This window comes from Rhodamnia argentea, chromosome 9, assembly GCF_020921035.1.
Source record: "Rhodamnia argentea isolate NSW1041297 chromosome 9, ASM2092103v1, whole genome shotgun sequence".
Taxonomy (NCBI): domain Eukaryota; kingdom Viridiplantae; phylum Streptophyta; class Magnoliopsida; order Myrtales; family Myrtaceae; genus Rhodamnia; species Rhodamnia argentea.
In genome coordinates, this window is record NC_063158.1 from 3,788,708 (window position 1) to 3,906,009 (window position 117,302).

Here is a 117,302-nt window from a genome sequence, read left to right on the forward strand (position 1 = left end):
ACTTCTTTCCCCAAGAAAATAAATAAAAGAAGAATCCGCCCACGCATGGGCACATGGGTAGGGACGCAAAGGCAGGGGGCGCGTACCGCGTACACGCCCCTTTTTTTTTTTTTTTAAATTAACAACTGCCCGCGCCTGCCCATTTCCCCGCCCGCTGCCCGCTGGACTCGTCTTCTTCCTTGTGCAATTTCTCGCACAGGAAAAGTACCCACACCGCCCGAAGCCGCCATGTTTCGCCGGGAATTCAACTCGTCGATTCTCCTCCAACAGCCCACATACGAAAAAAATAAATAGTGGGCTTTGAATAGCTCGTTGGTGCGACAATATAGATCCAAGAATCAATGAAATCGGCGAAGAATTTCTTCCGGAACCAAGCGAAAACCTCCCGGATGCCAAGAACCCTAACCCACGAACCCTAATAGCTTCTACCGCTCGATTAGCCTCCGGCGAGCAACCAAATGCCGATTTGCTTTAGGGCTTTTGTTTCCCATGTCAAGGCGCCCGACTGGTCCAAAGCCATGCCGCGGTTCACCGGAATTTGGCCGGAATCGGCACTTTTCTCCCTGGCCAGAAAAAACCCAATTTTACGATTTATCCAATAAAAAAAAAAACCCACGAAAATTGCACCCGAATTCATGAGCAAACGCTAAACATCAAGGCCGAAGTTTTATATGCTCTGATACCAAATGTAAGTAATTCTAAAGACTGAATGTTCTTATTATACGCTGTCAAATAAAATCGCGTATAATCAAAACCGAATGCGGAAACGTAAAGAATCTTTACTTACCTTCAATCATTGATGAAGACGATTGACAAATCGAAATTCGCACAGCATTATACGATTGATAACTGGTACCTCTAGCCGGTTGTCCTCTCTATGCGATGGTGTGTGTTCTTTCCGAAAACGTACGTTCTGAATGTAGGTTAGAATAAAAACTGATAATAAATGGTTTGGCTTAGATGAATTTTTTATACTCTCATCTTCACAACCCTTGCGATAATGTCGTTCATTAAGACGTTATCGTGACTTTGGGGTTTCGTGACTCTTGGACGAGAACAGTTATTACTCAAGTTAATACGATCAATAAAATATTAATAAAATAATCAAATATGAGATCACATTAACTATAAACTATTATAACACTCTCTACTTGTTAGCCTCTGTCCCCTTTGTTATTTCTTCTCCCTTCTGCACCGCACCATAAACCAGGAAATGGTTGTTCTCCATTAACAAGCTTCGCAGAAAAAGATGTGCTCAACAAGATGACTGAATTTACGGGGATTTTTTTTTTGTCGAAATTTACAAGGGAAAATCACAAGCAGGACACCACGAGCTTTAACAGTTCATAGGAATCAACGTCAAACTTAAAGCTTAATTAAATCTCTTTTTCAGTGATCTATTTTATTTGCGGATGTAAGATAACCATGAAGAAGTGTGATTGAGAGAGGGTCCACAAAGAGGTACTTTTCGAACGGATGTCTTCTTATCTATAAATAAAACAAATAACTTTCAAGGGGCCAAAACCGACGTAAGAAATCACCACAAGAGAAGTGTACGTTGATTCATTCTCTCTCTCACAAACAAAAACAAAAAGGCATTCGTCGTTACAGAATTGATCGCATTTACGATGTGAAACATGAATATTTTCCTCTGTGATCATATTCAGACCATCATGGGTTGAAGATTCGTAGAAAACGCGTCAGTGATCCACAAAGATCTTGGGCAATTCCACAACGAAACGTCAATAAAGGTTAGTCGAATTCGTCGATGTATAATTCCAACAGCAGACAAATCTCAAGGTTATTGAACGAAACAGAAGAAGAACTTAAAACATTCTTCAAGTTGCAGAAACCTTCATAAACTCATACCCAATTCTTAAAAACACAAACACCTCAACTTCATAGAAATCCTAAGCCTGAGCTTTCCTCTCTCTGTCTCACCATCGTTCCCGATAACATGAGTGCGATGTCGCGATCGCTAGGCTCGGTGACATTGACGAAAGTGCACCTCAGCAGCTCCCAGTTCTACATATCCAGCATGACGCCGACCACGACCGTTTGGTCTTTGGGAACTTTAGTCGGGACCTCTGCGGCTACGCCTCCGCTTGGCAGCATTTTCATCGTGCTCGCGCGAGCTTCAAAGCCCGTCGGTATCGTGGTGGGCTTGTTGAGGCTGAAGAAGCGGTGAGCTTATTGCTGGTGCCATGATGGAGCTGTCCAACTTTGATGCCGTGAGTGAATGTAGCTAGAGAGAGAAAATAACGGAGAGAAGCAGTTGAAAGTAATGGAAGAATTATCAAAAAAGTCATAATTTTTTTTTTTGGTCAATTAGTCCTAAATCTTTTATATTTGTGTCATTTTAGTCATTTCGATCAATTTTGATTGGAAATCGCTGACATGGCGTTTCCAACGCCGACATGGAAATTTTGTAATAATTTTTTCAATTTTTTATTATTTATTTATTTTTCCTTCCTTATCTTCTTCTTCCTCCAATCGGTCGTCGGCATTGCGGAGGGCGAGCCTCGCTTGCCCTAGGCGAGGGGCTTCGCCCGAGGACGGGTTGCCGGAGCTCAGCAGCGAATGAGTGGATGAAAAAAAAGATAGGGAAGAAACATAACAAAATAAAGAAAAGAATAATAAAATATTATTAAAATTTGGCACATCAGCATCGGCAACGCCATGTCAATGATTTCAGGCTAAAATTGGTTGAAAAGACTGAATTAGCACAAATGTAAAAGGTTTAGGATTGAATTAAAATAAAAAGATTAAAGACTAAATTGATACAATTACTACCGGTTGAAGACTTTTTTTATAATTTTTTCCGATAGTTATGAGACCCATTTATGACATGTTAGATCCGTGGTCGGCGAGGCTGCAAAGACCCTTGCTTAGATTTGGCAAAGGAGCAAAGGCGCTCGCCTACGGCCAGTGAGGGTTGTCGTTGAGGACCATTGTCAGCACAATGAAAAAAAAAAGGCAAGAAAAAACATGAGGAAAAATTCGAAATTCAAAAAATTATAATGATAAATTCAAAAAAAATTTGCAAAATTTAAAAAAATTATTCATGTCAATGCTGGTTGTGCCACGTAACAATACCGATATCTACGTAAGTGATTTCCTATCAAAATTGACCAAAAAAACCCTAGTGGCAAATTATCAAAAGATTTAAAAATAAATTGGATAAATTTAAAGATTTAGGACTCAGTTGTATAAATTTAAAGATTTAGGACTCGATTGGATAAATTTACGATCGTGGGGCTTCATTTGTTTCGCAAAAATAAACAATTTGAAAAATATTTTCCTAAAAACGAATCATTGTATCTCCTATAAAAATGAATAAACGAAAAATCTTCATGGTAGATTATTGTCGATAATGTAAATATTTTTTAGTAACTAATTATTTTAAATGATCAAGGGGTTCATTTTTAATATAATCTAAATCATTTAGTTTTTGCGAAACAAATCAAGTCATAACTTATTTTTAGCTTTTTCTTATTTGACAGGCTTTTGTCCCTATGCTTTTATGTTAATATGAGCCAACGTGTAGAAGTAAAACAAAAGTTGCTGCCCCGACATTTTAGTTTTTCAACACAAACATATGTGGAATACATTAATTGTTTTTATCTGAATCTATTCTATTTTATTTCACAAGCCACCATGTGTGCTTTGTATACGCAGGTTTCGAAAACCTACTCCCTCCTCACACGTCCCCACCCCAACTTCCTTAGAAGGTGAGGATTCGAGCCTCTCATCTCTCTCTTTCTAAGTGAGAAGAGTGGCCACTCCATTAACATTTTTATATAACGCTCGTACATATGGCTAAAAAAAAGTATTCCATAAACCACGGTACAAAAACAATAATCATGTTTGCAATAAAGGGGCTGGGCCTCAGCAACTTCTTATGTGGGTTTTGTGGGCTAGAAAAGTCAAGGCCTACCTTTGGTAATAAAGGGCCAACAAAGCAATACAGAAAAATAGCGATTTGTTACTTTCATCCTATAAATTATTTGAGTTGATTCCTCAAAAAAGCATCAAATTTAGGGCCAATAAAGATTATGGTTCGAACCTTTTTTGTCTCATAAAAAACCATCAATTTTAACTCGATTCTTAAATCTGGCCCCCGTTAATCGGGAACCATTAGTTGTCCAAAGAAGAAAAAAGCTCTAGTCGTGAACCTAATAGATCTCATCCATGTCGGATTTCAATGAGACAGCGGATGCTTACGGGTGAAGTAAAGAAGACGATGAACAACTTGATTGACGTCCTTCAAGCTATGACCGAGGCGAAGTGGATGAACAACATGGGATTCCGAGCTAAGAAGACAATGAATAGTGCCTTATATCCACATTAGCAAGTTACGTGGATTCATCAATGACTTGGAATTGTCACGCCAAACAACGAACAGTTGCAAATTAAGGAGTGCCAAATTTGATACTCGAGTTAAAGTCAGTGATTTTTTATGAGACAAAAAAAAAAGTTCAGGCCCAAATTGTCATTAGACCTAATTGGTGTTTTTTTTATAAAAAAAATAGCCCTAAATTAATTAAAGATGCGTAAGTCAAATTGTTCGAACATCGCGTGCAAAAGCGGTTTCCTCTAAAGTGATACGAAATGTGACAAGTCACTTTTAGAACATTTATCACTACGACATAGATCAAACAAAACCAAGAGATAGAAGTTTAACTAACCATATGAAAATAGTTAGATGCACTTTAACCCCACATATCTATCCACATAAGATTATGCAAAGAAATCATACCAACATGCACCGGTGCTCATTCATAAAGGCGAGAATCAGAGAGCCTCGACGAAGGAATAGCCACTAACAGCGTTTTCTTTTTCAAGACGATACCAAATTGCTCCGTTAGATCCATCCTCTCTGCCTCGGGCTGCTTCCAATCGAAGGAATGGAAGAGGGTGGTGAGCGAGAACAGCACCATCCTCTCATCTATCCTCGCGCATATTCTCCTCCCAAACCCAAAGGGGAAGTAATTGAAATCGTTCCCACTGTAATCGCCTTACCCCGCAGAAACCTCTCGGGATTGAACTCCAGCCGGTGGCTCCATATCGAAGGATCCCGATGTATCGCCCATACGCTGATGAAGGCCCTAGAGCCCTTCGGGACCGTGTGGCATCCGACGGTGCAAGTCACGCTCGGTAGTGGGGGACCAGCAGGGGAAGCGCCGGGTGCAGTCTCGGCGACTCTTTCATGGCAGCATGTAAGTAAGGCACTTTAAGAATGTGAGATTCTTCTACTATGTTGTCTTTGCTTACCACAGTTTCCAATTCATTTTGGATTTTGCTCACGACACTAGGTTTGTTCATGATCTCAGCCATGGCAAACTCAACTGTATTGGAGGATGTGTCTGTTCCACCAACCACCATATCTCTTTCTCTGTCTCGACTCACCCTCGTTCTTGTTTGTTCGTGGCTCACCTTTGCTCGCTCGCTCTCGTTCGTCTTTTAAGTTGAACCGGTTTGTTGTTCAAATGGATTTGCTGTAAAAAATAAAATGTGAAATCGGACTGAAAAATAGGGTAGTTTCCAGGGTCAGTTCCAAGGCAAAAAGGGTATATTCCAAGTTTCAAATACAGCAAGCCGATTCTAACACGGTAGGTTTCAGGCCTAAAGTTTGAATATTACTGTTAAATTTTGTCTCAAGTTTGAGTTCACATATGAAACCCCATTTGAATTGGATGATGTAAATCATGATTATTGACCGGATCCTTTTACTGTTGAATATTTATAAATGTGGTCATACCTATTACCCGTAAGCAAAATCTACTGTAGGAGGAACGTACAATACGTTCGTGCTCTGGCCATACATATAGCTCTTGCTTTAGGCTTGAAAGCCTAGTGATTTGTGCTAGGGGTGTCCAAAGAAATCGGGAACAACTTGGACTGAGATTGGATCGGCCTGGAATTGGTGATTCTTAAGTGAATCGATTCGGTTTTTGGTTCCAATTACCGGTCCGATTCCCAATTCCAAATGTGGAATCTTCCACCCAAACCGGACCAATAATGTATAGCATATTATTTAATTTATGAGTTTTAAAAAAATAAAAAATCTTAAATCCCTAATTTGAAAATCTCTCGTCTCGTCTCAAACTCTCACTCTCGTCTCAGTCCCTATTCTCTTTCGTCTCAAACTCTTAATGTCTCACTCTCACCTTGATCTCTCCATCTCCATCTCTTGACTCACGGCCTCAACTTCCATGGACTCACGGCTTCAACTCTCAACTCTCAACTCTCACCGACTCACGACCGCCCCTCCACCGTTTATCGCCTCCCTCTCTCGCTCTCGGTTGCTTCCATTTGCTTGGTGAGACTGGTTCCATGGAACCATTCAGTCCACGATCCTGCTCCGGGGTGGATCCAGGGAACCAAGAGCAGTTGTCGATTTAAATTTTTCAAAACCAATCTCTATACTAGAGTGAGAACCGTCCACCCGAACCATGCTCTTCTCTAATTTGTGCTATGAGTTTCACATCCAATTGAGTCATTATTGTAAACAATGTGAGTTTGAGCTTAATTTAGATGTACGAACCACTCGAATGTGTGAGCGATTACAACTCAAATTCTCCCTTTGTAGTGGATTATTTGTTGCTAGCTTTCCCAGTGAAATAGGTATCGACTTTGGAGCTGAATCACGTAACTATCAGACCCTATGATCAATCACCTCTAATAGTTAGACTTAGATATGGCCAAATGGAACGGTGGGCCCGGAACCGACCCGCTGACCGGGCCCAAGGTTCGGACCCGTTTAATTTTATTTTTTAAAAAAGGTGGGGGGTGGGGCCCGGTGGGGAAGAGCCGTGGGCTCTTCCCCCCCCTAAACAAATGGCTTTTCGGGCTGTTAAAGCACAAAAAAAAAATTGATTTGTTTTTTAAGTTAAATAACTCTCTCATTCTCTATAAATACATATTCTCCCCCTTTCATTTTTCTCACAAATCCTCTCAACAATTCTCTCAAATTCTCTCAATCCCGCCTCAATTCTCTTAATCGGATTTCCGATCAATGCTCTCAAAAATGGCAAGTGAAAGCAGAAATACTAGAAAGGCCAAGATGGCGATGGGAAATTTCGAGTATCCTATTCCTGGATATGATCCTCATGAGTATACATATTGGGAAGACAACGACGATACTATCAACTATATTTCCATTCCAAACGTTGAGCCCCTCCCAACATAAGAAAGTCTTCATCCTCCTACCGGTGTCGAAGAAACGTCGATGGTAAATGAGCCAAAATGGAAGGGCCGAGAGAGTGCATCCGACTTGTGGCTGCACTTCGACAAGGTATATAATAATGCGAATGTAAGTATAATATAAATTGTAAATATTGTTCGCAAACATACAAATTTACGAAAGGAGACGGCTACGGAACATTTCGTCGGCATATGACCAAAAAACATCCAACGCAAGCGGGGATCGACACTACGCAATAACAAATTTCCGGGTACGCCAATTCTAATATTCATCCTTTATTCCGTTACACTGATGCACATTATAAAAAAACATTAGCTGAATATGTTGCCCTTGATCATGCTCCGTTTACTACTGGTGAAAATTTTAATTTGAAATATTTGATAAATACTACGTTGGTTCCGCAAGCACCAACTATTCTAAAAAGTACTCTTAAACGCGCAATTTTACATCTTTATAAAAAAAAAAATCTTTAGCAAATTTTTTTGCAGAATTCAATGGGCGTGTGCATTTATGTAGCGATATTTAGAGTGATCTTTAGCAAATTCATTCTTATATGGGTGTCACGTGTCATTGGATATGTGACGATTGGACCATTCAAAAAAGACTTATTGTATTTCAAATTTTTGATGAAAAAATTCGACTCAGAATATTTATAGAATAATTAGGCAAGTTTTAGAAGAATATAATTTGATACATAAAGTATTTTCAATTGATTTTGATAATGCATCCGTAAATAGCGCTTACATTCCTGAATTAGAAAATATTTGCAAACCCTCTTTTGGCGAACAATTTTTTCGCATTAGATGTGCTTGCCATGTTTTAAATTTATGTGTACAAGATGATTTACGAACTTTTGAGACTTCTCTCACCCCAATAAAGGGTGCAATTAAAATTTCATGGAGTTGTGCCCATTTTATGAAAGCATGAGGAAAATTTTGTAAACAACATGGGAGAATGGCAAAAAAGTTTCCAAAAAATATTCCAACTTGTTGGAATTCTACCTACGAGTTGCTTCGTCAAACTTGTGAATACAAAAATTTATTATATATGTTTGTTTCGTAAAATATTCCAGAAATTACTTTACTTACGCAACATTGGGACGTTTGCAAAAAAAAAATTAGATTTTTTGAAAAGTTTTAATGATTCTACTAATACTTTATATGGTATTTATTATCCTACTAAGTATTTATTTTTAATATAGTGTGTTAATATTGGTGGTGTTTTTAGTGAATATGAAAAAGATACTGAATTAACTCGGACTATTTTAATAATGCGAGAAAAATGGTTGCATTATTATTTCAAAATTCCTCTTGTCTATTTAGTTGGTATTATTTTTTATCCACGTATTAAATTAGATGGTTTACTAGATTATCTGAATGTGTATTATTATAATTGTTTACATTTGGAAGATGCAATAGATATTTCAAATATACAAAGAGAGGTTAAAGAATTGATGGTAGTATTATATGAAAAATTTTGTACTAGATATGGTTTAAGTGATTGTGGATCTTTACAATCCATCGCCTCACGAAGCGAAACCGGTAGTTCACTTAGTAAAGGGTACAATATGCTCAAGAGTAGACAAAAAAAAAAAAAAAAAACAAAAATGGGCAACATGTAGTATTTCTGAATTAGAAAAATATTTAACCACTCAATTTGAATTTCGTGATGCCGAACATAGTATAGATTTCCAAATCCTAGAGTGGTGGAAGAGTCACCCAATCGATTACCTAGTTCTCGCCCTTATCGATCGTTAGATATTAGCAACCCTTTCTTCAACAGTTGCGGTTGAACAAGCATTTAGCTTTGGATGATTAGTTTTGGACTCTCACCGTTCAAGATTAAGTCTGGAGTCTGTGGAAACTCAAGCTTGTGTCGATGATTGGACGAAGGCTAGATTTCGATACTAAGAGCTGGATCGAGAACACGAATTTGTTAGTGAGGATTGTGGAGATACCATCGATACGGGTACCGCTACGGGTAGTGACGATTGACGATGAGGTAAGTTTGGGTTATCAAAGGTAAAAGAACTCATGAGTTTTGATTCTTCTATTCCCAAGAAGATATATAATCGTTTAATGATAATTCATTAAGTTCAAGCTCATTCCTTCTCTCTATTTTTTTTTCCTCAAATTTTATTACAATGTACAATTTGATTATAATTTATAATTTATTATGTTTATTTTATTATTTATTATTTTAAAAATTAAAATTAAAAAACAGAACCGAAACCGGCCATGTCTAGTTAGACTCATCGTCTCGATAACAACCAATAATCATGTGTGCAATGAAGGGGCTGGGCCTCAGGAACTTTTTATGTGGGTTTTTCTGGGCTATTGAAGTCAAGGCCAACCTTGGCAATAAAGGGCCGAAAAAGATAAAATCCAAGGAGACAAAAAGAACAGAAAGATCGTGCTCACCATAATGTGTGCAAACCCACAAACGAGAAATTTGTGTTGCTTACAACCTACATAGTTGAATTTGAAATGCATGTGCATCATATAGTCCGAAAATATGCATATCAAAAGCAAATTTCTCTATGGGCAGTGGATAGAAAGTACAACATGTGACTTTTCTTTTACTTTAAAAACATCTGGCATTGCGACATATAAACTTGATCAAATAAAACATCATCGATTGAAGTTTAATAGGTACAGTTTTTCCTTTATTTTAGACAAATAGGCTTATATAAAGAAACCATACCAGGATGCACCTGTGCATACGGTGCGTTCCACTAATATCTCATTCATAAAGCTGAGGATCAGAGAACCTCGGCGAAGGAACAGCCATTAGAGGCTTTTTCTTCTTCATGACGATCCCAAACTGCTCCGTCAGATCCATCTTCTCCCCCTCCGGCAGCTTCCAGTCGAAGGAGTGCAAGAGTGTGGCGAGCGAGTATAGCACCGTCCTCTCAGCCATCAATATTCCCATGCATGTTCTCCTCCCGGACCCGAAAGGCAAGTAATTGAAATTGTGCCCATTGAAGTCAACCTCACCGTGCAAGAACCTGTCGGGATTGAACTTCAAAGGGTCGTTCCATATCGAAGGGTCCCTGTGTATCGCCCACACGTTGATGAAGACCTGAGAGCACTTCGGGACCGTGTAGCCTCCGATGGTGCAAGTCGCGCTCGGGCAGTGCGGGATCAGCAGGGGGACTGGCGGGTGCAACCTCAGCGACTCTTTCATGACAGCTTGTAAGTAAGGCAGTTTAGGGATGTGAGATTCTTCTACTACGTTGTCTTTGCCGACCGCAGTTTCCAGTTCTTGCTGGATTTTTCTCAGAACACTAGGTTTGTTCATGATCTCAGCCATGGCAAACTCGATTGTGTTGGAGGATGTGTCTGTTCCACCAACCAACATGTCCTATCAAAATAATTCAATTGCATGTAATATCTCAACGGACCGTCCTCAAGAGAAATCGAGTTCACAAAGAAGATTTGAAAGCGAGCAAGAGTTAGATTAGGAAACTAATTTTGTAAGCGTAGATAGAGAGTTATGACAAATAGCAGTGCAATGAAGTGTAGATCCATCTATTTGTCTAGTACAAATTGTCAGCAGTGAAACGCGCTTCAAATTCAAGCCTTAGTGTCGTTTTGCACTCGCAACCACGGAATGAAATAGCTAGGATGGGGAGTTTCGCTATTTGATAATAGGATACCAAATACACAACATAGAAAAACTGCTGAAAGGTTAATAGAGATGGCAATTCGTGTTTTTGTGCATTGTTAGATTCGTGTCAATTAGACCCCTCAAATGGGTGGGTCGGGCGGGTTTGAATCTGGTCATAAATGGTCCAATCTAAATATATTTATTTAACCCGTTTTTGACTCATTTATTACCCATTTAACACAAATATTATATTTAAACTCATTTCTGTCTCATTTATTGAATATAACTAACTCATATAAAATTCAACCTATCACATATGGGTTAAGAAATGAGTTTATGACTCATTCTGACAGGTCTAGTGTCAATGGATGCAGTTCAAAAATGTGATCTTGTGCGGTGGCAAAATCGATTTATGTTCCCTACAAACTAAACATGACTAGTATTAGTTTTACATAAGTCGTACTGGACTCATTAGATTCAAGGGTTTCTCAATAAATTATCTTCCACGCCATGCCATATTTGAATTGTGTTACAGCGTTGTGTCGAAAATTGTTATTCTCGGGTGGAAGGGGTTCAGGGGTCGACCTTTCAGGAGAGAAAGTACAGCAATATCACATAATGAAACAAGACAAAGAAGTAGACTCGGACATGGCCGACGCTAGTTTCTCCTAAAGCAACCAATTCAGCCCGTCTTTATTCTTGTGCCTAGTCATTTCATCTTCTCCTTTGAGTCCCGCTCAGGACTCTGATTAAACTGGCATGTACAATCAATGAGTTCACATTAGAGAATTAGAAGAGGAGCCACGAGTACTTATTGCAGATATTAACATCAATCCCTATGCACCTTGATATTTAGCTCAGGCATGGAAAATTGATTATCATCCTAGGTTCATTTTTCATAAGTTAGAAGTTTAAGCGCCTGGAATGCCATCCAGAAATGTTGCCATTAAGATAATTTATATATTCAACTTATGAAGCAACAAACCTAAAAATCATCATTTGAACAAACTAGTTATTGTGATCCACACAAAATCTCCCGTATATCAATCTTGGGATAATTGTCCAAAATGTCCCAAACCTATTGTGCTTTCGACAATTCAATCTTAAACCTTTCAAGCTTGTCAATTGAGTCCTAAACCTTTTCATGTTTAGTCAAATGGGTCCATCCAATCAATTTGGCCTGTAAATCATTCACATGAACGTTAGTCGTCCTACGTATCATGACCAGTCTTGACTAGATAATTTTTTATAATCTTGTTGTAACAAATGCGAAAAGCAAATACAGAACACAAGGATTTACGTGGTTCGATCAAGGAGATCTATATCCACGAGCGAGGCAAAATAAGATTCCACTATAATTAAAGAGAGTACAGATTATAGAAGTCGGTTTTATTGACTGAACAAAAGCACACAGTTCACAAGTCTTTCATGTAAGGAAAATCCTCCATTTAAATGAAAAAACTCTAGCCGCAGTATAAATAGAGCCCAAAAAAAATTTCTCAAGGGCGTTGCCCCCGAACCCCCATAGAGATCTATTCGTACCGCTATAAAGATTTGTTCACTTGCTCCAAGTTGGGCCTATCGGCCCAACCCTCCGCATCACGAATTAAATCTCAATTTTTCTCCACTTTTGGCCCGCATAAAAAAATACGTCGGGTCGGGTGATGAACCGGACCGAGTACATAAAATTCAAGACATATTTAACAGCACTTTAATAATTTTTTTGAATTTCTTTCATTCTTTTTTTTTACCCTTTTGTTATGTTTTCTTTCCTTTTCCATTCAAAGGGCTGGCGACCTCCACCGCCCACGTTAAGGCTAGCGAGGGCGTCTTGACCCCTCACCTAGGGACTAGCAGGGGTCACCGGCCCTCTGCCAATGGCCGGTGGCCTTGCCGACCCTCCGAACCAAAAAAGAAACAAAATAAATAAAAGAAAATATAAAATAATAAACAATTTAAAATTTTCAAAAATTATTAAAGATTATTCACGCTAGCACCACTCGTGTTTCATAGGATGACCAACCTCTTCGTCAGCAATATTCGGCCAATTTTGGCTAAATTGACTCAATTGGTAAAAAGTAAAAAGGTTGAGGACCGAATTGGCGAAAATGCAATAGGTTTTATCATTTTTTTTTTACAATTGTCCCTATTAATATTACTCTAATAATTATGTACGTTCAACTATTTCAATTATTAGATCTAAACGTTGCGAAGAATCGGTTTACGTCATGGACTCTCATCAGAAGAAAAAAAAAACAAAAGAATAAAGTAGAAAGAAGGAAGCTCGGCAATAATACAAGAAGGAGAAGAAGAAGAACTGACCATGAGCAGAGCTTTCAGGCCAGTCATCGTGAGAGGAGTCTTGGCATCTTCCTCGTTGTTCCACTCCAACAGAAACTGCAAGAAATCTTTGCTCTCCTCGATTCCGCCATCTCTCTGCATCTTCAACCTCTGCTCAATCATCTTCTCAAAAATTCCATCGAACCGCTTCGCCAACCCCTTCATTTGCCTCTCTATCCCTTGCAAATCGAATCGAGCCAGACTGGGATAAAAGTCCGAAATATTTGGCTTCCCAAGAAGTTTCGTCAAATTTGAAATCGCCTGTCGAGGGAAGGAAAATTCAGAAAGAAATTATAAGATCAATATCTTAAATTTTGTATATTCACTCTAATTAGAAGTAAAAAAAAAAAAAGATAATTCCACCAAAAACCCTAAAACTCTTCTCAATGGGGACACCAATAATTCAATTTTTTCCGTCTCACCAAAACTCTCATACTTGTATCGATGAAACAAAAATACCTTCCATCCATATGGGCATTAAAAACTCCAACTGGACAACCTGTGTGACCATTAAATATTCGACGTGTCCATGCTCTTGCTCAACGGCGCAATGCGTGTCCATTGCCACATCAGATCAGATCCATTTGCCCGAATGTTGTTATGTCATATGCTTTTACAGCGGCTTAAAACTGAAATTCTAGCGGATGATTTTGTTTTTTCGGTAATTGATACAAGCTTGAGGTATTAGTGAGACGAAATAAAAAAAAAAATTGTTTGGGTATGGATATCCTACGAAGAAAAGTTTTAGATTTATATGTGGGATTATCCATGGACAAATAGTTAAATGTTAGTCTGAAATATATGTGTTGAACATAAATAAGAGAAAAATAGACAATTAAACAGACAATTCTAGAAATATGAATATGAAATAGATCTAACTTGCCCATTTCCCAACCTTAATAGGCAAGAAGAGCACTTTCGAGCGAACTTTAGTGATACCGGTTAATCATAAATTCGATTAGTAGGTTGGTCCGAAAAGCAAGTTTAGCGCAAGCCTAAAGTTGGAAAATGATCACCTTTTATTACGAAATAAGAGAGTTGTATTTCTGACAACAACAAAAAATAGAGAGTTGTATTTTCTTTTCTGTTGACTAGACAAGAGAAGTCACAGCATATGTTGCCAAAATAAAAAAAAAATTATTTTTTCAAAGACGGCCACGTCCACATTTGGTTAGATGAGTATATTTAAAGACTCGATAGAAGGGCTGACAAAACCTTCTTGTCTTGAAGTTATGTCGACAGCGTGCTTAATATTTTATGGTAGAAAAGCAAAAGAGGGATCCTATTCGATCGTCGTCGTCACCAACGAACCTGCCTGAAATCAGCACCCAAGCTCTCCCTGTCCTCGCCCCGCACCGTCCCACCCCACAACATGCTCGTGATCACGTTGAGCACCGTCAAGAACATCTGCTCCCCAACGTTCACCGGCGACCCAGCCCGGAGCCGGAAGTACCCCACGGTCTTTTGGAGCTCCCTCCGTCGGAGCTCGTAGACGGAGTCCAGCGTGTGGTTGCTCAGCATCTTGAGCCCGCACACCTTCCGGAGCATCCTCCACTCGGGCCCGTACGGACTCCAGATGATGTCCGACCCGCCATAGAACGCGGTCCTCCCGGCGATGGGCACGTCGCGGTTGGCGAACGTGATGTCGTTGTCCTTCAACACCTCGCGGGCAGTGGCCGGGGACGTCACGACGATGCTGAGCTTCCTGCCAAGCTGGAGCTTCAAGACCGGGCCGTACGTCGTCGCGAGGGTGGCAAAGTAGGTGTGGAGCTCCGGATCGAGGAAGGGCAAGTTCCCGACAAGGGGAAGACCCGCGGGTCCCGGCGGCAGCGACGGCGAGTTTTTCTTCTGGGCGAAACGACGCCATGCCCAACAGCCGATTGCGAAAGCGCCTGAGAGAAGAAGAAGTAAGTTCGGGAGCGAGACAACGTTCCGCGAGAGAGAAGATTCAAGATCGTGGAGAAGGGGAAGGGAGATGGAGGGGGACATGGTGACCTTGGAGTGCGATCAATTACGAGCTATGGTCTTTAGTATATAAGCACAAAAATTAAGTAATGAGCCGTTTACTTGCAAGTCTCTGCATACTACACTATTTTATGGATGAATTACTATAAAATTCACATTCAGATCCAGATGAATTCTACGTATTGAAAGTATCTCTCGAGTTTGCGTCCGAAGCGAAAATCTGAATTGCGAAAATAAATAAATAAATATCTGTGGACGATCTCTGTGGAAATTATATTTCTTGATCGGCGGAGTCCAAGTTGGATATTTTCATATATTTTCTAGATGTAAAATTGGCATGCAAGATTTTGGACCTAAAAAAAAAAAAAATGGGCAGACTCGAACTTTGACCGGTTGACCGAATATTGATTGTACATGGCTTCGTTTTTTGTGTTGGAGTTGGTCTCTGTAGATTTATTGTTAGCAGAATATATACATTCGGATTGAGGGTCTTTTATTGAAGTGAGTTGACATGGGCAGAGGACTTTTTGTTGGAGATCCTGGATGAAGATTATGCTCCGACTGATTGAACATTACACTCGGAGATTGACGTTGATGGATTTGATTAATTCTATATTTTAGGAAGATACAAATTGTGTACATTTATTTCGTTTTATTTTCTGTCTTATTAATATTATATATGCACAAATGTACAGACGATACATTCAATCAGTACAACACTTTACTATATCCTTTCTCGACTTCGTTCTCGTTCATCGCTTTCTTTCACTTTTCGTGAACCTTGATGTCGTCATATACAATTCGGTGTTAAAGCTTGGTGGTGTTTGCAAATCACATCCAAGAGATTGAGTGTTAGTAATTCATTGGTGATATTGAGAGATTATTTCGCTAGGAATTGAGAGTCAAATACTATGTGCGTTATTGGTTGTAATTGAGGTTGAGAAACATTGAGAGTATTTGAATGACTCGAGTGTGATTTTTAATCTCTGTTGGATCACTTGTTCTATAGTGGAGTTCGTTCTTACTTTTCTCGTGGACATAGTCTCTACGACCGAATCACGTACATCATGTGTCCAATTTATTTTCTTATTCTATATATTTATTATTCGATCGCTTGTTTCTGTACAACAATTAGTATCAGAGCAAGGCTTGCTTGAAGTTGAAGCGAATCGATAGCGATAGAAGAATATAAAGTGAAAATTGACAGATTTGATGGGGATAATTTTGATTTTTGGAAGATGCAAATTGAGGACCATTTATATCGGATGAAACCGCACTTACCTTTGTCCGAGGAGAAACTAGAGTCAAGTTGATTAGGAATTACTGGATAGGCGAGCGATGGGTGTTATTTGGTTAACGTTGGCTCGAAAAGTCGCGTTTAATAACATGTACGAGAAGCCCTCTGTGATTGACAACGTCTATTTGTTGCTGCTTTTGTTTAATTTAAAGATGAGTCAAGGTACGTCGATTGCTAATCATATCAATGAATTCAATGTGATCATTAGTCAATTGAATTCGGTTGATATTGACTTCGAAGATAAGGTATGTGATTTGATTCTATTATCCTCATTATTATATAGTTGCAATACTACTATTACTGCAAGCATCTCAGGTAACATCACCTCCCGATTATACGGCTTCAAAATCCCCCTTGATGATTCGATTTTATCAGTTTCATGTGAGACCGTAAGAGTTTGGGTGTTGCAAGGGACATACATACTGCTTAAATTATGTCATGTAGGAGGAAATTGTTTTCTCTCACTTATTGGCCGCCACGCGTTCTATGTGGTCCTACCTGTCACATGTCTGCTCAGAAGTTGGGTGCCAATAGAGTCCTAAGAGTTTCGGTGTCGCGATACTTAAATTATGTCATGTAGGAGAAATTGTTTTACCCGGCTTAAGTGTTCAGTGGTCCCAACCTAACATGTAGACCGTCTTTCACGTCACTTATTGACCGTAACATGTTCCAAATGGACCCACTTTCTAGTCTTTTCTCTCATCCGCTATCCCTCTCTCTACTCTTTGGCCTCTCTCTCCACTCTGTTATTTATTCTCCATCAACAAGCTTCGCCAAAAAAGATGTGCTCAACAAGATGACCGAATTTACAGGGAATTAATTTTTCGTCGAAATTTACAAGGAGAAATCACATGCAAAACCCCCCCTAAGCTTAATTAAATTTCTTTTCCGATTAGCTATTTTCTTTGCAGACTAATCTCGAGGTTATTGAATGAAACCGGAGGAGATTTAAAACATGTTTCAAGTTGCAGAAACCGTCGTAAACTCGTACTCAATCTCGAAAAACACATACACCTCAACCTCATAGAAATCCTAAGCCTCAGCTTTTCTCTCTCTCTCACGGTCGTTCCCGAGAACATGAGCGCGATGACGCCATCGCTAGGCTCGATGACATTGACCCAAGCGCTCCTCAGCAGCTCCATGTCCCTCATATCCAGCACGACGCCGACCACAACCGTTCGGTCTTTGGGAAATTTAGTCGGGGAGCTCTACGGCTACGACTCCACTGGGCGGCATTTTCATTGTGTGCGCACGATCTTCAAAGCCCGGCTGCGTCGTGGTGGGCCCGTTGAGGCTGATGAAGAGGTGATCTTATTGATTGTGCCATGATGGAGCGGTCCAACTTTGATGCCATGAGTGAATGAAGAGAGAGAAAGTAACGGAGGACAGAAGAAGTTGAAAGTAATAGGAGAATTATCAACAAAAAAAAATCCTAAATCTGTTGTAATTGTGTCAATTCAGTTAGAATTATTGTATCTATTTTATTAAGATTAATGGATTAGGAATACGTAGTGTTCTGTTCTTTTCATAGATCCTTTGATCAAACACCCCGGTAGAGGAAGGAACCAAGAAACAATAAACCTGACTTGCTTCACAATGGAAGGGCGTGGTCGGGCAGTGAGGTTGACTTCTTATCAATGGTGCCTAGCTACTTCAATGGGCTAGCATGTTGTCTCAGGCCTGAGGCCGGTTTGTCGGACCTCGGTAACTGGTTGGAGGAAGAAGAAAATAAGAAAGAAAAAATAAAAAATAAAAAATATAAAAATATAAAAAAAATGAAAATATTCTTAAAAATTGCCACATTAGCATCAGAAGCACTATGTCATCAAATTTTGGCCAAAATTGATTGAAAAGGCTAAAATGGCACAAATGCAAAAGATTTAAGACTGCATTGGAAAAAAAAAGATTTGGATTGAATTGGCATAATTGCTATAAGTTTAAAACTTCTTTTTTAAATTTTCCCTAAAAGTAATGGGACCCATTTATGACATGATGGATCTATCATTGGCGAGGCCATGAAGACTCTTGCTTAGATTTGGCGAAGGGTCAAAGGCAGTCGCCTACAGCTACATGGATCATCGTTGAGGACCATTGCCAACACAAATGAAAAAAAAAAAAAAAAGCAGGAAAAACATAAAGAGAAATTCAAAATTCAAAAAATATTTTTAAAAAATTGTTCATGTCACTGCTGGTCATGTCATGTAGGATGACCAGTATCCACGTTAGTGATTTCCTATTAAAATTGGCCGGAAAGACCCAAGTGAAAAATTGTAAAAAAGATTTAAAACTAAATTGGATAAATTTAAAGGTTTAATGTTTAATTGGCACACGTACAATACATTCACGACTTTTTTGGTAATTTTTCCTTCAAGGTCTACTCATGACGGATATTAAATAGGCAACTAGAGTCAATAAGTTTAACTACTACTTGATACTTCATATTGGAGAAGTCGAAGAGGAAGAATCAGTACTGATTTAGATATTTAAACACCACTCCCTCAGACATATCTTATATTTAGCTCAAGCATGGGAAATTGATGATTACTGTAGCTTCATTTTCCATTGATTAAAGGTTTTAAGCCCGTTGAAAGCCCATCTACAGAAATGTTAGAGACGTTGTTAATTAATAAAATTAACTTATAAAATTGATATGACAAACTGCAAAATTATCATTTAAACAAACTAGTCATCGTTAGGGGTGTCTTGGCAATCTTCCTGATCCTTTAAATTCAACAGAAACTCCAAGAAATCATAATTGCAGAACACATATTAGAAATTTATATTCACTAAACATATAAAAATCCTTGAGCTATTTTATGGATTTAATTCTTTAGCCGCAATGAGCTCCTCTTCTCGGCGAAACGCAGCCATGCCCAACAGCCGATTGTGATCCATGTTCCTAGACATCAAAGCGGCAACTGAGAGTCTGAGATAAAAGGAAAAAGAGAGATGAACACGGCATTCGAGAATAAAATAAAAATTAGGTGAAGAGCCGTTTACTTTCAAGTCTTTGTATAGTTCAATATTTCATGTACGAATACAAGGGTGGTCTATGATAGTGATTGGTTAACTAGGTTCAAAATTTGAGATCTCTATTGGACATGGGAAAAGGTGTAGAGGCAAAAGTTTTGGTTATCGTTTTGACTGCAAAATTTGGTTGAGGCATATTCTAAATCGTTCTACTTAAGCATCTCAGACAAATTCTGAACAAAGCGGCCACATTACCGATTTCACAAGTGCACAATTTGTCTCGATGATTCGATTTTATCTATTTCACATGAAACCCACTTAATTTGAAAATGTGAGTGTTGCGATGGACATACACCTAATGCTTAAATCATGTCAATTTGGGAAAATTATGCATGCCTTTTTTTAAGGTAATGAAATTCGAAGCTCGGTGGGTATCATAGTTACTCCCTTAATTACTGGAGAAGAACACCATAAGAGTAAAAAATTGTGTACGACACTCACTTTAATACCAAAAGTTTTCGCCAAATTACTTAAGTGACAAATCGGAGAAAAAACGATCCTTAAGTGCCTCCGGTCAAATATTCCGTTCAAAATTAATACGTGGCATTTGTAATAAAATGTTTAATATGAAGTGGCATTTTTTATTTAAAAAAATTAAGCCCACGTGGACTTTTTTTTTTTTTTTTATAACCGAGGTGCCCACATGGACTTTTAAACCTTGAAAAATTTAAAAAAGTTAAAACTAGATTTAAAATTAAGCTCAAGATAATTTTTTTAAATACAAGTATTATTTAAAATAAATTGAAAAATATGCTTAAAATTTTAACAAAAAATTTTTTTAAAAAAATGGGGGGAGGACCAGGGGACGAGGGCTGTTAATTAGACAAAGAGAGAGAGAGAGAGAGAGAGAGAGAGAGAGAGAGAGGCTAAAACTGATATCAGATATATTGAAAGCACTTAAAAAAGTTCAAAATTGTGAGGATAAACAATACAAATTATGAAACCAAAATACACGAAGGTCATTAGGTCCAAACGAAAAAATAAATCAAAAAATAGATTAAAAGTGAAATGAAAAATATTCAATTTGGGATATTATTAAGGCATCGGGCCGATTTAAATGCAATTTATGTGAGCTTATTATTATTATATTTAAAATGCCCATAATGTGCAAATGCAAATTAACATGATTTTGTTTAGAGGTCGGGGGGCAACTCCTAACTTTTTATGCAGAAAATCACTAAGTAAGGTCACCAAAATTTAGGTATCAACTCAGTAAACCTCGTGGCCTTCGAAATTGTAATCGTTTGTGCAAACGCTCAATGTACAAATTGAGGGCAGGAATCTCATAAGTGCAGTTGTAACAACTGCTAGTGAACGATTATAATTAGTGAGTTATATATATATAAACTCACTAATATATATATATATATATATATATATATGGTAATGTGTAACTACCCGATCTACTTTTGTTAGTCTGTTATTTTCTTTTAGTTTCCATCATTTCAGTATTTTGTCTTTAAATTTGCTTTGTTCATCTTTGTTGCAACGCCGATTGGATTCCTAGCGGAAATCACCACTAAACCCATCTCACAAAAAATCAACCCTTTTTGGTCAAATAGTTTTCACTTGTTAGACTAGCATCCATTTTTTGTGAAAAACTTCCCTCAGCACAGTCTGTCTGAGGGCCACCACAGTTGTACAAGGGATGGCGACCCTCGCCAAGAATCGGGTGTAGGGCTGCGACCCTCGCCCAAATGGTCACTGGTGCTTGCAAAGCCCCGTTGACCCTTTTCAGCTAACAGGGCAGCGGTGGCCAGTGGGCCATCCTTGCCTTTTGTTTTCTTTTGTGTGTGTTTTTAAGATACTTATTTTAATTATTTAATAAATATTTCTTTTAAAAGTTATAATATATACTAAAACGACGTTGTTTTAATCCGATCTATTGTGTTTTAGCAATGTCATCGCCCATATGAGAGAAAAAATTTGAAAAAACTCACATCAGCATTTTTACTTTGTCTAAATGGACAGAGTTAACGAAAGAATTTAATTGCATCAATTTGACAAGTTTTAAAACTTGATTGCACTTTTACAAGTTTTAGAAGTCAATTGCACTTTAAATAAATTTTTAGGATTTTCAATGCACATATTCCAAAAAAATGAAAATCAAACAAAGGGGTTTGCACGAGATAATATGGTAAGATGAACTTGATAGGGGTTTCAGAAGCCAAAAGTGGTGTGGAAATAAGGTAAGATGTAGATTCCATTTATTTAGCGAAAAATGAATCAGAAAAAAATTTCCTAAAAATAATCGCATTTATTGCTCGAAATAATTTATCAATAAGAAATATATCCATTAACAACAACACTTTGTGTCTAAATATTTGCGCATATAGTGGAAAGATTTTTTGTTAATTAATTGTTGGAAGCAATATTTGCAATCTTAGGGCTCCGTGTGTTTTGCGAAAAACGAGTGATTTGGAAAATATTATCCTTTTTGAAACAAACCCTTATATCTATTACAAAAATGAATAAACGAAAAATTTTCACCGTCGATTATTGCCGATAATGTAAATATTTTTTAAATAATTAATTATTTCAAAAAATTCAAACCATCATTTTTAAGATAATTTAAATTATTATTTTTTGCGAAATAAATGGATGCATAACTCATCTTTAGCTTCTTCTTATCTGACAGGCTTTTGTCCCTCTACTTCTATGTTAATATGAGCCAACGTGTCAAAGTCCAACAAAAGCTGCAGCACCAGCATTTTAGTTTTTCAACCCAAATATATTTGGAATACATTAAGTTTACGGGGCTTCAATAACCCATTTATATAACACTCGTAGATATGGCTAAAAAAAAAAAGCATACCATAAACCACAGTGGATGTCATGATCATTGTCTTAACAACAAACAATAATCATGTCTGCAATAAAGGGGCTGGGCCTCAACAACTTCTTTACGTGGATTTTCTGGGCTATTAAAGTCAAGGCCTTCCTTTGGTAATAAAGGCCCAACAAAACAATAAAAAAAAAAAAATGGTTTGTTACTTTCATCCTATAAATGAATGGCCTAATACCCTAAAAAATCTCAAACTTTAAGTCTTGTTCCAATTCTACCTTTTGTCTCACAAAAGACCTCTAACTTTAGGTGCAGACCCAATTCTACCCTAAACTCTTTTTGTCCCATAAAAAACCCCCAATTTTAGGTCCAATCCCAATTCAACCATAAACTTTTTTTGTCTCATGAAAATCCCTTAACTTTAGGTTTAGTATCAATTCTACCATAATTTTTGTTGTCTAAAAAAATCACAGCTTTAGAACCAATTTCAATTTTACTTTATTTGTTTGTCTCATAAAAGATCACCAAATTTTACTTTGAATCCTAAATCTACTTCCATTTAACCTTTCGTCAAAATCACCCTTGGTCATTTTGTGCTCGGTCTTCGATCTATCATGCTTAGGATTGTTTCATCGTCGCAATTGGAGAGCTCACGCTCGGGATGCTTAAATAGCTCGTGTTAGGGAGTTTTCCATTTCTCGGTTATCAACGAGAAATTTTGGACATAGGGTTAATGAGAGCAGATTCAAGTAAAAGGTTGTCGGATCGCAAACAATTTTTGGCAAAATTGGGACAAGATCTAAAGTTTGGGGGTTTTATAAGACCAAAAAAAAAAAAAGTTTAGAGTAGAATTTAGACATGACATAAAGTTAAGGATTTTTTATGTAACAAAAAAAGTTTAAGGATAGAATTGAGATTTGACCTAAAGTTTGAGGTTTTTTATGAGACAAAGGCATAATTGAAACAAAAGCTAAAGTTGGAGGTTTTTTATTTTTATTTTATAGTATTAGGCCATAAATGAATTGCATATGCGTGCATCATATTGTTCAAACATCGCATGTCAAAAGCGGTTTTCTTTATTGACAGACGATCAAAAGTGATATGAAAATATGACTTTTGTTACTTTCAGTACATATATCACTGCTACATAAATCAAACCAAACCGAGCAGATAGGAGTTTAATTAACCATATGGAGATAGGGAGATGCACTTTTCACCCTCATTCTATCCACATAAGATTTTGTAAAGAAACCACACCAACATGCACCGATGCTCTCATTCATAAAGGCGAGGATCGGAGAACCGCGGCGAGGGAATAGCCACTAGCGGCGTTTTCTTTTTCAAGACGATCCCAAATTGCTCCGTTAGATCCATCTTCTCTCCCTCAGGTAGCTTCCAGTCGAAGGAATGGAAGAGCGTGGCAAGCGAGAACAGCACCATCCTCTCGGCCATCGCTATCCCCGCGCATATTCTTCTCCCAGACCCAAAGGGAAAGTAATTGAAGTCGTTCCCACTGTAATCACCCTTACCGTGGAGAAACCTCTCAGGATCGAACTCCAGCGGGTGGCTCCATATCGAAGGATCCCGATGTATCGCCCACACGTTGACAAAGACCCGAGAACCCTGCGGGACTGTGTAGCCTCCGATGGTACAGGTTGCGCTCGGGCAGTGGGGGACCAACAGGGGAAGCGCCGGGTGCAATCTCAGTGACTCTTTCATGACAGCATGCAAGTAAGGCAGTTTAGGAATGTGAGATTCCTCTACTATGTTGTCTTTGCCGACCACAGTTTCCAATTCATCTTGGATTTTTCTCACAACACTTGGTCTGTTCATGATCTCAGCCATGGCAAACTCAACTGTATTGGAGGATGTGTCCGTTCCACCAACCACCATATCCTGTCAAAGTAACCCAATTGCATGTAATTTTCAATGGAACGACCCTCAAATGAAATTGAAGTGACGGAGAAGAATTTGAAAGCAAGCAAGCAAGAGTTAGGATTATGAAACTAATTTTCTCGGGGTAAAAAGCTACATCTTTTCAATTATATTTTTTCAATTGTTATTTGTTGAACTAGACTTCCAGAAAATAGCAGTAGAATCTAAACCCATCATAGCTAGGATGGAGAATTCATTAGTCAATGACATTCCCCTAAACACGCAACAGAGAAAAACTGCTGAGAGGTTGGTAGAGATGGCAACTCGTGTTATTGCTTGTTTTTATATTCGTGTCGCTTCATGCGATTGAAAATTTAAGTTTGGTCCTACAACCATAGAAAAAACTAAAATAAAACCCCTTAGTAATAAGGGCATGTTTAGCAGCTTTTTTCTTCCTCTGTTTCTGTTTCTTGGAATAAAAATGAATCAGAAATATATTTGATAATGCAAATGATTCTGATTCTGATTTTGCTTCCAGAAACACTTTTGGATAAAAAATAAAAAACGAGAAAAAAAGTTGCTTCTCAAAAAACAAAAAAAACAAAAAAACACTTTTGAGAATCAAAAAAGCAAAGATATTCTTCTTTCACTTTGTCAAGTGCCTGCGAGGCTTGAGCCGGGTCAACCCGACTAGGTCCGGATAATTTTTTTTTTTTTAAATTTGACAAAAAAATGGAAAATTCATAAAACAATATAAAAAAAATTGGAAAAATCAGAAAATTTTTCTAAAATTCCAAAAAAAAAAATCTCAAAAATTAGGAGATGGGTCATTTCAATTGGCCAATCCTATTTTTTTGATGATTTTGCCTTTTAATTTCTTCCAAATGACGATTTTTCCCCTCATGAGCAAATCGTTCCCAAAATCCTCAAAATTCCAAAAAAAAAAAACTCAAAAAGTAGGAAATGGGTCCATTCAACTAGCTAATCTTATTTTTGGTGATTTTGCCTTTCGATTTTTCCTAAGCCTTGCCTGATTTGTTGTTGGAGTACCATGCTACATCAATGACCATCCGCATGATATCGAAGGGTAAAACCGAGCCATCTATGGGGCAGAGATGGACTTATTCATTCTGAGCAATAAAAGATAATTAGAGTCATCTCTTTCATCCTTGGCATATGCATAGCCTCAAGAGAAACATAGAAAAATAATAATTTTAGCGTATTATCCTTCCAATGAAGAAATCTGAAGCATGCCTATTTTGGCCAAAAAGATGTCATGGTGCAAAAGGATCGCAATTGTAGGGTTTGAGGAAAGTCACAAACGTGATTATGTAATTATTTGATTTAAATGATAAATTGGGAAGAGAAATGATTCCCCAAAACAGAAATTTTGTGCGCTTACTAAACGAGTTTCTGCTCGGGGAACAAAAATTTTATGCAATTACGAAACGCGTTCTAATTCTCTAAAACTCATTCAGGGAAGCTAATAAAAAAATTGATTCTAATCAGAATCACTTTTTGGAACATAAACGTTACCAAACAGACCCTAAGTGTCCCGAGGTCAACTGTGCATTATTCTCGATAAAAATTCATAGGGCTAGTCTCTCTCTCTCTAGAAAACCTATCTAATAAGAATTTTACTGCTTATGCTCCATTGTTTCGCGAAAAATTTGACGTTTTCGGACAAATTTTGGTATTTGTTTGAAACCCGAAAATGAAATGAAAAATATATTTTATTGTTTGGTATGAAAAATGTCATTTGATTTTCTATTGGTCGAAAATTGCTGACGAGGACCCGACATCCTAGGTGGCACGATTGACACAAAAATGGACAATTTTTGTAACTTTTTATAAAAAATTCAAAATTTTTAATAAAATTATATTTTTGAATTTTAATAGTATTGAATTTTATGTATTTTCTTTTCTTTTCTTTTCTTTTCTTTTCTCTTCCGTTTTTTTTTACCTTTGTCGGCCACGGGCTCGAGCCTTGCCTCGCCGAATCTAGCAAGGTGGAACCCCGTCGTGGCCGACGACCGATATAGGAAGAAAGACAAGAAAAAAAAATAGAAACGATAAATAAAAAAATTCAAAATTACAAGAAAAAAGGAAAAGAAAAACAAAAAAAAATTAAAAAGAAAAGGAATGTAAAGGTAGGAAAGATGAAAGAAAACGTTTTCCTCTTTTCGGAAAGAGGAAACTATTTTTTCCACTTTTGAATGTGTTTTTTTCATAAGAGGAAAATATTTTCTTTGATTAGTTTATTTTCGTGAATCAAACACCGGAAAATCTGAAAAATATTTTCCTAAAAGTTATTTTTCATGAAACAAATTGAGTTTTGTCAAATTAGCATTCTGTAATATAGTTTTTCCTTGTCACATAGTTTCTTGATGGAAATTCGTTATTCCTGTTGTCACTGCGCCAACACCGTAGATTGCAAAAACCTGATTACGCAGTGACGTCTAAATGTGGGGTGAATCCAAGGACGGCATGATTGTAGATGCTGCCAACATTTCAGAAACAAAAAAGACCAAAAAACATGTAAAATAGAAATGTGTCAGTTTCAAACTACGTAAGAACTGCCGCCTAAAATCTGGCCCTTTCATGAAAATGACAGACCATGAGCAACGATTAAACTGATCAAACAAAATCAATAATCCGGCCGGCTAAACAAAACTCCAAGTCACGCTAAACCTTAGTCCTGCCTATGAGCAATTTCTTTTGTTCCCCTCAATGGTCATATGAAAGAATCTTTTGATATAATCTTCTATTACGATGGACAAGACGGTATATCACATGGTCGGGTTTTTTTTTTTTTTTTTCCTGAGCACAAATGCCTAGCTATTTAAAAGGGTATAGAACACCCCGCAAATCTCATGAACCGATTATGTTCAGGCTTTGACCTTTGCATGTAAGCTTGACCCAAAGAAATTAGCATTCTGTTGATGAGATTTGATTAGTTAATCTCCCCTTCTGAACCCAAATCCCTTGACAACCCAACCAATTGCGCCAACCCTATGGGATCTAGATGACCCTCTTCACCTAGTAGACTCCAAAGATTCTTGTTATGAACAACAACAACAACAAAAAAATTGCCTTGTGGTACCATAAGATTAATAGCATCACATAGTTAAGTTGTCACTAACTTTTCCTCTGAGTCTGACTGAAAATAAACTGGTAGTTAGAGTCAATAAGTTTAATTGTCACTCGAAACTTAACATTAGGCATTAAGAAGAAGAGAAATTACCAAAAAAGTTCTAAATATATTACATTTGTGCTAATTCAGTCCTAAATCTTTCAATTGAGTCAACTTGATACTAAACCTTTTAACAATTTCCCAACCAAGTCCTTCCGGTCAATTTTCGTAGGAAATTGCTGATGTGGACATCAGCTGTCTTACGTGGCACAATCGACTCTAACGTTGATAATTTTTGTCCTTTTTTATTATTATTATTTCGATGTCTTTTGTTTGTTTTTGTTGCTTTTCTTTTTCATTACCCCAGCGAGGCATCCCTTGCCTAGATTTGGCGAGGCCCACTCTCTCTCTCTCTCTCTCTCTCTCTCTCTCTCTCTCTCTCTCTCTCTCTCATGTAGTCTAGGTGAAGCTTTCACGGTCGACTAGGGTCGCTGGTACAATGAAAACGAAAAGAAAATAAAATATGGAAAAAATAATATAAAATTACAAAAATTGTCTACATCAGGGCCAGCTATGCCAGGTAAGATGGCTAATGTTCACGTCAGCGATTTCCGATCAAAATTGACCGAAATAACTCAATTGAGAAATTATCATAAGATTTATGACTAAATTAGCCAAATTATAAGGTTTGGGACTGAATTGACACAAATACAATAGATTTAGGAATTTTTTTCGGGTGATTTTTGCAGAAGAAGCATGAGCACTCATTTACATATGTAGACAGTAATCCCTAAACATATCTTGGCATTTAGGTCAAGCATTGGAAATCGATTATAACTGTAGTTGTATTTTTCATTTAGTAAAACTCGTGAGCCCGTTAATACGCCATTAATTTTTGGAATTGACTTGCAAAAGCTACATGACAAATTAAAAGTTGTCATTTAAACAAACTAGTCATGGCGATCCCCCCAAAGTATAAAGAAGTAAGCTTGCCAATAAAATAAAAGAAGGAAAACTGACCATGAGCAGAGCTTTGAGGCCAGTCATTGTGAGAGGAGTCTTGGCATCTTCCTCATCCTTCAACTTCAATAGAAACTCCAAGAAATCTCTGCCCTCCTCGCTTCCGCCATCTCTCTCCATCTTCAACCTCTGCTCGATCATCTTCTCAAAAATCCCATCGAACCGTTTTGCCAACCCCTTCATCCGCTTCTCTATCCCCTGGAAGTCGAATCGGGCCAGACCCGGATAAAAATCCGAAATGTTCGGCTTCCCGAGAAGCTCTGTCATATCCGACACCACCTGTTGAGAGGAAGGAAAATCAGAAAGAGATCTCGATGTCGATATCCAAATTATTAAAATTCCCTCAAGCCGAAAATCAAATAGAAATCCTATGCGATGGTCGTCGTCTCTCACTAACCTGCCTGAAATCAGTACCCAGGCTCTCTCGCTCCTCGCCCTGCACCGTCCCGCCCCACATCATGCTCGTGATCACGTTGAGCACCGTTAGGAACATCTGCTCCCCAACATTCACCGGAGACCCGGCACGGATTCTGAAATACCCCACTGTCTTTCGGACCTCCCTCCGCCGGAGCTCGTAGACGGAGTCCAGCGTGTGGTTGCTCAACATCTTGAGCACGCACACCTTCCGGAGCATCCTCCACTCGGGCCCGTACGGGGTCCACACGATGTCCGAGCCGCCATAGGACGCGGCCCTCCCGGCGACGGGCACGTCGCGGTTGGCGAAGACGACGTCGTTATCCTTCAGCACCTCGCGAGCGGTGGCTGGGGACGTGACGATGACTCCGAGCTTCTTGCCAAGCTGGAGCCTCAGCACAGGGCCGTGCGTCCTCGCGAGGGCGGCGAAGTAGGTGTGGAGCTCCGGATCGAGGAAGGGCAGGTTCCCGACGAGGGGGAGGCCCGTCGGTCCCGGGGGCAGCGAGGGTGAGGTTTTCTTCTGGGTGAGACGAAGCCATGCCCAACAGCAGATTGCGAAAATGGCTGATAGAAGGAGAAGTGAGTGCGGGAACGAGAAATCATGCCACGAAAGAGAAGATCGGAGACTGCGGAGAAGGGGATGGGAGATGGTGGGGGACATGGTGGATGATGCGTGCGCTCAATCACGTCGCTCATATCGAAATAAATAGGGAAGGGACGATGCCTTTTTCGTGGACATCGAAAGTGGCAATTGAGACCATGTTAGCGTTAGAATAATGTCAAATTTTTTGACCCAAAAAAAACAAGAATAAAGTTAAACTGACAGGAAAAAAAAAATCACCTACACGTAAAAAAAATACTGCCATTTTAAAATATCTAACTTGTTGAATATAACGCACGAAAACTAATCCAGATCTTGCAAATAAATCAATGCGAAAGCCCAGAGATATAATGATGAATAATAAAGGACATCGGAGATTACGTAGTTCGGTCCGAATATCGGTACCTACATCCACGGAAGAGCCAGCAAGAACAATCCACTATAATCGGAGAATCGGAATTACAATCGCTCAATACGCTCGTATTTCTCGTACCTAGATTATATCCAAACCTAAAGTATTCACAAATAAATAACTTAATTAGATATAATAAAACTCACGAAGCATAAAATTGAATCGCGTTCAGAACTGCTCGCAATCAAAGAGAGAACCCAAAGAAGAGCGTCGTTCTCTTATCCTCACGGCATGAACCTGCGGTGCAGCTCTTGTCCTCTCTGTCTCGTCTTAAAAACAAGCCCACAAAAGTTCATTTCCTTTTGTACGGCTTCTATATGCAACGCCAATGGAAGCCACAAAAAGTAAAACCCTACCTTTTACTTTCGTTCTCTTCCTCCATCATAAAGACTCTTTTGCCTCCACAACATATTGGAAGAAAGAATATGTGAGTCCTTTTTTTTTTTTTGTCCTGTAGAGCCAATACTTATCTACAGGAGAAGTAGTCCACCGCACGCTAATTAAAAGATATCCAAAGTCAAATCGTTCAACAAGTGAATATCTTGTTCAACGGAATCAAAACATATCATTTAATTAATTATTTTTAGGCTCAAAATCGAGACATAAATATAGCAATTCTTCACCTTGGCTCGATGTTTGAACCAAAATCATAGTGCTCATCATCCATGCTGCTCTCCATCACCCCAATGGGCGATCACTCTCTACAGACGCCAATAGTGCTCAAGCAAAGCTTGAGCTTCGCCAAAGGAACGGGCTTAGTTATCATGTCCGCAGGGTTCTCTGTTGTAGCAATCTTTTTCACAGCAACCTTACCCTTCGCTAAGACATCTTGGATGAAGTGGTACCTAATATTGATATGTTTCGTCCGCTCGTGATAAACTGGATTATATGCCGGATAAATCGCACATTGGTTATCATAGTGTATGTTAACATTTTTCTATTCTAACCCAAAGTCCAAGAGCAAACCTTGTAACCATATCGCCTTTTTCGCTATAAAGGTCGGTGCCATGTACTCCATCTTAGTCGACGATAAGACTACGTGGTCTTGTAAAGACGCCTTCCAACTAACTGCACCACTTGCTAGCGTAAATACATACCCCGCTAAAGATCCGCACTTATCCAAGTCACCTGCATGATCGGAATCCACATACCCCGTGGTCTCACTGTCATTCTTGTCCCTCTGGTATACTATACTAACGTCTGCTGTCCCCTTGAAATATCTGAGGATCCATTTCACGACTTCCCAATGAGTTTTACCAGGATGTTTCATATAACGACTAACTATACCGACAGCTTGCGAAATATTAGGCCTAGTGCATATCACAACATACATAATACTACCAACGGCACTAGAATAAGGAACACAAGACATATGTTCCTCCTCCTCCTCGATCTGCGGTGATAACTTAACCGAAAGTTTAAAGTGCTTTGCTAATGGAGTATTCACAGACTCCGTTATTTGCATATTAAAACGTGCAATAATTTTCTCAATATATTTCTTTTGAGACAAATGTAGTAATCATGCAGATCTGTCATGCAAAATCTCCATACCCAATATTTTCTTCGCAGCATCTAAATCTTTCATCTCAAACTCAACACTTAAGCGCCTATTCAGCACATCAATATCGGACATATTTTTCGCTGCTATCAACATATCAACATATAACAGCAAATATATCAAAGAACCGTCCTCCAATCTCCTAAAATAAACACAACTATCCATCTGACTCTTTGAATAGTCTTGACTAGCCATGAAAGCATCAAACCACTTGTACCACTGTCTAGGAGATTGTTTCAGCCCATATATTGATTTCTTTAACAAGAAAACATGGTCTTCCTTACCCGGAATAGCAAATCCCCGTGGCTGCCTCATGTAAATCCGCTTCTCCAACTCACCGTGAAGAAACGCCGTTTTCACATCAAGCTGCTCCAACTCGAGATCCCGTGCAGCAACTAAGGCAAGCAAAACACAAATAAAAGTATGCCTTACCACAGGAGAAAACACCTTATTATAGTCAATGCCCTCCCGTTGAATATACCCCTTCGCAACAAGTCTCGCATTATACCTTGCTACCTCGACACCGGGAATGCCCTCTTTCCGTTTATAGACCCATTTACTTCCGACAATCTTCTGGCTCTTGGATATTTTAACTAACTCCCATGTTTGATTTCGATAGAGTGATTCCATTTCTTCACTCATAGCTCCTAGTTCTTGCGACGATTCAGAACTAGTCATCGCCTCAGAGTAAGACGAAGGTTCATCTGCCTCTACCTCGTCACCTACAGTCAAAACATACGCAATATATGTATAACCATAACGTACCGGTGGTTTAATTTGCCTTATTTGTCTGTCTGCGGACATACTATGCTGCGGCTGTATTGGTTGTTCATTATCACCGACTTCAAGAACTGTAGCCTCATCTGCAGTCTCAATATCTATTACCTATGAGGTCTCCGGAATCTCCACCTGAGGCTCCACCTCACTACTAACACTATGATCTGTCCGCTCTGCTGGTTGTGTCTCAAAACTCCTCTGTCGAAGCATTACGGTCTCGTCGAAGATCACATCTCTACCGATTAGAAATCTTGGTGATCCGGGATCGGTGCACCACAACCGGTAGCCTTTCACCCCGTGTGCATAACCCAGAAATATACACTTCTTCGACTTCAACTCAAGCTTACCATCACTCGCCCGAACATATACAAGACATCCGAATATTCGTAATCCGGAGTAATCGATAGGTTTCCCCGACCATACTTCATCTAGAGTCTTCCACTCGATAGCAGATGATGGAGATCTATTAATCGGGTAACGGGCCATGTTCTTCGCTTCAACCATTCCTTGCCTATTCCAGCATGCGAAAGCATGCTCCAAGCCCGCTCAAGTAAAGTTCTCTTCTTTCGTTCTGCACGCCATTCCGTTGTGGTGTCCTAGGTACCGTGCAGTATCTCACAATCCCTTCTCTCTTGCAGAACTCGATAAAATCGTTACCACGTAACTCCATGCCGTTATCGGTTCTCATGCACTTGATCCGTTTATCCGATCGCTTCTCAATCAATGCTTTAAATTTCTTGAATCGATCAAACACATCAGATTTGTGCTTTAGAAAGTATACCCATACCTTCTTGGAATAGTCATCGATAAATGTCAGCATATAACAAGCATCTCCTTTAGAAGGAACCGAAGACAGGCCCCGGACATTTGCATGAATATATTCTATTGGTTGCTTAGTCGAATGAATATATGTAGCAAACTTAATCATGCGCTGCTTCCCAAAGATGCAATGCTCACATAAGTCTAACTTACATGTCTTCTGACCCTTTAACAACCCTCTATCACTCAGCATCGTCATATCTGCCTCACTCATGTGCCCTAGACGCATATGCCGTAAACGAGTTAAATCAAAATTTGACTCATCCGATGAAACCGCAGCAGCTCCTGTCACGGTCTCTCCCAGTAAATGATAGAGAGAATTCACTTTCTTCCCTTTCATCACTATCATAGCACCTCGAGAGATCTTCAGCACTCCACCTTCAGCGGTGTATTTACACCCGATATCATCAAGTGTCCCCAAAGAAATAAGGTTCTTTTTTAGCTCCGGTACATGCCTCACATCCGTCAATGTGCGTACTACACCATCATGCATATGAATTCGAACCGTCCCTATCCCCACAACCTTGCAAGCTGCATTATTCTCCAATAGAACTCTACCATCATCTCGAGTCCGGTAAGTAGTAAACCAGTTCCTATGAGGTGTCATATGATAAGAACACCCCGAATCTAGCATCCATTCATCTCCCGATGAACTTGCGATTACACACAAGACAGCCTATGCATCACTAGTGTTCTCTTTAACAATGTTTGCCACACTTGGTTGTGGCTTTCGCTTATCACCTCTATTTCTCAACTTAGGATAATCTCTCTTGATGAGCCCCTCCTCGTGACACTCAAAGCACTTCACGCGTCCCTTAGACTTTCTATGATGTGACTTAGATATGCTTTTACCTCTGCTGCTCTTGGACCCTCGTTGTTGCTCTCTACCCTAAATCACTAGTCCTCACGTTACATCCTGCGCTAGACTGTCATATCGCAACTTTCTTTGCCACTCTTTAGAAAATAAGGCGGACTTTACCTCTTTGAGGTAATCGTAGTACACCCCCGTAACTGTGAATTAGTAAAGTGCTCCATGACTCTGGTAGGGAAGCCAACAACATCATGCCCTGCTCTTCATCATCAAATGTCTTACCGACATTCTTGAAATTCATCATGAGTTTATTAAATTCATCTAAGTAGGTTTCGATGGACGTACCTTTAGTATATTTGAACTGGAACATCCTCTTCAACATATACAAGCGATTGTTCAAACCCTTCGTTACATAGAGCGCCCGAAGTTCTACCTACAATGCTGCGGTATCCTTCTCTTCACCAACCTCTATTAACACTTCATCCAATAAATTCAACATGATTAAACTTCTAGCTTTTCTCATTATCATATCCTTTTCAACATCTGTCTTCGTTTCGGGCAACTCGGCCTTGCCCTCCAATGCTTCTGCTAAACCTTGAGCCGTTAATAACGCCTCCATCTTGAGGCTCCATAATCCAAAGTTGTCCCTCCCATTAAACTTCTCAATTTCAGTTTTCACTCCGGACATAATTGCAATCACGGAATATCCAGATAATAATCGGACAAGCAAAAGCCCCAAATGACAATATAGAATATTCGAACTTGGCTCTGATACCAATTGTTGAATATAACGCGCGGAAACTAATCCAGATCTTGCAAATAAATCAATGCGAAAAGCCTAGATAAATAACGATGAATAATAAAGGACACCGGAGATTACGTGTTTCGGTCCGAATATCGGTAGCTACATCCACGGAAGAGTCAGCAAGAACAATATACTATAATAGGAGAATCAGAATTACAATCGCTCAATACGCTCGTATTTCCCGCACCTAGATCATACCTAAACCCCAAGTATTCACAAATAAATAACTTAATTGGATATAATAAAATTCACGAAGCATAAAACTGAATCGCGTTCAGAATCGCTCGCAATCAAAGAGAGAACCCAAAGAAGAGCGTCGTTCTCTTATCCTCGCGGTGCGAACCTGCGGTGCAACTCTTGTCCTCTCTGTCTCATCTTAAAAACAAGCCCACAAAAGTTCCTTTCCTTTTGTACGGCTTCAATATGCAACGCCAGTGGAAGCCACAAAAAGTAAAACCCTACCTTTTCCTTTCCTTCTCTTCCTCCATCATAAAGACTCTTTTGCCCCCCACAACATATTGGAAGAAAGAATATGTGAGTCCTTTTTTTTTTGTCCTGTAGCGCCAATACTTATCTACAGCAAAAGTAGTCCACCGCACGCCAATTAAAAGATATCCGAAGTCAAATCGTTCAACAAGTGAATATCTTGTTCAACGGAATCAAAACATATCCTTTAATTAATTATTTGTAGGCTCAAAATCGAGACATAAATATAAGGGTTAATACCATGAAAAACCCTAAACCGGTACACCCGTGACAAATTTACCCCAAACTATTTTTTTGACCACGAAAAACCCCAAATTGGTACATATGTGACAAATTTACCCCTAACTATTTTTTTTACCACAAAAAACCTTAAACTGGTATATTTGTGACAAATTTACCCTAAACTAATTATTTTGACCACGAAATACCCTAAACTGGTACACATGTGACAAATTCACCCCTCGTTAAATCGTCACTTTGTTTTGGCTTTTGGTCCGCTACGGTATGGGAGGACACAACCCTCGGTGCTCCACCCATCCGTGCGCTATGGATGGTGTCATCGTACAAGAAGAGACTACTAAAGGAAGGAGGTTCACGATTTGACATAAACAGGTAAGCCTTAGGGGCAGCCAGCTGCGAAGATCCTAACCATAGAGACCATGGGGATAACCTGGTAACAATGATACGGAAAGCAAGTCTTCGATCTTACAAAGGAATGCGATGGCTCGAAGACCTCGTCTCTAATGCTTTTGCCTTTCGCGAGACCGTACCTGTCGGATCCGAAGATCGCCTATCTCAAATTGATAAACCTGTAACAAATAGAGGGTTAAAACCCCATATTGGTATACCCGTCAACTATCACATGTCATTAAATCAACAATTTGATAGTTAAATTTAATGAAAATTAACGGAGGGTAAATTTGTCACATGTGTACCAGTTTAGGGTAAATTTGTCACGGGTGTACCAGTTTAGGGTTTTTTATGGTCAAAAAAATAATTTGGGGTAAATTTGTCATAAGTGTACCAGTTTGGGGTTTTCCATGGTATTAACCCTAAATATAACAACTCAAAAGTTTAAATTGAATTATGCTCGCGTAAAATGTCTAACTCAAAAAAGAATAAGCTTTTGATCCCTTTTACCACATCTAGTGAAAGGATGACGAAATGTATGTAAAAAATATAGAAAAATAATACAGGAAACTTCAATAATTGAAAATAAAATATGAAAGATTTTTTACTTAATGTTGAACGCAATAATTCGATCGACATCAAGATTTTCGGTTTAAATGAAAAAAGAAAAATTTAAGTGATGAACTGTGACTTTCAAGTTTCGATTAGCAGAGTGTTTTATATGCCTAAAATCCATGTAATCATAATTGAAAGATAGATAGAAGAACCTGTGAAAAAGAATAGTTAATTTGAGATTGAAATGATAGGCGGGGAATGATGAAACGAGAAAGGGAATGAGATCTGTACTGGGCATGAGCAGCAGAGAGCGGACCAGCCGGTGCATGAAGCTGCAGGACATGGTCCGTCTCAGTTTTTTGCCCTACAATGCTAGCGGACAAAAGTTTCCACGCTTACGTGCGTGGAAAATTACCTATCCAATCCTAAACATATTATATTAATATTAATTCAATCATAAGCTTCCCAATCTTGTCAATGTAGTCCCAAACATTTACTTAAAATTTCCAATGCATTTATTAAACGGTGAAGCGACAGTCCATGTTAGATTGGCATAGATGCCATGTAGGACAGCCGACGATGACTGGACGCCACATTAGCAATTTCAGGATAAAACTAGCTGGAATAATCGTATTAAAATTTCAGAAAAAGGTCTAGGACTCCATTGGCAAAATCGAAAAATTTACGATTGTGCTGACTCCATACCATAGAAGTATGTGCTCAAATTTTATTAATGCTCGGTTTGTTACGCAGAAAATGGAAAAATTCTATAATATTTCCATGAAATCGATCGCTTGCAGCCATTAAGAAAACGAATAAATGAAAGATATTTGCAATTTTCATAAACACGTTAGACACAAATTATTGTCTATCTAATAAAGACGACGAAAGGCCTCGGTTAAGAGACATCTGAAAGATGCTTTCCACTTGCGGGTGTACGTGCTGGGGCGGATTTGGGACCATCTAGTCCTTGGATTTACCCCAAAGATGACCGAGGCCTCGCCGGCCACCGGATCAACCCCCACGATTAGGAAATACGGGAATGCATGAGTACGATTCAAATACTATAGATGTATGCCTTCCACAACTTGCTACGTGTCCACTAACTCCACCAGACATTATCGGGTGCCCCGAGCGCATATAAGTTTCGTGTATCCGGATTCTTATATCATGCTGGTCTCATGTGGGTCACCAAAATCGAAGGTTATGATGTGTTTGATTAACGTGCATCCAGAGCGCGTACAAATATTTCCTAATTCCAACTACTTGGAAGGCCACTCGATCCACGTATGTCTTGCTCGACAAAATATGTTTACATGAATTAAGCGTGTGCATCCCGGTCCATTTAAAGTTTAATTAATGCTCATCACATCCGGTCAATGCATAGTAGACATGGCCAAATGGAACCGTGGGCTCGGAATCGGAACCGGCCCTTAATGGCCGGTTTCGGTTTCATAATTGTTGGAACCGCCTGTTCCGAGTCGGTTCCGACCCGTTTAATTTTTTTTCTTTTTTTAAAAGGTGGGGTTGGGTTCGGTGGGGAAAGAGCCGTGGGCTCTTTCCCCCTCCCCCGGGCCCCCCCAAACAAACCGCTTTTTGGGCGGTTGCAAAAAAAAAAGATTAAATTTTTTTAAATTAAATAACTCTCCCCTTTTCTATAAATACCTATCCTCCCCTTTTCATTTTTCTCACAAATCCTCTCAACTCTCTCAAATTATTTTAATCTACTCAATTCTCTCAATCGGATTTCCGATCAATTCTCTAAAAAATGGCAAGTGGAGGCGTAAATACCGGAAAGGCTAAAATGGTGATGGGAGATTCCGAATATCATATTCCTGGATATGATCTTCGTGAGTATGCATGTTGGGAAGACGACGACGATAATATCAACGTTGTTCCCATTCCGAACATCGAGCACGTCCCAACACAAGAAAGTCTTCATCCTCCTATTAGTGTCGAAGAAACGTCGGCGGCAAATGAGCCGGAACGGAAGGGCCAAGAGAGTATATCCAACTTGTGGCTACACTTCAACAAGGTATATGATGAAAGCGAATGTAAGTATAATATAAATTGTAAATATTGTTCGCAAACATACAAATTTACGAAAGGAGACGGCTACGAAATATTCCGTCGGCATCCGACCAAAAAACATCCAACGCAAGCGGTGATCGACACTAGGCAACAACAAATTTTCGGATATGCCAATTCTAATACTCATCCTTTATTCCGTTACACTAATGCACTTTATAAACAAACATTAGCTGAATATGTTGCCCTTGATTATGTTTCGTTTACTACTGGTGAAAATTTTAATTTGAAATATTTGATAAATATTGTGTTGGTTCCGTAAGCACTAACTATTCCAAAAAGTACTCTTAAACGTGAACTTTTTTATCTTTATAAAATACAAAAAAAATCTTTAGGAAATTTTTTTGCGGAATTTAATGGACGTGTGCATTTAGGTAGCGAAATTTAGAGTGATCCTTGGCAAATTCATTCTTATATGGGTGTCACGTGTCATTGGATAGGTGACGACTGGACCATTCAAAAAAGACTTATTGCATTTCGATTTTTTTATGAAAAACATTCGGCTCATAATATTTATAGAATAATTAAGCAAGTTTTAGAAGAATATAATTTGATAAATAAAGTATTTTCAATTGATTTTGATAATGCCGCCGCAAATACCACTTCCATTCCCGATTAGAAAATATTTGCAAACCCTCTTTTGGCGAACAATTTTTTCACATTAGATGTGCTTGCCATGTTTTAAATTTATATGTACAAGATGGTTTACGAACTCTTGAGACTTCTCTCACCCCAATAAAGGGTGTAATTAAATTTTTATGGAGTCGTGCCCATTTTATGAAAGAATGAGAAAAATTTTGTAAACAACATGGGAGAAAGGAAAAAAGGTTTCTAAAAGATATTCCGACTCATTGGAATTCTACCTACGAGTTGCTTCGTCAAATTTTTGATTACAAAGATTTATTATGTATGTTTATTTTGTAAAATATTCCCGAAATTACTTTACGTCCATAACATAGGGACGTTTGCAAAAAAAAAATAGATTTTTTAAAAATTTTTAATGATGCTACTAATACTTTATCTAGTATTTATTATCCTACTATGTATTTATTTTTAATAAAGTGTGTTAATATTGGTGGTGTTTTTAGTGAATATGAAAAAGATACTAAATTAGCTCGGACTATTTTAGTAATGCGAGAAAAATGGTTGCATTTTTATTTCAAAATTCCTCTTGTCTATTTAGTTGGTATTTTTTTTTATCCACGTATTAAATTAGATGGTTTACTAGATTATCTGAATGTGTATTATTATGATTGTTTACATTTGGAAGATGCAATAGATATTTCAAATATACAAGGAGAGGTTAAAGAATCTATAGTAATATTATATGGAGAATTTTGTACTAGATATGGTTTAAGTGATTGTGGATCTTTACAATCTACTGCCTCACGAAATGAAGCTGGTAGTTCACTTAGTATAGGGTACAATATGCTCAAGAGTAGACAAAAAACAAAAAGGGGCAACAAGTAGTATTTCTAAATTAGAAAAATATTTAACCACTCAATTTGAGTTTCGTAATGCAGAACATAGTACTGATTTCCAAATCCTGGAGTGGTGGAAGAGTCACTCAATCGATTACCCGGTTCTCGTCCTCATCGCTCGCCGGATATTAGCAATTTCTTTTTCAACGGTTGCAGTTGAATAACCATTTAGTGCTGGAGGATTAGTTTTGGACTCTCGCCGTTCAAGATTAAGTCCGGAGTCCGTGGAAGCTCAAGCTTGTGTCGATGATTGGACGAAGGCTAGATTTCGAAACCAAGAGCTGGATTGAGAACACGAATTTTTTAGTGAGGATTGTGCAGATACCACCGCCACAGGTACCACAATGAGTAGCGACGATTGACGATGAGGTAGGTTGGGGTTATCAAAGGTAAAAGAACTACATGGGCTTTGATTCTTCTACCCCTAATAAGATATGTAGACGCTTAATGATAATTCATTAAATTCAAGCCCATTCCTCCTCTTTCTTTCTTTTTTTTTTCCCAAATTTTATTACAATGTACAATATGATTATAATTTATAATTTATAATTTATTATGTTTATTTTATTATTTATTATTTTAAAGATTAAAATTAAAAAACGGAATCGGAACCGGCCCGGAACCGCCGGTTCTGCATGTCCAGTGCATAGCCTAGTGCATATATCTACTGGATATGTCTCACATGAGCCCCGCAGAGACTTTTTGTGCTCATGGGAACGAAGATCATGCAATAGCAAAACCGACTTGAAACGTTTTTGCTATCTCTGGCCATCGTTTGGGTCGTGGACGAGTTCAGCTTTTAAGTATGTCGAGTTAACCATTCAATGACTCCGGACCCACTTGAAACGCGCGTCAATAGAGTTCATACGAATGGTTTCAAACTCGGGGCGCAAGGTTCCGTAACGTAGTGGATGGTAGCAATCGATTTATTTTTGGGCAAGCTTTTCGTTGGCATGTCGGTGTCGTTATCAAATAAGCTTAGTTTAGTCGAGTCTTATTTACTATAGTGATTTGCTTGATTTCGATAGCCGTTTCTCACTTAATTGATAAAATGTCGAGTTTTTCCGCTCAATGTGGCTTTCATTGTTTGGTTTCGCATTTTCAGGTGAGTAGAGGAGGTGGATTTTAGGTTTTTTGTGTCTTCTTTGTGGTCTTATGCTTATAGGAATTAGCCATGCAGCAAATGATAGGAAAAGCCAGCATCTTACCCGACATGCTCCACATCTAAGATTATGTAACTGCTTTGCTCATATATTCATCTCGATTATCTTTCACGTTTTATAGCTACCAACGATTAGGACGAGAGCGGTTGAGGATTTTTGGGGGTTGGATTTTGTTATAAATTGAGATAGCTGTAAGTTTCAAATAGTATTTTTTTGGGTTTAGTGTGTTAGTTACAGGAGATGTGTGTGTATATACATATATATATTTTGTATGGAAAAAATTAATATGGTAACGAGCATGCTGTTTAATCATATACATTCATCGATATATACTTTAGATGGATATATATTTTGATAAAGTCTTATTATCGGTTGCGCTACGAGGAGGACGGTCGTGTCTTTTTTCTTATACTTGTAAAGCGGGATGGGACATTACTCTAACCCTCCTATGTTTCACGCAAAATAACTTTTAGAAAAAAAAATTCACATTTTCCAGCGTTTGGTTCACAAAATAATAGACCAGTCAAAAAAGACATTTTCTGTCAATGGAAAGAAAAAACACCTTCAAAAATGGGAGAAATAATTTTCTTTTTTAAAAAAGAGAAAATCATTCTCTCTCATCTTTCCTCCTTTACCTACCTTTTCTTTGTAACTATTTTTTTTTATTTTTCTTTATGTTTCTTTTTTCCTCCTCCTTCCTTGGCCGATTGTTGGCCATCACGATTGACCACGAGCGAGCTCGATCTCACCGGATCTAGTAAGGGGCAGCCTCGTTCGTGGGCGACGATTGACAGAGGAAGAAAGAAAGAAAAATAAAAATAAAAAAATAACTAAAGATTCAAATTTTTTTGATATTTTTCTCCAGGAAAATCAAACCAGATTTTTCATACCAAACGACAAAAAAATTTCTCAATTCATGTTCGAGTTTTAGTCAAGTACCGAAAAAAATATTGTGGTTTTCCTTGAAAATATTGGCAGAGACGGAGAGCGAGTTTTTCTTCGCGGCAGAAAAAAGCCATGCCCAACAGCTGATTGCGAAAATGCCTGAGAGGGGAAGAAGTAAGGGCTGCAGCGAGAAATCGTGCCACGAAAGACGGGATTGGGGACTCTGGAGAAGGGGGTTGGGATGAGGTCGGCGGACATTGTTAAGGAAAAATTAGCAAAAGGACAAATTTTTATTTGATGGTGAGCAGCTCATCACTTGATTTGTGTGCTATATTTTATGTATGAATTATTAAAGAATCCATGTATAGAGCTGAAGAATCGATATAAGAATCTTTGAAAACAGATTGGTTTAATTAACTCCCAGATCGAAGTCACATGCTAGATTTGGTGAAAGGGACCGACATCTCTATTGGGCGTGGGGCCGGTGCCAGATGAGTGTGGAGATTGTCCTTAGATCCCAAAACGAGGAAAATGAACAAAAAAGTCTTAAACATATTATAACTATGTCAATTCAGTCATAAATCTTTTTTTTTTTTACCGATTCAATCTTAAATCTTTTGCAATTATGTCAATTCAATCCATCCGATCAATTTAGGCCGACCAGCGCTGGCGTGGACGCCGGCCGGTGGCGGCCCTCCGACGATATAATATTTTAATAATATTTTTATATTTTCTTTTTCATTTTCTTCTCTCTCTTTTTTTCGTTTCTTTTCTTTTTCTTCTGTCTTCTCCTTCCTCTGTCCGGGGATGGTCTCCTTCTGTCTTCTCCCTCTCTCGTCCGGCGATGGTGAAGAATGAAAATCACGATGATGATGAATGACCAGCTCGAATTGTTTTGTCTCATGACCGAGAAGGCGATCCAAATGTCCCTCCCCTCTCCTCCTTCGCCTTTGTCGTCATTGTCCTCCCATCTCTCCCTTGCGGTGACTTCATCCTCGAGCATCCGGCACCGGCAAATTGGGCAAGTCCCAAGCCTCGCCGGCCTAGATCTAGCGATGCTCGACCTCGCCGGCTCTCCTAGCCATGGCGAGGTCGAGCATCGCCGCATCCGGGCTAGCGAGGCTCGTCCTTGCGTAGCCACGATGAGGCAAGCCTCGCCCGGTGACGACGAGGCTCGGCGACGGCCAGAGGAAGAAGAAGAGGAGGAGGAGGAGGAGGAGGGGAGAGAAAAAAAAAAAGAAAGAAAAAAAAATGAAACATAAAATAAAAAAATAAAAAAGAAAAAAATTATTAAAATTATTAAAATAATATGGCGCTGGCCGGTCCACGCCGATAGGTGTCCACATCGGCGTCGGCGGGTCAAAATTGGTCGGGTGGACTGAATTGACACAATTACAAAAGGTTTATGACTGAAGTAGCCAAAAAAAAGTTTAGGATTGAATTGACACAATTGCAATAGATTTATGAAACTTTCCCCCATAAAAATGTGACTGTCGGTATGTTCCATTTCGGTCACCCAGTTGTTCTACATAAGTATCTCAAACAATTTCTAAACAAAAGAGACCACATGATGTCTCGATGATATGGGGCGCGCAATTCGTCTCGACGATTCAATTTTATCAATTTCACGTGAGACCTGCTTAATCTAAGAGTTTGGATGTTGGTAGGGACATCCACCGAATGCTTAAAATGCGCCCTTTTTTTTTTTTTTTTTTGGTTTTTCTCTCAGCATAATCAAATTGGGAGCTCAGTTTTCCTTTTGTTTTAATCTTCTTGTTCTATTGTCGCTACAATGGATAATTAATGTTCGTGTGGCTGCGGCTCTTCTCTTGACGATTGGGAGCAAAAATAAAAAGAAAAAGAAAGAAAAAAACCCAAAAGTTACCAAATCTCTTTTCAAACTCGAAACCCTCGCAGGCTAACACCACTTTTCTGATAAAGGAACTGAGGACTCCTGCATTGAGATCTATGGCGGGTCAAGTTGGAGTACTCGTTTACTAGCTCAGACAATGTTAATTCTCTCAAGAAACAGTGCTGTAAATTCTCTCTCGCCATGAGAGCTCCTCCCTACCTTCGGGTAGCAATCCCAATTCCACCCTCACTACCCAAACCCTAATCTATGGCCCCCCCGATACAGAATCACCATCCCCTGCGCTAGAATGCTCTCCGCTACCTTAGGCTGGCTTTTCCACATACATCCCCAAAAAACCTAAACCCATTGCGACGCTTTCTTTACACCCACCCAAACCCTAATACCTGTCGAACAAAGAATGCCTCATCCTCGGCCTAAGAGCAAGAATGGGATTCCAAAATTGAAGGTAACGTTGATTTACGTCCTGTAGTCCAGTGTTTTCCAACCTGCTAAGTGTTAAAATGGAGCAAGACCTACGTATGAACGCGCTATGCAATCGCCTTGGACACCTTTGGTCCAAAACTAAGCGAGCTGTGGTAGACGAGGTGGTTTCTGAAGCAAGTCTGAAGGAAGGGGAACGAACTGTGTTTGGACGGCTCTATGGCAACCCCGAAGTTAACTTTCAAGCATTTCAATCAACTATGAAGAAGGCATGGAAATCTGAGAAGGTAATATGTACACATCTTGAACTGGGATTGTTCTCTTTTCTGTTCGAAAATGTTGAAGAAAAGACTAGAATCTTGGAATCGGGCCCCTGGTCGTTCTCTAGACACCTGTTGGTATTAAAACCGTGGGAACCCAGCTTTGTCCCACAATGCTACACCTTCGATTCTTGCGCCTTTTGGCTTCATATTGTCGGGCTGCCTGTGGAGGGAAGGAAACCCGAGGTTATTAACAGTATAGCGGAACATGTAGGAAAGGTGGTGGATGTCAAGATTGACGCCAAGGGTTATGCAGCCGTAGCAGTGTGTAAAGCAAAAGTGGTTCTCAATCTACTGTCCCCTCTAGAATCGGGAATGATCTACAGCTATAAGGGGAAAGAACACTAGATCGACTTTCGCTATGAGAGATTACCCATTTTTTGTTTCTCATGTGGGAGGATTGGACACTATGCCCAGAATTGTACGGAGATCCCTTATGAGGAAGAGAAGTTTGCAAAGAATGAAAATATATTCTATGGAACGTGGCTGAAAACAGAAATGAATACACCCAGCCCTTCTTGGAGATCGTTCTATGAAGCGAAATTAGAAGAAGTAGAAGACGAGACAATCCCGGAAACCCCGGAATCCCCTAGTCCTACTAAAAGCTTGCGAAGGAAGGAAGGGGACGCAGGAAAGCAAGGCTCCTCGAGTGAAGAAAGGGGAAAGAGGAAGATAAGTGCTTTAGATGTACCAACCTTAACCCGGGAACCGGCGAAACGTATGAAAGGCACAGAAGTTGCGAGACAGCTCTTACTAGAACTCCCTTCATTCCATGGTAGCAATTCTCCGAGGAAAAACCAAAAGAAACCTGTTAGCGGGGAGACAAAAAAGGGAAGAGTGGAGAAGCTTACAGTTGAAAAGGAGACACAACTCATGCAGTTAGATGAGTCAACTTTACTTGAAACACCTGTTGATTCTGCTGAAGTTTCAAACTTACGGGCATTGGTGGCTTGCCCTAATAAGCCACCGGGTCACAAATGAGTTTATCGGCCTGGAATCGTCAAGGGTTGGGCACACCCTTGACAGTTCAAGCCCTAAGAGCCATCACGGCTCAAGAAAGGCCCTCTTTAGTTTTCCTTTGCGAAACAAAAAATCAAGAAGGGGCAGTTCAGCGTGTAAGGAAAAGACTCAAGTTTGAGAACCAATGGGTGGTGAATCCAATCGGCATAAGTGGTGGCCTAGCTCTGCTTTGGAAGGATGACGTGGGTGTAGAAATACTTTATGCCTCAAATGAGTACATTGATTTGATATATGATGATCCAAACCAGGGTAAGCCCTTGGGACCGACTTGTGTTTATGCACCGACGAATTATCAAGACAGGCTCGGGGTTTGGGGGAATATTAAACAAATGAAATCTGACGTAAACCTCCCTTGGGTCCGGATAGGCGATTTTAATGAGACGCTCTATACTTGGGAGAAGGTGGGCAGAAGAGAGAGCGAAAACTATAGGATGCAATCCTTTAGAGAATTATTAGCAGACTGCGCGATGATGGATATCGAAAGCAAGGGTTGCGCTTTCACCTGGTCTAACAATAGAGATGGGGAAAATGTGGTGAAAAAGAGGCTAGATAGGGCTGTATGTAATCTCGCTTGGAGGGTGGCTTTCCTAGTAGCGGAGGCCTTTGCTTTGCCCGCAAGAGGATCGGACCATAGTCCCATTCTGTTGTCTTTAACCTCTGACGGGGTAAAAAGGAAAAAATCCTTCAAGTTCGAATCCTTCTGGCTAGAAAGTGTTGAGTGTGGTCGAATAATTAAAGGAAAATGGCAGGAAGCGGATAGAACAGGAGCTGATCTGGTGGAGATATTACGTGTTGTCTCGGTAGCTTTGGAAGAATGGAGTAGAAATGAGTTCCCTAATAGTAAAAACCAGATTCGCAAGCTGCAACTGGAGCTTCAGAGGATCACAAATGACAGAAATATACCCGCAAATAGAAATACCCAAAAAGAAATTGTCGATCAAATCCAAACCTTGTGGCGGAGGGAGGAAATGTATTGGGGATTAAGGTCGCGTATCGGTTGGCTGAGATGGGGGGACAAGAACACCAAGTTTTTTCATGCGACAACTATCCGTAGACGCCAACGAAACAAAATATCGATGTTGAAGACAATGGAGCATGATACATGGATTAGAAATCCAAATCTCTTGAAGGAAATGACCGCGTCTTTCTTTGTGGACTTATATACTTCAGCTGGTCCTCGAAACTTTGAACCGGTATTGGCCCAATGCCCCAAGCTAGTCCCGGATGAAATGAATGATGAGCTTGAAGCGGATGTTACTATGGAAGAGGTTCGGAAGGCTGTCTTCGAAATGGGCTCGGAAAAGGCACCTGGACCGGATGGTCTAAATGGCTTGTTTTACCAGCAGAATTGGGAGAATATCAAAGCTGGAATCTTCAAGGAAGTCAAGCGTTTTTTCGACACGGGGAAGATGAATCCAACTCTGAATAGAACTCATATCACACTTATTCCGAAAACCAGGAACCCCGAAAAACTCGACCGGTTCAGGCCTATTAGTACGTGTAATTTTGCGTATAAAATTATCTCAAAGACTCTAGCTAACAGGCTGAAGAAGTGGCTGCCCAAGATTATTGCCGAAGAGCAGAGTGCGTTTGTAGGAGGGAGGCAAATCCAAGATAATATCCTGATTGTACAGGAGATTCTCCATCAACCGAGAATTCGAAAGAGAAAAAAGAGGTTTCAAGCTATACTGAAGTTAGATATGAAGAAAGCCTATGACAGAGTGGAATGGGATTTCTTAGAAGCTTGTCTACTCAAGATGGGATTTAGTTCTAGATGGGTGTATAGAGTAATGGAATGTGTAACTTCAACCACATTAAGCGTGAAGTTCAATGGAGAACCTTTACCGTACTTTCAACCTTCGAGAGGCATAAGACAAGGTGACCCTATTTCTCCATATCTGTTCATTCTTATGGCGAATACTTTATCTATGCTGATGAAAAAGGCAGTCAATGAGGGAACAATCGGGGGTATTAAACTTAACGAGATCTGCCCTCCTCTTTCGCATTTGCTTTTTTGCGGATGACTCAATATTTTTTTCTGGATGGCAAGCTAATGGAATGCCAGAACTTGGCGATGATCCTAAACCGAGCTTGCTATGCCTCGGGTCAAGAGATTAACTTGAACAAATCAGGTATCTTTATGGGGTCGAACTGTCCCCAACAGCTTCAAGAAAGCCTAGCTTCTGCGCTACGAGTTCCAATTATGAGGAAAACGGGGCGGTATTTGGGTATTCCATCGGACCGGGGCGGAACGAAGAAACAGATGTTTTCTTGGATCAATGCGCGAGTAGATATGAAGCTTGAAGGGTGGAAGGAGAACTTGTTTTCAAAGGCTGGAAAGGAAACTCTCATTAAATCAGTGGTACAGGTAATCCCCCAATATGCCATGTCGATATTCAAAATTCCAATATCGATCCGTAAGTCCATCGAGAGAAGAATAGCCCACTTTTGGTGGAAGAATAGTGAAACAAAAGCTGGTCTGCATTGGCGCAAGTGGGAGCTCTTGAAATCTAGAAAAGATCACGGAGGATTAGGGTTCGGAGATATGGCTTCATTTAACAAAGCCCTATTGGGAAAACAGGCCTGGCGACCGATTCAAGATCAAAACTCCCTATGGAGTAAGGTTATTAAAGGCATGTATTTCCCAAACAGAAGCTTTCTAAAGGCAGAGAGAGGTACAAGACCTTCCTGGGGGTGGCTCGGCCTTCTACATGGCAAAGAGATTATAGCAGAATCACTACGCTGGTCCATTGGTACAGTGAAGTGAAATTGTCAATATCGAGAGGGATTGGCTGCGTAGGGGAATCATTGGGGTCCGGCAAATAGATTGGATCCGGTGAAAGTATCGGATCTTATTCTCAAAGAAAAAGCGAGTGGGATGTTGAAACAATCAAAAGCCTATTCGATGCCGAAATTGCCACGAGATATCCTAGCTATCCCTTTGAGCCCTATACCCCGGGAGGACAAAATGAAATGGACGGAAAACGCAAGGGGGGAATTCTTCGTCAAGAGTGCCTATAATTCCATAAGAAAAAGAGAGTCAGAACAGAGCAAGTCTCTGACGTCCACCTCCTTTCGGCCTTCAAAGGGACTATGGAACGGGATCCGGAAGGCTAACATCCCCCCTAAAATACGGATCTTCCTTTGGAACACCGCCGAATGCCCTACCAACCGGAGAAAACCTCTTCCGACGAAATATAATTCCCCACCCACTGTCCCTATATGCACATTAACCAACCTAAAACAATGAGAACATATATTCCTATACTGCCCGTGGACAGAGCAGATCTGGAGAAGCCTCAATTTATGGCGCCGATTCTCTCAGACGCACCGTATGGATGCGTGGATCCAAGAAATTTTAGAAGACCCCCACTGTCCTATTACGATGGAGTTGATCGCCGTCACCCTCCGGGGTATCTGGAAGTCAAGAAATAACTTAGTATTTCGAGGTGAAATACCACGCGCAGTTACTTTAATTGATGAAGCGGAAGCTTTACTTGAAAGCTATAGCAGATGGAGCTCTAAAGATCGAAACTTGATAAAGACAGAGACACGCACACCTACCCGTTGGGTTCCGCCCAAAGCCTCAGAGTTGAAGTTGAATGTCGATGCTTCGGTAGGTGAAGCCGAACTAGAAGGAACAATTGCAGGAGTTCTCGGGGATTCCAATGGGTCTTTGGTTGATGGCTTTTCCACGAAAATCCCATCCTGTGCGGCGTCGCTTGCTGAAGCGCGAGCCCTGGTTGAAGGGTTGAAGATGCTAGAAGATAAGGAAGAGATCCGCAAAAAGCAGATTCGTGTAACAGTGGAGTCCGACTCCCTAGATCTAGTTCGTGCGGTCAACGGGGAGATGGAAGCAAGCTGGGAAGCAGAAGCTCTCATTTTTCAAGCCCAACAAATCTTAGCCCGTCTCCACCACATATCTGTGGCCCATTGCAAGAGAACAGCGAACCAAGTTGCTGATTGGGTCTCAAAGACGCACCGTCGATTTGGTATTCCAACCCACTGGTGCTCTTCCCCACCTCAACCCTTATGGGATTTATTATGTGTTGATGCTCCTCGTTTAGCCTCTTATGTACGAGACTCTATTTAGTAGCAATGCCAGTCTTTTTCCGACCAAAAAAAAAAAAAAAAAAGTTGGAGTACTCACAAAACCAAAGGTTCATATTTTGGATGACGAATCGTCAAGACAGCCCTATGTCACGGGCTGAAAGTTGAGATTGCCATCGTGCGACGCGTAGACATGAATCTCCGTTGCTACGTCTAAGTTAAGTAGGAGTTTCCGGGACTTATATTGTTGTCAAACTTCAAAGCTAGGCTGCCTTTGGCTTTCAACCTTTTTGAAAGCTACTTTTCACCAAGGATATTTTCAAAAACGTTTTCCAAACACTTACACTTTAGCCCAAGGAGCTTTGGGTGTCCAAAGCCCCTTGGAAAAGCCATTCCCTTGGAAAAGCCATTCCCAAACGCAACCATATCCAAGAGCAACCCCAAGTTGGTTACGATATTCGGTATAATACTAAACCCGAGCCTGGACTAAGGCTGGGTTCTTATTATCGCACTCGTATGCACCGTTCATTGCTCCGATGGTTGCTCCGAACCCTTGGTCCATGACGGGGTGGACGAAGTTCATCCAGTACCACAAAGCAGCCTTGAAGGGAGATCAACGGGTCGGTGGCCACGGTCTCAGGGGCGTTGAACCCATCAAACCCGATGCTCTCTCCGGCCGGGCCATAGTTTAAGTTCCAAGAGAGTTGGATGGGGCCACGACACGTAAACATGTAGAAATTTGTTCTTAGGAAAAAAAAATCAATTTACATCTCCAAACATAAGTGGGTAACATTTTACTAAATTTTCTTAATTAGTAAAACGTTTCCACAAGTGGGTAACACTCATGACAATTCCTCGTAAATATATAATTGCAAATATACCCATCTTTTGCCTAAGATTCTAGGGTTTCTGTGTAAAATTTAATATCATAGGGGAAGAAAAAGCTGAACGTGCAAAATATGTCAATATAATCTTTTCAAGGCAACCCCCTAGCCGGCGTTATACGGGGATCGATTTTCGGGTGAGTGATTGCAAAAGAGCCGGCACGTCGAAGTTGCTACTTTCCAGTGTGACACCAGAAAAATGAAAAAAAATCGAAAAGGAGGCTAATCTTGAATTCGATTATACTTTCTTTTTTGTGACCAGTTGAAACTTGATTAATTTTCATTTGTTTACGGCCAATTGGACTTGATGAATCGGCATCACTTCCGTTAGAGACAATACCTTGATCAGCCTTGAGAATGGTTGGCCAGCCACTTCTGCTTCGAAAGAATATGGGCGATCAACGAGGAATGACTAATGAGAATATGACAGACCGGAGAGCATAAGGCCTCGCGGGCCATTTTGGCATCGAAACAGTATGACAGATCGACGACATGATTAAGCAAAACCAAATTTGTAAATAAATACAATTGATTACTCAGTAGATTTTGAAACAGGGAGAGGTTATCATGTCCTGCAGCATCATTTCTTGCTATGTGTTCACTAATTCCAAGAGACATTATCAGGTGCATCGAACGCATACGAGCTCTGGTGCTCCCCGTTCCTTATAGCATGTGGGTCCCATTTGGAGCCCACCAAAATCTAAGTTATCATAGAGAGAGAGCGAGAGAGCACATGGATGAGAATGAATGCTACTGCTTCATCCTTTATTCAATAATCAACAAGCCTCCATATAGGTTGTACTACAACGGGAAAAAGCTAAAAAATAGCTTAAGAATAGCAACAAATTTGATACATGTGCAGGCTGCAGCATTACGCTGCCACCTATTCCTAAAAACTAGGATCTACTAAGTTTAGTAACAAAAATTTTCTATTGAATAGGACAACACACATCACTAGCTATTTTATTGAAAACATATAAAAAAATATTTTTTTTTACTCTTTCTAACAAAGAGAGTGTTGGATCAAATATGGTCCGATCCAAATTAATCTATTTATTCCATTTTGATAAACCCATCAACTAGAGTGTTGGGTCAAATATGGTCCGTGACCCATTTCCGACCCAATTCATATTACTAAAATATTTTCATATTTCACCCAATCTAGGAAATTTCATACCCAAACTAAGGTGAGAGCATAGAGTAAGTAAGCGCGAGAGAGAGTCATAAAGGTGGATTGAGTATAAAAGTAAGTTGTTGACCTATTTAATACATATATTATTTTGAGTTTTACCATTTTAAACCCATTTATGACCTATTTACTTAATATAACAAACTCATATAACAATTCTGTCATCAAATATGGGTCAAGAAATGTATCTATGACCTATTTTGACGGATCTAGCAATAATGTGTTGAGTTCACATGCAACCCACTGCACTTAAAATATTTCCTAATTCCAGCTACTGGGGAGATTACTCGATCCACGTAATGTTTGTGAGACAAAATATTGTCATGTGAATTAAATGTGGGAATCCCGTATAATTTAAAGTTCAGTTGAGCAATAATGTCTAGACGATGCTTAAAAGCACAACACGCTGGCGCGCTCGCGCACGCGCACACACATATATATATGCTGGATAAGCCTCACATGAGGCTCACATTATCCCAAAAGAAAAATTATACTTATTGACATTGTTGGCACTCAAAATAAATCAGCTTATGGTGCGCACGTGAGAAGTCGACAACCATGCAAAATGCGTGAGGAATCGACACACGTGATAAACATATGAGGGATAGGCACTTCGACAGGGTACGAACGAGGCATGTCCAGGGCGTGTGAAAATGCTGATCAATGTCGATTGGAAGAAATGTTACGTCAGCTATCGATACTATGCAAGTTAAGCATCATTTGTTGAAGCAGCAAGAACAAGGTCGCATTATGGAGCACATCAAGGATGGGTGAGGCAAGTTTAGGTGATTAACATAGGCACCGATAATCCCGCCAAAGATTCCATCACTTTTCATGGAGAGCCAAAGAAGATAAAAATCTTTTCTTGAATTTTTAAACGGGAGAGCATTTTTTGGGTAAACTAAGACAGAATAAGTCCCTAAAATATGGCCCGGGAATCCGAAAGGCGCGGAATACGTGAATATGAGTTGCACGAACAACAATGGAATAGCTGACTCACTCGGTCTATAGTTACTGGGATTTTGCCTTAAAAGCCCCAAGAAGTGGAGAACGTGGGCACGAATAGCCTAGGAAAAATGGTTAAACTAAGGCGCCAATATCATCAGTTATTTGAAGTTAAAATAACCACTCGAAGACATGGTCAAAACGATTAGAAGAAGCCAAAGAACATGACAGCTTTTGGCACGGTAAAACTACAACCGCTGAATAGCAGTTATCTTTCCAATCATTATAAATAGCACTAGGCAACCGCAGAGGAAGCCCTCGAATAAATTATTAAATTTATCTTATCGTACTGCATTTTACTTTCCTTAATTGTAGCTTTCAAATCTTCGTTGTTGGGTCAAACTTCAACGTTCGTCTTTATCCCCGATATTGCGCCATCGAGTCAAACTCTGGTGTATTGTAGAAGTGTGTTCAAGGCTTTATCATTGAGCCAAACTCTGACACGATTTTGGGTGCGTTGGTTCATCGTTCCTTGAGAGAAATTGTACTTGCTAAGCCAATCCATCAGTCAAACTCTGGTTTGGTCTACATTTGTGTATTTTCTTTCATTTTAATCTGTGTCGATTCCCTTTGAGTTGCACTCACGAAATCTCTCCATTGAGTGATTTTATTGGAATCCTTGCAAACTTCATATGTTAATTCTCTAATTCTTTGGATCTCTCCTATCCAAGATTATCACAGGACCCCTTATCACATTTAAAAGATGAAGAACAAAATTTAGTGAAAGATATTTTGTCTTGGAGAGATTCCGATGTTTAGCCGACCAATCTCCAAGTTTCAGGAATAAAGAAAAAAGAGGAAAAAAAATTTTAAAAAATTATTGTTACAAATGTTCACGTTAGCATTGGCCATCCTACGTGGCATCGCTTGCATCCACATTAGCGATTTCGGATCAAAATTGATTGAATGGACGGAATTGGTATCAATGCAAAAAGGTTTACGATTAAACCGATCTAATTAAAAAATTTAAGACTGAATTGGTACAAATGCAATAGATTTATGACTTTTTTGGTACTTTTCTCAGAAGTTATGCCATGGAAGAGAAGATTCAACATTTTGGAGAAGGGGATGGGATATGGTAGTAGACAAGGTGAAGTAGAGTACAACCAGTTACGAGGCTCCTATCCATATAAATAGGGAAGTGTCAATTGAGATAGGACTCGGTATAATAATTTTTGGATGACTGTAAGAATAATAGTATGTTTTGAGCCACAAATTCTTGAAAAAATGGATCACACAATAATTTTAAATTACTTATTATTTATTTTTTGTGGGCCAAAATAGATTATTGGCACAGTCACACCAAGACTATTATATAATCAATTGCTATTGAGATAACACTTTAAAAAAATAAGTGCATAGTTCAATCTTTTTCAAGGCTACTGATAGTTGATACGTAGAGTGATTGCGAGAGAGCCGAGGTATGACGTATTCATACATGACACCAAAAATAAAGAAAAGGAAAGGAAGGCACAATTGGGCTCTGTACGTTTTGTACAAAATGTGATATTTCTGAAAACTATTTTTCGGAAAGGCATATTGCAAGAAAATGGTAATTTTTTGTTGTGCTTTGCTAAAACTTGAAAATGAACTGGAAAATATTTTCCGCCATTTGGTATGAAAAGTCGGGTTTAATTTTCTTCTGTACACTACTTTTAATAATTATTTTTATTATTTTTATTTTTCTTTTTTTGTTCTAATATTATTTTTAAGAAACCTAATTTTTAATTATTTTTATTTTTCTCTTCCATTTTTATTTTTCTTTTCCCTTCTGGCGACCAGCCGTATCCGAGCTCGAGCCTCACCAAAGGCCGACGAGGCTTGAGCTCGCCACATCTAGCAAGGTCACGGTCGGCGACTAGCCAAAGAAGAAGAAAGAAGACAAAGAAAGAAAAGAAAAGAATAAAATATTAAAAAAAATATAAAGTTAAAGTTAATAAGAGAAAAAAGAAAGATAATTCAAATTTTTTTTAAAAAGAAAAAAAGATAATAAAATTAAGAATAATTAAAAGTAGTGGACAAAAGAGAACGTGCTTGACCTGGGTGAAAGAAAGAAGAGGGAAAATGAAAAACATGAAGTCATTTTCCTTAATTTTGAAGGTACTTTTTCCATTGATGGAAAATATTTTCCTTGAATCATTCATTTTACGTCAACCGAATGCCGAAAAATCAAGAAAATATGTCCCGGGAGTTGTTTTCCGAACAATGAATGGAACCTTGAACTCGATTAATTTATTCGTGACCAATGGAGCTCGATTAATTGTTACTCTATTTTGACTAATTGAACTTGAGTAATCGACATAATTTCGGTCAGACTTGCATTGAGACTTCTACAGATGCTTTCCACTCGATTTGCCTCTTTTGCCGTCGTGGATCCTCGAACAGATTCGAGACCCAAAGCCTTTGGCTTGACGCCAAGATTTTAAGGTTGGCGCTGAAACAATGCGACAGCTCAACCGACACGATAAGGCACGCGGAAATGTAAGGATACGATCGATTAATTACTCGGTGGATTATCAACTAGAGAGTTTGTCCTCATATGCCGTGAGCATCTTCTGTTCGACAACTATGGATGAGTTCCATTGATTCCATTATCGGGTGCATCGAGCGCATAGAACCCTCGTTGGATGCAACAGTTTCTCGGTAAGCTTGTCCTACTCATTCTCTGAAGGTGTTTCACAATTTATCATTCAAGTTCGGCTTGCCGAGCTTCGCACGAACTTTACTGTTGTCCCTCATGTTTGCGAGCTTGTCTCGCTGATTCTCTAGACTTGTTATTGATTTGTCACCATTGAAACATAAAATAAATAAATCTCGGCGCATTCCGCATGGTCAAGTACAAGGTGAGTCACGGTACAAGTTGAGCCGACTTACGTGGTTATGTCGGGGGCAAAATCTTAGGCTGCGTTTAGTCGTCGGGATTTCTGATCGGGATAGGATTGGATATGATAGGATAAGAAATCTAGGGATTTGGCCATATCCTATCCTTTGTTTGGTGAATCGCAGATTTAAAGTCGTATATTCTCATATCCTATCCTATCCTATCCCGCATTTGGTAGAAACCGTATATCAATATAAGAACATATATGCCCCTACGTGATGCTCATGAAATATTCCGATCTTATTACTATAAAAATAACGTTCTCATACACAAAAAAACTTGAAAATATACACATTTTATTAGATTTTCAAACCTTTTTGCAAAATAAATAAATAAATAAAATGAAAATAGAAACAAATGAGACAATAAAGTTGTCATCATTCTAAAAGTTAGCTTTTATATGACGGATAAGAGAAATCCTATCCGACCTTATCCTATCCCCTCCCCTCGGATTTTTTTATCCGGGTTATATCCCCTCTATATCCGACATTATACTATCCAGGACACCTACCAAATACGGGATAGGATAAAACATATCTTATCCCGAATTTTATACGGACGACCAAACCTGACCTTAGAAACCCCACGTTGAGCTTGGCCGGCCGTAGCGACTATGGGAAGTCGAGTCTTCGTCCAAATATTGCTTTGAGTCGAGAGCCATACAATAGGAGGTGTTTTTCTCTTATAACGACAACTCCTCGTATGAAATAAAGCTTCGATAGGTTTTTGTTTTACCGTAAGAAAAAATAAGTCCTTAACTAAGGTTGGTAACTTGGGCCCCGCAAAGCAACTTTTATTATATGAACAAAACTCTTCGAGCACAAATCAACCGGCGGTCAACCAAGCAAAGGCACGCATTATACTCAGCAAACAAGAAGTAGCATTTTCCTAACCAATTTTTCTTTAAAAAATCGAATTTATTTATTTATTTTTTATTTTAAATTATATTACGCTTTAAATTATCAAAATAAGGACTCGGGCTGGGCCTTTAGCGTCCGGCCCGAATGAAAAGCCAGGTAGAGACGCGGGCTAGGAGGCTCAAGGGCCCAGCCCGAGGGTGGTATACTTGGGGTCCTGGGTCTGGGCCACGGATCGCAATTAGGCTCTTGTGTACGGCCCATTTAATCGGCTAAACCCAACCCACTAAGAAGTTCAGCCCAAGACTTTCAAAAATTAACCTAGACGTACCCCAAGCCCAATCTACACTAGAAACGAGCCCCAGTCTAATCCTGCCCTCACTGCGCCGGCTCCACCTCTGGCCGCCCCCGGCCCTCACCGGATCGCCGTCGTCGCCGACGCCAGGCCGGTACCGTCGATCGCTTTCATCCGGCGTCGCCTGGCCACTTCCATCTCCATTCCGCCATCAGCGAAATTTACGAACAGCACAAAACCGACAAGCAAAATAAATGAATAGGATGCTGTCAAATTTGCACAGTTACTCTCTTTACTTATGTAGATGCAGATTCGTTTTTGTTAACACCGGAAATGGAAAAAGAAGAATCAAGTTCGACGATCTATGAAGGATTTTTGCCTGAGATTCCTATTAACAGAAATTAAATCGAATCCATAATCAGAGAAGAAAAAGGAGGACATGCGAATTTGGTTGAGATATTTTATCGAACACATGGTATGCAGCCCAGGAGAGGTTACTATATGCGAAAACCGGAGCCGTATTTCAAATCCTTAGCACCTCATCAGTACAAATCAAGACCGAATCGTCGACGACAACCTCGACATTATTCAGTTTTTAAGCCAACATCACCACAACTCTAGTTTCTGTTTTCAAATCATAGAGGAACCGAGATGGGCATTCTTCGAATCTTAACTTGTCGAGGAGAAGCTTCGGTCACGATCACTGGCAAAGCTTGTACAAGGAGGACCTGAAGAAAGTTTCCGGTGAGATTGAGCGCCGGTAATGGAGCGTCAGTCAAGGACGGTAATCGTCGGACTTCTCAGCCGAACAGGGGTGTCACGGGGGAGCTTTCTGAGACGGCCGGCGACGAAGAATCGGCTTTGAAGGGTGCTGGAGATCTAAACAAAGAAGACCCGAGTCTAACGCTTTTGGTTGCATTTAGTCGTGCGTATAAAACTCGGGATAGAATATGTTTTATCCTATCCCGTGTTTGGTAGGTGTCCCGAATAATATAATGTCAGCTATAGAAAGATATAACCCAAATAAAAAAATTCGAGGGAAGGGGGTAAGATAAGGTCAAATAAGATTTCTCTTATCCGTCATATAAAAGCTAACTTTTAGAATGATGACAACTTTTTTGTCTCATTTGTTTTTATTTTCATTTTATTTATTTATTTATTTTGCAAAGAAGTTTAAAAATTTAATAAAATGTGTATATTTTTAAGTTTTTTTGTGTATGAGAACATTATTTTTATAGTAATAAGATCGGAATATTTTATGAGTATCACGTAGGGGCATATATGTCATTTATATTGATATGCAGTTTCTATTAAATGCGGGATATGATGGAATAGGATATAAGAATATTCGACTTTAAATCCATGATTCACCAAACAGTGGATAGGATATGGCCAAATCCCTAGATTTCTTATCCCATTGTTGACACCTAAATTTTGACTAAATTTTTCCGTCATTAATTTGCATAAAAAAAAAATCAGGAATTACTTTTAGTTCCCACAAAAAAAAATTAAGTCATTATTCATATTTATTTAGGCATTGCATTTTGCATTTAATTGAACCGACAATAGAAACGGACTTGAGCTAGTCGTGCGGACATGGCTCCATACATTTTGCATATTCATCGGGTCGACGATTGATGGGTTTAATTGAATGGCTTAGAATTTGATTAATTGGAATAAGCCCATAATTCATTTAGGTGGCCTAAATCAAACGTGGAAGTTGAATTTGGAAGCCTTTAGTTTGTTGACCAAGATCTGAGGAAATCAGCATAGCCCCACGAATTTTGTGCATGACCGTTTACTTGGGGGAGCAAAGCGGGAAAATAAAAAACTGATTGAGATGTTTGGGGGATCTTATTCGCACAATCACATGAAAAGAGGAGGAGAATACGTGGTTCATTCTAGTGGAGGTTAGTGAGCGAGCCTATATAAGGTGATGCTCGCACAGAGGAATGGGGGGACGAATGCAGAAAAGTTGAGGGCCCTTCACAGTGTTATGGTGCAGAAGCTTCGTCCAGTGAGGTCCGAGGAAAAAAAGTGAGAGCTTGATGAGAGAAAAAGTGCAGGACGTCAGAGAGTGCAAAAAGGTAGGAGAAGAAAGGGAGCTCTTTTAGGTAGAAGAGGGATACACGTGAGTTTCTTGAGAGAGAAAAAAAAAACGAGCTCTTGGAACATGCGCGAGTGAAAATACATGAGCTTGACAGAGGGAGGTCTGCATTCATTCAGAAAATTCACAGAAAAAACACACGTCCTTGCTGTTTCGCTGCGGTCCTTTTGCTAAAAAAAAAGCTTGCTGTTCGGTGCATTCTCGGTGACAAAAAAAAAAAACTTTTGTTTCCAAGTGAATCAGCTACTGCACCACAAATCCTTTTTTTACCTTACTGTTCGGCACTACTGGCGTTCCTTTCTTTGTGGCTGTTCTCTGTTCAGAGTTACTGTTGTGTCCCTCTTTGTTGCTGTATCGAAGAGGACCAACAGTCCAGACTAAATTCGTGAGCTTCCCCTTTACCGCCGAAAGCCCGATGCAGCTACAAACCGAACGCAGGTCGTCATCTGGCTGATCAGTCCAAGGATTGCGTCTACAAGATCGTCCGAGTTCGGTCTAAAAAAGAAGCAACTTCGTGAATTAGGTAAATCTTATACCTTTTCATCGTTTGAATATTTGCTTGTCGATTGTACGTTATTTTGCATATCAGATAATAATCGTTTGTTGACTTGCCATGCTTGAGGACATATTGCATACCATGTGATGTTTGTTCGGATTATTAGGACATTTTGGAGACTACTTCACGTCTTTTTGAAACTTCAAGGATTCTTGCACAGTTTGAAAATTATGATTTGATTGGGATATTCTTGGGGTCTTGGTGATAGTTGGTTAATTCAATAAAAATCTATTGAATATATTCGAGATACTCGGGATATCAAAGAAAATCTTTCAAAATGTGATTGATTAGGAAAATCTCCTAATCCGCAACTTGCCATGAGCAAGGATTTGAATTCAACCGTTAACCGTAAGATTACGGATTAAAGATTGGATTCAGATATTTGCGAAATGTTTTCAAAAATCGGTTGAGATATCCACTTTCTTGATTGATTTGATTGGCATAATATCTTTAGAATGAATATTCTCTTGCGTGATATTTAAAATTCTAAAAGATATTGCATTGCATTTTAGATAAAAATTGCATTAAAATCATGTAGATATTTGCACGTTAATCTAATTTTAGAACAAGTTAATTTAGATTTGCATTTTAGGATAGAACATGCATATTTGCATTGATTTTCATGTCTAAAATAATTTATCTTTAATATGTTAGGGATTAGGCAAACCCGAACCTTAAAATATGTAAGATAATTATCTTTAGCCATAGTTTTATTTAAGGTCATTCATTAATCCGAAAATACCAAAAAATAAAATAAGCTTGCCATGTCATTTGCATGCTAGGTTTGGAATACGTAGAATTTGCATGTTGCATGTTTCGATCTTTACGTCATGTAGTCATTTTAATTAGATCATAACATCATTTGTACATTAGTTTCATTTAATTGCATGTCATCTAGGTTAGTTAATTAAATTAATTTCATATGCATGCTTAGGATTTCCTTGCATTTAATTTAATTCATTTGCATCCTAGATTAAATTCATGCATTGCATATAAGTTAGTCTTTATCCCATTAAAAAGCAAAAACTCAAAAGTGACAACAATTTGTCTTGGCGTATGCTTCCTGCAATTACCTTGACTTCTGGATGTTCAATTAATTGATTGTGCAATCGCATGATAACCTTTGTTAGCGACTTAGGTTAAAATCAATTAATGTCGCTCGACAAACATTTTTCATGAAATAAAATGGTACCGAGAGGGCGTTAGAGTAATCTAGCGTAATCAAGTCCCCGGACTTAGAATCTCTGGTTCGTAGAAGTAGTTTAGTTCTCCCGCTAATTTACTTAGATTTCTAATCGACCTACCAAAAATGATTAGTGGCGACTCCAATTCAAATATCTTTGCATGTTAAGTTGCGATTTGGTATGGACTTGGGAGAGTCCGAGTTAGGTTAGTTGAATAATTAACCTAATAATCCATTAGCCTAGAAACCTGATTTTTAGGTCGCGACACCCATCCTATCCAATTCTATCCCGATCGTAAATCCCGACGACCAAACGCAGCAGGGCTAGGCCTTCTGTTTATTCCTGTCGGATGGGCTTTAGTTTCTGTTATGGACTCTTCACCTGTTGGGCTGAGCGCATGAACTGACTCACACCTGGGCTGTATAAATGATTTTTTTCAATTGGCCTACATGTTGATGGACTGGGCTAAAGAAAAACGGGCTGGGCTGAACCAAATGGACCGGGCTTCTCATTCTTTTTCAAATGCTTTGGAGACGAGAGAAAATGTATTAGGGGATGAGATCGAGAATCAATTGGCTAAAATGAGGGGAAAAAACACGACATTTTTTCATGCATCAACAATTCAGAGGAGACAAAAAAAAATAGAATCTCAATGTCGAAATCCCCTGAAGGTGAATGGATAAGAGATTAAAAAAAAAAAAAAAGATAGCTTCTGTTGATGACGATGAATTATTTTTCTTTGCCGAATTAACTGACCGATGACTTTAAAGCAGCAAATACAACAACATTATCGGCAAAACCCAGGTTCGATGCAGCATAAATCGCAGGGTGAGCTCCGGAGCGTAGCATTTAGCTCAAAAATGGGAGAGGTAAGCTGTATATCTCTTCATAAAAGTTTGGTATTTCGCTCGACTCTCCGCATAGATTGAGAATCCAAAACTTGCGTAGCATTCTATTTCTTCAACAAATAATCATCATTTTTTATTATTTTTATTTTTATTTTTATTTCTTCTAAACAAGTTTATAAAAAATTTCCACAACGTTTTAGCAATATGATGTTTGTAATAATTTATAAGTTTTGCTAAATTGGATTAAATAAGGAAGTGTTTCAATAATCTGGGTTGTGTATGGATTCAAATTTTGCATCACAATAGATGGATCATAAATTGGTTAATGGGTTAATTTGGATCGGACAATTTATGACCCGATCCAATCCACCCATCTAACAGGTCTATCATGAAGCTTGCAAATATGCTTTCAATGTGACGTTAAAAAAATTAAATTCCTGTCTGTGTCATAGTTTCATCATTCATTAGAATAAAAGATATGGATGATGTAACTTAATTTGGATTTCATAGGAAATGACTTTTACATCAATACTCGAATCTTGCACGTCACAAATTCCTACATAAACATACAATTCACAGTTCGCTTTCAGTCTCTACACCCTCCTATCATGGAATCTAGTGAACATTGTAATCCGTGTCTTTTCCTTAATTATCAACGGAAAAATTAAATGGAAAAAAACATGCTCTTGAATTTAATGTCTAATCAAAAGTGTCCCACTCCCCTTATGGCATTTCGCATCATGAATGTTCATTGCCAACTGAAATTTGGATGTTGAGTGAAGCCAATCAGATTAGATATTAGGTTTGATCTCAGATCCATCTTGGCTATTCCCATCCATTAACTCCTTGATTGTCAATCTCAAAAATTTGATTATTAATATCAAAATATATGGAATATATATTCCTAGGGGATTTCAATTGGAAAAGAAAATATTCCAGAAAACTATCTCGGAAATACTATTACAAGAGAAAACATAACACACACACACACACAAAATTTTATGGGATCACTGCCGCTTATTTTAATAACCTATAACAAGGGAGACAAATAAGGGGCTGAAAAGGTTTGAACATGGGAACCCCTACTACAATACCATGCAAAATTTTGGAGATAATTGTCCAAAAAATCCTAAACCTATTATATGTCAACCAATTCAGCCTTAAACATTTTAACGATTTACCAATTTTGTCATATTTTTTTTATATCAATTTAGTCTTAAACACTTTGAAGATTTTTAAATTTAGTCATAAACCTATTATTTGGATATTTGGCTAGAAAGGCTATATTGACAAATTGTCAAAAATTTTAAGACTAAATTGGCATGATTGAAAGGTTTGAAACTGAATTGGCCTTCGTATAATAGGTTTAGCACTTTTTGAACAATTTTCCCCAAAAGCTGTGATTTTTTTTTTATATTCGGGATCCGCCAATCGTAATCGAGCTAACTCACCAGCCACCCTTTGGGCGGGGCGAAGACCCTTTCCAAGGGCGACTATACCTGGAGGGAGGCTGGCCCTGTAGCCCATCGGCGGGGGCCCTCCCACTTAAATCCGAGAATCGTGTTGGGAGAATTTCGAACCCCCGACTACTCAAAGGGGTTCAATTCTCACCGAACACGCCATACCCGTGGTGGGTAAGTTGTGGTTGTTAGTTGTTGTAAAAACATAAACTATTTAACAAAGGCATGATATGATATTTAAATATTTTAACAAGACAGCCTCTAGAAGGAAAAAAAAAAATCCACTCCTCATGAACTTAAGAGGCAAATAAATATGTGTTTTAACAAAAGCCCGTTTTATCTTTAAGCTCATTACACACACCCCCTTGTGTATTTTTGGAAGACATCGAAACTAAGTAAAAATGCAATAATCTGCAATTAACAAAATATGGAGATACAAATCTTTCGTTTTATGCTTTTGTTTTTTAAACTAGCTCGATTGATAGCCTAACACGGTATGCCGGCAAATGAGAAAAATATGAATTGCCATGTTAGAAAGGGAAAAAAAAAATAGTACCTTGATAAGAGTAGTTGTTAACAAGATTCCATTCCCGATGATGATGGGGTGTCGATAGAACCATTTTTCCCCCTTTATTTTTGGGCGAAGTGTGCCCTAGTTAGTGCTAGTTGAAGTCTTATTAATGGAAGCACTAAGAACAAGAGGCAACGACCACCTAACAGGCTTCTTGCTTGCTTAAAGTGCAATTAGTTTATGAGCGATAGCTTGAACAAGACTGCATTGATTCCGGAAGATACCTAGAATGATGACAAGGAGACAAAGTTCATTCGAGCAAAACATCAGTGGAGAACGTGCGCACTTTTTTGGGTATCATCACTTGCTCATCATTACGACGCAATTAATAACTTTATCTTAAAATTTAAAACATGTCAAGAGACTTTTCTACCAATGAATGCTCGTAGATGCACCATTGGATTTGGGTCTCACTCTCTCAGTATTCTCTTCTTGTCCATTTCGAGCTTTACATTGACATTTTCTTTATTATGAGTGGCTTGGTAGAGGGAAACAAGTGACGATTGAGTCATTGGTTATGTGGTCTCCAGAGTACTTTAATTAGAAAGTGGTAGGTTGTTGGCTATATTTTGAGTTATTATATGAGTAAGCCACGTAAAATACTCTCCAAGATAACGTAAAGATGGAGACTCATATCTCTTAATTGCGAGACGTGCAATTCTTGAGGGATCCGCTAAAGTCACCAATTATTGGTTCCGTACATATTCTTTATGTATGTGCCATTTCATAAAGGAGTTGATGAAGGTATGTATTTAGCCCTAAATGGCGTATAAAAGGAAAAATTATATTCATTTGAGGTTGGAAAGCACCATGTAGGTCATGAGCTAGTATCAATATGTTTGTTAAGGATTTCCAGTTTAGATAATTGATATATTGTATCTCTTAATTTGCATTTGGTAGTCCGAATTTGAGGCCGCACAGGAATATCTATTATCCTAATATTTGGGGACGTCGTCCAAACCGAATATATTATGATGAAATGCCTAATAAGAAATTGGGACAAGGGATGGGATATAGGGGTGATCGGTTCTCCGTGCGGTCCGGTTCTCCTCAAGAATCGAGAACCGGACCAGTGGTCCCGATTCCCAATTTTTTGGAATCATGAACTGGACCACCAGTCCGGTCTGATTCCCGGGGGGTTCTATTAGATTGGACACATGCCAAAAAAAAAATGCACTATTTCTAGACGATCCCGATCCACAAATATAGAGGCTGGGCATAAAAAAAATTTACAGTTCATTTCCTGAAATAGGTCTTTTAAGGCAAAGCTAAGAACTTTTTACAAGATTGTTTCCAAAATGCACATGGAATTCAAGCAAAAACGATTTCCCTTCAAGTCAAAAATGGTCCAAGAACCAATTGAGGCAAGATCGAGATGGGGATTTCATTTGGGGACTAAAAAAGCAAGATCGAGAAAACTCGATGCGCATGGAGTTTTCTTGATCAAAATATAAAAAAAAATTCGATCGGTCCGATTCGGGCGAACCCTAGAACCGAGCAAGAGACCACTCCCTCTAAAACCAAAAATCGGACCACCGGTTCCGGTCCGATCCTGGCGGTCCCGGTTTAGGCGGTCTGATTTGCTCACCCCTTGTGGGATAAACCTGGATTTGATAAGAAAAGTAAAAATAAGGAAGTTAACAAGATCGAGAGTAACAAGATGTTGCAAATGCAGCTCGTGATGGTCGGCGCCACCATTCGACTTTTATTTTCTTTCCGTAAATTCTCTTAACGAGTGATAGATGCTTGATAGGATTAGATATCTCCACGTTTACCATCGAGGAATTCAATACCCCACTTTATTATAGATTGTTATATATAACTCTACATCATTGTCAGGCTCGACCTAATAGTTTAAAGATCAATTAAGTAAATATATCAGGAAGTAGAAGTTGTCGGAAACGAACTAGACGTTTAACAATAGTTAAGTTCTTGTAGCAAGTTTGATCTATATCCCACATATCATTAATCCTAACCATAGAGATTAAACTTATGCTATCAACATATGAAATTTAAAATTCATATACATATATATGTGAAATTTGAAAATCTGTAGTTATTTATTTTGACTATCCGAGATCGAAATAGTCAATCTCCCTTCCCCCAAATACCGCAAGAATTATAAGGTTTTCCTTTTTCTCTCCCAGTGAGATAAAAATCGAAAACCTAAATGCTTTACTTTGTATTGAAAAGATAAGCAATGAAAAGTTAAGAATTCATGTTTCTTGTGAATCTAATTAACTGAAATTCCATGAATATGATATCTATCTAGTGTAATGTATTTCAAAGGAGTACGAATCAATGCATTTTTCATTGTTTCCAAGTAAAGACACCGATCATCAAGTTTTTCTCTTAATTCATGAAAACTTGTTCACTCAATAGCCTTGACCACTAAACCTTAAAAGATACTTCGTCGATAATAATCTGACCGGAGGAAAACACAAGACAAACAAAAAGTTCTTGCCTCCATTTTTTTTTCCCTTTCATTTTATTGATACAGTGCACATGAAAGCCATATGTACAAAGAGGGGTTTCACATAAACCGAAACCCCCACAACCACCACCACCACCACCTATACACCGTCCCACGTGGCATGTTTACAATTCCCTACATGTCTTTTTTGTCTTTGGATTAAGACGTGACTTAGTACATGATCCCACCTTTGGTTTGAGTGAGTGATTCGCGAGGTTTTGGCATCACTGTCCTTGTCTCCTGCCATGTCATCGGGACGAGACGACCCACTTTGGCCGCCTACACTTTCACCTGTTTACCCTAGAGAAACGTTTTAAACTAAGATTATATCCTACGTACGAACGTATTCACGGGGACATGATGATTATGGTTGATACATCTTTCACGTATTCTTGTTACACACACACAGACACAAACATACGGAGTCTGATCGTACGTTTCATGCTAAAATATCTTGTCTATCATCCCTAAGTCTAAGCCATCGAGTATGTTCGTCGTACCATCGCCGCCGAGGCAATCGAACCCGCCAAAGTCATGAACGCCGCAATCTTGACCTCCCAACAACCACGAGAAGCTCTCGCTCTCCTCTGGCCAGGACGGGAACAAACCCGCCACTTCTTGGCCGCTCGGGTTTTCTTTTTGTGATGAGTCGAGAGCCGTGGGCCCTGCCGCCTGTGATTCGTCCACCCACAAGCTGTCCATCAAGAACGACTGGTCGTCGCCAGAGAGGCCGCCGCTGCAGATGTACTCGAGCAAGACCATCGGCTCGTCCGCGCCGGCGCAACAGTTCTCGGCGGACGAGGCGGACGGCGAGGACGAGGATGAGTTGTACTCGTCCATGACATGCGTGTTGTTGGGTTGGTGCGTGTTGGCGGGCGATCCGGACATAGGGTCCGCTTGCGACGACGACAGAGATACTTCCGGGTCGTGTTCGGACGGAGTTTCCTGAGGCTTGTCCAAGGGCTCGTGAGTGACAGGATCGATCCCCATCTTGAGGAGCTTCTTCTTGATGTGGGTGTTCCAATGGTTCTTTATTTCGTTGTCGGTTCTCCCTGGTAACCTCGCCGCGATCTTCGACCACCTAATCAAGGAATAATCATCGGGAGACGTAGATGTTAGCTTTAGACACGGGTCACGTCGAGACGCTTTTCTTGCGTACACAAGTCAACGAAAATCACGTATCGTACGCATAGAATATCGTACGAGAAAACTTAATTTTCCCCGGGCAGCTTGCGAGATGAATAATTGAATGTACGGGACATTCCTTATCTAATGGAACGATAAATGATTGACCTTTCACAATATGCAGCAAATGAATTAATGTACTTTAATGTGGGACTGTCAAGTAATGGGTTTATGAGAAGAATAATAAACATCAGAGGAAGGTTAACAAGTAATCTTGATGAGAGGATTATTATCATAAATGACGAACTAGTTCACCGAACCTATTGCCGAGACGGGCGTGGAGGTCGATGACGAGCTGCTCCTCCGCCTCGCTGAGGAGGCCACGCTTGAGGTCGGGGCGGAGGTAGTTGGTCCAGCGGAGGCGGCAGCTCTTGCCGCAGCGGCGGAGGCCGGCGAGCTTGGGGACGGCGCGCCAGCAGCAGTGGCCGTTGGTGAGGATGAAGTTGATGAGCTTCTTGTCCTCCTCCGCCGTCCATGGCCCTTTCTTCACCCCCAGTTTGTCACAGCAAGGTTGCCTCCCCATGACTAGCACCTCCTGATAATATTGTTCATCCAAATTCTTCTCTCTCTCTCTCTCTCTCTCTCTCTCTAGTTTCTCTCTCTAGCTCTGCCGCTAACTCCACTTGTAAAAAACTCGATAGCCCCACAACCACCTTTATATACAATCCCTACGTACCTTTCCAATGGCTCCATCACTTATTGGAAATTTCATAATGGACGGGATTTTCATTAATTATTATAGGTGTCAGCTTAGTGGAGGAAAAAAAAACAGCTTTCACTTTTTGTCCAAATATTAGCGGATTCACATTAGCTATACAAGGCTCGTACCCTAAATCGGTACATTAAGGAGGTGAATGATAACCATTCTGTTTCAGAAATAGATTTCTAGCTAAAAATAATTTTTTCTATTTCTATTTACGGATGAGTTTCTGAGCAAAAAAATGTGTTTGATAACGACATAAAATTTTTACTTCTGAAAAATGTGTCCGCCGGCCGACGGTGGGGGGCGGCTATAGGGACCAGCGGTGGCGGCCGTGGCAAGCAACCGACGGGGAGGCAGGTGGTGGTCGACGGCGGCGGGTATTTGAGAAAAAGTGAGATTTCTATTTCTGTTTCTCGGAAAAGTAGAAAATTATTATTTCTTTCTCCTTCAAATCTATTTCTGAAACAACTTTTTGTTTCGGAAATAGAAAAATAAAATTACGTTACCAAACGAGTTTCTATTCCAAAAATAGGTTTGGAACATAAATTTTGTTTCTGGATGGTTTTCATACACCCCCTAAGTGACGTCATAGATTGATACAAGTTATTTAAATACATGAAAGAATTTTCAATATCCAATAATAATCCGTGATGTTGTTTATCGAATCGGCTATATAATTCCATTTTAATTGTCTAGTATAATGTGAAATTTTCTATCTTAAAGATGACCCCATATCACTAGGAGATGAGGGAGAACTTTAACTCTCTTGAGCACACCATTTCAACAACAATGTCCATTGAAAAGCGAGGTTAAAGAGGTAAAAAGTATCGAATGTCCGGTGAAATATTAGCAGTCCTTTCGATAACAAATCAAAACATTCACACTTTTAATTAAAGAAGACGTGTTTACATAAAATTTGTGCAAGGCTTTTGGCACGCTAAAGATTAAACATCTTCTCATCCCCTCTCGCTTTACACATTTCAACAGTCGTATTCATGTATAACGTTTGGAAAACGCACAGAAACCCTGATTAATAATGTGATGAAACGGACTCCCTCGTATAACCAGAATTGTCCGGAACTTTATGAAGTTCGAAAACCCACGCGGGCCTACCTCTTGAGATTCATGCACACCATGATTTTCACTTTTAACCTTCAATAATATTTTGCTTTTGTTACCTAGAAGGAAAAAAAAAAAAAAAACATCATGAGGAGAGAGATAATGATACATTTGAGGGTCCACCAAATGGGGAGGAGAGGAAAAGGACATTGGAACTAATATGGCCTTGTTCGGGTGTGTGCCAAAGCTAAAACCCAAAATAAAATATGGTGAAAGTGAATGATGGATGACCCAACGACACATCGCCACACATCTCATCAAAAACAAAATTTCCCTCTCTCCCCTTCGCCAATTTCATACACAACCCCACTCCCTAATTGCACTCTTACTCCACCATTCCATCACCCATTTCGTCATCCCCAAGTCTATTTCTACGTCTCCGTATCATGACATTTATTTCATACCCATATAGAAAAGAGGGGAAAGAAATATATGTGGAATTGATGCCAATTGCCCTCAAAGATGATCCGGATTCGTATGAGGATTTCGACCTCAAACGTATACGCAAGTTCAAGAACATCTACATTCATTATGTTAAGTTTTTATTTTTAAATAACGGAGAGAATCGTGATTTAAATTATGAAAAAAGCCGACACTTACCCGTACATGAGGCGATGCATTTCACTTGTTATCCTTTTCTATATTATGGATAACCGAAGGAATATCTTGTTCGTTTTTATTTCGTCAATAAGTGATATGGTGAAAAGTAATTTGTTACCATCAACATAATTATAATCAACGAAGGTAAAATCTTTTTAATTAGGCTACTTAAAACAAGAACGCCTGAAATTGCTACGGAATTTTGATGCGAGCCCTTTTTCCCCCACCTACTAAATCTTTTTCTAGCTAAAGACCAAAAATGGATTTGCAAGTTTGTACTGCAAGAAAACGTTTCTACGATCCTTTTTCATTGTAGAGCATCTTTCATGGGAATGTAGTGTAAGATTTGATTGCTTTCAAAGCTAATATTTGACATTGTTAAGACATAACAGATTGGCAATTTAGTGGTAAATGGCAAATGCTCACATGCTTTGCCCCAGATATGTTGGGAGATTTGGCTGGAATTGAATGGTTGAAACGATGTGTGTGCGAGGATTGGGAGGCACATTATGGTGCAAAAGCCATCAAGTGGAACCTATTTTTCCCCACCGAATGATTTACTTCATTGACCAGGATTTTTTTTTTTTTTTTTGTGGCTAGTTGGGCTTTGATTATATTGCGAATTTGTTGGCTGCATCAGGTGTGAAATGTCCGATAGATATGATTCATTTTGGCGAGAGCGTGAGTCAAAGAGGGTCCATAAGTGATTAATTAATTGATTATTTAATTAATCAACTAATTCACATCTTTCTTTACCAAAAAAAAAACTAATTCACATCTTAGATAGTACTCGACTCACTTAATCACATTAATATGGATGCGTGTGTCGGCCTTAGAGGCAGTGTAATGCGATTGGGCTATCGAGATGAAGATTCCGACATTGGTCAACATTATTTACCTCCTCATGGGACAGCTAGGACATATTTGTATTCTACAGAGATTTTCTAATTGTGATCTGAATTATGTACGTCCCTAACCTGCGATTCCAAACGTCTTGTCTTCGCACCAGAGATCTTGATGATTGCACATATAATTTAACTTGAGAAGCATGGTCACTCAAACCTCGTCCATCCTCCAACATTTGCGTGCCTAACCACGTAGAAAAATGACGTCTGGAATTTGATTTTAGTATGTTTGGCTTAACCCGGACTACACCTGTTCATTTAAGTAGCAATATGTAGTGCAAGATCTTGTGGCTTAATTGGTATTCTGGGATTTTCTGTTTGGAAAATGTTTTCATGGCATTGTGACAATCTTGTCAATTATTTCTGACCATAGATGCACACACCATCACCGCGTATTTTGAATAAAACACTCATTAATTAAAAAATCATGTAGTCACCTAATTGGTTGAATAATCATCAATAAATTATCACCTCCCACGGATTTTGCATTTAATACATATAGGTGCACTTTGGACATCCAAGCGAATGAAGCTGAGGCTTGCTATATGATAATGTTGGTTACTATCATTAAATATTTTTCACAATTCAAGGAACAACTGGGGGAAGAAATTTTTGGGGGGAGAGGGATCCACATTAGAAGAATTCTATGACCTAGGAAAATTACTTACAAAAAAAAAATCATTTTTGAAAAATTACATATCTCTCTACAGAGCTCAGAAGGGCTAGAATCCACCCAATTTCTTTCGCTCCATCAAATGAGCAAAAAAAAAAAAAAAGGACCTCCGATTTTGGGCAACGTGAAGATGAAAAAAGTTTACGATAAAATTATTGTTGACGAAATGATTGACATAATCATGGTAGAACCACTGCAATAACTCAACGGCAGTCAACGAGTTATCCGGTGAAGTATATATACAGCGGGACACGTAGGTGTATTTCCAACCCGAGGAAGACAATGTTACACGTGCCATGTATGGGAGAGGTTGCCTCATCAAATGTAGATTCGACTCATTTGGACCATATGATTTCTTCTCCAGACAAGTCGTAAGATGACATAAGTTTTTCTACTTCCATATTGGTGGCAGTTGATAATCCAATTTGTTGGAATTTTGACTTGAATCTCTTGGTTTAGGTGGGTATGGTTTAACCATGGACCCCTCCTCCTCCTCCCGTTTATGCTCACTTCATCACTTCAACTGGTGTCAACCACAAAACCCTAAACTTGTCCGTCTCGCATTTGATCTCCTATTGCTATCTTGTGCGGATGGATTGCATTTTTTAAAATCGCCGAGGCCGTATCTAAGGGCGAAAACAAAGTCGATTTCGTTCTTTGGATTGTCAATGCGACACACGCAAGATCAAATACTGGCTTTTCCTTCTTCCATGTGGGCACAAAAATATGTGGCCAGATTCGCAAGACCTGCTAGGTAAAGAGTAGAGTATCCGATGGATTATCATTTGTCTGCTTGTATGCAACATCCTTCGTGGAAAATTATGTGTACGTGGGCTTTATCCATAAGGTAAGGGAAGAGATGTACCAAAGATAGTTATATGTTAACGTCGAGGCGATCAATGAACACGAAATAGAGATGCTGTTCGCTCATGATTCCCCAACGATATGCGTAATGCAGAATTCAACCACGTACGGCTTGTTTCAACAAGGCCACACAAGAGATGGGTCTGGTGGAAGATGGTTCTTCGTGGCACTTTTGTTTGGACCAGCTCGTTTCCGGATGCGTAGGGGAAGCAGTTGATTATTTTACAATGTTAAGGTGTCGCCGCAAGTTGGGGTCGTGTGCTTTCCTAACACACTGTGAGGAAGGTGATGTGGTGGCATTGCTTCTAAGTATGGATCTGTCTGGCTGAAACCCGGGAGTCGTGGCACAAGTGTTCTCGAGTTTCATGAGCAGTTGACTCCGAGCCAAGCTATAAGCGACTTCTACATTTAGTAGTGCCCCACGGCAGGACCGCAATCGCATCGACCGATTGTCACACGTCACGGCGATCGGACATGACGGCGAACACAAAGTAAGAGTTTGCTAGGAAACCAAATCCGTTAATGCGGGTGGGACCGTATGTACCGGTGCCGTCCGTGCTTCTAAAATCTTCATCGATGTGAGATTCTTTTGCAGCGTTTGTATGAGTTGGTGACATGATATATGACAATTGAAACCGACAAACTTGATAGTAACCATATTAAGAACACTTCTTGGCCTCAAGGTTTCCCCAATTCGATCGCGGATTTTCCAAGCAAACGTGAAAGTAAGAGCATTCATGATTTCGATGACATAACAGGGAGGAGAATTTGCAGGCCTGTTGGAACATTAAGTCAATCTCACTTGACTCTTTTTCAGTCGATACTTGGCTCATTACTTGCTCTTGTTAAGTAAGCAAAAAGGATCACCAAGAGTCCGAAGACAAAGCTTTCCCTGCCCACCAGAACCGGATAGGAGGTTGATGAAATTCAAGTTACACGAAAAGTAGTACCAGCTTATCAACCATGGAGAAAATAGCATTTGTGGATTAAATAAAACGCCATTTTCACGGACTTTCATGTACTGTATACAGGCTACCCCGTCATTCTCTTACATAAGTCAGTATATTTGTCACAATTGATTCGGATTTTAGTTAATTTTTAGATACATAATTTCTATATTAACAGTAATGTAAGTAGCATCGACGCCGACACATGACACGCGACACAACACAACATGACATGCCAACAAGTTATTTCTAAAAAAAAAAATAGAGAATTCCAACACTTAGGGACACGTTGTATATTAAATATATATTTTAAAATATACGTGATTGTCATGTATACATAAAAATATCAGCGGTGAATTTCTTCTTCTTCTTCTTATTTTGTTAAGGATTCACAATTAGGTTCTTTTGGGGTTGGCTGGGTATATGAATTAAGTGTGTATATATATGTATATATATTTCATAGATTTACATTTTGATCTCTAATTTATTGAAAATGTTTAAAATTATCCCCATGCATATCAAGATGCTATGCTCGCGTGTCTTTGGTATGTCCGAACGCCGACCACATGTCAAAATGTCTAGCACCTATTGACCACGTGTCGCTCGAGTACCGGAGAGTGTCGGACGCGTGCCGGTGTCCAACACACATCCAACATGACACGAAATAGAGGACCCCAGAGAGTATTCGTGCTTCCTAGACATTAATAAAGATGGGTCGTTGTACTTGAAATTATTCCTTCAGGTAGTAGTTTTAGGCAGAAAAGGCAATATTTCGTAAAATCCATGCCTTCAGCGTAAATAGCCTGGTGATTATCACACTAGAAATCGGAAGAATAATTTAGTCTCTCATGCACATCTATTAATCCAAATTTTCACCTTACATTAGTTGAATATCTCTCAAATTCAATGGCTATGATGTGCTTGATCACTTCATTTTGGTCTGATTATAAAAAATGAAAATCGCTTTCTTGATTCTTGTACTGGTGTTATGAACAGAGCCATGCGTATAGAGTCAAAAGACCATACGCACCCATGTGCTTTCTTGTGAACACAAACCTTATGAATTGCGAAATATGATTCCATCTAACTATAGTGTAACATTTAATTATGACCATGCCCTAATTCGTCAAGAGGGTAGACAGCGAGTTCTCACCAAACAGTGATATTTCCATTGATCAGTGCGGACTATGTACCTTTGAACTATAGGTGACTCTATCTGTCGAACGAAACCATAGAGATCGTCATACGAGGCCACCACCGTTGGACGACTTTGAAGTCCCACAACCACCCCACAATCCGTCCCACAAAACATTAAGATATATAAAAGGAGAACAAGAAAAGAACCCCAAGTACAAAAACTCCTTTTTATCTTTCTATTTTATTTTATTATTCTTTTTGGTGGGAAAACCTTTAAATTATTACAGAATGGTGCGTCATTGCAATCCGCATTCCCACTAGGGCCTTGTGATTAAGGGGGAAAAGCGTGAGCGATACTTGCATCATCATTGCTTAAGCATATGCTTTAAAGCGACCCCCGAGCTACCAAATTGGCGTTAATCTCCATGGGTATCAACGTCTTACCCTTTTCCACTTACCATTTCCATTTTCTCTTCTTCTTCTTCCTTCTTCTTCTTCTTTTTTTTTTTTTTTTTTTTTTGGGCATTTTGGGTTTAGTTTCTTGGTTTGGCATTTGAAAGTATGAAAGTGGTGTGTACCCAAAGCACGCGGATTGCGCAATTAGTGCGTAAGGCGCGCGTCATCAACAGTCAACACAAGCATCACGACCCACTTGTGGAGCAAAATTAGCAGAAAATCATTTGAAGCGACACAAAAAGTAAGGGGAGAGATTAATTAGGCCATGTCTTGGACGAGATTAGTGAGGGTGAATTGGACTGACTAAAAAAAGCGTAATCAACTCCGTGATTGGGTGTCACCATGACGGCACGGAATTTGAAAGAGCCGCTTTCTTCTTTGGAAAACCGCAGAAGCGAAGAGGTTGGTAGAGAAAGGAGAGGATATCGGTTTGGCGAAAGCCGGTCAAGGAAAACAAAAAAGGCCAGCCAGATTATCTCGGAGATAGACGAAGCTATGGACAATATGTAGCAACCTTGGACTTTGGAGTGGCGAAAAAAACAGGGAAAACGTTGGACTTAAAAAGAGTGGGGACCTGCTGTTGTTTGGTAAGACGGAGGAAATTTTCCCATGCTATTCTCGTGCGGATGCAATGGAAATTCTGTCCGCGAGCGCACATCTTTCAGGTGAGAGATTGCGCTCGCCCACGGAGGGCCAAGGTCATTGGACGATAACCACCACCACCCTGTGGATGAAAGGTCGTTGTCTGTCTGTTCGATCGACTTGTATCTCTCGCGGGTAGGTCACCAAATTGACCGCAACATGAAGCTCGGTCTTTGAGGTACTCGTACGCCGACCGGAACCTCCACTTACCGCTCGAAGGGCAGTTAGATTATGGTGGGAAAACGGTCGTGTCAGCTTGTCACAAGCTCAAAACCAAGTCGAATAGTATCCCATTTCGAATGTTCTGGATCTCAATGCTCAGCGTCGTACAAGTATTTTTCCTCCTGTGTATCTATCGCTCTCTCTGTACCTCGCCGCACTGCAAAAGTGCAGTGCAGAACCCTTGGAAGGTGCGGCTTCGGGAAGGCCCCCGTATGAAAATGGCATCGATTGGGCCCCAATGTTAAAGCAAAGCTTTACCGTAAGTGTAAGCTTAACAAATCCAGTCCAAAGCTTCCTTGGCCTTCAAGGAACAATGGAACCGATATGAGCTAGGAAATATTGGTAAGGCACGAGGATTTGGGTCGAGACTCCAATTTGAAGTTCCTCTGAAGACGGGAAGCAAATGAAGTCTTGATGATTTTACAACACAGTAAATCTGGGACGCTGAGCAGTGTTCACGTACCCCATCAAATTTGCAATCTTTAAGAAGGGAAGGGGCGAAATAACTAGAAAACACAAATAAATCACACTTTTCCCATGACGTTATTCAGCTTATATCTTATCGTTTCAAAAGCAAAATCGAGATGCTCATCTGAGATCCCTACCAACGGAAAATTGTTTACAGATGATGACAACCGACTTTTCTGGTGGCATTCTCAAACCCCACCACTCTGATAAACCAGAACGTTCGACCCCAAACACGGCTATTACTGCATCGAAATTTTTCACTTGGGTCCTCCGAACTTGTTCATCATCTTTGCAATTATAGGGGCCACTTTTGGATTTGCTTGATGCTTTGCCAGATTGGCAGGGTTCTTCATTACTGCAAAACCATCAACACAAACAAAAGATGACAGTAAAAATCTCCGATAAGCTTGCACAAGTTCCTACTAAAAGTAACCAGAATCTTGTCACAGAAAGCAAAATTATACGCACAGTTGCCCACAGATTCACTTGCCATTTGGATGTTGTTTCTAGTTAATAACCTTCCAACAAAAGTTAGTTAATGCTCATTTGCCTTTTATGCTGAGTCAGAAAATAACCCTGCAACTTAGACAATGGGAAGTACTTTGTTCTGAGATTACTTCGATACCGCTCGTGGTTACCTTACTGGTCAAAGGGGTAATATCACCATATTCTAAATTCTCAAGGTACTAGTTCCTTACAGAGGACGTGTAAAACTGCTAAATGATGCCTCCATGAAATGAGTGATATCTCAATGAAGTGCAAGACATAGGACCACAAAAATAACGACAGAAAACATCAGTACCATCCTGCATAGCAGCCATGACTTCTGGATCCTTAAATGCAGCCATAAGATCAGGATCCTGTTCCAAATGTTCAGCGACAATTCATCAAATCAAATGAGCAAAGGTGAAATGGAACAGAAAAACTGACCACAGTATGATCAATAAATGATCCACCAAAACGAAACATAATCAAATCATTGAACTTGCATGCACCAATTCATGTCTAGGTCTTTATTTTAAAGTGAGAAATCCATCTTCCAGCACTCTTTCTCGTTTTGCTGGGGAAAAAAAATATACGGTGCTTTGCTAAAGTCAACATCTCCAGGCATTACCATCCACTTTCCAGCGCACTTACATTTAGTATATTGCTAAAATCAACATTTCCAGGCATTCCTCCTGGCATGCCGCCCGGGAAACCTCCAGACATTCCTCCTGGCATGCCGCCCGGGAAACCTCCAGGCATTCCCCCTGAAAAGCCTCCAGGCATTCCACCTGGGAATCCACCAGGCATTCCACCTGGGAATCCACCAGGCATACCACCAGATGGTCTACTGGATGATGACTGCTCTTGTTTCTTTGCCTTCTCATATGCAGCCTACAGGAAAGGCACAACAAATCTCACATGGGAAATATAGCAAGAAACATATTCTAAACGACTAAGCATCAGGATCATGGACCAATTACCTGAGCCTCAGCACGTCTACGCTCTCTCTCGCGCTGAATCTTTCTTTCTTCCCGCTCCTTACGTAATCTGTCATACTTCCTCCGATGTTCCTCAATCCTATGCGCATTTGGTTCAACCTGTATAGATCAAAAGTTGCCCATGATGGAATCAAGCTTAATGGAGCAAGATTTGAATAGCATAGTAATCTCCAATTCCAACGATGTCCAAAAGAAAAGCCACATGCAAGTTCTCATGAAATTCCAACCAGCGATTCATTTCCAGTGCGGACCACAAAATCAAGAGGTGAGCCCACCTTAAACTGTCACTCATGAAAGTAAAGGCCTACAATTCAGGACAAACCAGCAAGTAGCAACAGCCAGTGTGAATGGTGCATAAAATGATGTCAAGATCAACCTACATGTGATAATTTTTAACTTTGTGATAAAATCTAAACGGCATTTATTGGCCTTTTACAAGCAATCTACAGTGAAATAAGAAGCATCTAATCTAATCTCTAGCCATCTGAATCTAATCTTGAGAGCAAAGAGTGCCCAGTCCAGAAAAAACCTTGTTTGCTTCAAAACCACATCAAACAGGCGTAAGCAGAGCACTGTCAATTATCTCATTTATTTCCATAATTTCAAAAGCAAAAAATAATGTTTGATTTTAGCAGGAAAGTCAGTAACTTTTCAATAGAACAAACAACCCAAAGATGCGCGCACACAGAGAGAGAGAGAGGGACCTTTTTAAGTACTGCATTTATTTCCTCATCGTAATCTAGCTTTGATGCCAAATGAAGATCCTTTGCAGCTTCTTCCCACTGACCAAGCATAGCTCGAGCCATGCCACGAGCCTTGTAGCCTTTTGCAGAATCCGGATTTATCTAGATTAACAAACTACATGAGCATGACAACCCAAGATCTAAAGACTCCAAGGTCAATCCCACCCACACCAGACAACTAAACAATGTAAACTCCAACACCAAATAGGGAAGCTTAACAATTAATAAGTTTCCTTGAACAACTCTAGGCAATTAATACAAATACAAGGGCAATAAGTAATGACGAGAATGTTCGAAAGTTCGCAATAATTGAGTTCATGCATTTGCACATTTTTGTGCATGTATTTCTTTATATTGTGCAGCTTGCGATAAGCACGACAACTGAACTTTCCATGTGAAATCTAAACCATTGCTTTGAACAATTAAGTAGATGTTACCTCTAAAGCTGCAGTTGCGTCCCGGATTGCAGCATTGGGCTTCTTCATTTTAATATACACAGTAGCTGTACAAAAGTCAATAACCATGTGCTGGCATGAGGTAAAGAACTTAAAACCAAATGAAAGGACATAAAATTTGGGCAGTCGCTTCAAAAACTCAGCCAGCTTCTTACCCCTGGTTCCATACATAATTGCAGAGGTTGGATTGAGTGTTATTGCCTGTGTAAGGTGCTCAATCGCTTCCTCCAAGTTTCCTGTAGAGGACAAATCAGCATACCGAAGAGAAAATTAAACAAGACCAAAAGATTCAAGAAGCACACGTATCCCTAGCATTGCAAGGTTGAAGAGTAATTATCAGAACCTTCAGAAAGGGCTTCCATGGCTTGTGCCTTTGCTGCTTGAGAGGCCTCGCGATTATCCTCAGTAACTTCAACCAATGGATCTCCCATCTGAAAAATCAAATAACAAAGGCACTCGATATTGACCCACACAGCACAATCTCATTAATAATAAAGTAGGCAAAAAGAGGGAAAAGAAAGTGTTAAAAGCGAGATGATTCCAAATGTCTGTGTTAGATTGGGAAAACCTTCTGGGGAGGCTCATTATCGGGCTCAACCGTCTCGCCTTCAAGCTCGATATCTGACTCGATAATCTCATCCTCCTCCTCTTCCTCCTCCACTTCCACATGTCCCCCTTCGGTCTCCTCCATATCCTCGTCGCTCTCCTCCACCACACGGCTCTTCTGCTGTAGTCCACAATCCAAAGCAAGCATCAATTTAGCACGTTACCTCACAAGAACACATCTCGCTACTGTGAGAAAGTACACTACCCAAATGCAGCAGCATCAACCACCACATGTCGAATGTTTTCAAACGAAATCAAGTGATTACGATACGTATTCAAAGAAATGCGTTTAAGTCCTTTTTTCTTTTTCAACTACACTGAAAGATGCACGTGCTTGACCAATAATAGTGCATAAAAGAAACATCTCAAATCTTCACTCTCTATATAAATGCCCCGACGAGCGAGCTCACTGTCATTCTACATCAACCACCACAAAATTGCATCAATCACTGATCTCAATCGAACAAGACCGAGTCAAACGCTGTCAATCGCACGAAACAAAACGTGTCAAAAAGCAGGCTCGAGTGGCACAAGTTACCGATTTCGATTCGCCGGGCTTGTCCGCAGAGGGAGGGACTTGAGCTCCGAGGCTGAGACAAAATGTTCCGAATCATCAGAGGAATCAAAAAAATGCGAAGGAACGACCATGCCGAACAAGCTCGAATCGTCGTCCGACGAGGTATCTTACCTTTCGATGTAGTCGCGGAAGAAGGCGAGCGAGGGATCGGCGAGAACGGAGGGATTGGACTTGCACAAGTCGACGAACTGCTTCAGCTGGCTCAGTTTCGCTGGATCCATTTTTCCGGCGACTGTACGAGCGATCGGTCGGCTTCAGATCGCGGTGCGATTGCGTAGATTGATTCTGGACTTGGAAGAAAGTGAAAGTCCCGTGAGCGGCTTTGAAAGTGGGAAGACTCGTCGGGGTGAGGGGTTTTAAGGAGGTGCTTCTAGTAGCTTCTACTGGATATTGGCATAAACATTTCGTGCTTCCACGTCAGCACTCTTTCGAATCAAAAGAAATTCAAATAATATACAGAAGCTTTAGATATTTTCTCGAAAATACGATCTAAGTACCAAAAAAATTTGGAAAAATGCGATCAAATTTTATAATTTACCAAATCGGTACAATCAACGGTTTTCGTCTAATTTGATTAGTGAAAAGTATCATCATGACTTTATAATTTGCAATGAAATACAGTAGTGATGCGACGCTCATTTTGTGCCACATCTCAAAAGAGTATGAAAAATTTATCAAAGATGAAAAAAAATGTCTGAAAAACATTTTCTAAGAAGGGAAAAATGCCTACAATTTATAATATTGAATTTTCTTTCGAAAAGCGTCAATAGAGATTGGACCAAAGGATTTTGGGTGCTGCTCTTACTTCACCGACAAGAGTTGGCAAATCCGATGCGGTGGTGGTGCATAGAGGTGGCCAAATGAACCCGTGGGCCCGAAACCGGCCCGTTGACCGGACCCACGGTTCCAACCCGGAACCGGAACCGGCCCTCAAGGGCCGGTTCCGATTTGTAAATTGTTGGAACCGGCCCGAAACCGCCCGGTTCGGACTGGTTCCGACCCGATTTAAAAAAAAAAAAAAGGAATGAGGCCGGGTGAAAAGAGTAATTGGGCCTTGAAACCGGCGGTTCCACCTTTTTTAGGAACCGGAACCGGCGGTTCCGTGAAACCGGCCACCTCTAGTGGTGCACCGCTCACCACAAACGGCGCAAGAGTCGACTACCCTCACGGCCTCAATACAAGAAAGTTCTAACTTCAATTATCACTTTTCCAATCACGAACCTTAAAATCTTAAAAGAAAATCCCCTCTTTATGCTCCTTTCTTCCCCGCTACGAGACAAAGTTCGCCCCTTGTTACGGTAAACACAAAACCCCTCTAAGAATCCACAGATTTTAGTGACGTGATCAATGGCAATTATTTTCAAAGGGAAAGAGGTTTCATATGTATGCTTGTATTTTGTAAATATTATCATTTTTCCTATATTTGTTACGGAAAAACTACGAAATAGATATTTGAAAAAGAAGTCTTGAGTCCAGGTGTAGGGTTCGGGCGGGCGTTGGGATCTCGCACCGATCTCATGCGGCCTAGGATAGGGGTTTGGGTACACATTAGGGATGAGCAAAAAAACCATGATCCAACCAAACCAAACCAGACCATACCCAATCGGCTCATTTTGGATGGTAACCGGCGGACCATATCCAACCGACCCAATTGGACCGGTCCTTTTATATAATATAAATGTATTATCTTTTAATTAAAGGCTTTGAAGCCATCTCCCTCAAAGGCCCATAGTCCAGAGTCTAGAAAGTGGAGAAATTTATGTTGATAACATCTCCCGGTTTCGGATGACAGCGTGATTCAATTATACTGCAAAAATCTAATTTGCCGTGGCTTATAAGGATGAATTTCATCCCATTATGTCCTCATATTTATGGCTGAATGTCTTTTATCGGTGAATGCTACAAGTTTGGAGAGGCCTTTGTTCTAATACCTAGTTTATGTAATTTGGTTGATGCAGTAGAGATTACGAGAAAGATGAAGACCTAGGAATTAAAATGCAATCTGTTGATAATTATTCTTACTAGCCATAGATGAGGAAACTCTTTGATAAAACCTTGACTGTGGTTTTTTCATGGACTTTGCAATCTAATGTCATGCATTTGTAACAAGGTGCAATTTAAGTCGAGTGTTGATGCCTTATAGGAGGCGGACCATTAAGAAGCCAAGGTAATAGAAAGTGAGATTTTGATTATCGTGGTAACGTGGGCTAGTGCTATAACCGTTGATTATTGATACGTCCTCAAGAGCCATCTCCCAGGTTCGAGTGATTCCCTTTTCTTTTTTAATTAATATTGGTGCTCGGTAGGATCGTAATCGGGAACCGGACCGGACCGATGGTTCGGTTCTCAAGTAGATCCATGGAACGAGCAGGTGGTTCACGGTTCGCATTTTGCGAAACGGGTCTCTAGCTGGCGGTTCTCGGTTCTAAGGTGGGAACCACCCATACCGGAACTTATCACCCCTAGTACACATGCGGTAAAGCTCCAAATGACCATTTATTGTGCGACACGTTTCGCACCACCAGTTAGAAAAAAAAAATATCTCTCTCTTCACGGTCTCCCTTCTCTCTCTCGTACCTTCGCAGTCGGAAAATAGCAAAGTCACCAGCCATCATGGCCACGGAGCTCGAGCTCCACTAATATAGTGGCTGCCACCTTCACGGTCGAGATGTCGATTTGACAAGGTCGCGCCACTATAGGCGCGAAGCTCGAGCTCTCGAGCTCCGCAGCCATGGCGGTCGTGGGCCACGGGCTAGAGCTTCGTGGCCAAGGACCAAGAAGACGTCGGCCATGGCTGCAGAGCTCGAGCCGGCCGCCATGGCCACAAAGCTCGAGCTTAAGTTCCACAGCCATGGCGGTTGTGAGCTTTAGGCTCGAGCTCTGCGGCCGAGGACAAAGAAGACATCTGTGAAAGGAGGGACAAAGATCCATTGGTGGCAAGCCCATTGCCGAAGACTCCGAATGTGCTCTTCGTCGTGGCTCGTAATGGCGGTGGCTCGAGCTCGAGGTTAGAGAAGGGAAGAGAGATCGGTAAGAGGAGAGAATGGGTGGGATGTCGGAGCGGTCGGGCACTCTGTGGCCATGGCGGCCACGAGCTGTCCGCTTGAGCTCCGCACCCGTGGTAGCGTGAGCTCGTCAAATTTGCGTCTCGGCTACGGAAGTCGTAGCTGCCATGGATGTGGAGCTCAAGATCCGTGGCCATGGTGGCCGACGTCTTCTCGATTTCCCAACCGTGAAGCAACATTAGAGAGAGGATGAGGCGCGAAGAGACAGAAATTTTTCTCTTATTTTTCTGATTGGTGGCCCTTTTGCTCTACGTGTTGTACAATGTATTGAGCTTGGGATTTGGATCTCTTGACATGGCATTTCTATGTCGGGGTTACCATAAAATGGGGAAGGGAAAATTTTTGGGCTGGCATTTTTTTGGGTAGCCTTCCAAAAATTTTGAATCCCATCTTCTCTCATCACATTCGACCCTCTCAACCCGAAAAAAATCAGAAACCTCCTCTCTCTCTAGAAACTCTCTCCCATTGGTAACCCTCCTCCACGCCGACCAGCGAGCTTTCTCCAGTGACCTTCCTCCACACCAGCACCGGAATATTTCTCTCTCCCCTCATCCCCTAATTCCAACCCCAAAAATTAGAAACCCAAAATATTTTCCCATTTTTTATTGTCCCTCATCCTCTCACCGGTGACTTCGCCGGACAAAGAGAAAAAGGCAAGCCAATCGAAGAAACCAAAAACTCTCTCTCACCGGTGACCCTCTTCCACGCCGGCTAACGAGCTTTCTCCGGTGACTTTCCTCCATACTCGGTGCCGAATATTTCTCTCTCCCCTCAAATGGAGACCCCCTCTCAAATGGATGATGATGGCACAAGGTAATTAATGTCTTCATGAAAGTATGTTAGTTTTTCTTCTATTTTATTGTTTGTTATTCAGGTTATTACTTGCATTTCCTTTTTATTGTAGATACTCTTGTCCATTAATCGTTGCTATTAAATATATGTATAGAAATTTTTATAGTTGATGGTCTTGAACACCAATGGAGAGATTTCATTGGAAAAATTTCTATCTTTTAACTTATTATTTCTTTAATTCTTTTTAGCATTTCAATAATTCAATAAAATCACTATTTTATCTTCTAATGATGCCACTTTGTCTGCTATTTTTTTTTTTTTGTGATTTTGTCAGCAGTAATGATTGGACTCCACAAGTGGGTATGGAATTTAATGATGTAAATGAGGCGTGGGAGTTTTGAAAGGCGTATGCATTGAAAATTGGTTTTGGTGTACGTAGGAGAGTTACTAACAAAAGGAATGATGAATCCATAATTTCTACGTGCTTTTGTTGTTCAAAAAAGGGACATCGGGGAAAAGATGAAAGGCGGGAATTAGTAAAAAAGCCTAAGCCTGAAACGAGGATGGACCGCCATGCCCGAATGGGAATCAGATTAGTTCCTGGGAGCGGTAAATATTGTGTGTATGATTTTGAGCCAAAGCATTCCCATGTACTCCACTTTGTAGAGTGTACTCACTTGATACGGTCACATAAGCAAACAAGCGATTTCCAAGCTCAGCAAATTGTGTTGGGCGACGATGCAGGCCTCACATAGAGACAGCAGCATGACTTGTCTAGTGTACAAGTTGGGGGAAGAGAAAATGTTGGTTACACAAGAGTTGATCTAAAAAACTATCTTCACACTAAACGAGGGAGAGACATGGAGTTTGGACACACATGATGTTTATTGATGTACTTCGAGAAACGACAGATCTTAGATACATATTTCTTCTATGCTATTCAGCTTAATAGTAATAAGAAAATAACAAACATATTTTGGGCAAATTCTAGGATGATTATTAATTATGTCCTTTTTGATGATGTTGTGACTTTTGACACCACATTTTCCACCAACAAAGTGTACATGCCACTCGGTGTATTTGTTGGATTCAATCACCATAGAGAGTTGTTGACACCTAAATTTTGATTTTTTTTTAAATCAGGAATTGTTTTTAGTTCCTACCAAAAATAATCTAGCATTCGTGTTTTTTTTTAAGCCATGCATCACATTCTCTTTTATTTATCGGACCAATGGTGGGCGGACTTAATTGTGCGACTTCTAAGTTTAATAGAATAAGTTAAGACTTAGTGAATTAAGAATTGGTATCCACATTGAGTTTTTGCTCATATGAACCTTAGTCCACATTTTATCATAAAAGCCAAGAAAAGGTAATATGAGACAAATATATTCTTGGGCAAGACAAAAAAGAAACATGGGCATAAAGGAATTCGGATCACACGGGAAATCGGCGCAATATTGAGCCAATATTATATGTCTTTTTGAAGAAGGAAGAGGGCCAAAAAAAAGTAAAAAAAAAAAAGAGAGAAGAGATATCATTACAAAAGAACAATATCATGGTGTATATTCGGCTAAGTGCAGCTTGCAATAAAGAAGATATATATTTGCGTGGTTGAATAATAGTGGAGAATCGACTTGTAATATTTATTGGGAGGAAAGATACGAAGGAGAAGATAGTTTGACTATTCAACCCTTTTCTTATAACCCTAGCTTCATCCTATAAAAGGGACTGGCATCAGAATTGAAGGAAAAAATTGCTATTATTTTGAGCACACATAGAGCTAGCATAACGTGAGAAAATCTAAGAGTTTGATTGTCTCCCCCACCAGTCGAGACAATCCTCTTCGACTCAAGCTTGATTTGAGCTCTTCGGTTTCTCCTCCTTTTGCCAAACACATCGCTGCCGACTTCTCTTCCGTTGTGAACCAACCACGATCCTCGCCGACCAGCAACCCTTATGCATAGCAGCCGCTCATCCTTGAAGTCTCCAACCATTACCATTCGGTTCCGATGAAACCAGGAGTTTATGTCCGATAAAAAAACGCCGGATCACAATTGCCGCTCAATCTCTTCGCCACTGTCTAGATCTGATTGTCCGGAATATATTGGTGGTGAATCGGGCTCAAAAGCACAAGTCTTTGGGACGTGGATCCTAGCTTGAAAGTTTGCTGAAAATTTGCTAAAGAGGTAATTTTTCTGGACTTTTAATTGCTAATCTATGCATATTTGCTTGGAAATTTGCATTGTCGTTCTTGGATTCCTTTGAACACGTGTGATTTGCAATTAAAGCAAAGGAAAAATTAAACCTTTTTATTGAATTCTTGCTTCAACAGGAATTTTTTTTTTTATACAAGAACCTGTTTGTTTTTTTTTAGACGAATTGATCCACAAATTGAATTCTATGTTGATTTTTTTTTTTTTTGCGACAGAATGAACTTGAAAATATGTCTTTCCTCCAAATAATAAGCTATTCAATCGGCCCAACAAAAAAAAAAAAAAAGAGAGAGTTTTGGTAAAACAGATTATTGGCGTGCATATATCCTCATGATTAGATTTGTTATGTGTAAGGAGATAATTCTTGCCTTGAGCCATCATGTTCATTTGGATTATATTATCTCGTAGTTGTTTGATGTTATCTCATGTGTTACGGATGTGCTCTCTAATCTTAAGGATTATCTCTAACATGTGATTTATTGCGGATATTTATCTATTGGTCGAATAAGTTTCATCTTGTGATTTTTTTTTTTATGACACTTGATTGTTAGAGATAAAGTTTGAGCTCATTGAATATTTGCCCTTTTTTTGTTAGAATTATCTGAAAATTAACTTTTTTGATCCTCAAAGATAATTTTCTCAAATTAAAATTGAATAAATTTTGATGAGGAAAGGTGGGCTCTCACTTCACAATTTTAGCCACCCATCTTTGAATTTTCGAAAATTCAAGCTCAATGGACTTATTTTTATTTTATTTTTGTCGTGTTGTTTGTTTTTTATTGTTATAAAGTTTGCACATCTTTAAACAAACATGCACATAATATATGCTCCCCTATGTGCCTAGACCCGTCAGAAAAATAAATCACACGCCTTAGCCACGATCTTGTGGAATGGGACGGTGATTTAGTATAGAAATTCGTATTCTGTCCTTTGGCAAAAGGGATGTTGTTTTTCTATACGCATATCCGTATACCGGCTTGAATGCTCAGGATGTAGAGGATAAAATCTCGCTCTAGCCTAGATCTTTGGGAATGAGAGGATTTTCAAAAAAATCGCAAATTAAAAGGTATATTATGAGCATTTTTGTTTAATTTTGTTCAAATTTTTTATTGCTTTTGAATGTTTTCTTTTATTACCGAAAATACCAAAAAAAAATCATCTTCTAGGCACATAACATATGGTTCCATATTACATTTTTTCAAAAAAATCAAAATCATTCAAATCACATCGATCAATAAAAAATGAATTTTTCATGAAATTGGTACCGAAAGGGTATTAATTTTTTCAATTAATGTAACCAAGTCCCCGAACCCATTTTTCTTTGGTGCGCATAAATAAAATAGTTCTCCCTCTATTTTATTAAGGTTTCTAATCAACCTTCCGTAAATGATTAGTGGCGGCTCTAATTGAATATTTTTTCATGAATAAACCTAAGTTGCGATTTGGTAGGACTTTGAAGGGTTCGAGTTAGGTTAGTTGATTTAATTAACCCGATAATCCGTTAGCCTAAATTTTTAGGTCGCGACAAGAGCTTGTGATTTTTGGGGCTGCACTTTTATATGATGAAATCGCAGATTCCTTCATATGGCTTTTTGAAACATTCTTGGGGGCACACAAACATAGGAGGCTTGCAACAATTTTTACCGATCAAGATGCAGCAATGTCGAAGGCGTTAGAATAGGTGATTCCCGACACAAGACATGGATTGTGTACATGGCATCTAATGCAACATGCCATAAAAAAATGTTGGTCATTTAGGCTCCGTTTGTTTCACGGAAAATATTTTTCCGAAAAGCATTTTCCCCAATTTCCGGTGTTTGGGGGGCGGAAAATGAGCAGTCAACGGAAAATATTTTCCGGTCAACAAAAAAAACCTTCTAAAACTAAGGAAAATGATTTCCTCATTTTGAGAAGAGGAAAACATTTTCCACACTTTTCATTCCTCCTCTCTTTCAACTATTTTTTTCTTTTTAATTATTTTTTTGCTTTCTTTTCATTTTTTATTTATTTTTGCAAAATTCAAAAATTTCATTTTTTATTTTTCGGATAAAATCCATTTTTTAATTACTTTCTTTATTATTATTTTTTTTGTCTTTTTTTTTTTTAAGTATTCCTTCTTCTCCCTCGGCAAGTTGCCGGCCACGACCGCAGCCGGTGGCTTCGACCTCGAGCAAGGAAAGCTATAGCGAGGAACAAAATCGTGACGTCCGTCTTGAACTTCTCGTGCTCCATGCGGGGCTCGGCGGCTGACTCGCCGCGCAGGATGACGTCGGCCTTCCGGTCTTGAGGTTCACCGCCCCGACGTAGTTGACGTAGACGAGTGGGTCGACGATGTATTAAAGGTCGATTCCGAGTCGCCGCCAAGGGTGGCCTCCGGGAAGCGTTGCGAAACCTCCGCAGCGTAGTCGACGGGGACCACCTTCATTTGTTTCCACAAAAATTAGAGGCGCATCTCTCTCCCTCTGTTCTCGCGCTTTTACTAACGGCCGGGCGAAGCTCCATTCTCTCTATTTTCACAAGTTTGCCCGATGGTGAACTTTCACCGAGAAAACGATTCATAGCGATCACCCATGAGCTCCCTTACTAAGCAGTGACGACAACCATGTGACTCTTCCCGCAAATTCTGATCACGGGAGACTTTGGAGGCCATGGAAATTCATTGAAGACTTCACGGCCACAATAGAGAGCATGGTTGCGAGTCCCCTACCTTGCAAGGTGGCAATTTCCGTGGGTGCAATAAGTTGACATACGGAATTGATTTTGATTTGAGATTGCCGAAGCATCCCCGGAACTCACCATGAACCGTGAGGCTCCTTCGCTTGAGACACCGCCGTTCGCACCATCGCCGACCCTATCCGCAAGTAGGATCGAATTGATTTGATATTGTTTCAAATTCGGAAAGGTAACCTTGAACCAATTCACTTTAATTTTCCTTTATTTTTTAATTTCAAAATATAAAAAAAAAATCATAAAAAGAAAATCCAAAAAATTGCACCTTTGAACTTCAAGTCAGAATTCATCAAAATTGTCAAATTGAACTTTTTTCATGAAATTGGTATCGGAATGACATTAATTAAAAAATTAATATAATCAAATCTCCGAACTTAAAATAAGATGAATTTTCCTTACCAAACGGCGGAAAATATTTTCTGGAACTTTTTCAAGTTTTGCCAAACATCGGAAAAGGAAGTCGTTTTCCTGGAAAATGACTTCCTGGAAAACATTTTCCGGAAAGGTCATATTTTCCACCAAACAAACGGAGCATTAATGAAGAATGGATCTAATTTTTGATTAAGTTGAAGAATCTTGTGTATGAATATGTAGAAGTGGAAAAATTTGAAGAGGCTTGGGATACATTACTTTCGACATATAAAGCTAGTGACAATTCTTAGCTCCAGAATCTGTATAAGTTGAAAGAGAAGTAGGCTAAATGTTATATGAAATCTACAAGGACATTGGGGATGCGTAGTACACAGTTGAGTGAGAGTTTGAATGGAGATTTGAAGGATTATCTTAAATGTAATATAAATCTAAATGGGTTTTTCAAGAGATTTGATAAGGTGGTGAATGATAAACGGTACAAAGAGTTACAGGCTGAGTTTAATGCTAGAGAGAAATTGCCTGCGATTTTATGTCGGACATCACCTATGTTGCAGCAAGCACGTAAGGTTTATACACTTTTGATGTTTGAAAATTTTCAAACAGATTGGATGAAAACTTTAGCCCTAGTTATGAAGGAATGTAATAAGATGAGTCTCTTGCATGAATATGATGTTGGTTCATTTGGTGCAAATGAACTAGAGTACAAGGTCATTGGTGACCCAAGCAATAAAGTGGTGAATTGTGCTTGCAATCATTTTGAGACCGTTAGGATTTTATGTCGCAATGCGTTGAAGGTGCTTGATAACTTGGACATAAAGTTAATTCCTAGTGCTTACATTTTGAAGAGATGGGCACGTGAAGCAAGAGATGAAATACTAGAGAAGCATGGTTTAGATACTCGGATATAAATTGTCATTATACTCTTTTTTACTCAAGTTATTGTTATAATTTATTGGTAACTTCTAATAAATTCTATATATTGGTTCAGGGGAATGGTGACATGGATGCTATTGATAAATATAGAAAGGTGTGTCTCGAGTTTGTTAAGATAGCGATCGGGGGCTCACAAACTATTCAAAGATATGAATTTATCAAGAAGATGATCTTGACCATAAACAAATCTCTCGATGAAATGCCACTTAGAAGTGAATCTCAAGAAAATTTGACATCCTTAAGTGAGGATATGAGTCTCCTTGCAAAATGTACGAGCCTCAAGAAGAAAGATGGAGGCAAAGGAGGAAAGCGACATAAGAGCTGTCTAGAGAAGAATAAAACAAAAGGAAAGAAGCAAAGAGACGCACCTCAAGCTTCTTCGTAAGCTTCTACACATAACTTTGGTGGTGAAAGTAATCAAGTTCTTGGAAGTTACAATAAGCCTTAAGATTTTTACAGTAGTCTACTCGGTAGATTTGAGGCATCACAAGACTTGAATATGCCTTCCATGGTAGCACCGCCTGGTGATGGGTAATGCACTATTCTATTTGCACTAAGTTATGTTCATTTTATCATGCATGTTAATTTATAATTAAAATAACTCTTTCTATTTCTTCTATTTGACAATCATCATGTTGTAAGCATCCCCCAATCTGCCGATACACTTATGTGAATTGAAAAAGATCTCGATTCCTTCTGTCAATTGAGTGGGCTTGAGTGCATAATTTTCTTATTATTTTACATTTCATCATGTACTTGCTTATATTAATTTAATTTTTTATTGGGCTGCATTGTTAAGATTTAATCCAGCACATTTCATCATTGTTAAGAACTCATATCAACCAAAAATTCTAACCCAGCACATACAAAATGCAGTGGCAAGCCTTAACTTGTTAATCTTAAGCTTAAGCAATGACAAAAAAGTACTCAGTGCCTTAACATTTCTAATCGATGTTGACATTCCTAAATCCACTAACCATATCTCGATAGTTGTCATTCACCTCCCTTGCATTTTGCAGCTCCCGTACAGTCAATCAAAGCGAACCTTGGGTATGTTCCAACCCTTGTACGGTCAATTGATGCGAACATTCGCTATGTTCTAGCTCCCTTCAGGTTTGTTCCAACTCAAATTGGGTTTGTTCCAACTCCATTTCCAGATCTCTAATTATACAGCTACATCCACTGGGACAAGCATCGTCCCGATTAGACATAACAATAGATCACATAATTTTTAGATCCCTAAACCATTGAAAACTAAAGCGTCTCATTATAAGAGTAAGTAAGTAACATACCCACTTCATATGTTCAATATTGGGACGAAATCGTGTAGGCAAATGAATTATCGTTGGCAACTCCTTCATATTGAAAAATTTTCAATACACCTGTTTTGCGGCTTCCTAATTGTTATATCCTTTATAATTAGCATTACTAAAACCACTTACTTGGATTTGAGTTTGAGGCCAACTATCATATATGCCGATATTACGGCCATTGAAAACGACATAGGATTCATTCGGAATTTCAACAAACCTAAAATAGCATAGATAAGTGACATACAACACTAAGGGGCATTAGCATTCAATTTACAAAGTATTCACTTTACCACGTATAACATAAAACATTTCAACACTACAATTTACAAAGCAAAGGTCGGGCAAGTAAGAAAATGGAGGAATTGAGCTCAAAGACCAACGTCAAACAGAGAAATATACACCGGAAATACTAATGCAATTAGTATTAATGAAAAATCTCACCAGCCTTATTGTATAATGTACCCTATGAACTAATTGATCCAAGGAATCCGGCAATATATAAAAAGTTTCCATGAGTAGTGACAAGAAACCGGTTATGACTTGAACAACTTCGAATATATAAAAATGTGCTCTCACCAACTTGGTGGACTGAAAAAATGACTAGAGTTATATCTTACTACTTAACAATGTAGACTAGATAGAGAACTCATCAACTTTGCAAGTAACAAATTAAGCACCTTCAAAACCGATCGAGAGAAGACGAGAGTATAAGTAAGCATCCCCTGCAAATGTACAACAACATAAATAATTTTATCTCCACGTAAACTGCTGAAGCAACAACCGACTAACAACTACTAAGTCAGCAAACAGAGCATAATTTGGGTTAACCAAAAATTTTCTAATAACAAAAAAAAAATAAGATATTTCGAAAGCAACTTACCTTGAAAAATTGAAAACCTAGAATTTCAACCCAACAACATTGTATTTAGAACAAACAAAAGCAAGGGTTCAAAACTATAAGTGAAGGGGAAAGAATTGGAAGTAAAAATTGGATATTTGAAGAATTATGTACCTTTTTCTTCGGTTGGCTTGCCTTTTTCTCTTTGTCCGGCGAAATCACCGGTGGGAGAATGAGGAATGATAAAAAATGGGAAAATATTTTGGGTTTTTGATTTTTGGTGTTGGAATTAGGGGATGAGGGAAGAGAGAAATATTCCAGTGTCGGTGTGGAGGAAGGTCACCAGAGAAAGCTCGCTGGCCGGCATGGAGGAGGGTCACCGGTGAGAGAGCGTTTTTGGGGAGGGAGGAGGTTTCTGATTTTTTTTTTGTTGGGAGGGTCGAATGTGATGAGAGAGGATGGGATTCAAAATTTTTGGAAGGCTGCCCAAAAAAATTCCATCCCCAAAAATTTTCCCTTCCCCTCAATCTGTGACGTGGAGCATTCTTGGCCGAGGGATGAAAATGGATAGCCTGATTTCATTTTATGGTAACCCCGACATAGAAATGCCATGTCAGGAGATCCAAATCCATTGAGCTTGGTCTCGGAGGGGCCCGCAAGGGGGCATGAGGTCCCGAGCCCCACATCGAGATCCAAAGTCCGAGTATTTGGTGTAATCATATTTTGAAAACTAAATCTAACTCTCAAAAGATGGATTCATGCATAGTTGTAAATATGACATATCATACTTAAAGAGATCAAGAGAAATATAAATGTGACTGATTGATCTAGAGGACTGCATATTAAATCTATTCTAAATAATTATGTCTAATTAATATATGGCAACAAGCTCTCTGAGTATGTTAGTCGCACAGTTTATTTGTTGATATGAACCTTGAAGAGAAGAGGGAGTTGTGTTTAGCCCATCATTTACAAGTGGGAGATATTGGAATTAATTAATGGTTGGGCTGCCTATAATGGGCTAACCCTGTTTGACACACTTTTATTCATTAATAACCGCATGGCGGTTACATTTGACAGTTACCACTTATGGATAAAAGAGAAGAAAAAACTTTCGTTATTTCATTTCTTCGAAGAACACTTCAAAAGAAAAATACTCTCAAAACTCTCTCGCATTTGTTTACACCTAAATTTTGATTTTTCTTAAATCATTTATCTTACATAAAAAAATGAGAATTAGTTTTAGTTCTCACAAAAAATAATTAAACCATTTTTCATGTTTATTTTTAGCATTCATACACAGCCAAATAAGAGAATCCAGAATTCTCTTCAGAAATTGATATTTCACGCCTATAGGAGAGTGAAGCAAAAGGCTACAACCTCCATCTTTTCTCACCAACGATGACTGGTTGATCCTCGGTGACAAATCTTTGTGTTCTCAAAGGACTTAAAGCTGTGGTCAACAAGACACTAGTGGAGGAATTCAACAAAGAACGAGGAAAAGAATCAACTTCTTTAGAGTCAGAGATTTCTTCTTGCTATCGTTGCTGGTTATCCACGACGTGTCAATCCAGTCCCGCGGTCGCAAACAATTCTGCCGCTCAAGACCGAAGCTCCACTGTTCCTGTGAACCAGTCGTCCCTCCCATCGAGCGATAACAAAGCTACTGCTCTGGGCCTACAACAACGAAACAGATCAGCCAGAGTGTCTCGTAGATGTTCTCGTTGAGCAAGAAGTTTCCTCCGAGTTACCAGTTTTCCATTGGTGTTCCTAGAAAGGACAAGTCCATAAGCTGCTATTTTGAAGAACCAAAGAAGATTTTGTTGGAAAAGAGTCCATCAAAGTCAGACTTTGGCAAGTTCTTAGGAGACTTTATGCGGTGATTCTCAAGTTGTGTGCTCCCTCTTCCCACGAAGACCGCATTCTGATCTACTTCTTGCACGTGTACCAACTCCCCATAGCCATACATGGACTGCTACATCCATCACCTGTAAGGAGCCAAGTTGGTGGCCAAAAGGAAGATTGATCAGATAGGAAAAGAAGGGATCTTAGTTGAAGCTCGGCCAATGTTGTAGCTGCTGTTTACCGTGAGCCCATCGACGGCATGCTATCCATCGGCAGGTGACCCCAATTCCCCGGTTCAAGTTCGGAAACTGTATCGCTACGACATCTCAAATTAGGTAAGTTATCTTACCGAAAATTGATTTGTTTATATTGTTGCTTGATTTGAATATGTTCCATATCCTGAACAGATCTTTTCTAAAAAGCTCTAAATCTAAATTAGGAAAATCTTTTTCCTAATAGGCAACGTCTTTATTAAGTTGGATGATCATATCCGTTACCATTCGGATACGATCTTCCACTTAGCAGAGATGGGAAGTTAGCCAATTCGATCTATTACCATTCAGATCCGATTCGCTACTTTCATAAGCCAATTTTAGATTTTCGGTATCATAATTTTCGAAAATTTCAAAGAACGGATATTCATGTTGTGATCTTGTTGATTGCTATCTTACTTTGGACTATTTGATTTGATGATGATTGGTATTATCTTGGTTTGATTTTTCCTTATATCAAAAATTCCTAAAAGATTTAGTAAGATATGATTTCTTAGAAACCCTATCTAATTAAAACTTTAGGAAGATTTGGTTTCTTAGAAACCTTATCTCATGGGACATTTAGGATTATAAATCAAAATAATTGAATCCTAATGCATATCCAAATGTGGCTGAAATTCGAAAAGGGAAGAGCATAAAAAATCAGATCCAGGCATATCTTGTCATCTTGCATTATCTCATGCATATCTCGTGTAGATTAGGCTAGCATATCTCGCATATTATGCATTTCTCATTTTACTTTAGCATATCTCATAATGTTTCATTGTATATCTTCATATCTCCTGTCATCTATGCATATCTTGCATATCCTATGCGTATCATAACTTTTGCATATCATTTTTTTGAAAAAGAATATCATCTGAATATCATCATACCATTTTTTTTTTTAAATCCACATCATGCATATCACATGTTGCATTTCATATAGGCTAGGCACAAATTCATGTCTTGCATTTCATATTTATTCGCAAGTGGCATGTTCACTTGCTATTTCATATTTGCTTGTCTTGCGTTTTTATATCATGTTTCAACGTGTCGTAGTCATTCGCATGTTTGCATATTCATTATACAATGTCACATTTTTGCACGTCATATTTTCGCATACCACATGTTTGCATAACTACATATCATAACTTGCCAAGTCATCATATCATATTTGCTTTGTCATTATGCCGTGTCATTCGCACGTCATGTAGAAATCATGTCTAACTTTATTCCTCCTAGGTTAATTAATTTGCATGATAAGGTCATTTAGTTAAAATCGCATGTTACTTAGATTAGATGTAGTTTTTACATGCATATTAGCTTAATTGGCCACAAAGTTGTCCACCTAACATTCATGTTATTCATGTCATTAGAATAGGTCACAAAATAAGTCATTTTGCATGTTTTAGTTTAATTAATTAATCCTTGCATATAGGGTAATTTGACTTTTAATTTTGTGCGTCTTGCATTACTTCTCTTTATTTAGTCATCTATTCATGTCATCACACTCGTTTTTTATTCATTTATGTATTCATCTAAAAATCGAAAATCCCAAAATCACTTCATCTCTTGAGCTTTAAAACGAATTCAATCAAGTTGCCAAACTCAGGATTTTCATGAGATTTAAGGTACCAAGAGGGCATTAGTTTTAATTAATTAGTGTAATCAAGTCCCCGAACTTAGAAGTTCTAGTTCATAGAAATAAAATAGTTTCCACCGCTCTTTTATTTAGGTTCCTAATCAACCTACCAAAAATGATTAGTGGCGGTTCCAAATTTTAATTAATCTAAGTAAACCAAAGTTGCGATTGGGTAGGGCTTGGGAGGTCGAATAATTAACCCGATAATCCATTAGCCTAAAAATTTATCTTTAGGTCGCGACAGCACTCGAATTGATGAAAACTTCTTGCAAGGTCGCATTTCAAAGACATTTAATCTTTGGACAGCATGTGCATTCCATTATGTGATAGTATCCAAATCAGTAATACAAGTCTATCATACAAATGTGACTAATTGATCTAAAGTACTGCATATTAAATCTATTCTAAATGATTATGTCTAATTTTGAGTAGCGATATATGACAACAAGCTTTCAAAATATGCTGGTCGCATAGATTATTTGTTGATATAAATCTTTCAGAGGAGAGAAAGTTGTGTTTAGCCTATCATGTGCGAGTGGGAGATATTGGAATTAATTAATGGTTGGGCCGCCTATAATGGGCTAACCCTGCCCGGCACACTTTTATTCATTAATAATCGTATGGCGGTTACCACTTTTGGATAAAAGAGAAGAAGAAACTTGCGTTATTTCATTTCTTCTAAGAACACTTCAAAAGAAAAACACTCTCAAAATTCTCTCCGGCTCGAATTGACGACAACTTATCGCAAGCCGCATTTCGGAGACATTTAATCTTTGGATAGCAAGTACGTTCCATTGCGTGATAGTATCCCAATCAGTAATATAAGTATATGATTCGTTAGGCATGTTTCATATGTTTTTCCGCGCGTTTTTCGTTTTATTAGTGGGATTTGTTTCCATCAGCATGCCTGCACGTCTTCGATGTCATGGTTTTAAAAACTGGGCCAGCTTCTTATATTTCCCTGCAAAATACCTTTAACTTAATAAGACTGTTAAGCTTCTATTTTGTTCTGTTGCGGCTCCTTTGGTCGAAGCAGACGGAGAAACAGATGAAAAAGAATTATCTTCTTTGGAGACTCGAGAAGGGAGTTGCAGAGGGCTAAACAGAGATTCCCAAAGGTTCGTCTTGTTTCCCAATCTCTCAATTTAGATGTATCGCTTGTGTCGAAATTTGTTCAAGCATCATGAGATATAGAACCTTCTTGTCAGATATTCTTTGCAAAATCCCTTTCCGAGAAGTGCATTGTTGGAATTGGGTTGGATTTGCTTTTCCTCCACATGAAGATTCTCCTCATGGCACATAGTTGGATTTCGTTTCGGTGCCTTACACCTTTACTTATGCAGTAGAAGCTGTTTCTATCGACTGAACATGGCCTGTCTCTCGGCCAAGTGATCCTTGATCGCCCAACTCTTTCCAATGTAGGAGAGGCAATTCCACTGGAATACAGCCTAGAAGGTCTTAACGCAATTTGCTTCGACAAGGGTTGCTATGTCGGGGCAGGAATTGATTGCTCGAACCCATCACCGAGGTGTCATCCGCCAGCGTTTGCTACCTCTCATGTTCCTTGACGAACAAAGGAAAAGGTATATCTTCTGCCAAGTATCTGCTGATGGATCTCTGATGCTCCATGTTATAGAAGCAGAGCAGAAGGTTGCTCCTAAGTCAGAAATCCCGCACGGCGCACGCCGCTTCTGGCAAGACAATCGGAACGGTCACGACCAATCTTAAGATGTCGAGGTCTTGGTTGAGGGAAGAAGCTCTGGGCAAGAGGATCTCAACGTTGACAAAGCTACGACAAAACACGTGGACACATCTGACGTGGAGTAATCACTGGCTTCGCCAACCCCAACCAGGACATCAGTTCATTGGAACTCCACGCCACGCGTAGGTCGCATTGAATTGAAGTTTAGCTGGCAGTTGATGCGGTGCCGAACACCTTTTAAGCAGTTAATTCCTGGGAATTACCGACGCAGTTGTAATGAGCATCACGCGATCTTTTTCTGTTGACTTTGGTCAACACAGCTACAAAGACAACTCTTAACCTAGTTCGATCCATCATTAAAGCTCGCTCTTACTGCTATTCTTGTCCCCAACAACCAACAACCCCCCCTCCCACGTTCCCACCTCCATACAAAGAACCTCCCCCACCTCCCCACCCTCCTGCGCCTCCGTCCACCCTCAAAGGACAAACAGTGAAGAAGAGAAGAACTCGGAAAATGGCTCGCCGCCACGCGTTCCCCATGTCGGTGCTCGCAGCGGTGCTCGCAGCGGCGGTGATCGCTGCGGCCTTCGCGAGCCGCCTCGCTTCGGCGAATTCGACGACGGACTGCATCAACAAGCTGGTGCCGTGCTTCCAGTACCTGAACTCGACCGCGGCGCCGCCGGCGAGCTGCTGCAACCCGCTCAAGGCGCAGGTGGCGACGGCGATCGGCTGCCTCTGCAACCTGTACAACACTCCGGGCTTGCTCGACAGGTACAACATCAACGTCACGCAGGTGCTCGGGGTCGCCCACGGATGCGGCGTCAATGCCACCACTAGCGTCTGCAAAGGTACTGTAGAGTAGAGTCTGTGAAAGAAGTGGGAACTGGGTCCGAGTACTAACGTTCTTGCTTCTGTTCTGTCATCTGTGTCTCTGCAGCGAGTGCTCAGTCTCCGACATCTCCAGGTAAACTCAGAATTTTGCTTCCTCTGATTTCAATTCGCGTCTAATAAATCGGCCGGGGAAAAGAAAAAAAAGTTATGTCCGATGCTCCTGTTTCCGAAGAGACGAGATTTTTGGCCCCCGTTGCCGAGGTTTAGAAATGGAAATGAAAATCTCGATCGAAACTTTAGGCACAAGTCGTAAATCGGACGTTTAAAAGATGGATCGATCGATCGTCTCAAGCCTAACACATTTAGGAAAGTAATCAATCGTGTGGCAGCGGTATTTATGTGTCGGTGGACCTACCTTTTGTTTCGGCTTATTCAATGAGCCATAAATGCTAAAACTTGAAATCCAACTAATATAGAACGGTGCGAAGAGCCCGGAAAGGGGCTTACAAGATATTTCATGAGGAGAATTGATTGCGCAACTATCACTATGCTAACGGTCTGTTTCAAGCCACGGAAAAATAAATAAAAATTCATTAAAAATTTATTGTAGGGTTCACTCTTTTAAGAATTTATGGATTATATATTTTCACAGTCACCCAAAAACCGTTATCTTAGCAAAGTCCGTAGGATCGAATAGTATGACTGGAGTTTGTGGTAGTCTCGCTATGGACGGGGACACCATTTAACTAGCAAGGCCCCTTTGCTTCGTGTTGGTTGGTTGTTGGGTTGCCTTTAATTGCCTCTGCACGTTCGATTCCAGTTTTTTCCTCGCTTATCCGTAAATCGCGTCTTCTGCCAAAGAGATGAGGAACCACTGGGCCGTCACTTATTCATTATTTTTTTTTTTTTTGGATTAGCATGCGTAGTTTACTTTAGTTATAATGGTGAAAGTATTTTCCGAACTTCCCCCTTAATTGCCGCAAAAGTGGAGAATGTATTAAAAAAAAACAAGTGCAAATTAAATTAATTGAAAATACTGGTGATAGAAAGGTTAATATCGATAAAATATATATGTAATAATATTTTGTAGAAAAAAAATTGATATGTATAGCTACTTTTACAGAATTAAATATGATATGTTAAGAAGAAGAATAATCACAAATTAGATAAAAAGAAAAAAAAATGGCTTCAATATTAAAAATGTAAAATGACAAAAGATTGGCTACTCATTAGGTGTATTTAATGGCTTAATCAATGTTAAAATGGTTGATTAATAAAGTTAATATATAGCTACTTTTATTAAGATATTGATCGATTTTTTTTTAACAATTTTTGTTTTTTACTACTATTATGGATATCTTAATTTCTAATACTAAATTTAACTATTGCTTTTCTCCGTTTTCATTATTCGTTTTCTTTTTTTTTTTTTTTTTTGTTTATTATAGAAATCAATGGTGAAGGAGAGGTTTCCTTGATGGATGAGGCGAAAATACATGTTTACTCTTTAAAAGTAATGTGCGTTGAACATGTTAACGGAAATTATAACGGAGGTTTAACGGCTTCGACAAAATGAAAGCTGAAAGGGGCAGCATGTAACAATTGAAGTTTTCAGAGCACATTTCATTAAGATTTAACAAGTGCGCACTAGCTACTCTTTTAGCATTTTCGTTAAAAATTCCACGGTGAGGACAATGTTATAAAAAGAAACGGTCTCTTGAATCATGGTTACTTGATCTCTACCGGGAATCATTTGCATCCCTTGTGGTTCGTTTAACTATGCAATTTACAGTGAAGATTACAATGAGTACAGATCAGTATTTTCTTCGCTCTGGCATTGTTTAATGCGCGAATCGGTTCCGGTCGTGCTACCCTTTTGATTCGCGGGGCAATGAGCATCGACCGCTTGTGTTGACAGGCGTAGCTGGGAGCGCCGGGAGCCCCGGTGGAATCAGAGTCTGGACAGGGGTTTCTTGGTTCCTCCTGCTGATTTGGGCACCAACGATGCTTTATTGAGACCTGCGGGAAATAGGAAATGACCGAGTTTGTTGAGCATTTTAGTTCCGAGGAGCATCACATTTCCGGAGCACAGAGATTTTTGAATCGGTTTCTTTGTCACCCCTTTTGCTCAAACGTTTGATTGTTTCAGTCAGCGTCAATTATGATTCTCGATGATCGTCGCATCGTCTTTATCGCAAGCATGGAGTTTATCAAGTGTTTTCTGCTTTCGTGCGTACCGACTGAATAAAGTGATGTATTCCGATTTTGTGGGCATTTTTTAAGTTAAGATGTTATTACATGGCGTTTTACTTTGGAATTTTTCATTTTAATGCTCGTGCTCTCCCTTCGTAGACAGGTACATAGTTACCTTTTAATGTGATAACTGATAAGTTACTGACAGCATGTAAAAAAATAATCACTTATTGTAATTATGAATATGGCGGAATTTTTCTCTTCTATGAAGGCTATGATAATTTCGTGAAAAATGAATAATTTGAAAAATATTTTCCTAAAAGTGATCGCTTGTATAAATGAAAGATATTCTCATTATCGTAAAAAATTTATGTCCAAATATTTTCGTAGATAATGAAAATATTTTTTGTTTATTCATTTTTATAAGAGACATAAACGATTATTTTCAGAAAAAAATTTCCAAATTATTCATTTTCTCCAAAAACAAACAAAGCCAAAAAGGAATTAACCATACGGATAGTGTGTTTTTCCAAGAAAAATTACCTTTTAGGGTCAATCCTCTTGCATCGTGAAATATTTATTGTCAGAAAATACTTTATCCATTTTTTCCGGCGTTTGGATTGCTTAAGAAAATGAGTCAATAGAAAAATCGAGATAATTATCCAAATTTTTTTAAATCTATTGTAGGGTAACCTAAACCTTTCAATTATACCAATATAGTCATAAACCTTTCGACAATTTATCGGATTACTCATATCGATCAATTTTTTTGACTGAAAATCAATAATATGGATGTTGACTATCCCACGTGTCCTCTACTGATGTGAACAATTACAATTTTCTTTATAACTCTGTGAATGTTGATTAATTTTTATTATATCTCTATTCTTTTTTTCTCCCTTTATCCATTGATATGGTTGTCAATACTCGCGACGACACGCTATTCGGCCACTAGGCAATACCACGATGCCTTCACTAAAGGCTCATGAAGGCAAGCGAGGGCGTCTTGAAATTCGCTTGTGGCCAGCCGACTGGCCATCGTTGCGACCTCAATTGTTGGAGGAAAATAGGAAAACAAAAAAGAGGAAAAAGAAAGAAAATAAAATAAAAGGCAAAAGAAAGAAGGAAAAAAACTAACAAAATATGAGTGCTGGCTCGTCACGAGGTGACGCCGGGAAGAGCGGTAATGGGTTACACGCAGTTGCACGCTAGAGGCACGTGCAGCCCAGCTAGCCGAGGCGGGCCGACATCATGGCCGACATCAACCATGTGTGGTTAAGGGCCAACCGCCGGACCAATCCAACCCGTGACCGAATCACTGACTCATTGATCGACCCGACCATTGATTGGTGATCGGTTGGATCGTATTTTTTAAATAGTTTAGCGAAAAGAAATTCCTAGAGGCCCGTAGGAGACCATGTGATATCCGATTGGGGTTGTTTTTGCTACCATTGCGTTCGTAGTGAAATTTTCTATACAGGGGTGTGTTTGTATTACCTATTTATATATCATGGATTATGAGTAATCCTCTTGATTCGCTTTTATTGCAGGAACAAGGGTACATATGATACAATCCCCTACATTCACAAGGGCATCAAAAGAAAGATTAAGACTTTCAAGGCTGAAAGATGAGTTAGATGCTTATCGATGGGATGATGGTGTTGACATAACGACACATGTTATCATGGTCAATAACACTATACTAGAAATCACATGGACGGGTTATCTTATGCCAGACTTTGAGAAGATTTATGCCCTGAAAACTACTCTTCCTAGGGAATGACATGGAGTCGTGGATCATTTATGAGAAGTTAGTTGGAAAAGTTATGGAGAGTTTGGGATTAGTTTCCTAAGAAAGTTTATAAGTTGAGGCACTAAAGACGTTAACTCTTGCAATAAATGGGTTCTCACGAAAATTAATTTATTGCCAAACGACGAAAATTGTTTTTCAATTTATTTTTAAGTTTCAGCTAAATATTGAAAAATATAATATTTTTTTGAAAATTGATTTTCTAAAAAAATATTTTTTCGAAATAATCGTATTTTTCGGGAAAGAAGCTAAAAAAAAAAAAAAACAATTGTGACCATATCCAAATCCAAACGGATAAAAATGCACGCACACACGGACCAGGAGCTTCACTCCACGGACTCGCCGGTGCTGTACTACTCGGAAAAGGTCGTCGATGGCCGCTCTCACGATCGGCATAGCCGCAATAGCGAGCATGACCACCTCCATAGCCGGCTCCAGAAGCTTTCAACGACTCCGTCACAGGCCGAGAAGAATCTCCTGCGTCGGATGGGTACATATATATCTCGAACTCTCTCTCTCTTTCGAAAAAACTTCCAACACCTGAATTCGCACTCACGTAGCCTGATGGAAGCTGTAATCTCGCTCTCGCTAGGATCCGGAAGGCCTTTTCGGACCGCCTCAGACCGGCCACATCGCCCGCCGCGAGTTCCGCAGGCGGCTCGAGAAGGATGCCGAGGCTCGCGAGGAGTTCGAGCGCCACGTCCGCCAGGAGAAGGAGCGTCGCCGAGCTGTCCGAGAAGTAATTCTCCGAATTTGAACTTCGTTTGAAAACGCGATTCCGTGGTTTTTGCCCCTTGGATCGTCGTTTTGCGATGGATTGTTTGAATGAAGTCTTTTGCCTTTTGATTCGTGTTAGCATAGTCTCGGGACGTGCCGGAGACTCCGGCGGAGCTGATCGAGTACTTTCTAGACACCGAGGCTCAGGAACTCGAGTTTGAGATGGCGAGGATGAGGCCGCGGTTAGTCTTTACAGTTTGTTAATTGCACTCTGTCCCAGTTGCATAGCCTGTACCAGTGACTTAGCTACTATCTACACCGATGATATCTGCGTTATAGGTGTTTCTAGTCCTGCTTTGTTCGTGCATGTAGGAAAAGACACGGATGAATTGTATTTTCAATATGTTTTTATGTGCTTGGAGGTTGCATCCACTTGTATGATATCGTTTGACTGACTTTTTCTGCTGGTTGTTAACATAGTCATTTAGTATAATTTTTTTCCTCTGGAGAAGATGTCTGGGATGTGCTAAATTGCTGATATCCGATAGAACGATAATAGGCCAGCTTGTATAGGGGTGTCCAAGAGATGAGGATGATTGCCCAGCAGTTGAATGTGGAATTACTCTGATTGCATTGGTCTCTGGTGGAGTAGAATCGAGGATACTATATGACCAATGTTCCACTTGCTTCCTGCTAGACGTTAGTTTAGGATCTTTCACATGGAGGATAGAAGATTTCACTTCAGTAAGTTGCGCGTCCTGCATCAGCTTCTGTTTGTTAAGTGCGGTAGATGCTGGTTATAAACAATTTGGACAAGGTTGCTATTTGAACTATTAAAAAGTGGGTTCCCTGCCAATAATGCTACATTTGCGGCACTAAATACTAATTGGAGTAGGATGATACAGCTTGCCCTGGAAGTCTCATCTATTTTGTTGGATGGCACTTAAGTGACTGATGTAAGACAGTATCTCTTTGCTGGTCAGCTGCTGGAATGCTCTTAACTGACACAGTTTAGGGATGTGCAATCTTTGCTCCTCTGGTGCAGGAAATGTAGGAATTTTAATACTCCTAAACTTTATTGAGACAAGTCAATGCATGTCTTGGGAACTTAAAACTAGAATGACTAACCAGTCAGGCATATGATATCGATGGCTATCTCCTCTTGCATATTGGTGAAATTGTTTTATTTTTGGTAGAAGTTCTGACGGCTACTGTTATGGTATTTCGATGAAGCTGTTTATTCATTTCATGATATTAATCTAGAGACCGAAACGAATTGATTTGCAGGTTAAATGAAGAATTCTTTGCCCACCTAGAGTTTGAATTGGGCCAACTTCGATTTTCTGTTTCAAAAACCCAGGTCTACTGTTCAAACTTCTCCATTACATTGTCATGCACGGTAAACTATATGCTCAAGAAAGAAAGGGTGATGGTATTGCTAGGACATGGAAGACAGATTGATTGAGCTGGAAGCTTTGCAGAAGGCTTTGCTTGAGGGGACAGGTTTGCTATTCCTAATCAGACACTGATTTTACTGCATCGACCGGTTCTGTTTCCTCATGTTACTGATAGACTAGATCTCTGGTTTAATCATGTGCAGAAGCCTATGACAAAATGCAGGTTGACCTTGGAAAAGCGAAGAACAGCCTGACAAAACTTTTGACATCGAAAGATGTTAAAGCGACTGTATGTCTTGCTCCATCCATCTAAGCTCCTCTGCATTAACTATTTGCACATTATTCACTCCAAATTTGTCTGGTCATGCAGTTACTAGACATGGTTGAGCAGAACGAACTGAACAGATCATTATTGACGCTTCTTGATGAAAATATAGCAAATGCTCAGAAGGGTAACCAGGTAGAATAACAAATAAGAATTCCAGTTTGTCATGTGGAACTTCTTTGTTTTGTTGTTTCCTTGATACTGATATTGTGCAGTTGTGAGGCCGAATGTGCTATGAACTTGGTACGGTGACAACTTCATCATAAGATTTATTGCCATGGTAGCGAAGGAAGGGTAGCAGAATATCCTTTCAAAGTTGGATGGAGGAAATTCAAGGAACTTAAAGTCCTAGATAAAGAGAATGGAGGCCATGTGCAGGATAGGTGTTTCTAGATTGCATCTATCGTAGCTACAGAATATACTCCATTTGCATAGTGCATATTTAGAAATCCAGAATAAATCTGGTGTCATGAAGAAACTTAATGTTCTGCTAACATCATGTGGTAATGCCCTCAGTATGAGGCATGTAGCCATCCTAGAAGTGGAGGACAATAGGATTGCAGAATATCCTTTGTGGAAAAAACATTGCCATGAGAGTTCATGTGATAGAGACTTTGTCTTTTCAGTTTGACATTCCTCATAACTGCATTTTTGCCATGCAGTATATATTAGATTCCACCCGATCTGAACTGAAACTATTTGGTGTAGATGCATTGGTCCACAATATCCAGGAATGTCTAAGTTTATTTGCAATATATTCCAGGAAAAAATCGCAGTTTACATGGAAAAAATGCGTGCAGCTGTTCTCAAGTACATGACAGTCTAATGCCTGGTCAGTCCATGCTATGATTTCTTGATGATGTTCAGTTGACTTCTCTCTCCACAGGTATTCAGTCATCGTCGACTTTCTTTCTGAATTACATAGCACATAGTTCACTTTTGGAATAGTCAATTCATGTGGACAGTACAATGATGATGTAATTGCTAATGAGCCAGTTAGCTTGAGTTAGCAATTGCCTATTTTGTCCAATAACATGGCATATCCTCTCTCATGCCCTCTGTGGTTACATGACGCCTTCGGGTAATAATCCATCGTGAAATCCTTGTCCTGCTGGAGTTGAGGTCTGAATTGGCAATTTTCGTGTAAAAAAAGGTAGAAAGTGAATGGGCAACTAAGTACCTTATAAATACATTAGGTGCATATTGGCACCTCAGTTTCCCATGCCTTACCCTCCTTTCAGCTGAATTTGCAAAATTGGGAACAGTGTTGTCACCTTAGGGCGTCTGTGTTATTCTAAAATTCAGAAAATCACGTTTGCTACTCTTGCTAGCTGTTTAAAAAACATGTATGCAATTGTAGGCCAACTTTATTTTCCTCATTTTGGGATAACACTGCAGGCAAGTCTCCACGGACAACTGAAATTGGAGTTTTGCTGTTGCCGGTTGAACATCACATGGCCACGCTGTGTCTCCCTTTGGGATCCATTGGGTTAGTCAGTTTGGAACAATGTCAGGCTTTGAAGTTAAGCGGCTGCGTTATGGGCTAGAGTGCCACTGGATCGAGCAAAATTTAGTGCCATTACTTAATTTTATAATTGAATGATCTTGGGTGTTGATTCTTATTTTCCCCTGAATTTTGGATGAAAAAATTCAGGTAGTGTATTTCTCGGATATAAGCAACATGTCTTTCAGCGGGACAGGTACAGAGCATTATCACTCCTCAACTAACAAAGTCAGTTGCTTCTTGAGAGAACATTTCGGCCAGTACTCCTGGCATCTTCTACGCCAGCATTAGAATCCATTCTACTGCAAGTTTCTTTAGTTCCAGTCTAGAATCTTCAGGACCCCACCTCTCCCTAACGGGCACCGAGTGAAAACCGGGCTCATCCTCAGTCAATTTGACTTGTCCATGAGCCCGGAATGCTTCCTAACCGGTATCGCTCCCAGTGCATTTATCCACATACAGAAAACGAACGTCTTCCTGATGGCATTTAACTGATGTTTGGCATATATCTTTGATGTGATATCCCTATCTAGGACCCATCTGTTGAGCCAAACTTTTCAGCTGAGAGAAGTTTTGGCACGCCTATCCTAGCAATTAAGTCATCCTGCGCCAAACTAGAAAAGAAGGAAATGAAGGAGCATGTAACTCTAGCTGTTCATAGTTAACTGCAATTGACGCTTGCTCGGGCGTTTTGCTTAAAGTTCGATCCCCTTGCTGGCGATTCCTTTGATTGACCTCTCGAGTCACAAAATTTTGTTACTTTGTAACTATGCGAGTGTAATTACTTTAAGCGGTTGAGATTGGACGCCGTGGGGACTAGTTAATAGTTAATTGGTATCGACTGTACCCATCGATATCAAACGAAAATTTGCAATTCATAGAATTTCTTACACTTGATTTGAGCGGAAAAGAATAAATGCTAAAGTAAAAGACAAAGCAAAAGTAGAAAGCAAAGAAGCTTATAAAGAGGGGGGGCAGCAATGATGGTGCCGCGAGTATGGGCTCACACTTTATTGCTGGTTTCATAGGGCTAGAGGACCGAGCTGGACCGAGCTGGACATGAACTTGACTAGACTAGATTTACATATTTCATGCTAGAAACTTGATTTGAATTCAATCGGCTCAAGCTCAATTTGAATAGAAAATCCAGATATATGTACTCAACTTGACTTGATTCGATTAGAAGTAAGCATTGAAGGAGCTTGATTTTGAACTTAGGCTCCGTTTGTTTTGTCCATAGAAAATATTTTTCTAAAAATTATTGCTTACATAAATGAATGAATTAATATTTTTATTGTCCACGAAAATTCTTAGGCATATATTATAATTGGCAATACAAAAAATTATTGCTAATTATCTTAAGCGACGCAAGTAATCGTTTTTAGAAAAATACTTTTAAAATTATTTATTTTTTGTGAAACAAATAGAGTTTTAATAAGTTGGAATATTTTCTGAGGTTATACTCTCTCTTTTTTCGAATTCTGAGTTTATAGTTGTGTGAGTCCTTTATATGGGAAACTATTACATATTCTTCAGAAAACAATCGGATAATCATCGACTCATTATTTTTTTCACTAAATTATTCCCCAGAACTATATGAACAAAATTCGCTCTGCTCTGGGTAGCCCATCATATATTCTTACGACCCTTGACATTCAGAGTGCCACTCCTCCCCATCTCTCGCCCCAGACAAAAATGGCGAAACCAAAACCATCTCTCTCCTTCTTCTTCCTCCTCTTCCTCTTACTCTCCCTCACCACCACCCCATCACAATCCTTCGTCCACAGCCACCCCAAACCAGCTCCCACCAGCTTCATTGTCTCCTCCTGCCGCGCCACCCGCTATCCGGCCCTCTGCGTCCACTGCCTCGCCGCCTATGGCCGTGCCATCCAACGGAGCGACCACCACCTCGCCCAGGCCGCCCTCATCGTCAGCCTCGCCCGGGCCCGCTCCGCCGCCTCCTTCGTAGCCAAGCTGTCCCGAGCTCGCCGCATCAAGCTCCGCGAGCTCCGGGCCGTGAGGGACTGCATTGAGAACATGGGCGACTCCGTGGACCGTCTCGCCGATTCGGTGAGGGAGCTCGGGCGCTCGGGTCGGGTCGCGGGCCAGGATTTCGCGTGGCACATGAGCAACGTGGAGACATGGGCGAGCGCCGCACTGACGGACGAGAACACCTGCATGGATGGGTTCGGGGGTCGGGTCATGGACGGGGACCTGAAGGTGGTGGTGAGGCGGAGGGTAGCGAATGTTGCTCAGGTGACGAGCAACGCCCTGGCTCTCGTGAACCGGTTCGCTTCCAGGCATGGGACGGTCACGGCAGCGGGAGATCCTTGAGTGAAGTAAGAGAATAGGATTTACCTCGTACTTTGTCAGTTCTTCTTCCCTTTCTTGTTTTGTGTAAAATGTGGGAGGTGAGCAGCAGCAGTAGCAGTGTGGTGAGTATTATTCCTGGCTTGTTAGACGTCGATCGAAATGACAAAAAAAAAAAAAAAAAGAAGAAGAAGAAGAAGAAAACGAGCGAACATTACATCACTTGTAGTCTTGGGAGTTACCAGTTGTAAAATACACTCGCTGTACGTGTTCGATTCGCCGTGTCAAGATTTGATAGTTTGATGTTCCCACCACTAATCTGACGTCTTTACTTAGTCCACGACACTCGAATTTGTTTTTCATAGTTAATTAGTTTTGTTTGTAAGTATTATACAGGTGAAGTATGAAGCCACGGTAGATTTCTGCAGCCAGTGACCGAGGACATGATCGTTCAAATTTTTAAACCTTGGCGATCCAGAATGACTTTGCCATGGCGAATCGAATCTTGTCCGCGTGAATTGAGTTTATATGCATCGGTTGCAATCAGGAATTTTTCGATAACTGTGGGGCAATATGAAGATGACCTCAAATTAGACGAGGGCCACAACATAAACACTTGAAATTAAGGAATTTGAATGGGATTACACTCTTTTGTGGTCGGAGATTAGGGTTAGGCGAGGGAACAATTAGAGGCGAGATTTGTGGGAAATTTTCTTTAAAGTAGATTTCTTTTTAAGCTTTCTGTAGACGGATGTGGACTTCTTCTCTTGCTCTATCACCATCGGCTCGTCAAAATCAGATCTGGGTTTGATTCTGGCACGTCGGCACAGCATTAACTTCGACCCATGTAGAAGATGCATTCCACGTAACCATCTTTTCCCGTCTGATACTTAAATTCGATTTTGATGTGCTAACTCTCAAGCCAGCGAGTAATAATGGCTAATTTAACCATCTTTTGAGGCTTTCTGTTAGGTAACCTTCTTGCGATCTCTAGCCTGTTGGATCTGAGAGATGATCCTAAGTGGGATCTGCCTAATTTATGAATTTCGTACGTTTTAGTTGGGCTCACGCGCGTCGAGAGTATTGTACCAACAGCCGCAGGAAAAGCAGGAAGCAAATGAGCAAACTGGAAGGTAGTTTCTAACGAAAGTTTTAAGATTGGACAAGACACGAGTCGCGTACGTGAGTCAAACGTCGTCAGTGTCAGTGGAGTGTACCTACTCTTCTCTACTTTTTTTGGCCTCTCGACAAAGTTGATGATGGCAGGTAATCCCACCGTCCGTCGTGGGGCTCACGTTCTTTGGCCTTTTGCTTCTTCTAAGATGCCATTAAAAAAAAAGACCCAGTTCATCAGATTGAAATTTCAGAGACTCGTGAGGCGATCAGATGATCTGTGACCGAGAAATTTTCTGATCCGAATCCAAAAGATCATGCCGGACGATCCAACCTAAAGACCACAAGCTTCCCATCAATAAGAGATTCCTATCACCCCATGGCCTTGAAGGTCAGTTTGTTGATGATTGCAACAGTTTTCGATGAGCAGCTCAAGAAAAGGCATCGAAGTCGAATCCGAAACTGAAGTACATTCAAACTCAATATAGTTCGTCTATTAGGTACTTATGTAACTTGAGCTAGAAAATATTTAGTCTCGAGATTATCGCCAATTCATCTAAAATCTTAAACCATTCGAGATCCACGAGTGATTTAAAAATTCAGTGTTCCGACAAAGTGTTGATGCTAAACTAATCGTTTGAGAAAGATCACGGGCTCGACCCGCTTGGATATTTCTTGGGGGCTTTTCATCTTGATGAGGACCTGAGGGGGGATCGGGTATGATCGGACCTGCTTTCTTGAACCCGATGATCATTGATAATGACATTTTCACTCGGTGCACTCGAGTGCTTTTCCATTCCTGCCAAAATAATTGCAGCTTGCTTGGTGTACGACTGCAATCAGTTTTGCCTCAGATAGAACCTCCATTGAAAAATCTCTCTCGTGAATGAATAGCGGAAAGTGAAGGGGGGGCAGTTGGGGAATTATTGTCGTTCTAAAAAGGCGTGGCAGGGGCCGAATTGATTGTTGGCACGGCATGATCTTTGCGGGTGACCTTCTCGATAAGGTTAAGATAGAATCGAACTTTGGCAGGAGAGATTTGATTCTTTTAAAAAGAAAGAAGCAGCTAACTAATGTCCTCAAAAGGTTTTTTTGTGTCGATAAAAATTTCAAACTTGTAGCCGTGTAATACATTTACGTTCCATCATTGTTCCGTCACTTGAGTACCATTAAAAATCTTATGAGGGCAGCTGAAGTAAACGACGGAATGCAAACGATGTTAAGTAGCGCCATGTGGCCGACTTAAAAGTGCAATAATGTCATTTTGTATCTAAAATTGCTAAAATATGAGAAAGCGACCGCGTATGCTTTCTCTCTTTCTCTCTACACTCAAAGCTTCATTGCTCGTGTGCTTGAGTGCTCTCTATCTAAAACTCAATTTGTCCATGTGAACGAGGTCGTTTGCATGTTTGTCTCGTGGTTGGTCCACAGAACTCGATTTCGAGCGATTGGGAACTTTTGGGTTTAGTATGTTGCTAGACTCTCTCTCTTTGTAGGAAGCTTAATTTGTTCGGAGCTTGTTTGCTGGCTGATGGCGATTTGGGGCTTTAGAGTTCAGTACGTGGGTCGATTCTCTCATTCTTTCAAGGAAGTTTGATTTGTCCGAAGCTCGTTAACTTGTTGAAGGCAATTTGGGGGCTCTTCTAGGGTTTTCTTGCTGGATTCGGTATCCACATAGAAGCTCGATTCAGTCGTTCAAAATCATCACGTTACAGATTCGTCTTGAAGGTCTTGATTCACCAACATTCTGTCATCGATGTTTATTTCCGAGGGCCTTGTTTGGCAATTTTGCGATTTTTGTGTGCTCCAATAGATGAAAGAATCGTATGTTTGAACAAAAAAAAAAAAAAAACAATTGCTTTCACAAGCAACGGAAAGTTGCTTGCTAGCTTGAAATATGATACAAGGCTAGAGGAACACTAGGGGTGTGCAACCGGACCGAGTTTACCCGGAACCCGGATCGGATCACCAAAAGATAGGTCCGAGAACCGGTTCCCATTCAACCCGGTCCGGGAACTGGTTCTAAATTTTGGGAACCGTTTCAAACTGGGCCGATTCTTAGTTCCAAGAACCTAAGAACCGGGCCGATTTTGGAACCCATTTTTAGCTATTATTAAAAAAAAAATCCTAATCTGGCTCGCCTCACCTTCTCTATTTTTAGTGGATTGTAATTTCTATTGCTCATATTAGAAGTTGTTGCTTATGGCGGATAGTGAGTTTTATTATTCATATTTTACTTTGAATCATTTCATTACAACTTGTATTATTTTACTGAAAAATTAAATCAAAAAATAAAATAAAATAAAAATAGGTTCTCAAGTAGATCCTAGAATCAGACCGAAAAAACAGGTGGGTTCTAAAATAGTTTCTAAGACAAATAGTGTAAATTTCAGGTTTCAAAAATTTGAAACCCGATTATAACGAGATCGGTTTCAAGGTCTAGGTTCGGATCCTACCCACCTGGCCCATTCTCACCCTTAAGGAATACCACAAGTAACATGTCTTGTGGCTAAAAAGACAAGAACCTTGCTCGTTATGGTGATGGAAAACAAAGTTATATAGTTCTTGTTTAATGCACTCACATAAGTTAATGACAAATTATCTATGAGGTCATTCAATTAGTATCTTGTAAATTTTAATTTGTTCAATCCAGGATTAAAATTGAAACTTTCATACAGCCCTTGGACCAAATTGAACATATACCAATAATTTATTAACCACATTGAAGAAATTAAAAGTTCGGGGACGATATTGCATATTGGGTTAGAGTTCAAGGGCCATGACGAATAAATTTAAAGTTTGTGGACCACATTGTACATTGAGTCAAGTTTATGGACCACTTGTATCGTTATCTCTTTAATGAACTATAATTGAAAAGATTTGACTAAAAAAAACCTATCATTGAAAAGTGAACTACAGTCTTAGTTAGACATGAGATTCGAGTCTCACACTCAATTTAAGAAGGTCGTGCAAAAATATGCAATCACAAATGATTACAACATTGGTTGAATGAAAAGTGAATTTATCAAGATGCATGCGAAGTGTATGATTGGAGGGAGAAGAACATGAAGAGTGCTAAAATTTATATATGACGCTCACTTTAGTGCCAAAAGTTTTCCTCGGATCACTTAAATGCCAATTATTTTGAAAAATGATCACTTAAATACCAACTTCAATTTGCTCGGCCGAAAATCCGAAATGGCATTTTTTACTAATATTTTAAGGTAACGTGGCTCGACGAAGGTCCAATCAATAAGATAAAAAAGAAGAAGATAAAAGTTGAAAAAACATAACAATAAAAATACATATTAAAAAGCTAAAAATTCCAAAAATAAAATTAGATTAAAAATTAAATCGAATCCTTCCCTCAATTAAAAAAAATTAAATTAAAATTAGATTTAAAATTTTGTTAAAATGCAATTTTTTTAAATGCAAATTTTTATTTAAATTAAATTTAAAAATAGGTTTAAAATTTTAATGAAAAAAGATAAAGAAAAAATTAAAGGGGGAGGGGAGGGGGAAAAACTAGGCAGCGAGAATTTTTATTAATTGTGTTCTAATATATTTTGAATTTTTTATACCAATTTCCCCCTAATTTCTTTCAATTTTTTTGATTTTTTTTTAAAATTTAAAATTTAAGAATTTTAATTCCCCCCTTTTAAATTTTTTAAAATTTTAAGCTTATTTTTAATTTAATTTAAATAAAATTTGTAATTTAAAAAAAAAACTAGTTTTAGAAAAAAATTTAAATCAAATTTTAATTTATTTTAAAGTTGAGAAGTCTACATAGAAGCCCACATGGACTTAATTTTTTTTTATTTAAATAATGCCACTTTTATATTAAAAATTTAATTATAAATGCTACGTACTAATTTTGGCGGTAATATCTCATTGGAGGCACATAAGTGATCGTTTTTTCTTCGATTTGGCACTTAAGTGATCCGGCGTAAACTTTTGACACTAAAGTGAGCATCGTACACGACTTTTTACACTTCTGATGCTCTTCTCCCCGTGGTTGAATGTAAGTGTTCTTTTATATTAGTTGGTTGAAGAAAGATAAAAATTTTGTTATGAAACAGTTGGAGAAAAACAACTTGCCCTAGAACCATGAGAAACCAAAATGAAACTTACATATGACTTGCAGAATAGTTCTTGCCTTAGATCAAAGCTAACCTAAAATATATTGTAGCACAATTGTAGGCAGATGTAACGGAGATGTGGGACTCACACTCGATTGAGATATAACCACAAATTGACTTCAATGATGCAATAGAGCTTTGGATGCGGAGCAATCGAGAGAGAGACGGAGAGAAAGAGAGCACTCGGGCTTCAACAACGAATCGAGTTCTTGTGGACTGGTCGAGCTTCAAACGAGGAGCACTCGAGCATGGGAGCAATGAAGCTTTGTACGTGGAGCAACCAAGAGAGAGAGAGAGAGAGAGAGAGAGCACTTGAGCTTCAGCCATGAATCGGGTTCTCTTCAAACAGAGAGCACTCAAGCACCGGAGCAATGGAGCTTTGCACGTGAAGAGAGAGAGAGAGAGAGAGAGAGAGAGAGATCATATTCTCGTACTTCAGCCATGTCCAATATTAAATGGCGTCGTTGCACTTTCACTTATGTAACGTGAGCATTATGTCGGCAGTATTTGCATTCTGTCTTTCACATTAGCCGCCACATAGAAGTTTTAACAGTGCTCGATGCTTGTCGACCATACCTCGACGGGGGGTGAACATGTTACACGAAAATAATTTTAGGATTTTGGTGATTCAAAAATGAGTCTGGGGCATTGGTCTCACAATGGATATAGTTTGAGACTTTTTTGTGACTTTTTTCCTTTATTTTTGGAATTGGCTAGGTGCCTAATTGTCGGCGAATACCAAACGTGTCTTTGAGTTTGATTTTCATTGTTGAGGGGGTCTTACTTAATACACTATACAATCATAATTCTTTTGTGATATTGGGCCCCTTCGTATGCACCCGATCTCCGTCAGCCCAGCCTACTTATGATAAAAGAAATTGATTTGTTGTTACAAACCCGGCCCCTAAGCGGGCCGGACCTAAGAAGCAAATATAATGGGCCGAGTACTTTAGAAGTCCCAAACAGGCCAACCGTAGGCCGAAAAGATAGAGACTAGCAAGTGGCAGAAGCTAATTTGAAAAAATATATATATTTTTGGGAAAATGCCAAAAAAGGGCCCCAAGTGTACTTGTTTTCTCGATTAAGGGCCTGAAGTGCAACTTGTGTCAAAAAAGGGCCTCAAGTACCATTTTTTATTCAAACGAGGGCCCGAACGGGGACATTTTTGTCTTTTTACATTTAGTGATTATTTTCCTTTTTTTTCTTCTGTTTTTTTCCTTTTCTTGCAAAAAAACCAGGACGTTATTAGTCCCGCAAGGCTGATGATTAGTCTGGATTAGGAAACGAATTAACGATAAAAAAATCTGTGGTCATCCGATAATCACCCTCCCCATTTTCAGCATTTCTCCCATGAAAATTAATCAACATAGAAAAGAAACAAAGATTAGAAACCGATTTTGTTGGAACTTGGTTGATTACCCAGCGCTTTGTTTTCGGGTCTCGTCTCGTCAAATTTGAATAGACTTCAAAAAATCAAGAACATTGAAGGATATGGGAGATGAAGGCGGGGATGGCGGAGGCGAAGGCGGAGGTGGAGGAGGCAGCGGCGATGTGTCGTCGCCGACCAACAAGGTCAAGTTTTTTTGCGGCCACGGCGGGAAGATTCTGCCGAGACCCGGCGACGGACATCTCAAGTACATGGGCGGCGAGACCCGCGTCATCTCCATCTCTCGCGACGCTACCTTCTCCGGTGCCTTTTTCGCTTTTCTCCGTGACAATTTAACGTTGGATTTGTTCATGTCAATGGAACTCTGAGCATGTTTCTTTGTTTTGTCGGAGCAGATTTAAAGAAGAAGCCGATTACTACCCGGATCGATGCGACCTTGCACCCGTCTGCAGCCGGCGACGAGAGATCCGCGGGCTGAACGGCCGAGATCGCGGGTGGCGAGGACGCGGGGCGGAGAGACCGAGGCGCGGGTCCTCGTGTCACTCATCGCCGCTGAAGCGACCTTGCACTCGTCTCCGGTCGGCGAGGAGAGATCCGCGGGCTGAGCGGCCGAGATCACGGGCGGCGAGGACGCGGGGCGGAGAGATCGAGGCGGGGGTCCTCGCGTCGCTCATCGCGCTAGAAGCGATCTTGCACCCATCTGCGGCCGGCAACGAGAGAGCCGCGGGCCGAGCGGCCGAGATCGCGGGCGGCGAGGACGCGGGGCGGAGAGGCCGAGGCGGGGGTCCTCGCGCCTGTTTGCGGCTCTCCTACTGGCGGTGCAAAGGGAAGAAGAAAGAAGAAAAGGAAAAAAACAGAAGAAAAAAAAGGAAAATAATCACAAAATGTAAAAAGACAAAAATGTCCCCGTTCGTGCCCTCGTTTGAATAAAAAATGGCACTTGAGGCCCTTCTTTGACACAAGTTGCACTTCAGGCCCTTAATTGAGAAAACACGTACACTTGGGGCCTTTTTTTGGCATTTTCCCTATATTTTTTAAAATATAAATGCTTGTATCACTTAAAATAATTAATTAATAAAAAATTATATTATCAATAACAATTTATGTTTAAATATTTTCGTGGGTGATGAAAATATTTTTTGTTGAGCCATTTTTGTATAAACATAGTTTTGTTTGGCAAGCATACAATTTAATGGATGGTTTTAAGTTAAAAAGCCACTTCAATGTGGTCACTTCTCACTACGGAAGAGATTGATTAATTGGTTGAGTTACAAAATATGTAGTGAATGTAACAAATTACCAATTATGTCGTTGGAACTGTCAGACAATCTTTTATTCAGAACTTAAGAAAGCTTCAGCACTTGATGGTCTCTATTTAACAATTTTCAGCACTTATTTTATCGGACTGTGCCCCAAGTTAGGAAAGTATAGAAATTCATCTGGCCACCCAAAACAAGCCGTGTATTAGTCGTTTTATTGTATTGCTCGAAGGGAGAGGGGTTTATCTTGAATTTTAAATTTATTCAATGTGATCTATGAATTTTATCATAATGTGCAATGTCGTTTCTGAACTTTTCATTTGTTCAATATGATCTTTGGATTTCTGTTACTTATTCAATTTAGTCTAGGTATGAAAATGTTCAATATTGTCATTCTATTAATTCAAGTTCAAGGACAATATTTTACTAAATTGAACACATTAAAAGTTTAGGATGACATTATACACTGGGTAAAAATTTATGGACCATATTAAATCGAGAAATGGGTTTGATTGTCCATCTTTGGGACAACGCTGACAGAGCGAATCACTTGACTAAGGGTAACAAGCTCCACTAACTGACTTCATTTTTAAGTGTACTCTTTTCTTGGTGAAGGATACTACACTCATTCGATTTAACTTTAAGCATTATAGGTTGAGCCATCAGTTTCCTTTATGTATGATTTCATTATAGATTCCACGGTATTCTTCCAATCAAGATCAACAGTAAGATTATTTTATTAGGCAATGGCGATACTTTAAGCATTCAAAGACAAGGGAAAAGCTGGTTGGATTCCGGAAAAGACTAGCATGAGAAATCACAAGGTCACCCTAAAGCAGGGAAAAGTATTAAAAAAAGTCCTAAACATATTGTATTTGTGTCAATTCAATCATAAACCTTTTACATTGGTGCCAATTTAGTCTTAAACATTTTGTATTCTTGTTAATTGAGTAAATCCAAACAATTTTAGCAAGAAATTCGTTAACATGGATGTCAATTGTCATGTGTGGCATTACTGGCTCCGACGTAGATTTTTCTTTTATATTTTAAAATATTTGTCATAAATTTTTAATAAATATTTTGGTTTTTTCTTTTT

At 39.6% G+C, this 117,302-nt stretch overlaps 7 protein-coding genes across 11 annotated transcripts; 3 read left to right on the forward strand and 4 right to left on the reverse strand.

The window, feature by feature from the left end:
* Positions 1-9,868: 9,868 nt before the first annotated feature.
* Positions 9,869-15,160, reverse strand: LOC115736951 (geraniol 8-hydroxylase-like). Its single transcript, XM_030668865.2, has 3 exons — positions 14,468-15,160; positions 13,139-13,417; positions 9,869-10,570 (listed from the first exon to the last, which is right to left on the reverse strand). The coding sequence occupies exons 1-3, from the start codon at positions 15,143-15,145 to the stop codon at positions 9,950-9,952; spliced, it is 1,578 nt and encodes a 525-aa protein (XP_030524725.1). The 5' UTR covers positions 15,146-15,160; the 3' UTR covers positions 9,869-9,949.
* An 8,148-nt stretch (positions 15,161-23,308) lies between these two features.
* On the reverse strand, positions 23,309-29,367 carry LOC115736950 (flavonoid 3'-monooxygenase CYP75B137-like). The gene is made up of 3 exons (XM_030668864.2): positions 28,659-29,367; positions 28,262-28,540; positions 23,309-24,129 (listed from the first exon to the last, which is right to left on the reverse strand). The coding sequence occupies exons 1-3, from the start codon at positions 29,334-29,336 to the stop codon at positions 23,509-23,511; spliced, it is 1,578 nt and encodes a 525-aa protein (XP_030524724.1). The 5' UTR covers positions 29,337-29,367; the 3' UTR covers positions 23,309-23,508.
* Positions 29,368-65,837: 36,470 nt separating this feature from the next.
* On the reverse strand, positions 65,838-67,537 carry LOC115737086 (MYB-like transcription factor ODO1). The gene is made up of 2 exons (XM_030669057.2): positions 67,185-67,537; positions 65,838-66,820 (listed from the first exon to the last, which is right to left on the reverse strand). Exons 1-2 carry the CDS (start codon positions 67,445-67,447, stop codon positions 66,184-66,186), a joined length of 900 nt encoding a protein of 299 aa, XP_030524917.1. The 5' UTR covers positions 67,448-67,537; the 3' UTR covers positions 65,838-66,183.
* An 8,158-nt stretch (positions 67,538-75,695) lies between these two features.
* On the reverse strand, positions 75,696-79,882 carry LOC115737028 (FAM10 family protein At4g22670). 3 transcript variants are annotated; one of them, XM_030668975.2, is made up of 12 exons: positions 79,637-79,882; positions 79,487-79,538; positions 78,911-79,066; positions 78,686-78,773; positions 78,498-78,578; positions 78,325-78,389; positions 77,849-77,989; positions 77,127-77,243; positions 76,920-77,037; positions 76,798-76,859; positions 76,463-76,520; positions 75,696-76,015 (listed from the first exon to the last, which is right to left on the reverse strand). In XM_030668975.2, the coding sequence occupies exons 1-12, from the start codon at positions 79,744-79,746 to the stop codon at positions 75,918-75,920; spliced, it is 1,146 nt and encodes a 381-aa protein (XP_030524835.1). In that variant the 5' UTR covers positions 79,747-79,882; the 3' UTR covers positions 75,696-75,917. The 3 variants fall into 3 exon arrangements, with proteins under 3 accessions (XP_030524835.1, XP_030524834.1, XP_030524833.1); XM_030668974.2 differs by having other exon boundaries at positions 76,896-77,037; positions 79,637-79,881; XM_030668973.2 differs by having other exon boundaries at positions 76,798-77,037; positions 79,637-79,881.
* A 17,712-nt stretch (positions 79,883-97,594) lies between these two features.
* Positions 97,595-100,318, forward strand: LOC115736983 (non-specific lipid transfer protein GPI-anchored 7-like). Of its 2 annotated transcripts, none has more exons than XM_048285228.1 (3): positions 97,595-98,072; positions 98,162-98,271; positions 98,422-98,584. In XM_048285228.1, exons 1-2 carry the CDS (start codon positions 97,739-97,741, stop codon positions 98,230-98,232), a joined length of 405 nt encoding a protein of 134 aa, XP_048141185.1. In that variant the 5' UTR covers positions 97,595-97,738; the 3' UTR covers positions 98,233-98,271; positions 98,422-98,584. The 2 variants fall into 2 exon arrangements, with proteins under 2 accessions (XP_048141185.1, XP_030524772.1); XM_030668912.2 differs by lacking the exon at positions 98,422-98,584 and adding an exon at positions 99,971-100,318 and having other exon boundaries at positions 97,597-98,072; positions 98,162-98,188.
* Positions 100,319-102,333: 2,015 nt separating this feature from the next.
* LOC115736982 lies at positions 102,334-107,128 on the forward strand. 2 transcript variants are annotated; one of them, XR_004014963.2, is made up of 9 exons: positions 102,334-102,545; positions 102,648-102,794; positions 102,917-103,014; positions 104,060-104,132; positions 104,215-104,275; positions 104,373-104,458; positions 104,540-104,629; positions 105,258-105,380; positions 105,885-107,128. XR_004014963.2 is itself a non-coding variant. In XM_030668911.2 (8 exons), exons 1-8 carry the CDS (start codon positions 102,429-102,431, stop codon positions 105,318-105,320), a joined length of 735 nt encoding a protein of 244 aa, XP_030524771.1. In that variant the 5' UTR covers positions 102,335-102,428; the 3' UTR covers positions 105,321-105,534. The 2 variants fall into 2 exon arrangements, 1 of the variants encoding a protein (XP_030524771.1); XM_030668911.2 differs by lacking the exon at positions 105,885-107,128 and having other exon boundaries at positions 102,335-102,545; positions 105,258-105,534.
* Positions 107,129-107,567: 439 nt separating this feature from the next.
* LOC115736981 (pectinesterase inhibitor 9-like) lies at positions 107,568-108,735 on the forward strand. The gene has a single exon (XM_030668910.2). The coding sequence runs from the start codon at positions 107,595-107,597 to the stop codon at positions 108,330-108,332; it is 738 nt and encodes a 245-aa protein (XP_030524770.1). The 5' UTR covers positions 107,568-107,594; the 3' UTR covers positions 108,333-108,735.
* The last annotated feature ends 8,567 nt before the right edge of the window (positions 108,736-117,302 follow it).

Bases quoted from the DNA above. Each gene is read 5' to 3' on its own strand.
- LOC115736982 (XM_030668911.2), top strand. From the start codon at position 102,429: ATGGCCGCTCTCACGATCGGCATAGCCGCAATAGCGAGCATGACCACC. The intron at 103,015-104,059 runs GTTAGTCTTTAC...ATTGATTTGCAG, and splicing joins ATGGCGAGGATGAGGCCGCG to GTTAAATGAAGAATTCTTTG. The intron at 104,630-105,257 runs GTAGAATAACAA...AATATATTCCAG, and splicing joins ATGCTCAGAAGGGTAACCAG to GAAAAAATCGCAGTTTACAT.
- LOC115736951 (XM_030668865.2), bottom strand. From the start codon at position 15,145: ATGTCCCCCTCCATCTCCCTTCCCCTTCTCCACGATCTTGAATCTTCT. The intron at 13,418-14,467 runs GTTCGTTGGTGA...TTCCCTCGACAG, and splicing joins TGGGTGCTGATTTCAGGCAG to GCGATTTCAAATTTGACGAA. The intron at 10,571-13,138 runs GTCAGTTCTTCT...TTATTTTGATAG, and splicing joins GCCTGAAAGCTCTGCTCATG to GACATGTTGGTTGGTGGAAC.
- LOC115736981 (XM_030668910.2), top strand. From the start codon at position 107,595: ATGAACAAAATTCGCTCTGCTCTGGGTAGCCCATCATATATTCTTACG.
- LOC115736983 (XM_030668912.2), top strand. From the start codon at position 97,739: ATGGCTCGCCGCCACGCGTTCCCCATGTCGGTGCTCGCAGCGGTGCTC. The intron at 98,073-98,161 runs GTACTGTAGAGT...GTGTCTCTGCAG, and splicing joins CACCACTAGCGTCTGCAAAG to CGAGTGCTCAGTCTCCGACA. The intron at 98,189-99,970 runs GTAAACTCAGAA...TTGTGTTGACAG, and splicing joins TCAGTCTCCGACATCTCCAG to GCGTAGCTGGGAGCGCCGGG.
- LOC115737086 (XM_030669057.2), bottom strand. From the start codon at position 67,447: ATGGGGAGGCAACCTTGCTGTGACAAACTGGGGGTGAAGAAAGGGCCA. The intron at 66,821-67,184 runs GTTCGGTGAACT...TTCCTTGATTAG, and splicing joins CACGCCCGTCTCGGCAATAG to GTGGTCGAAGATCGCGGCGA.
- LOC115736950 (XM_030668864.2), bottom strand. From the start codon at position 29,336: ATGTCCCCCACCATCTCCCATCCCCTTCTCCGCAGTCTCCGATCTTCT. The intron at 28,541-28,658 runs GTTAGTGAGAGA...TCCTCTCAACAG, and splicing joins TGGGTACTGATTTCAGGCAG to GTGGTGTCGGATATGACAGA. The intron at 24,130-28,261 runs GTCAGTTTTCCT...TTACTTTGACAG, and splicing joins GCCTCAAAGCTCTGCTCATG to GATATGGTGGTTGGTGGAAC.
- LOC115737028 (XM_030668973.2), bottom strand. From the start codon at position 79,746: ATGGATCCAGCGAAACTGAGCCAGCTGAAGCAGTTCGTCGACTTGTGC. The intron at 77,990-78,324 runs GTAACATCTACT...TTGTTAATCTAG, and splicing joins ACGCAACTGCAGCTTTAGAG to ATAAATCCGGATTCTGCAAA. The intron at 76,521-76,797 runs GTAAGTGCGCTG...CATTTGGAACAG, and splicing joins ATTTTAGCAATATACTAAAT to GATCCTGATCTTATGGCTGC.